The 122,209-nt window shown below is 40.4% G+C and overlaps 7 protein-coding genes and 1 long non-coding RNA gene across 15 annotated transcripts; 5 read left to right on the forward strand and 3 right to left on the reverse strand.

The window, feature by feature from the left end:
- Positions 1-2,201: 2,201 nt before the first annotated feature.
- Positions 2,202-4,081, forward strand: LOC101165892 (epigen). Its single transcript, XM_004072146.4, has 5 exons — positions 2,202-2,974; positions 3,131-3,262; positions 3,363-3,483; positions 3,579-3,728; positions 3,888-4,081. Exons 1-5 carry the CDS (start codon positions 2,941-2,943, stop codon positions 3,937-3,939), a joined length of 489 nt encoding a protein of 162 aa, XP_004072194.1. The 5' UTR covers positions 2,202-2,940; the 3' UTR covers positions 3,940-4,081.
- Positions 4,082-7,701: 3,620 nt separating this feature from the next.
- LOC101166137 (proepiregulin) lies at positions 7,702-17,474 on the forward strand. Its single transcript, XM_004072147.4, has 5 exons — positions 7,702-7,941; positions 10,465-10,551; positions 12,244-12,367; positions 12,457-12,603; positions 16,504-17,474. The coding sequence occupies exons 1-5, from the start codon at positions 7,902-7,904 to the stop codon at positions 16,568-16,570; spliced, it is 465 nt and encodes a 154-aa protein (XP_004072195.1). The 5' UTR covers positions 7,702-7,901; the 3' UTR covers positions 16,571-17,474.
- A 3,737-nt stretch (positions 17,475-21,211) lies between these two features.
- LOC110015567 lies at positions 21,212-24,482 on the reverse strand. The gene is made up of 2 exons (XR_002290779.2): positions 24,228-24,482; positions 21,212-23,194 (listed from the first exon to the last, which is right to left on the reverse strand). It is a non-coding gene; the product is annotated as an uncharacterized LOC110015567 (long non-coding RNA).
- A 113-nt stretch (positions 24,483-24,595) lies between these two features.
- On the forward strand, positions 24,596-29,256 carry LOC101172822 (proheparin-binding EGF-like growth factor). 3 transcript variants are annotated; one of them, XM_004072258.4, is made up of 6 exons: positions 24,596-24,734; positions 25,309-25,476; positions 25,561-25,792; positions 25,868-26,035; positions 27,275-27,385; positions 28,921-29,256. In XM_004072258.4, exons 1-5 carry the CDS (start codon positions 24,698-24,700, stop codon positions 27,363-27,365), a joined length of 696 nt encoding a protein of 231 aa, XP_004072306.1. In that variant the 5' UTR covers positions 24,596-24,697; the 3' UTR covers positions 27,366-27,385; positions 28,921-29,256. The 3 variants fall into 3 exon arrangements, with proteins under 3 accessions (XP_004072306.1, XP_020561385.1, XP_011477162.1); XM_020705726.2 differs by having other exon boundaries at positions 28,929-29,256; XM_011478860.3 differs by having other exon boundaries at positions 25,564-25,792.
- An 8,641-nt stretch (positions 29,257-37,897) lies between these two features.
- LOC101173066 (granzyme A) lies at positions 37,898-42,341 on the reverse strand. Its single transcript, XM_011478861.3, has 5 exons — positions 41,982-42,341; positions 41,740-41,893; positions 40,703-40,841; positions 38,332-38,607; positions 37,898-38,251 (listed from the first exon to the last, which is right to left on the reverse strand). Exons 1-5 carry the CDS (start codon positions 42,043-42,045, stop codon positions 38,093-38,095), a joined length of 792 nt encoding a protein of 263 aa, XP_011477163.1. The 5' UTR covers positions 42,046-42,341; the 3' UTR covers positions 37,898-38,092.
- Positions 42,342-50,916: 8,575 nt separating this feature from the next.
- slc20a2 (solute carrier family 20 member 2) lies at positions 50,917-90,932 on the forward strand. Of its 5 annotated transcripts, XR_002873922.1 has the most exons (12): positions 50,918-51,132; positions 70,763-71,333; positions 73,493-73,633; positions 74,722-74,807; positions 75,422-75,518; positions 75,597-75,716; positions 77,103-77,342; positions 78,008-78,635; positions 78,718-78,903; positions 81,939-82,023; positions 83,717-83,801; positions 86,839-86,946. XR_002873922.1 is itself a non-coding variant. In XM_011478862.3 (11 exons), exons 2-11 carry the CDS (start codon positions 71,045-71,047, stop codon positions 87,001-87,003), a joined length of 2,037 nt encoding a protein of 678 aa, XP_011477164.1. In that variant the 5' UTR covers positions 50,917-51,132; positions 70,763-71,044; the 3' UTR covers positions 87,004-90,932. The 5 variants fall into 5 exon arrangements, 4 of the variants coding, with proteins under 4 accessions (XP_011477164.1, XP_023814697.1, XP_023814699.1 ...); XM_011478862.3 differs by lacking the exon at positions 81,939-82,023 and having other exon boundaries at positions 50,917-51,132; positions 86,839-90,932; XM_023958929.1 differs by lacking the exon at positions 83,717-83,801 and having other exon boundaries at positions 86,839-90,932.
- Positions 90,933-92,756: 1,824 nt separating this feature from the next.
- LOC105354713 (E3 ubiquitin-protein ligase KCMF1) lies at positions 92,757-102,319 on the reverse strand. 2 transcript variants are annotated; one of them, XM_023958937.1, is made up of 7 exons: positions 102,162-102,319; positions 99,610-99,777; positions 99,069-99,208; positions 98,225-98,326; positions 96,094-96,274; positions 94,709-95,024; positions 92,757-94,218 (listed from the first exon to the last, which is right to left on the reverse strand). In XM_023958937.1, exons 1-7 carry the CDS (start codon positions 102,175-102,177, stop codon positions 93,891-93,893), a joined length of 1,251 nt encoding a protein of 416 aa, XP_023814705.1. In that variant the 5' UTR covers positions 102,178-102,319; the 3' UTR covers positions 92,757-93,890. The 2 variants fall into 2 exon arrangements, with proteins under 2 accessions (XP_023814705.1, XP_023814704.1); XM_023958936.1 differs by lacking the exon at positions 102,162-102,319 and adding an exon at positions 101,194-101,829.
- Positions 102,320-104,579: 2,260 nt separating this feature from the next.
- On the forward strand, positions 104,580-108,584 carry lipg (lipase G, endothelial type). The gene is made up of 10 exons (XM_011478863.3): positions 104,580-104,851; positions 105,501-105,685; positions 105,837-106,016; positions 106,201-106,312; positions 106,394-106,612; positions 106,696-106,938; positions 107,067-107,187; positions 107,464-107,688; positions 107,774-107,878; positions 107,957-108,584. Exons 1-10 carry the CDS (start codon positions 104,731-104,733, stop codon positions 107,967-107,969), a joined length of 1,524 nt encoding a protein of 507 aa, XP_011477165.1. The 5' UTR covers positions 104,580-104,730; the 3' UTR covers positions 107,970-108,584.
- The last annotated feature ends 13,625 nt before the right edge of the window (positions 108,585-122,209 follow it).

Genomic DNA, 122,209 nt, shown 5'->3' on the forward strand with positions numbered 1-122,209 from the left:
CAGGACCTGATATGTGAAAAGTGATCATCTAAAAGTTTGTCTTAACTCACATCAGAGTAAAAGGTGGCAGCTGTGATGTCAGGGGAAGGAACTTTAGTTGCAAACTGATGTCTGTCTCCAGGTTGACTGCAGGAAACTGGCAAAACAATTCCCAGGAATACTGGGGTGTCAGATGCCAGACTGCACAGGCCTTGGCTAGCATGATGAGATGTATGATATGCAGAAGAAAAACTGCATGTTTGGAGGGCTTGAATGGGGGGAAAAAAATGACAAATTCATTTTCAAAGAAACTATGCAGAATGTTTTCGTTTTTCTAGGTTGTGTCTAAATGAACCCCAAGAGTGCTGGAATTTTTTCTTTTTTTTTTTAACAAACCTAGAGAGAAATCTTCTGCAAGTGTCAATAAATAAGCAGAACACAAAGGGTTTAGTCGTTAACTGTGGTGGGGGGGAATAATAGTTTGAATTGTTTTTATCCACACCTTGCCTCTTATGTACATGATATTTAAAATTGTGTTTTAAAGCTCCTTCTCCAATTTTTTTGATCTGTCATAAAAGTGTTCCCAGTGGTCTTTAAATATGATTATGCTCTTTATAGCTGATTTTTTTTTTAAAACTGTTGTTTTCTAGGACATGGTTTTTGCAGAGGGGCAGTGGTTTATTAGAAATTCAACTCTGAGTTGTGGTTCATTTTAAGCCTAATTTCCTTAAAACGCCATATTACCAAAAGTATTGGCTCACCTGCCTTGTCTCACATATGACTTGAAGTGTCATCCCATTCCTAACCCATAGAGTTCAATATGATGTTGGTCCACCTTTTGCAGCTCTTGCAGCTTCAACTCTTCTGGTAAGGCTGTCCACAATGTTGAGGAGTGTGTTTAAGGAATTTTTGACCATTCTTCCAAAAGCGCATTGGTGAGGTCACAGACTGAAAGCCTGGCTCTCAGTCTCCACTCTAATTCATCTTAAAGGTGTTCTACCGGGTTCAGGTCTGGACTCTGTGCAGGCCAGTCAAGTTCCTCCATACCAGACTGTTATCCATGTCTTCATGGACCTTGCTTTGTGCACTGGTGCACAGTCATGTTGGAGGAGGAAGAGGCTCCAAACTGTTCCCACAAGGCTGGGAGCATGGAACTGTCCAAAATGCTTTGGTATCCTGAAGCGTTCAGAGTTCCTTTCACTGGAACTAAGAGGCCAAGTTCCAAGTCCTGAAAAACAAGCCCACACCATGATTCTTCCTCCACCAAATTTCACACTCTGCACAATGCAGCCTGAAATGTACCGTTCTCCTGGAAACCTCCAATTCCAGACTCATCCATTAGATTGCCAGATGGAAAAGTGAGATTCATCACTCCAGACAGCGTATCTCCAATGCTCTAGAGCCCATTGTTGGGGTGCTTTACACCACTGCATCCGACACCTTTTGATTGCCTTTGATGTGTGGCTTGGATGCAGCTGCTCAGCCATGGAAACCCATTCCATGAAGCTCTCTGCGTCCTGGACTTGGGCTAATCTGAAGGTCACATGAAGTTTGGAGTTCTGTAGCAACTGACTGCAAAAAGTCGGTGACCTCTTTACACTTCAGCCTCCACTGACCCTTCTCCATTAGTTCATGTGGTCTACCACATGTGGCTCAGTTCCTGTTGTTCCTGAACTCTTCCATTTTGTTCTGATGGAGCTGACAGTTGACTGTGGGATATTTAGGAGCTTGTTACACAGGTGGCATCCTGTGACAGTTCCACACTGGAATTCACTGAGATCCTGAGAGCGGCCGATTCTTTCTCAAATGGTTGTAACAGTCTGCATGCCTGAGTGCTTCATTTTATGCACCTGTGGCCAGGAAACCTGATTCTGATCATTTGGACGGGTGAGCTAGTATTTTAGGAAGAAAACTTTTTTTTTTTAAAAAGCACCAACCCTGACAAAAAATTGTATTTCCATGGCATTGTTTCAGTAAATTTGTGAGCTTATTTGGAATAAGATCAAACTACTGCCGTGCACAAAAATGCAGAAACTTGTCTAATTATGAACATCCATTGACAGAACAACACCCGGAAACATTTAGGTCAAAGTCACAGACAGCCTGAGGAAACACTCAACTGTCCCTGAATCCAGTTTTACAAACTTCCGTTGCTCCTCCTTTAACGCCGCTCATTGATTCCCTCTGTTATGGAAAGAGACGTTTTTCTGTTTTCCACAACAAAGAGGAATGAAAACACTAGACGTGAAATGAAGTGGAATGATAAAGCTTCTACTGGTGCTACAATTGAGGAGGGATTTTTCCTCCGTCTCAAGTGACAAAGACAGCATTTTCTGTGAACTTAGTGAATGTGGTTCTTTATTCTAATCTATCCGATTGGAAGATTTCTCAAAGGTTTCTCAAGTTTTTATGGCATTTGGACCCTGAAAAGAAAAAAAAAGACAGCAAATGTTCACGACAATAGACTGTTTTTTTTAGCTTATCCCTAAATAAGACGTAGTGTTTTTTCATGTAAGGCTGCCAACATATTGTTTATTAACCCATTTCAAGTGGCTTCACTTTATATAAGTTTATGTTTTTATGTGTTTGTTAAACAGCCAAAGAAAGTCTAGGAGAGAGAAAAAAATTGTATCAACTCAGAGGAAGTTATACTTTCACAACACCTATGGGTTAAGCAACCTGTGCATGCCAAGAATGCATACTTGGAACTCAACCTTCAGCCTGCGTGGGCTATTCTGAAGAAGCCGCCTTTCAGATGTGAACACACCTCCACCTCTCTACTGGCTCCAGCCAGTAGAGCTCTTCTGCTTATGAAAAGAGAAGATGATGGGGTTGTTTTTTGTTCAGGAAGACGTTCGGGTCGATGATTGGCTGGAACGGCTGCATTGTTTGGACGACAATATAAAGCTCCTCGGAAGCGTGAGCAGGAAAACGTCCTGAACGGAAGCATCAGAAAACAAAATGTTGACGCAAAGAAGGAAAACCGTGGAATTAGGTGAGTTTCTGCTTTGTCCTGTGGCATCGATGGTTCCTTCTGGTGGAAGTCATGAAGTATCACTGCAATTTAAAGTTTTTGAAAGGATCACCTGTAGATCGTCTAGTTTTTTTGCAACGAAATTAACACATTTTTGTATCTTTTTCTGTTTTCCAGTTCTCATCTCAGCAGGGATGAGTTTGCTTCTCGTCATCACATCGGGACAATGTGCGATGCTGAGCGAAGACCCTCAGATCAATACAACCCCGCCTGTTGTGAACTCAACCCTGAATACACATCTAGATAACAGTAAGTCACTCACTTTGGACAGCTTTGATTTAACCTTCTCTAGATAATTGTAGTTATTTGCATGAAGCCTTTTTGCTGATCGAGTTGTGCGTCTGTGCAGGCAGCACCGTGGCACTTGAGGTCCACAGCTCACACAGACTGTGCGACAGTAAGGATGAGGGGTTCTGTGGAAACGGGGGTCAGTGCATCTACCCCCAGGACAACCACAAGCCGGCATGCATGTAAGACAAGCGTGGATTGAGAAGTTGTCCCTCTGCTGCACGTGTCGGTTCTTGTCTGCCTTTGGAATGCACTCACAGATTTGTCTTGTCTGCAGCTGCAAACCGTCATTCACAGGACCCCGCTGCCTGTACCCCATGGAGAGTCACTCTGGGCACGAGGTTGAAAAAGTGATTGCCATCGTTTGTGGGGTCACCATGATCATCTTCATCCTGATGATTATCATCTACTGCTGTGTCCGTAAGAGGTGAGCAAGAACGGACTTTTGGTGCTGATTGTTAAATGTTCTGCATTGGATTTGTATTATATTGTGTCATTTCAATGCATAACAAGGGTTTTAGTCCAAATGATGAACCAGCTGTAAGCTAATAACTCCATTTAATTGTGTTTTTTTTTATGTTTGCAGTTGTGCAAAATCAGGATTACTTCTAAAATCTGCACCAGAGTCTTTGATTTGACCCCCAACGCTCCACTTCAGCATCGTCATCAGCGCACAATCCTCCCGGAAAACTCAAAAGGACTCCCTTTGAGAAAATAGTATTTATATTGACTTTATGTTTTAAAAAGTCAAAGTAAAAAAATCTGAGAAATGGCAGACTATGTTCTGTTCCACCTGTTGTCTTTTTATTTTCGGAAAAAAAATGCTGGGAATTAAATTAACTTTTTTAGGTAAAAAAAAACCCAACTATTAATAATATATTTATTTATTGTGTTTTTATATGTATTTAAATATTTTGTACGATTTTATTAAACATTTTGTGTGACTTTCTGTGTTCAGTGTGTTCTTAGACAATCTTTAAGAACTTCTGGAAACATGTTTAATTTTTACTTATTAGACAGGGTCTATTAATCCACAGACAAATTCTATTAAGCCCATCATTCTCTGACTAAACAACACCTTCTCACCTGTTGAGACGAGAAACTGTTCAAAGCTGCAGATCTGAAGGGGACCAGTTGATGGTCTCACTGAAACTGAGCATGTGCATCAGGATTTAGGAGTGTTTCTTTGTGAAAGCGCGTAAACACGGTGCAGGGAGTCTTTTGTTGCACAGCTATGTAAGGTATGTAAAAAGCCTTAAACGTGTTGAAACATATAGAGCCACTGTTCAACTCTTGGTAAGCCTTAGGAATAGAGAAGTGGGAAAATATTTGAATTTTAAATATTTTTTGACAAAAAAAAGACTGTTCCATAACATTTAAATGTTTCTATAATTATTACTTAAATCAAATACTCTGTAAACTACAAGGCAAACTAAGAAAAAACAAACTTTGAAAAGTGCTGCATTTATTTTCTCACCATAATCTATAGAATATTACTGCCAGATTACTGAACATATTTGATTTTAATTCATAATTTGACTGGATTAAATATTGATTTTTTTTTGTTTTGTTCATTTGAAACCAATTTTATTTTGAAAGGGATGCAAAAATAAAAAATTTAACCATAAACTTGCATCAAAAATTATTTCTTTGGTTTAAAATGTTGACAAAAGATTCTAAAGTAAAATATTTTGGGGGGATTTATTTGATATTGACTTTGTAAATAAAGATTACACGAAACTCAATATCAATAGATTGTTTTAAACCTATTGTGTGAATACTGTAAAGTTAATCATTTGAACGATGGGAAACGCTGAAAGCTTTTTATTGTTATTTCCTGTGTGATCATTGCTCTGGAATTGTGACTGTGGAAAAGCTAAAGGTGCATATAAGGAGTTAAAGTTAAGATGTTTAACCAATCAAAAAGTTGTTTGGGTTTAGTATCATCCGGTTTATTCCTGTTCATCCTGGTACAACCAAATAGTTTTGATGGAGCTTTAGCGATGTATTAAAGTCCCACTCTTAACAACTTTTGATCTAATTTCAGCATTCCCAGAGGTTTTTTAGCTATGATTACGCTGCTTTTGGCCAAAATCAAAAACCTCTGTCGTTTTTCTAGGACATAGTCTCTGAAGAGCAGCAGGAGTTCATTAAAATGTCACCTCTGTTGGTGTGAAACTACCCGCCCCCCTTCCCCTCCCGTTGCTGAGGGCAGGGAGCTTATGTATTTTCTATGTCATAAGAGCTTTTTCAAACAGCAATTTTCTTTGTCTGCTCCTGATTCTCAATGATTTCAATAAAGAAATACTCAGAAGAGATATTCTGAGCTTCATCTTCATAATATATCCTCTACATGAAAAAAATGCTACAAAATCATCTTAAAAACACCAAATTTGATCAGATTGAGTCTTTAATGTCAAATTACAGAGGAGGATTTTCCGTGTCATCCCCAAACTGGGAGACTTGGTAATTGATTAAGACCAGGTTTGTTCTGGAAGGGAATAAACCAAAATTTTGTGAGACTTTATCAAGACAAATTCGTAAAAGGGAGCAAATAAAGGACAGAAAACAGGTTATTAATTTGAAAATATAAGGTTCTACATTTAAATGGATTATTGCCATATGCACAGTGAGGAAACAGGTTTCCCTATAAAAGGAAATTCTTACTTTGCAGTTGATTCTGAATGTCAAAAAACGTTTAAGGTTTACTTAAAAAAAAAGAGAAAATAGAGAAAAATATTTACAGGATATTTATAAAGAAAGGAGCAACTGGTGTATGCAAACCCTACATGGCATCTGTGCATTGCAATAAGTACACAATGCAAGCAAAAATGAACAAAAATACGGCATTCGAGAGCAACACAAACAAACATGACCGCCTTGGGGAGCACCATCAAAAGATGAGCTCTGTCAATTTGGATGTTCTTTCTCCATTGCAGAGTTGATTTAGATATTGTAAAAGATACTGCTGAAAAAACCTCCTCTAAGAAAAGAATTAACACTTTTTATTTTATGGTGTTGGGAAACTTTACTGATCCAAATCCTATTTTTCCCCTCAGTTTGAGCCTCTGAAAACTGTTGAAACTATCTTAACCTCGGACTTGCTAAATCCTGTTCAGCCTTGGGTTTGTCTCAGCAAAAATGAAAGAAATGTTATCTTTGATCACCATTAAAAGAAAATATGTAACACTGGGCACAAATTCAAACATTAACTGTTGATGTATCACCATAAATTAGCTTTTTTTCTGTGAAAAAATATCCAATTTTACAGCTTAAGAGCAACGTTTAAGGACAAACTCATAAAATCAGGCTCTTATGGTCCCTTGAAGTCCACAAAAACTAATGGGACCACTGTGAGAACACAAAATCAGATTGGAAATGAGAGCCGGAAGGATGAATCCCAGACATGAGAGCACATGCAGGCTTTTGATGGGTATGCACAGATACAAAACATCTGCTGTGTAGTGGGATGCAGTGTCTATTCAGATCAGTTTCCCCCCAGTAACTACATATTTTGCAGGATTATTTGCTTTGTTGGTGATCATCAAAACTGCCAGAAATCAGAAAAGTTTGGGATAAGCAGCTGGTTTCTCTTTGCCACGCAGCCCTGCAAATGACATTTAGATTGAAATAAACTGAACACATTGCTACCTTAAATTCATATTTTGAGGCCACAAAAGAGTATTTTGTTCACACAAATTAGTATTTTAGTATCTTCAATTACTGGTCCTAATTTGTGCAGACAAAATGCTAACTTGTGCACACAAAATACTCATTTGAGCTCACAAAATGCTAGTTTGTGCATGTATATTTTGCATTGTTATGCACATGCATGATCATTTTAGTGTCTTCAATTTCTTCTACTAATTTTCACTCCTTATATGGCACCTTTAATTTTTAGCTTTAGCCACAAATTAGTGTTTTAATAGGCTAGCTTCACTTCCTGCTACTAATCTGTGGCCGCAAAATAGTCATTTGTGCCCACAAAATACTAATTTTGGCCCACAACTTGCTAATAAAATGCCCATTTTCTAATTTTGTGGCCACAAATTAGTATTTTGAAGGAACTTTTTTATGTTGTGTCCAGAGCTCCACAGTTTGTAAATGTGTGAAGCAAAAAATAAACATTCCCCCAAGGCAGATGTTTGCTACTGCATTCAATGTCTTTCTTTTCTGACAATAAATTGATTTTGGATTATGGAACAATTTCCTCTCGATATAATTTCCCTGTGCACTTTCAAAATAAAAGCTTTTTCTGTGCAAATAATGTATTTTCAACAAATTGAGGATGGAAAAGCGCAGAATAATTATGCATCATATAAGAAAGAAAAAGCACTTTGTGATGTTTAGAAGTTATTTAGAGTTTAAATCAAAAGCACATTCAGACTTGAAGTCCTCCAGCCATTGCAGAGTCCACGCAGAAAGAAGTCTGCTGTAAGCCTTCGGAGCGCCACCACACCCAGCGCGCACCGATCCCACTGGTTTCCAGGTGGCGTCTCGCTGCAGACGCGTCGCCTCCTCATTCTGCTCCACGTCGTTTGGACAGGTCGGAGGCGCATTTCATCCCACGAGGACTCAGCGCGCGCGCCCGCGAGCGGACATGGGGAACTACAAACTCTCAGTGCTGCTCTCTCTGATCGGTAAAGTTGACTCTTTTCTAAAGTCGTATTTGATTGATTTGATGAATGTATTTCGTTTTTGGGAACAGTTGCGTTGAGGCTGGGTTTGTCGGCGGTGAGCAGAGAGGTGTGTCCACCAAAGCTCCGGATCAGGCTGATACAATGAGAACAATCCCATTTACAAACGTCTTTTCTCTGCGTTTATACAAGAGCTGCAGAGGATCCTTTCTTTCCCTTCTCTCTGATTCACAGACTGGCTCCATCTCTGAAGGCTGGGGCCTCTTTCATGCCGCCACTGAATAGAAAATCACATTTTCTTTCAGGTTTCTCTCACCTTTGTTGATGTAAAATGGAAAATTTTGGAGGCAACAACTTGATACCAAAGTCAGCAAAAGCTGCTATCTAAACAAAATGTGATGAAATATTTGGAAGCAAAATGGTTTTCTTTGATTTTGTAAACAGTGTTGGGATTATAAAAGTTCTTATTGCCTAACTATTCAAAGAAAAGTCAAACTTGAATGTGTAAATATGACATTCACTTTATAAATATAAAAGGGTTATTCTAGAAGTGAAGCATCTCAAATTTCCAGTTTAAAATGTGTTTTATTCTTCCTTATTTGCTTTTTCTCCCAAGGATTGTGTTTCAATAAATTAAATTCTGCTGCAAGATACTTTTTTTTACCTTTTAGCATGAACTATTTTTGTCTATCCAACATTTTTAAAGAATCAAACAATAGGGAGGTATGAGGTATAACGAAAATTCCATCTTTATAAAAATCAATTCAACAAACAAGTTATAATGTTTTCAGCGATTTCTGATGTTTTAGCTGTTGCTGCTTACAGATTCTGCCACTTGATTTTAACATTGGTTAGAAAATATCTTAACTTTATGTCCTTCTTTTACTGCTAAAACACATTTTAGTGAGTATTTCTTGTCGCTTCCATGCCGTACCTTTACCTGAAAGCTTTTGTAACAGAAGTCATGGAGTTTGGTAACAAGAAAAGGATGCTGAGGTCACAATCAATGGAAAGAGGATGCAAACATAAAAAAATAAAAAAAGAAAGTGTTGACTTTTAAAAGCACAACCGCTAAAAACAATTGGTGACTTTCTTTGTTCTAGTTAACGATTCTTTCGATGATAATTGTGTTTTTGGTGGGTTTTTTTACACGTTCTTGTGGCATTTCTCTGATGATGGAGGACATATAGAAAGAAGATTAAGTTTAAAAACAGCATTTCTGAGTATTTCTTCAAGTTGTTGTGAATCAGGAGCAGATGAAAAAATGCTGTTTCAAAAAGATTGTATTTGTTACGTAGAAAATACGCTGGCTGGCCTCAGGCTACTTGCTCTGCTTCATTCTGTTGCATCCATTTGTAGACAACTAGATCCGTGTATATCTAGGTTTTCCTCGTCCGAGTCTGGCTCAAAACCGTACAGCGAGATAGCTCTCAAATTGGTCGCCATTTTCATGAACTCTTGCTGCTCTGCAGAAACTATGTCACCGAAAATGACACGTTTTTAATTTTTTTATTTTGGCTAAAAACAGCGTAATTGTAATTAAAGACGACTTGGAACACTTTCCAAATAGATCAAAAGATGATGGAAGTGGGACTTTAATGCGTCTGAATGAATGATCAGTAATACGGAAAAGCCTCTTCATCTCAGTGAGCATTAACAGATTCATAACTCATCGTGGTTTAAAGTTTCTGTGATTTGCTGCTCTGTCTCCAGGAATGTGGGCGTCCCCAAACGCTGCAGGCCGCTACAGGCCAGTCAATCCACGTCACATCCTGGCGCTGGCAGAGCTGATCTGTACAGCTCCTACGTCGCTCTGCCCCCCAGTTATTATTCTTTCATGCTGGATTTTTTTACATGATTTTCCTGTGTGGTCTTATCTACCTCATCTAGAAACATAATTCAGACTATTTGGCTTAACAGTCACCGTTATTGCAAAAATTGTTTTAAAACGCGTGAATTTTTAAAATATTCATGGATCAGTTTACTTTCAATAAAGTTGATGATATTTTCTAAATAAAGAGACTTAACTTAAATGAATAGCAGAAAAAAGTACCAAAAAAACCAAACATCTTCTGGACTTGTTTTTAAAGAATTAAGTCCTTTTAAAACATTTTTCTGAGAACTTCTTGACTACCAAAAGAAATAAAAATGTCTAGTCAATTGCTACGAAAGACTACAATTCCCAGGGCCTCCCCCCTTCACTTCCCCCCTTCACTTTTGGTATCATCGAAAAGCCCCACGTGTCCTCTATAGAAACAAAAAGGAGTTTACTAGCATGCAGTGGTTTGCAGATATTCAGGTATAGAAATGACCTCTATGGAGAATATATTTGCATTGCTGGTAGTTAGAAGGCCATGGAACCATCCTGTAAAAATGAGTCTTCACAGATTTGTTTACTTTACATCGCCTTCATATTTTAATTAAAATAAACAACAACATTTGCTGTGGTTTTCTGCCTTATATTGACTCGAAATTCTCAGAAAAATTGACGTTTCCTGTTCTAACTCTAAAACCGTTGTCTTTCAGGAGGCATGATGTTGATTTTACCCCATGGCCACAGCAAAAATGTCTCCATCAGCGTGCAAACTGGGGACAACTCCTCCTTATCTGAAGGTAGGAACCCGAACCATGCATGTTATTTCTGATGGCAGATCTACACTGAGAGGAGCTTTAAAAGAATCCTCTGTGCTCTTTCGTCACTTCCTGCTGGGGTAGAGTTATGTCATCTGAGTGGTCGATAAGACTCTTTTTCTAGGAAACCACATTAATCAGTTTTCAGCAAAACTTGGATGAAGTTTCTCTTCTGTCTTTTACAAATAGATTTGTAAAAAAAAAAAACTAGAGAAGGCACTGGTGTCACACGTTTCACCAACATTTCAAAAGAAAACCAGAAAGGAGTGGCTGTAACTTTCAGACAAACTTCTACACACCAAAAAAAAAAATCTGATTAGAACATATCTTAACTTTATGTCCAATTTTACTGCTAATATATATTGTAGCGAGTAGGTATTGTCGTTTCTCATCTCTCACTTTTACCTGAAATCCCCTTGTAATGGCGGTGATGGAGAAAAGGATGGAAAGAAGAATTTTAGAAAAGGAAAACTTTGACTTTTGAAAACATAACATCTGGTTGTAACAAAGTTAAGGAGTTTTGTGATTTATGTTATTCTTAAGCCCTTCAGAGTAAACTATATCCATATGATCATATATTACATTTGGGACACTAAAAAACGACTTTTTTTTGAAAAATGAGTTGTTTTGAGTTATTTTCCTACCCAGACGTAAGACGACTCGATCTCTGAGGCACCCTTGTTCGCTCCTTGTGGGTGTCGCCCATTTCATCACGTCATCCTAGAGTCGGTCTCGGCAGCGTGCCTGTGTTTCACCCACAAAAACAAACAACATCTGAACTTTTGCAAAGATGGATGCGCATATTGTGCATATACAAAGAAAGCGTTTAGCCGATCACCGCTAGCTCCATGGAGAAAATGGGTGTGTGTGTTAGTCTGGGAGGCGGTGCTGGCAGCGCAGACTCTTCCTGGAAGGGGCGGATCCTCACTTATCTACGTCGTGATTTGGGAGGGGCTGGTGCTCAGAGAGCAGGGTTTTAGAGGAATGCTCAGAAAAGTGTGCCTGGATCAAAATACTGCATTGGGGCGTTTTTTTGTGAGGAATTAATATTTAAATACACTTAAAGGCTCAAAATGATGCTATAGGTCCTTTAAAAACCCACTCTGATGAAAATTGTGTTTTTTCCTATTTAAATCATAAGAAATGTGATGAATATAGAATTTATTCTGTATTAAGGAAGCCTAAAATGAGAACCTTAAATGTTCATTAGCTTCATTAATTAATGGTTTTGCATTTTAATACTTATTTTATACTCATTAATGTCCTAAAATCTATTGGAGGTTCCTGCAAACCCACTGCAACCAAATACTTATATATTCATAAACACGACTAAACTTCTTACTTGGTCATTATAGATATTCTTCCCATTTTTGCTTACAGAATTTAAAAAAAAAATGTAGAAGTTTTGTGTTTTTAGTTTTGTCCAATTCAGCTTTTTTTATTTTTATTTCTCTTATTTAAACAATCACGGTACGTCCATGACACCTGGCACTGGTAACAGATTGAACTTCTCTGTGGTTCTTGGTAACAAACCAGACAAACAGAGACGCTTTCATGTCTGCAAAAACAACACGCTGCAGTGCAAACACAGCTGCTGTGGCAGAGATCTGGGGTTTCACCATCAGACCTACAGGAAGCCTTCAGAACAGTGAGTTTGACTGGCTGCTGTTTCAGGGAAAGTCGGAGGGCGCCCCCGTGTGACGAGGTCGACCGTCAACTGCGACAGCACCTTTGACCAGTTCTGCCTGAACAACGGCAAGTGCATGCTGCTGGTGGACTTGAACGAGCACCACTGCCAGTAAGTGCAAGTCCCGTGCGCGGACGTCTGTGTGTGCGTCGCTCTTTTGTCATGTGTAACCAAACACAGCTCTTCTATTCATGCTGCAGGTGTGACATTGGCTTCAATGGCCCCAGGTGTGACATGCCGGAGATGGTCCAAGGAAAAATGGCAGAGGGGGAAATCATTTTGATTGTTTTCTGCGTGGGTCTGCTGGTCATAGGTCTGGCTGGAGCAGCATACTTCTTCTTTAAGTGGTAAGACGTTCATCTGCAAAGACCCGTGTAAAATAAAATGCATATCATGCTACAAGAATGAGAGATTGACAACTCCAATGATAAATGTTTTCATTTATTTACATCAGCACAAACACATCTGTAATTTCTTTCCAATTTCTTCATTTAAAAAATGCTAATTAAATATTATGGAAGTCAGTTTTAATTGAAAAACAAGTTCTGACAACAGACTGAGAAAAAACACAAAGTAAGACCTAAACCACTTGGAAAAAAAAGATGCATTCATTTTTTCCCAAAGTAATGCAAGATATTGCACACTTTACTGCTGTGTGAATAGCACAGGCTCATTTGGAGGTTCACATTCATGCTAAATTGTTCAAATACTTATCAGAAGTTTATTTATTTCTAAAATGTAAACAGCAAATGTCATTTTGTTTGGAATTATTGGGCTTTGGCTGATCAGATACAACTTCTACGCATGGTTAGGGAGTTGGTCTAATGTTTTTTTCCCAAGTGGAAAGTTCAGATTTAGATATTTTTCTAGATTTAGCTTTCATTCTGTCGCGCCTTGCTCTTTTATTTGCAAGAAGATTGAGCTCTAATAAAGAAATAAGTTAAAACATTAACAGCCTTTAATCAATTTTCCAATTGAACACTAAAGTTTAGGTTATACAGAGAGTAACTTTCCCATTGCCACGCTGGAAAAAAACGATGTCTCTCTTCAAGGTCGTGTCACACAGCCACTACATACATTTCGAGGTTTCCATGTATAAAATTTCCGTCTTTTATGATCCGTGGTATACGTCATTCAGAAGTGTTTCTTGCGTTGGTCATTCGTGCGCAGATATCCTTTTGAGGGTTTCGGCCGACGGGTCTTTACGTGAATTCGGTAACATTTTTTGGCCGGTGTAGAATAGTGCAGTTTACTTGTATTTTACGTAGTTTATATGCAATTATTATGTAAATCTTACCCAATTGTTTGTGAATTTTGCTAGACGCATACGCAAATTTTGGGCTTTCTACAACCATTCCAAGTATGCCTAATAGACTTTTGTACACATGTACCAACGATGTCTAACTTTAAGATCCTGTTTACAGCACACATATCACGTTCAAATGACATTATTGGCACTAATTTTGTGCCACATTTGGCTTTTACTTTGATTTACGTGTTCTTTATGTGGTTTATTCTTAGTTCTTCTGTGGTTTTAACGTGGTTCATTCATGATAGATATGTAAAAATGTCATGTAAAGACCACAACTTTTCTCAATTTTTCCACAAAAATTCACGTATAACCAATTTTCATCCGTTTCAAAAGTATGAAGAGACTGTGTGACACGGCCTTTAGGAACAGACATGGAGTTGCCTCAAATGATACAAATGTCTCTTTTTTTTTCTCTCAAGTTGCTAACTGCGCCCTTCAGGACATCCCCCCCCTGGGGATCAGTTGACAATAGCTCGAACCCTGTTGCAAATGCAACGTCGGATTCTCATTGGTTTATCAGGAGTGTAATGTGAGCTGCAGTGGTGTGTCTGCAGCTGGATGCAGAAAAGCATCAGGGAGTGGTCAAAAGGTCAATATTTGTTCACTAAAAGTTACAAAATTATTACCAAAAAAAACATTCTGTCCGTCTATTCTACAAGAATTCTTTAGATTGTATTAGAACTTAATTAGCTTGAGTTGGATGTGAATGTGTTGGGTTCAGTGAGCATCAACCTCAGGTCCACTGCTCCCCCTGGTGACCAGGATGCTCCTGTGAAAGATCCTGCTAATCCCCCACACAGTGACCAACCCTACTCCTAAAACACGGTCATTGCAGTGGGACCTCCCGGTTCTGGCTGCTTGCTTTGATCGGGGGCTTTCCCACGGTGACGTCCTCTGTGGACATAACTAGGTAGGTCGCTGGCATGGACAGATCCCAAAAATATAATTTTTTTTATTCATTTTAGATTTAATCCCAAATGAATTTGCTGAATGGGTGGATGGGGGTTGTCAGACATTCTGTGTATTTTATCATTTCATTTAAGAATCGATTTAGGTATACAAAGCAGTTTGCGTTACTGTTGCATGAAAAGCGATTTATAAATAAAGTTTGATTTGATGTACAAAAATTCAACACTACTACAACGTATAATAGAAAGTCACTTAATGGCAGAAGTTTTCCTCCTTTTTTCCTGCTATTATGAAACTGTAGGACGTATTTAAAGAAAGGTGCAGGGGGGTGTTATTGACAGATTTAACCCCCTGTGGAGGTCAAAGGCTATTTGGCAAATTAAAATCCGATATCGTCCTCATTTTTGATCCAAATTGGGATGAAAGCAGATTGGTATTCCACCTGTAGATGTGTGTTTGCAGCATCTCCCAGAAACAAAGTGGTAGACAGGAAATGCTGTCAGAAAACAGCTGTGTGAACAACAGATGTGGAGAAGCCTCAAAATGAAGCGCAGAAATGGAGTAGAGATGGTTAACCCTTTAAACTGACACTAGAGTTTAATGCGTTTAGACTCACACTCCCATAAATTTGGGTGATCCTTAATCTTTCAAATGGTAAATCTGAGTAAATCCATCTGACAGTGTGCAGTCTAGATCTGTAAAGATTTTAAAAGGTGCATCTTTAGATTCACGGTACAAAGATCTATTTCAGCACCAACAAGAAAAAAACTGTTCTTTTTTTTTTAATTAAATACCAAAATATGATGTCCCTCAAGTCAAAAACTAAAAAAAAAAAAGAACTTTTACTGAGATTGTTTATGAATCCACGGAAAATGTGGTGTGATTTAAAAAACCCCAAATGTAAATACTTTTTTTTCATCAAATCATTTAAACGCAATGCATTGTAGTCCATATTTGCCAAACTAGTGGGCATCGATGCACACTAGTTTTTCCTAGAGACTTTTGGGAAATATGCAGGGCGCTGGATATTCAAATTGAAGATTCAGACACCCCGACAAAATGTTAAAGGCCCCATAAAGCGCACCAAGTAGTGAGTAGGGAAGGAATTTGGACACAACCAGAGACTTTAGGGCACTAAAGCAGTTAAGGGTCTTTTGTTTTTAGGAACAACTTTTGGATCCTCCCGTCCAGAACTGAGCTTTGGTCTGTTGAGCACATGCAGTTTATCAGATCATTGAGGTCACCAGGTCGAAAAACTTCTTCACATCCCTCAGTCATCAGACTGTGGAGGCTTGTGACAGCTTTATGCTGCCAAGTTCTACATTTTATTCAAGTCTTTTAAATTTAAGTATGCATTATTTTTATCTGGGAAAGATTCTTGACAAATTCTGATTGCGTTTTTAATCAACTGTAGCAACAAACTTGCCAAAGGATATTATTTTATGGTTGCTATCCTTCCAAAATTCTAGTTTTTAGTATGTTACATGCAAACTAATTAAATTTGTGAGTTAAATAACTGCAAAAAAAATAAAGTAAATCCCTTTCAAGAATTTGAAAAACTGCAGTAAACTCAAATGTGTAATTTTATTATTGGGAGTAAAACTTAAGCTTTCTTAAAACATTAATACATCAGAAAAAATGAAAGGTGACATAGATAACTGTAGTTGATTTCTTAGTTTATCTCTACATGAGTTGCAAAAACAAACAAAAAAGAAAATGATGAGGCAAATCTAAAATACTGACTCTAGGAGGCTTTGTTCCGATATCCAGGCTTTAGACCGAGCCAATGAATAAAAACTTGATAACAATCTGGAACACGGCTTTCATCACGCCGTCGATAATTTCCACAAAACTTTTGCAAAACGTGCACGGCAGAAACAGTCTTCACGCTGGAACACGATCGCACTGCGATTGCTTCAGCCTGGAGCTTCCATTTTAATGCAGTTGTGTTTTTCACTACATCGTTTTGTGTGTTTTTTATTCCTTCCGCCCACAAAACAAAAGGTTTTTTGTGTCGTATTTGCAGGTACAAGAAAAACAAATTCCCACGGCAGCAGAAACGGCAGGGATACAGAGGAGTCCAGCTGGTTTAAGGTGTCAAACATCCAATCCCCTGAAAGCACCAAGCAGGACTGTTTTTATGAACAAAATGAAAAAAAGCTCAGCATTCTTTGATGTTTCCCAACACGCTTACACTGAGGGGCTGGTGCTCCTCATCTTTGTGGGGCAGGCAGATCGTTACAAAGAGATTAATAAGATGCTTTCAGAGGCGGAGGTGATCGTTTTCCAGCCGTAATTGTTCTTACGTTTCGCCAACTTTCACCTGGTTTGAAAAGAGGAATAGTGAGACGCACAAAAATCTTTTTGTGTGAGCGAAACCGCCCACGTGATGGTGGAGAATTCACAGAACAGAGCCCCCATCCCTGTAGTGACTCGCACTGATTCCTGCTTTGTGTACAATAAACGGTTTCGTTGTTACAGGTGGGAAGCAGAGGATTGTGTGAAGTAAAGCTAATGGGGAGTTATTTACTTGGAATTTCATTCTCACCTCATGGTTTTTGGTTCACTTTTGTGTCTTTTTAGAGATCATGGATAAGACGAAGTCATTCGAAAACAGAAATTATTCTCCACTTGAAAGCTTTTTTTTTTATTTCACATTTATTCTGCTTCACCTGTTGTATTTATTGTGGTTTTTTGACATTTGGGATTTAAAGCATTAAAAAAAACACACAAGTATTGTTACTATTTAACTTTGTTGTGATGTCGAAAAATGTCATTTCAGTAACTTATTTTCAAGTGTTGATTTACTGTTGCTCTAAAGCTTTATAACTTCACGTCATGTGGATTTATTTTATGTGCAGCTCCCTTCAATTTCACGATGTGTGTGATTCACATTCCTGTGGTGCAGCTCCTGCATTTGAAAGTCCTGTCAGATGATCCTCGTAGCAGAAAAGCTGTTTAACAGAAAATGTGGATTAAACAAAGTCTTACACATTTGTAGTTTGTGTGTTCTTCATTTTTTCTCACGGGCATTCCTCAGTTTTGACACAGTCACAATATGCCCCCAACTTTTTCCATTTGAACGTATCAGGCTGTCAAAAAACCAAAAAAATAGATTATGAACAAAAACAGAAGTCAAAACAAATTATTTTTTATACGTTTCTTTGTTTATTTCATCACACTCAGAACTTGGTCCAGGAGCTTTTCTGTCTATTTTCATAGAAAAATACATTTAAAGCAACACAATCAGGAAAACTTCTCTGGTTGTTCCACGAAGCCTCCAGTGTTTCTCAGTAAGCCCTCAGCTGGCAGCAACATGCCACAACATGAGGTAAAGTACAGAAAGCTGCAGCACAAACATTTTAAACTCCCAAAATGTTGGGCTAAAAGTGATGTTACATAATTACATTATTTTTAAAGTCCTCACAGCTACTGCTGAGGACTGGGGCTTAGAGAATGTGAGGTTTAAAGATCCTCTGATGACAGTTGAGGTTTGTTACACATATATATATATATATAGAGAGAGAGAGAGAGAAAATTAAGCTCAGAGTTGCATTTCTGAGTATTTATTTCTTTGCATTGTTTTGAATCAGGAGGAGATATAAGAATCGCCATTTGAGGAAGAGCTTTGTGACGAATAAAACATGCTGGGCGGGCCACAAGCTTCCTGTTCTGTTTCACTGACACATCTACTTGAAAACGACTCTGTGTGCATCTTCATCTTCCTCATCCCAGCTGGCATCTGGTTCAAAACTTTACTGATGGTTAGCTCCAAAGTTGCTTGCCATTTTTGTTTGCACTGGTAATGTTTGGTTGGGGTTATTGGAGAGTGTGTAAACAGAGAGCTCTCAGTTATGGGTGATGGCAAGGGTGGATGGGGTTGCTCCATGCCAAGGGTTCCGCCCACATCTCAAAGGCAAATTTCTGATGAACTTCTACCGCTCTGCAGAAACTTTGTCCTGGAAAAGTTTTTTTTTATTTTGGCCAAACACGACATAATCATAATTACCACTCTGCTACCTTTTTTGACGTGTTCTTGCCAATCCAATTTTTTTTTCATGCCTTTTTTTTTCTGTGGTGCGAGCTATTGAAGTTATAAACTGGCCAATCAGATGCCTCAATAAGAAGATCTCACGTAGAACATTTAAAACATTTGATTGACAGATTCTCCCAAGCCCGCTTTTTTTGTCGTAGGGGTGTGGCCTTCCAACAAGCTCACCCCTTATTGGTGAGAGTGGTTACCATGGAAATGTTGAGTCAGACCAATCACTGCTTACTGACGTCTGATTTCAACATGGTGGCGTCTGCATTACAATAAAATGGAGACTAAGTAGACTTCATTTGGTTGGAGCCAGAAGTACCGTATTTTCCAGACTATAAGTCGCACCGGAGTATAAGTCGCACCTGCCCAAAAATGCATTATAAAGTAGAAAAAAACACAGATAAGTCGCACTGGACTATAAGTCGCATTTTAACTTTCATAACCTTATATGACACAATCATAGCAGACTGTTTATCTAATAATTTCACAGTAATTTTTTCTCAAACTTATTTATTTATTCTTTTCATGAAGCATCATTGGCCAACTAATACTCTGTTTTCATCCTGTATTTGTAGAAACAGTTGTCATTTTTATTGCATTTCTGAATCTATGAAATCATTGGAAAATAGAATATTATGTTTTTAGCCTTCAAGATCTTACTGTAAAAAAAAGGTTTGCTGATTCTCTGAGTCACTTAACATACTCTTAACACTTAACATACCTCATACATCAAATTGTCCCAGGAACATCATCTCTGTTCCTCACAAATGAACATAACAGGAGGGTTAACAACGTATTTATTTTAATTTATTTCTAATATAAGTCGCTGCGGAGTATAAGTCGCACCCCTTGCCAAACTATGAAAAAAAGGGCGACTTATAGTCCGGAAAATACGGTAAACCATTTTCTATGGCTGTTGTCAGATTCACTCGGTCCTGTTCTCATTTGCAGCCAACGCATAAACTAGAAAATGAGGGCTGTACTGAAGCATGCAAAGCAGGGTTAGGCAAACCTTTTGACTTTTGGGCCACATAGGGTTTTAAAATTTGACACAAAACCTGAACCAGGAACAGATGCATAGAGAGTTTTGGAACTCCACCTCATAAGAGAAAGAAATAACAAAAGCACACTTTGTGATGTGATGAAAAGTTGATATATATACTTTTAAACAGAACAATATGGGGGTTTTATTTCAAACCTGTGGCTTTTATTCTTATTTTAGTACCAATTGCACAAATGGGTTGATGCCCCTTAAGGAAAAATGCAAACTTAGAGAAATGCTCCGCTCGTGTGGTGTTGGAATGATCAGAAAAACGACTTTCCGACTTGAAAAACACAGATGAACGTCAGAAAAACAAATCTTCCATTAACACAGGAATGTAAAATAACTTTCTGCACCTCAGCAAAGCTCAATTTATTTGTGGACACCAGAATTACAGGGAAAAATAAAACATTAATAAGGATTATCAGTATGATTTATTCCAGCTCGGCAGGCCTGATTAAATAGTTTTACGGGGTGCTTGTGGCCCCAGGCCCGTTGTTTTCCCAACCCCGATGTAAAATGTTAAATCTGGAGGAAACAACTCACCATCACTTGTCTACCATCAATAGGGTTTGATTAGTTTATGAAAAGTTACAATTATTAAGTGGTTTAATCACAAGATGAAAACCTTTTAGCTAACCCTTCATAAAACCTGCTTTACTGCAATTTTGTCAGCTCTTACCCTGAAACGTAAAAAAATATGAATAACTTTTCCATTAGTCTATCTTTAAAAAAGATATCATGAGAACAGCAGACGTAAAAATAGTTGATGAGTTTCTCTATAAGTTTCAGCTTCCATTGTTTGACATCCCATCCAAAAGGATGGAGGGTCCGGTGTTCGGTTAATCTGCAACGTTTTACGCTCAGATTAGTGCTTCAGCGATCCGTGATTAACAGCAGCCTCTGCATGTGTTTTCTATGCAAATGACCGACATCTGTGACTCCTACACATTAACTCACCTGCACTGTTAAGACATACTTAAAAACACATTAACATGCACTTACACACCGAAGCCCAAAAATACGCCCACTCAGTGGCTTCCGCTTGGTTCTAAATATAAAACCTGTGGACAAACAAATCCAAAATTCACAAACTGCTGCTCTAATCTCTGCACTGGCCTTCTGCTATCTAACTGTTCTTACCTAATCATTGCATAGGTAATAAATAGTAGGTTGCTCATGCCGTGAGTAATGTTGTTGTGGGAAGGGAAGCCCCATTTGGTTGCATCCTTGCGTTTCCATTGACAAAACAAAATCTTCCACGTGCAGCATGCTTAGAAATGTTTTGCTGCTCAGAGCTGACATATCTGTGACATTTTCACTTTTATTTCCATTATTTTATATCTTTACAGTTAAAATTCAAGAGATATAACTTGTAAAAACAGCCCCTATAGAAATAAGTCAGACGTTCTTAACATTTCATTCATTTGCTTTAAATAAGCAAAAAGAAATCTGTCAGTGGGGTAATAAAAATGTCCGTCTTCTAGTGACTAGAACATATTTTCTTATTATTTTGCAATCTAAAAACCTTCTTGATAAGATAGTTTTTGCAGTGTAGCCAAAGCGAACTCAGCAGTAAAACTGTGTGGAAAAAAAGCTAAGTGCATCCTTATAACTTCTGGAAGAATTAAAGCAAGAGTCGTAGTGAGGTTTGGGGTTTTTCTCTTCATTTATGAACATTAAAGTGACATTATAATTATGATATCAAAGATTATAAGATAGGCTTAAAACCTCCATGTTTGACATAACAATTGAATTTGAGGGATAAAATCATTAAACATTTTCTTCAAGTGCAGCAGGAACTGCATTCAAAAGCACTTGCATTTGGCAAATTCTGCCCAACCTGGTGTTAAACCACAAAAAAGGACAAAGTTTTAACTTCAACTTAAATAAAAGTTTAAAACAAAACTTTTTTAGCGATGAACTGAGAAGCAGGAATCCTTTAGTCAAGAATGCTCAGTAACAACATTTTCAATTGTTGCCTTTGTTTAGAGAAGTCATTTCAACCTAAATTTTGTATTCCCAAAACCAAAAGCCGCCATTTGCTGTTAAAAGCTAATATTCATGAGTGTACAATGCACAAAATGTTGCACGTACATTCAGAAAAGGACACAAAAGCACAGATTTGGTTTTACTGAAGACTCAAGCAGAGCAGATTTAAAGCTTTGCTGCATGAAAACATTACTTTTATTCGGAATACAGCCGATGTTTGTGTTCCAACACATTCTTATACCAGAAGAAATTTGATTTGATTTTGGTTCTATTGTTTCAGGAATCTGCTGCCGAAACGCTTCACTTCACTCAAAATCTACAATGCAAAAACAACAACAAGAAATAAGTCAAAAACTTTCTTTACATTTCAAAAGCGTTTCTATAAATAAGCAAAAAAATTGGCCAATGGGGAAAGAGCCAAGGATTCTTATTTTAAGAAAAAAATCTGGTCACAAAGACATATTTTCTTGAAATAAGATTATTTTACTATTGAAAAAGTTTCTTAGTAATATTATTTTTCTCGCAAGATAGAAAATAAGACTCCTCAAACTACAGTTTTTAATTTTTTCCTGAGTTTCTGTTTTTGCAGTGTACAGAGAAAATGCAAAGCGAAAGACTAGTCATTATTTTTGTTCCATTCCTGACACAATGAACAATAGCTGTACTGGATAAGTTTCCATTCAATTGTTTTTATGTGCACAACGCCCTGCAACTTAAGAGGCCCTCGTGCAGCTGAATACAGACTGGGGGTGCAGTTGTGACCCAAAAGTATCTGATTTAAGACCAAATTTAGTCTAATTCATGACTGTATCCCAATCGAGATTCGGAGTAAAGTCTCTGCCAATTCAACGTGTCAAAGAACACAGAATGCCTGAAAGCACAGTGGTGGAAGGGTGTTCATTTGGGGTTTAGATGCTGCCCCAGCAGCATCTGTGGTGCATCATTGCTTCTGCATTTTAATTTCGTCTAATTATAATGGAACGGCTGTAATATTTATGTGTTTGCTCATAATAATATTATCATACTTGATAACAGCACACTGTAAAAGGTGGTTTCTATCACTTTTATTATCTCCCTTTTTAAATTATTAGTATGGCCTTAATAATTACTGCAATGAATTCACTAATCTTTATAGTTTTTAGAGCTAGCTGACATTGAGCATGTTTTCTTTTTCCGTCCATTTCTCATAAAACAATGTGGTTCTGTTTCGTTAAATATTATAAAACAAAAATGTTAATATTACTGCAAAAGAGTTTTATTGAAACCAACAACTTCGTTTTCCTTAAATCAACAACCTGATGATTTCTTTGGCTTGTAGCTTTTCTGATGGATATTTAAACAGTTAGTAAAAATGTTTTTTATTAAGGACAGGTTTGTCCAAAAAGGTTTCTTTTTTTTTCTGCTGTCAGCTTGACTGCGGTGTGTTGACAGTGAGTGGCTGTCAGGAGGTGCTGCCCTTCAGGCCTAACCACACACTCATGTCACTGCGTTATTACACACAATCCAAACAATCTAAGTCCTTGGTCGTTAAAAGAAAACGTGCGAGGAATTCCTGCGCTGCGTGCGCTGGAGAATGTCCGGGGATTCCGTAAAGGTTTCTGTCGGATTCCATGGGAGTTCTTGTGATGGAACGGCCTCCCTCTGCAGACACAACAACATGAGCAACACACCCTTCGGTGCAGCCTCCCCACCCAAGCCTTAAGGTCTTTTCTTAGTTACAGAGCACAAAAATAGAAACACTAGGCATCATTTTATCCAACACACACACAATAATTCACTCACAAAAACACAGGAGGACACCTGATTGTACAAACACTCAGGAAATACCAGAAACAGCCTGGCTGGATTGTAAAATAATTGAGGTATATTTTCAAAATGTTCAAATGTCTAAGCACTTAATTAAAGTTTGCATACAAATCTTTATGGTTTATCTACGTGAAACAAGATATCAGTGTCATGAAGTGCATTTTCTGATGCAGAGCTTTAAAGAATGATGTGACAAACACCCAAAAATACAGCAGACATTTATTTTCTTTATTCTGATCTAACACTGTAGTTCTGAAGTTTCCTTCCTTACTATTGTATTTTGAAAGTCTAAAATGTAGAAGAATGGTTTCAGGGATAAAAATTAGATTTAGAAACCCACTCAGGGCTCAGGCGAGACTTTTAAAGTTGAGAATATTATTATTTTTTCATTCATTAAATCTTCAAATTATTCTTATTGTTATTTATTTTTATTCTTTTTATTTGTCCATCAGTTCTGTAAATGAGAGACTGAGGGCCTTGTTGTGTCATTGCTCAAACAGCCCACAATAAATCACTGCAGATATGTGGTTTTTTGAATTCCCCTTGTCTGTTTTGTCTAATTTTATTTGGGGTTTTAGGTTCAGGCTGTTTAGAGGCGAAAGGTAGGATTTTGTGGTAGGAGGTGTTCAAGTGAAGTAAAGGCACAGAAAAAAAATCAAAGCTAACAAGACTAATAAAAAGGTTTTTTATCTAAAAAGTTTTTATGTCCAAATTAATTAGTTTCAATGTTTTGTCCCACTAGTAGCCAAATCAAACAGATACACACATGAAAACACATGTTGTTATGATGATGTATTTACGATTAAAGTGGATCTCCGTCTTTGTTGCTTAAATTAATCTCTTATTCTGCTTTGTAATCTGTTCTTACCAGCATGGAAAAAACACAAAACCAAATTTGGCCAAAGTGGTGAGCAGGTGTGACTTTCCGGTTGTCTGTATCCCTTCCGAAGCGATGGTGCAATTAAGGAAACAGGAGCCGCTGTTTCTGCAATTTAATGGTGACGAGAATTGAGCCAGAATACATCAAACTGCTCTGTGGTTTACCTGCAGTCATGCTGATTATGCCCAGGCCTCCTTTAAGGACATCAGGTGCCAAATGCAATGGTTCGAGTTAATCATTGAACACACACAGGCATGTGCACACGCACTCCCACGCACTCTCCCCCGCACAACCCTGCTTTTCCTTGAGTTCAGAGGCAGGCGTTGGTCTATAAAAGCTACACCCAGAGGAGGCAAAGAGAGCAAAGCACAAACTCCATCCACAGGGCGACAAACACACACATTTAGACACAGGTCATCGCTGGACAATCATCCACTAAAATCCTCTCTTCCTGGGATATGAACCCTCTCATCTTCATCTGTCTCCTGTGCATCGGTGAGTCTGGACTTCTTTTTTTTTTTTCCTGTTGAATCTCTGAAATGGCAAAGGGAGGTGTGAAGACAGGGAGATTAAATGAGCCGCTGCAAGAAAGGACTTGTTAGGGAATGAGAGAATTTCAGGGAAAAAATTTGCTTCAGAGCAAATTAAATTCCTGCAAGTCAGCAATTGATGCTGTAAACACTATTAAAAATAATCAATTTTAACTTCTGTAAAACTTTTACATTACTTTTTGATTTATGTAAGTAAAAAAACAACACAAAATTGAAAACATTACTGTCTTTTTAAATACAGTAGCTGTAATGTTGCTTTAATGCTCCTCGTAAATAAGCTGTGACCTTTTCTCAATCATAATTGTTTTTGCCCTTGGAAAAAAAAAATTAAATTAATTGTGTGAAGGACAAGTTGATTTTATGGCCTAGTCTGCCAACACCACTCCCACCTCCACTAAAGAGTTTTCTGCTGATCTGGCAGGACGAAGTTCACTAAAGATGCAGAAGAAGTTTGTGTGAAACATGTTTTTTCGGTCAGAAGTAATTTTTTGTATCTAATTCTCTGGTTGATTTTGCAGTTGTCTGCAGTACGCAAGGTGCTCCAGAATCTGAGGTCACACAGGCAAGTGGGTTAGCCGCCGTGACTGGGGGTCCAGCCTCCGAGGAGGGCCTCCTGGTCGAAGATGACGAGCACGAATTAGATGAAGAACTTTCAGGAGGACACCATGAAAATGTGATCATACTCGGTATGAAAAACAGAGGTTTCCAAATGTTATTTTTCCTAGTATTTGATTTTTCTCCTCTGATGCAAACTTCCTATGTTTCTGTAGCAGGTGTGCACAGTGGTAAAGATGACAAGAGGAAAAGAAAAGGCAAAGGCAAGAGGAAGAACAAGCAGAGGAACAAAAACACAACTCCTCTGAATCCCAGACACTACAACACCACAAGAGTGCACACCTCCGCTCACAGCACCACTGAGGATGCCTGTGCCTCCACCCACCTGGGTTACTGCATTCACGGGTTCTGCCAGCACATCGAGGGGCTGAAGGAGCCGGTGTGTGTGTGAGTACCAACCCGGCTTACTTTCACTGGACTGTCTTTAAACCGCTGTCCTAAACTGAGGTCAAATCCCTGCAGATGCTTGAAGGGTTATGAAGGACTGCGCTGTGAGATCCAATATCTTGGGGTCGGCACTCCGGATTATCAGACCTACAACTCGGAGCTGGTCCAGACCGTCTTGGTGGTCATTGCTGTGGTCCTGTCCGTCATCAGCTGCTGCGCCATCCTGCTCATGACCTGTGCTCAGTGAGTCACATTTTCACGCTGAAGCCACCGTGGCTGGGTTAATGTTTTGTTTGAAACGTCACAAGGTGTATGGGTGAGACGTTGGAGAGGAATCTTAAAGTGGGCTCATTAAAGGTGTGCAAATAATGTCTGCGTGATTACAGGAAACAGAAAAATGCGGCTTTGTGGTGCCAAATATTTATTTATAGGAAAAAATAACCTGTCTCAACTGCTGACTCTATATGAGAACTGGACATAGTGAGAACTCAGTCCAGTTCTCATATACAGTGAATGACTAAGACCAATTCGGATTGCTTGATTAGGTCCTCTGGCTCCAACATGGCAGCGCCTATATTACAACTTAATTGACATTACTTTGTTGGAGCAGGAAATGAACCATTTTCCACGGGTGACGTCAGACTCACTTGGTCCAGTTCGCGAATACAGTCAATGGTCTCAACTGAAAGTGAACAAATTTGTGAAGATTTTTGTTTTTTTGTCCTTAAAATTACTGCAAGTGTTACTTAATGAGTTGGTCATGTGACCTTTGTTCAGGACAAGCAGGATGTCTCTCTGACCTGCTTTTCTCTTTTCGTTGGTGTCACTTTTCATAAAAACAGGAGACATCGTTCAAAAGTGACCTGATGCCAAAAAATAAAGTCTTTACTCTTTGAAATTATAATAGGGAAGATGAAACCCCCCCATAATTCCCAGAGCTACACAGATCGGCACATCCTGCCTACGAACACACCTCAAACTCTCTGATAGAAGAGGCTGAGCAAGCCCGAACACACCTAAACTAAGCAGATATTGCTCAGCAACCTTTTGGGAATGGTAGTGAATCCACAATTTCATCATTGATTTTATGGCATCAGACTATTGCTCATCTCTCAACCCCCTCACTGATTGTATCTTCATGCCAGGTCAAAGCTTAAGTTCCCTGGCAGAATTTCCAAATCTTTGTGCTTCTTTTTTTTCTTTTCTTATTATGGTGGACAGAGAGTCAATAGTTCAAGGCAGCAATGAATTCCAGTTTTACAGCTTCAGATAACCGTTGAAGTATAGAAGTGAAGGGAAAGTAGGGCTCATAACAGAGACTAAGGTATTTTCCCTTATGATAGCACTTCAATAACCTGGTTTCAATTGCAGTCCAATCTGATGAATCATACACTTTATGAGCTGCAGTGTGGACTCCTGCTCCCTGACTGTCACGAGGTCGTCATTCCTGGATTTTCTTCTCACATTCGGTCTCTTTTGCAGTTACAGGTCACATAAAAACTTCTTGGCATCTTACCTTGGGACAGTATCAGAGACCGATAAGCTGCAGAAACCCACGAGTGACGTGGTGTGAAGACGTCAAGATGAGAAGAGGTAGGAGGCAACGTTCAAATTGTGTGTGAGCAGAAAAAAAAGTTATAAGTGTTAAAATTAGACAATTGCATCCAAATAACTGGAGTTTTGGAACTTAATCTTAAAAAAAAAATCCAACCAAACTGATGTCGACCAGTGGCTTAAGCATCTCTGCCCAAACGCCATCATCGTGGCCTCTTGTTTTTCTGCTGGTGTATATTCAGGTTTAGGAGCTCTTCCAATTATCTTGCTAAAATCCGTTCTGCCTCAGCTCACGAGACTATGGAGCCAAACAAAAGGAGTGGACTGCAGTGAGAAACCCGCACACTTGTTGTTGTTGTTCGCTGCAGCAAGTTGCATCATGCAGAAAGGAATCCCTGCTCCTGGTTTTAGCCTGGATTAGCTGGGAGATGTCTCAGCACTTCGTTCTAATGTAAAGGAAAACCACACACTAAAGTGTGCTCATTCACCTGTAACTCCCAGCAGCTACAAGGCTGACACACTGACTGTGCACGTGATGACCTCATTCAGTTCAGTTGTGTGAAATCGCACACGTGCAAATATAAGACCAGGATTAGCAGTGTGGCCTTGTGGTGTTCCTCTCGTGGCCAACATGTTTCCTGCAATCCAACATGCAGAGACTGAAGGAAGAACTGAAGAAAAAGCTCCGTGTCATATTTATTCTATCGGGCACATAATGCATGTTCAAGAAACCGCATTCTTGAACACGCTTTTAGCATACGGAGTTCACACTGGACTGTCACTCGCCATACTAGCGCATCCACTCACAGTTGGAAGAGACTTGGAGCAAAATGTCAAAGCGTTGCAAATCTAGTGAATCTCGCTCCATGTTTTTTCCTTAACAGCTCTATTACGATAAATAAAAGCCTTGGTGTCATAGGATTCTGGCCAGGCACATACTGCAATTATTATTTTTCTCCTCCATGATGAATTTTCTAACGGTTTACACTTGTGTGAATTGAAAAAAGGTGCTACCCATCCATCACTACAGAATCCAAGTCCCGATTGGTCAAAGTTCAAATAGTTTTTCAACGGCCTCAGTGGCCGTATACGTTTTGTACGCAAAGCCCCAAAATGGTCTTAAAAACGTGCATAGCAACATGAGAATGCCAGATTTTTGAACGCTGAAGCCCGAAACGCACATTTATGCATGCTTTCATGGAGTTTTGATTGGAAGTGGCCGCTCTAACTACATTACCAAGCTTGCTGTGAGGAATTTCACAACTTCTGCATTCATATTACTAAAACGCATAATGTTACAGTTGTGAATAAAACACACAAAGGTAGTTTGAAGCGAAACACTTAACCGTAGCGATTACAATAAAGTTCTGGTTTAAATGTGACTGATGCATTTTTTTTTAGCAAATACTTGCCTTTAAAGGTTTAAAATCAGCTGAAAAAATGTACAAAAAATCAGCCAAATGTTGTGAAGAAAACATTGTTTTTAGACAGACTTTCATATTTAAGTAAACCTGACCTGTTCTTTTGCAGTAAATAATTGACTAACATCTGTTTATTGATCTGTCTTTCCTCAGCTTGCTGGATAATTAACGGATGAAACAAAGGAGACCAACAACCTGCAGAAGCAGAAGACCGAATAGAGGCTGCATGAAAACGTTTTTTCCCCAACTAAGTTAGAGTGTAATTTATTTAGTGTAATTATTTATTGCTAACCACTTTAAGTGTGTTTTTGTTAAACTATTGTTATTGTATCCTGTTTGTGTGAATGCTGAGCATTCAGTCGTTTATTGTTTTGTTTGTTTGTTTTTTATTTATTGCGCTGTATTTGTTATAGGTCAGAGAAAATCCTCATTTATTCTAGAAAAGTGATGCCATTTGATCACCAATAAAGTGCCTCAGTGTTACATGAACCTTGCTAACTGTGTTTTTATTTTAGGCTGCTGATGCACAGCAGGACCTTTCATAAAGAAAATGAATGAATTAAAAAAACTTCAAACCCACTGAACATTTAAAATGATGAAGATAAAAAAATAACAGAATGAGGCAGATGGAATTGACATTTGCACATACTTACTGAACTAAAAAAGTAGTTTGGATATTGATTTTATTTCTCTTTTTCTGCTGCTTTTTTGTATCAATAATCAAACTCTAAACTTTAAACTCAGGTTCTGCCATCCAGCACGCTAAAAGAACGGGTAAAAACTCACCTATAAGGCTTTAATAAGCAATCCCACCAACACAGAAGAGTATTGAAACACCAACCAATAATTATAACATGTTAACACACCAAAAAATCACAAACGTATGTCTTCAAACTAAAGAAATATAAATGGCAAAAATACAAAATCCGACAAAAAAAATAACAAAAAATTCAAAAGATTAAAATAAAAGACAAAAAACGTAAGGATGGACAGACAAATAGACGGATCGACATAAAAAGATAGAAATAAGATAAATGCAGCCTCAACAGGGCACAAACCAGTGTCCTGCTAGTGCCTGTCCCAAGCCCGGTCAATGCGGATGATAGAGGATGCTTAGGTTGATATTTCAGACAACGCGTGCATTTTGTAGTACAAGCATCAAATTTGACATGGATGTATCTTATGCTGCCCTCTTTCAGAAAAGCATGTTGGCCACGAGAAAAATCCAAAATGGTGGCCATTTGTGGTTTTCAGGCATCTCAGTAAGTCAAGTTCTTTTTTTTTTTTCTTTTTTTTAAGTGACTTTCTGTCACACACCTAGGTGTGCGAAATTTGTTCTTCGCATTCTACCCATTCCCTGGGGGAGCAGTGAGCTGCAGACGAGCTGCGCTCGGGAGGCGGTAGCGTTAAGGGTCTTTACTAAGGACCCTCACTAAGTGATGTTAGTTGCTTGCCATGCCATTGATATTGCAATTGCCCCCAGTACCATTTCTCATTCCCCTCCGTTAATCGAACCCTGGATTCCTGCATGGTAGCCTCTCACTCTAACAACCGATCTACCCAGCAGCTTGATTTCTGATGAACTCCTAAAAAAAAAGAAAAAGGTTTTGCCTATTAAAGTGTGAAAATCAGTTAAAATAATGTATGTTTTAAATTTCCTAAGGATTCTGAATAAAATTTCAGTTTGCGTTACTAAATCACTTGCATCCTTGGATTCTAACATACGCTGGAAAATGTCAATACATTTTCCTTGTATCAACATCATGGGAAAAAATTAGCTAAAATGTAGTTTTTAATCATCATTTCCCAGTGTAAAGGGACAAATAAACAGCTGCAGGTTCACGTACGTTAGCCCCGCTGTTGGTTTACTTTTCGTATAAGAAATAATATCTATAATTGCATTAGAATTTTATCGGTTTTCTCAGATTATCTCGAACTAATTTCTCTCATGGGGGAAATTTGTGCAAAATATTTTGATTCGTGGGTTTTAAAATACAGTCCCTGACAAAAGTCTTGTTGCTTATCCATTTTGTATAAACAAAAGCATATAACCTCACTGTTAATGAATCCATTGGTTTTAGAAATGTCTCAAATGAAAGCTAAAACCCTCCCAAATTATGTTCAATATACTAAAATAAGATTGCTTCACTGAAGAAAGATTGATCATTTAATGAACACAGAAAGGTCACATTTTGGCAAGACAAAAGTTTTGTCTCCTTGTCATATGATGCACCCAATCCTGGATTACAGACTCACCTGTGATCAATTACTGATCAATCAATTAGTGGGTGTGTATAAAAAGAACCCCAGCACACCAGGCCTTCACATCAACTGCAACTTGACCTCTGACAACATGCCTAAGATTCACCCTGAGACCAAAGCATTGATTATCAAGGGGCTGAAGACCAGATCCACTGCTGAGGTGGCTGACACCTTCAATGTGTCTCAGCGTCAAGTACAAAGAATAAGAAAAAGATTTGAAGAGACTGGAGATGTTTTTGACAAGCCCAGGTCCGGCAGACCCCGCAAGACAACTGCTCGGGAGGACCGTTTGTTGGTTCGAAAATCCAAGGCCAGCCCCTTTTCCACTGCAGCAGAGCTCCACCAGGCCTGGTCACCTCAAGTCCCTGTGTCAACCAAAACAGTTTGTAGAATTCTGTCTCAAAATCGAATCAGTGCCCAGAAACCAGCACTAAACAAAAGGCAATTGAAAAAAACGTGTGGCATTTGCCAAGGCCCACAGCCTGCTTAAAGGATGGACGCTGGAAAAGTGGCAGAAGGTGGATTTCTCAGATGAGTCTTCAGTTGAATTACATCACAGCCTCCGCAAATATTGCAGGAGACCAACTGGAGCCCGCATGGACCCAAGATTCACCCAGAAAACAGTTAAGTTTGGTGGCGGAAAAATCATGGTCTGGGGTTACATCCAGTATGGGGGTGTGCGAAACATTTGCAGGGTGGAAGGCAATATCAATAGCCTAAAATATCAAGAAGTATTAGCTACCTCTTACATTCCCAACCATAAAAGGGGTCAAATTCTGCAGCAGGATGGTGCTCCATCGCATACTTCCATCTCCTCATCAAAGTTCCTCAAGGCGAAGTAGATCAAAGTGCTCCAGGACTGGCCAGCCCAGTCACACGACATGAACATCATTGAGCATGTCTGGGGTAGAATGAAAGAGGAAGCATGGAAGACGAAACCAAAGAATCTTAATGAACTCTGGGAGCCATGGAAGACTGCTTTCTTTGCTATTCCTGATGACTTCATCGATAAATTGTATGAATCATTGTCAAACCGCATGGATGCTGTCCTTCAAGCTCATGGAGGTCATACAAGATATTAAATATGGATCTCACAGTAGCACTACTTAATTCACTGATGTTATGCAACATATTTTTGTTTTTGAAGTAAATTATTTGTTAAATTTTCACATTACTCTCTGTAGGCGACAAAACTTTTGTCTTGCCAAAATGTGACCTTTCTGTGTTCATTAAATGATCAATCTTTCTTCAGTGAAGCAATTTTATTTTAGTATATTGAACATAATTTGAGAAACATTTCTAAAACCAATGGATTCATTAAAAGTGAGGTTAGACGCTTTTGTTTCTACAAAATGGATAAACGACAAGACCTTTTTCAGGGACTGTATTGCGGCATCAATTGAGGCCCCACCCTGTGTGTCAAACCCTGACAAACTGACAGTTGTTTAATCATTTCATGCTTTGTGATATGAAATGGGAATTCACAATCAGAGTGACTCACTTCCTGCAAATAAACCATCTCCCACCTCTCTTTGTAACACCACACCGCTCTGTTCAGAGGCTGTTGCGTCACTATGGTTACTGAAAGGCGAGGTGGGAAGCCCATCTAACACACAGGTGATGCAAAGACACATATTTACTCTTTCTGTGTGTGTGTGACCTGCAGGGATTCCTCAGAAATTCTTGAACCCTCATATACTCATTCATCTGAAAAGTGCATATGGCTTGGGTGTGGTGATCCATGGAAGTTTCGGTGGCCCTAAGGTGGGCCTTTGAGCTTTTGTGGGTGACCATGGAAACGGAGTAAACACTCCCGCATAGGCTGGCCACTGATAATTCACTCAAATAAAGAACATGCCGGAGTTCCATGGGTGTGGTGATGTTTTTCATTAGTTTCTTTTTTTTCCTCCTCTTCACGGTCGTAAGACAACAGGCCAATTGCCAAGAAAAATGTTCTGTTGTTGTTCATCCTAAATTTCCTACACAGACATACTTGTTTAACAAAATGACCCCGGTTGCTAGGTTAGCTTGAAGAACGATGATTCATCACTCTGGCTCTGAAAACTAAATTATTGGTACTGGTGTTAATCACTGTTTGTCTATAAACAAATACCGTGAGATGAGTTTTACTCATGTATTAAGAAATCATTTAGCAGTGAAAAAATGAAGCAAAACATTTTATCAGAATTGCTAAGTTTTACACATTTTTACAAAAATTTGAATGAGATGCAAATATTAAAAGAAAAAGGCTAAATCTGTAAAGGTGTCAAACAGAAGGAGAACTGTGTTTCTAGACTGTATTTAATTCATCTCAAGATCAAACTGTTGAAATATTCAGAAAAAGAAAACACACAAACAGTGCAAAACATTTCATTTCCACAATCAGTCCTTCCAGACTCACTTAGCTGGGGATTGGTACACTTGCAGAATTACACACCAACACACACACGTGTGTGAAGGTGGCATTTTTCCAGAGATGATAGGAAAACTCATTTCTCACATCTTAATTGGTACAGAAAATTCCGAGCTTTATCTTCTCCTGAAACCCATTACATCGTTTCACTTTCCACATAATCAATGTTTTTTCCCACATTGTTTCTGTTTTAATTAGACCTGTGTACTTCTTAAATGTTGAAGTTACAATTTTCTTGACCACAGAAGCTTGGAGGAAACAACAAATTTTATTGATGCATCCTTTCAAAAAGCTTGATTTTCTGGCTTTTTGACCATATAATAGATAAAAATTCAATTAGCAAAAATGGAAAATCGAGATCTAGAAGTTATTTTATTTTATTTTCAGCCAAATGCCCTTGGTTCAGTGGTATATCCAGTTTACAGTGGGGAGCTTTGGAGTATTTTAAAGTGCCAAGCACAGTGGAAGGCGGAGGAATGTTTTTAAGACATTAAGTTTCTCAGATGAATCAAGGTCATTGGGAGTGAAGAAAACTGTCTTGTTTTTTTCTGCCAGTTGCAGATTCTTTTGCAGAGTTTGCTGAACAGACATTTTCTCTGCAACCTTATTGTGTTTATTGTGTAATCTTGAAGAATGGCCTTAAATGGCAAAGAAAAGAAGCTCCATTACGTAACTTACAGAATCACCAAACCTAGGTGTCTTTCTTTGTTTGTTTAAATTAAAAGTATAAAAGAGTTACCTGAAAAGAAGGCAGTATCACAGTGGTGTTTGTTTTCTGAATAGGTTCAAAAATTGTGTGTGTGTGTGGGGGGGGGGGGGGGGGGGGGTCTGACACGGGGGCCCCATGAAAGACCCAGGACACCCTGGAGAGACTATGTCTCTCAGCTGGCCTGGGAACGCCTCGGGATCCCCCCAGAGGAGGGAGCTGGAGGAAGTGGTCAGGACGAGGGAAGTCTGGGCATCTTTGCTTAGACTGCTGCAGTCCTGGATGAGAGCAAGAAGATGGATGGATGGATGGATGGATGGATGGATGGATGGATGGATGGATGGATGGATGGATGGATGGATGGACGGATGGACGGATGGACAGACGGACGGACGGACGGACGGATGGATGGATGGATGGATGGATGGATGGATGGATGGATGGATGGATGGATGGATGGATGGATGACATAAAAAACAACAATTCAGGACTGTTTTCAGAACAGGCTGTGCATGTCCTGAAAAAGAGGAATGTTACACCAAGTACACTCAAAACTAGATTCTACCTCACTTCTCCTGTTTGGAGAAATTGAGTTAAATTAAAAATAATGTGTTTGGTTGTTGGAAATATCTGAGGGAAATTAAACACTTTCATACAGTTTAATTATAAATAACAAAGTGTTTTGGTGCCGTTGTTTTTCTTCAGCTTTGGGGAAGGGAACAGCTTGTGGTTTGTCTCTTTTTTATTACTACAAAATGCCAAATGCATTCTTCTGGTTGTGCTCTGAAAGGGGTAGAGAGCACCACCTAGTGATGCTGTATGACAACTGTCACTATGGGGGCTCAGTTCACTGAAGTGAATATTTAGTTTTTCTTTCAGAAAAAAACTAAAACTAAAAATAAAATCAAAAGAAAAATTTTGAGGAAATGAATTTGTATTGCTGACACATGCTGTCTTTTGAAAATCGCTGATACTGATCTGCATGATCTGCACATTTCCTGTGGGTTTGGAAAAAAAACACAAACTTTGTGGTTTGGTGATCGTTGAACACTTGGTGTGCGTTATGTTACATAATTTTATTTCATAATCTAAGATCGGCCATGTACAGGTTGTTTGATGTTTCAGACTGGATGATGGTTTCAACATATACATAGTCTTTTGTCTTGAGATTATAACCTGTGATGGATTTTTTTTTAATTAAAAAAACATTTAACCCAAAGATTTTCTGGAAAGAAAACTCCCAATAAAACCTTTTATTTCTAATCTTCTATGAAAAAAAAACCAAAAACAAAATGTTCAATTGCTGATATTGTCTGGTTTGACAATAACAATCATACTTTGTCTTAGAAATTAGATGTAAATATATAATCAAATTTTACATCAAGCTTTTTCTCACTGTTTTGCCAAAAAACAATCAACATCTTATTCAATTGGCACCACCGTCAACAGCTCTCACTGATAACAGAATAAATACTTAGTTTGTCAAGCAAAGCTGAAGTCAAACCACAACTTCATCTAAAGGAAATGTCACAAGCTGTTGTGACTCTGTGGGGATTGAGCCTGTGGTTTGTCTGATATATTCTCATAGTTCTTGCCCTTTTCAGGGTTTGTGGCTTCCCTCTGTCAGTAGTACCAGGTTCAGGTTGACAATCATCCACATCTGTCTTTATTTAGTTAATCATCCCGTCTGGTTTTTCAGTTCTTCATTGTCAAATCACCCGCCTTGGCCACAATTTGTTGGCCCCCTAGTTCACAGCTTTTTCACTTTTAGGTTTCTTTAATAAATATTTTAGTTTCTTACTTGTGTTCATTATGATGCTTCAAGGCACACAGATGTTGAGCTTCATTGTTAAAGTCTCTTAAATCTATTCAAGAAGTGATTATCCGCACGTAATTAGGGCGGGGTTAGGGTTATGGTTAAAATACGTGAAGATATGGTGCAAATACGTGTGGTCAACATGAATTTCCATCACATTTTGTATGCGAATAACACCAGCTATTTATCTAATGAAAGATTTATTCTTATTTTATAAGACTATTCTATTTTGTATATTTATTCTAAAGGAGGAAACTTGAGATGTCTCTCATTTTTTAATTTAATTTCTTCACATAAGAGCATTTGTCTTTTGTTTAACCTGAAATATTGTGTGAAATATTCAGCCTCTTGCAATCATTGGATCCTTCACCATCTTTTTCCCGACAGAATCGCATTTATTGAGATTTACAGAGCAGGCTGGCCCTCTAAGAGTAAAAATATAACAAACTGAACAAAAAGAGAAACACATTTGAGGGCTTTAGGAATTCAGACAGCCTATGTTGACATCAGTTTTGGGGGTAGAGAATAACAAAGTCATAATTCACTGTACTTTAATTACTCCTTTCAGTAACAGAATAACTTTATGAATTACAGTTCAAATTTTAGTAATTAAATTGCAATTACTAGACTACAGAAACCCTCATTACTTTATTACTCACATGTTGGTGCAATTGGCTCTGACTTTGTCTTTTGGTTAAATGAAACGAAACAAATACTAATTAAAAAAAACTAAAAAGAGAGTTACTTCGTGCACGCGTGCTAATGCGGAGGTGGAGACTAGTGAAGATAAAGAGAGCAAAAATATGAAAGTGGAACGAATTCTTAGGGGCATTCAGCAACTGGATATATTCAAATGATTTCCAATTTGTTGAAAGCAAAGGCATCAAAATATTTCACGTAACCCTTGTGCTATCCTAGGCACTTTAAGATTGGGAGTTGGGTCATCTAGACCCACTAGACAGTGCGCTGAACCTTTTTTCTTCAATGATTTGTGATCTTCACTGGTGTCCATGGATTACATGAAATCTTTCCACGTTTATCCACCTTTGTCATGGTAGGAATAACATGTCAAAGTAAGGGTGGGGTCATCTAAGATAGCACAAGGGCAAGTTTTGTCCTGGAGATGAACTGCTTTCCACTGCCCTTGTGTCAATGAGCAATTTGTTTGTACGCTATGTCCTGACCTATACAATGTACATTTTCTCATGTTCATGTGGTGAAATCAATGAGGGGGTGCTAAAAAAACCTGAATGCCCTTGAGTAGCCTGTGTGCTTTTGTTTTGTGGATTTTACAAGTGTATCTTGTTTGTGGTAGCTTCAGTCCTTTGACAATTTTTACGAGAGTAGAAAAAAGTAAAGTAAAGTAACTAGCAGTGAATTACTTCTTAAATTGGGGAATGAACGAGGTAATGATAACAATTTCATCCAGTAACTAAATTGAAGTAATCAATTACTCTTTAAAAGTCAACAGTGGTTGACTTTCTTCTTTAACAGATGAAGCTCCTGAAATAAACATATCCCAAATATTGTTGTTTCAGACTTTAGAACAGCATCAGATAAGACCTGATTGGTTTCGTTTATGTCCTAACAGGAACTGACACGTTTCTGATCCATAAATGATAGAAAACAAGTCATGAAACCACAATAATTCACGTTTGATCTCTTGAACAAACAGAAACACTCCTCTTTTATCTTTATGTGCTAAACTGAAAAAAAAACAACCTCTGCATGAACCACAGTGTGAAAACGGATCAGTTTCCACTTCTGACACATCAGATGTTCAGGGAAGGTTTCTCTTTCTTCTTCTGAATGATGCAGACACTGAGGAGGCCAGCAGGTGCTGGTCACAAACATGCCTTCATGTATTTTTTTAATACCTTTAAGAGAAGTCAAAATGTTTTAATGCAATAATAAGTTTTTACAAAGTTTTTGCAAGGGAAGAGTTTAATGGAAAGGTCCAGTAGAAAAGCCAGTAGAATGTAACTAAGTGAGCCACAGTAGAGTAAATGTTCAGCCTTTTCTTTTACATTATTTGCTTCATTGCAAATGCAAAAAACGTTTGTGATCAAGTGAAACATGAAATTAAAGCTAAAGAAACAGATAAAGCAATTTGAAAGAGATGATTCATTTATATTTGGGGGGTCTTCATTGTCTTCTTGATCCACAGGAGTTGTTTTGCAGACAGAAAACTGTACACCCCAGGGTGTTTTTTCACTCCGCACAACCTTCCAAAAGATGTGATTCCAACCAGAACATTGTTGCACACCAGTGGTCCACCAGAATCCCCCTGAGATGTTCAGAGAACAATTGTGAGACAGCGACTTTTACTTTGATTTAAATGAAGATGAAAAATGTTGATGCTCTCACCCCACATGTGTCTGCAACTTTTGAACCTTCAGAGCCGGCACAAATCATGCTGCTGGTGATGACAGGCTTCAGGTTGTAGAAGGCTGGCGAGTTGCACTTCTGTCTGTCGATGACAGTCACGTTGGTGTTCATCAACACGTCAGACATTTGATTGGCCATGTTGTTCGTTTTCCCCCATCCCGCCACCATGCAACGAGAACCACCAGCAGGATCCTGAACAGCCTGGGCCAGCTTCAGGGGTTTCACTGTTTTGGTCTCTTTTACTGGCTTTTCAAGCTGGAAAAGAGAGAAAAAAAACTATTTATTTGCAAAACATAGATCTAAATACCGCAATCTGAACAGTTGGAATACTTATAGAAGGATAATATGATCAGCATATTAGGAAAGGCATCCGAAATGTATATATGTAAAAAAAAAAAAATCAGTCCCTGAGATTATTAAAAATTGTAACAAGAATGACATTTGGCAGAAATAAGATGAGGAGGAATCCTCAAATGGAACCAGAAGCTTCATGTAACCCTTGTGCTATCTTAGGTATTTTAATGTTGAGAGTTGGGTCATCTAGACCCACTAGACAGTGCGCTGAACTTTTTTTCTTCAATGACTTGTGATCTTCACTGGTGTCCATGGATTACATGAAATCTTTCCACCTTTATCCACCTTTGTCATGGTAGGGAGAACACGTCAATGTAAGGCTGGGGTCATCTAAGATAGCACAAGGGTTAAGGCGGTTTGGTCCACACCAGAGTGTATTGGATAGTTAGCTTTTTTGACAGCTGTGAAAGTTGATCTGAAGTCTGGTTAGCCTACCAAAAAAATGGATCTCACATTACTTGCGAGTGAATCCTGTGGGGTTCAGCCACAGTGGGATTGCTAGCAGGCTAGTCGCACCACAAAAACACAAAATGTCACAACATTTCTTTGCCTAATTTCTAGTTTAGGCACTTTATTTCAGTTGATATGAGACTAAACCAACTTTAACGTAATTTTTCAGCAAGATAAGACAATAAATCTTGAAAACATCTCATCAAAAAGACCCACACAGATGAAAATCTTGCTTTTGGTATTTTTAACATGATCTTCTGCATTTTCTGATAATAAGGGACGTATATATAGAAAAAATATTAAATTGCATTTAAAATTATTTCTTTTTCAAATCGTGAATCAGGAGCAGACGAAAAACTGCAGTTTGAAAAAGCTTGTAGTTGTGATGTGGAAGCTACAACTTGCAGGCCAAAAGCTCCCTGCTCCGCTGCATTCTGCTGTACGTCCTTGTTTCCCTCGTCTGAGCTGGCATCTGGCTTGAAACTTTACTGCTGGATAGCTCCAATGTTGCCCCCCATTTTTGTAATGTATTGCAATTAGTAATGTAAGGTTTAGGGTGTGAGGGGCTGTAAGCTAGTGGAACAACGTGTGCACAGAGAGCTCTCAGCAACAGGTAGGGGCTGGGGGGCTGGGTTGCTCCGCGCTAATGGTCCTGCCCACAATTAAGAGAAAGTGAATTTCTAATTAACTAATGCTGCTCTGCAAAAAACAACATGACCTTGAAAAACGACGCAGGTTTTTTTATATTTGCTAAAACCGGCATAATCATACTTAAAATAGATACAAGATGATCTGAGTGGGACACATATCTTTTATTCTCTTTATATAGGTACACATTTGAGCTGAGATTTTCTTTGTGAGTGGTGTAGGGTATTGTTGATCGGTCTGAACTCAGTACAAAAACTTTCTAACAACAGCAGGAGAAACGTTTGTAATAAATATATTTTAACATCTAATTTCAAAGACAAATTTGTCCTAAAATGTGTCATTCTGGTCTTACTTTAGGATGATTATGGTCTTGAAAATGGAAGTTTTTATAATAGGGAATATTTGGGTGGGGAAGTGTGAAAATACATTTGCTTTAATAGATATAAAACTCTTTTTTTAAGCAATGCATCCAAAATTTAAGACATAACATTTCCAATTTTCCAATTAATACCCAAATGTGAGTGCTTACAGCTAATTTCAAGAGTACATTTTGTCTTACATGCCATCACAATATACTTTAAGAAAACTTGTAAAGACAAATTCTTCTAGTTTCGTTGGCAGAACATTTTATTTTCACTTATAGCAAGAGAAAAACAGTTTTTTTCTATACTTTAAAACTTGTTTTGAAACGAAAAATGTTGTCAGTGCAACAGGTTTGTTCTTCGTGGGTGTTTCTTTCAAGTCCCCAGATGGCAACATTTTAAGGTGGTTTTACTCTCTCAAGAGTTGGTTAAGGGTCCAAGACAGTGGATTTATCCTTGAGTAAGACATATCACCTTGGTAACAATAGGATAGTGTTTGAAAACACACTGGCATTGATTGGGGTGGGTTGTCTTACCTTGAGTAACATGAGGTCATTGACCGTATCGTTCTTATCATAGCACGGATGAGGATAATGCGTCTTCACTTTCTGGATCTGCTTGGAGTTTGCCTCTTTTTCTTTGAGGGAGTGCACCCCCAAAATTACATTTTTGATGCTGCAGGGGCAAAAAAAACACACAACTTTTGGATTGTTCTGAAAGAGTTCTGTGTCTACATATCTATCTTATGATAAGTAGTATTTTTAGTTGGCTTTAGAAAAAAGCTTTGCCTTTACAGTGATATTTATAGTAGCTAATATGTATTCTTGAAGCAGGATTTTCTGTCGTTTTTTTATCACATTTGCAGATGAATTGTACAACGATAAAAGTCAAGTTAAAGCTTGCTCTTTATTCAATGCCCATGCACGTTTCTGAAGTGGCTGATTGAAAACGAAAACCTGAAGTCATATTTATGCATCAAAGCTCGAGCTCTGAGGGTTTTGTTTGTTCTGAGGCGTTTGTGGTTTCCTGAAAGGATTTGCTGTTTGTTCTTGAGAAGTTCTTCATTCTTTAGTTAACTTTCACACAAATATGTTAGAACAACGAAAGTGTTCATTAACTCTATAAAGGTCATCTAAGCTAAATGTATATAAGAACTTGTTATAATTATGCAAATGCATTATTTTTAATAATGCATGAAATGTTTTTCTATTCAAAGAAACGCTAAAAATATCAAATTATCAAGCATATCTGCTAATGAGATGATAAAGCACATTAAAACAATCTCTTATTCGACTTTTATTAAAGTTTGACACCATCATATTTCTATTTGTGTCATGCCTTGTTCATCTTCAAAACAAATAAGCTCTTAAATTAAGGGAGCTGTTTCCCAATAAACAAAAAGATTTTAAAAAAAGCATCAAAGTATTTAAAGACTGAAAAATATTTATTTACTGGATGATTTCAGCTAAGGAGCTTGTTCCTATCTTACTTAAACCTTTTGTGGACAGACCAACAAAGGAAAACAGCAAACCAGAACCAGCATCAGACAGATGAAAAAGCTCCAGGTTCCTACCCAATGCAGTGGGCAGCTGTCAGGACCCATTTTGGATCAATTAAAACCCCTCCGCAGGAGGCATTTTTGGCTGTCGGCAGCACAGCCAGCACAGCCATGTAAGGCAGAGAGTGGGGCACCACTTCTTTCCCATTAATGATCTCAGAGCCATGACCTAAAACACCACACAAACACAAAACAATCAATAATTTAGACATTGAATAGTAACTAATTTTGCAAAAATAAGTAAATGTATCAGTCACCTGAGTTGACAAAAAAGAGAAGCCCCCCCAAGATGAAAGCAGCAAAGCCTTTCTTGGAACACATTTACTCGTCTTTCTGTCTTTGATCTGAGGGTGAATGCTCCCACCTTAGTGCACAACCTGGGTTTTAAGCTCAACTCTGAGGATGTGGTCTGACCATGGAAACACATGAGTCAGCAGCGTTTGACCCAGATGTGAAAGAGACACACTCTTTCGTTTCAAAGTGCGAACATTTACCATGACTGTTCACAACCAGGCAAATGAGCTGCAGTGACACAGCACGTCTAACCGCGGAGGTAGTGGCAGCACTTACGGGAAAAAACGTGCAGTTCTAGAGTTTTCAGATGAACTGGGTAGTATTTCTGGTAAAGTGAAGTTTCAGAAGGAATAGTTTGATGAAATGTGTGTAAATGTCCGATAAATGTCCACCTGTCTGTTACCTTTACCCTCGGCAAAATGTTCAATATGCTGCATAGAGAAAATAGGACAAATGTTTTTATTTACAGCAATAATTCTTTATTTTAATGTACACTTTTAGTCTCATTATTCTTTGGTATTTGTGCATAAAGTGCTTTTGACACGGCCTCTGAGCAGCTGCTACCCTTGTGGCCCTGCCAGCCTGGTCAGAGCGGCCTCTAATAAATTCACAGAGAAACTTTTTTTCTGTAGGTTTTATCTCCATGGCAACCAGTGCATTATTTGGTCGCCTGGGGGTGACGAACAGGTGTGTGTGATTTTTAGAAGAATCTGCAAAAGTAAACTTCTGGGTTGCCATGGCAACAGAGATTTTTTTTGTTAAGTCAATATATTCCTATCATGTTCATATCGTAGATCATATTGTGTGAACAACACATTTGCGAGCTCGCCACTCTAACGCCGTTAAAAATCTACAAACTTTAAAACTTGAGGTTTTCCCCCCAATTATGCTCAAGGAGCTATGAGGCAAAAATGAGTATGTGGTGGTGAAATTATTTTGCTCAAGAGGCATTGCAGAAATAATCTAGTTCTTGCAGGACTGCTGCAGGACAAAATAACTACAGTTGTGTTAGAGCATGAACCCTCAGGTGGAGAGGTTCATTTCCTGCTGCAGGTTTTATTCCTCAGAAACCTGCAGGAAAAATCGCTCAACCCGCAACGTTACTGCATTCACCAGGACTGCTTGTGGTTCCTAGAGTTTGTAAAAGTACGGTTGGAGGTAGAGTGTTTAGCCACCAAGCCCCTGTTTTATGGAATAAGCTCCCAGCTCATGTAAGAGAGGCTGACACAGTTTCTACATTCAAAGTTAGACTTAAAACATTCCTCTATTGACAGGCTTATTGTCAGACTAGCTAGTATTCAGAGAATATTTACCTTGCTGTTAATTTGTTTAAATTAAACTTAACAATAACAATAAAGTTGTTACTAGACTGCTAGAAGTTTGAAGCTGGGGAAACTATGGTGCACTGGGGTTCTGTCCTCTTTTCTCATCTACTTCTAGTCTCCTTTCCTCTATTCTTGATTATTATTTATCATTTAGTTGTCCATGCCTCTGTTTGATGCAGTGCGATTCATGTACTGTCCCTCTCTCCCTCTCCATTCCTGGGGAGTGGGAGTGCTTCCAGATTCCAGTTGGCTCATTCGTGCTCCTGTACCTGACCATGTGCCTCGTCTCTGGCTCGCCTCTACTACTGCTTCAACACCTGGCTGTGGATCCTCCTTTTGGCTCGTCTCGCGTCCCCAGCGGTCCCCCAACTTCAACTGGATGAAGATCATTTGATGGATATGTGTTTAAATATGTAGTTGTAGAGTTAGATAAGTGAATTCTTCTCTATAAGTTCTGGTACATGGCCTGTCCGTCCTGGGGGAGGATCCCTCCTTCATGTGGGCATCCCTGGGGTTTCTTTGTTTTTTCCGGATTCCGTTTTTTTTAGGAGTTTTTCCTTACCGCAACGGAGGGTCTAAGGGCAGGGATGTCCAGTTTAGTTTAGTTAAAGTGTAGTATTATCCTATTGAATTATATGGATTTATGATCTTTTTGATTGTATGTTCATCTTACAATTACCGATACGAAGCCCATTGAGACGACTGCTGTTGTGAATTTGGGCTATATAAATAAAATTCAATTGAATTGCATTTTTCTTTCTTTATCAAACAGTAAATTCCAAATTCTTTGAAATGCGTCAGCTCAGACATAACTGTTTCTTCTCTTTCCACTGCATGCCCACTGTGTGGTAGACTGATTCTTATGCGTCTGTCACTTGTTTATTTAAGTGGAAAAAGTGTCTGTGCTTCTGGTTCGTTCCACACGAGGGTCATATCAAACTCTGAAATGAAACCCACTGCTGTCCAGGATTCATCAGGGACAACAATCTCTGAAGGATGGCACAGACCTCCTTCAGCTCTCAGGGACATGGAAGCATTCCCAGGCCAGCCAAGAAAAATGATCTCTCCAGAGTTCGGCTCCTGGTTGCCCATAATGCCTCACTGGGACATTCTTGCCAGATTGCCAAACCTCTTCAAATGGCTTCTCTTTCGTGGAAGTGTGGCAGCTGTACTCTGACCTCTCCCAGATTGATGAGCTTCGACTGCTTTAGACTCAGCTGCAAACTGCAGAAGAAGCTGAAAGGACCATGTCATCTGCAAAAAGCAGAAACGTGAGCTGATTTGGTGTTAAAACTCCCAGGATCCTCTCATGGATTTTGTGAAGGATAAAGAAACTGATCTGACCTGAAGGTTCAAGTCAAATTCTCTGGCTTCCCTGTGGTTTCAGGTGTAGCAAAAACCTGGACTGCAGTCTGCTTGGCCTGTCGTACCTAATATAAAAGTCCTTGAGGGCAACCAGGTCCTGCAGACCTCCTACTTCAACCTGATGGCTTTTCACTGTCTGGCTGCATTCAAGGAGTCATGGATCGAGGTCCACGTCTGCCTCCTTGTTTTAAGACATTTAAGATAGTTTACCAGGCCAAGATTTTTATATTTGTCTCACTAAGAGCTATATCTTGAAATAAAAGTAAAATATTATTATTAAAATGAGTCAAAGTTATTTAGCTCCATGATCTTGACAATAGACAGATTTGATTTAAGACTTAAAGAAATCAAAGGTTCATAAAATCCATAGGCACTTTATTAAACAGATTTACCTCATAACAAAGAGAAAACCACATTAAATCCTTCAGGTTTTAACATTGAATGCTTGATCAGAATTCGATCAAATATCAAATCTAACCAAAAGCCATCTTAGAGGTCAAATTCAAGTGATTTGGTTAAAAGAACACTCATCGCAATTGATGAAGTAGCACTATGGAACTTCTTGGTATTACTGAAGCTGAAGTGCTAGTTGTGGATTCTATGAGAATTTATTGAGATGAGCTAACTTATATTAACTTATTGAGATGAGCTAACTAAGATGGTATTCTCTTTTCCACTTTCCAGTTTTTTGTCGTTTTAATCAAAATGAAGAACAATTCGGTACATGAATACTCAAAAAAAAAGCCTTTGCTTAGAACTAGCAAACAAAAAACTTATTTTTGGGCTGTATGACATTCAATTTGAAGTAATTCTATCTAACAATTTTTTTAGCTATTTTTCCCTCTTTGAATCCTTCTGCGGAACTTCTTGTTTCTAGATTTTGATATCTTTTAAGTAAAAATTGACTTCCTGCATAAATAGATAATTTTACTATTTTGTAGTATTTTTGGTGTTCTTTCCCTGTTTTTAGGTTACCTCTTTTTGCAGGGTACTGCTCTCATCACTCAGGTGTCCAGACGATGAAGCTGCAAGTCAGATGACACGACTAAAGGCATCAGGAAACCTTTAAAAGAGCAAAGTGCAGCATAATCTTCCAGGTCCAGCAATATTCATATCTTAAAGTCTTTAAATTAAAGAGAACAGTGACTACATTGGACTGTATTCCACGAAGTTAAGCCACTGTGCTTTTATTCTACATACTATTAACATAAAAACCGAACATGGTCTTTTTGTGCCTTGTGTTTCGAACAATTTTATGTTTTAATCTTTATTTTGCAAGAAAAGCCTTAATAAAGACCTCAAGAGGAAGAACGCAAAGTTGTTGCAATGCCCTACTTTGCCACAAGGTTGCAGCAAATACATTTCTCAATGCCACTGACGCAGTTGCAGCTAAAACCATTGACATCACGGGCAGTTATGTCAGATCTCAAAGTAAAACAGAATTAGCAGTTAGCTCTTTATCTGAATCAGGTTTTACAGACAAGAAGATAATATGTTGATGGAATGAAGACCAAAAACTACTAGGCTATTGGAGGTAAGTTGGGTTGACAAAGGATGCCATCCTGCAGGGGCAGATTTGAGGCAGGTGAAGGAATGTGGCCTCAAACTTCCTGTCTTTGTTAAAACCTTTATGCATTTGCCTAATATTCTTGTCTTCCCTTAAAAATGATGTCCTGCTGTTTAAAATTCACTTAGTTAATTCATAAATTAAAATATTATAAAACTATTTAAATATAGTAATTCTGATAAAATAAGTTTATTTCGTGACTAAATAATACTAAATGAATGAATTTTAAAGTTCTTATTATACTGATAAATTCAAATAAAATTTAATTACCAAAAATTAAAATACATTAAAATGTGCACTTGGTCTTAGACAGGTTTATTTAGAAACTCCTTTTTTTTCTTTTTTTTCAATTTCTCTAACTGAAAAATGTGTTTAAACAAAAGATGTAACACAAATCTATGTTTTTAAAAAGATGGTTGACAGTAAACCAAAAGTATAATTTTACTGCAAATATATCTGGTGTATAGCTGGAATAAAATAAACTCATTGGGTGTCTAAATAGGTGAAAGCTCTGCTATGGCCTTCATTCTTCATGAGTGCATTGCTAACATTTCTTTATGTTAGTTGCTGACCATGACGACAAAGGGTGATGATTGATGTTTTACAACTGTTTTCCTCATGTTTACGTTATTTTTCAATTCTGCTCATCATCTCATCTCCATGGTCATTTTGGTTTTTCTCTCAGTTTTCATTTTATTTGATAAATTAAGTTTTCATTACATGTTTCTCGTCCTACTCTACAACGAAAATACATGACAAATACAACTAAAAAAAGATTTTGGATGCATTTGGAAAGTTGTGATGAAAACAATAGTTGAGGGTTTAATGGCTGTGTTTGCCTTGGGCTGCAACGCCACGTTTCAATTGCACAAGTTTCTTGAAACGCAAAAAGAGAAAACTGTTGTGTTACCCCTCCCCTGTCATGGTCCCTTCTTCTCATTTTATTATTTATGATCTTTGCTGCCACAGTTTTTCTCTGATCATTTGCAGACTGAAACAAAGCTCCAGAGTTGTAACATGACTGGTGTCTGTCTAATGGACAAAAGAGGGTTAAATTTCAGCACAAATTTACAATTTTTACACCCAAAAAATTGTTTGATATGTCAATTTTGTTTTTGCTGTAAACACTAGATTCCTTTTTTCTTTAGATGAGGAAACATGTGAAACTTACACAAATGTGTACAACATATAAAGTCAATAAAGCAATATATATGTGCACAATAAAAGGGAAAACTAATTCATATTTTGAGAGTTAAAAACAGATTACACATAACATATTTACTAAATACTAGTTTACTCTCACCTAAACACTAGATATTGTAATAATGTACATGAAAAATATTTGCTAAAACCAAAAAAAATGTGCCAAACAAGTAAAAATACTAACATTTAGTCCTTCTTTGCAAAAGACAGCACTGTGAAAGGTACTTTAAAGATTTTTATTTTACACTATTTAAAGAAGGTGGAGAGAAAAATGGAATTAGAAACAATATAAACATTTATGTCTTATATGAAAAACCAAGCTGTTATTAATGGAAAAAGGGCACTCACATGACAGATCAAGATGACAAACTGATGTCATCTGACCATCTTCTACACGGCAATATAATCTAAGCTGTCCTGACCACATCCATCACGGTCTGGTTTGGATCAGCAACACGCCAAGAACAGACTACAGAGAATCGTCAGATCTGCTGAGAGGATTATTGGTTCCACTCTTCCCTCCATTCAGGACCTGTACCGGTCCAGGGTCAGGAAGCGGGCTGGCAGAATAGCAAAGGACACCTCTCATCTCGGACATTGCCTTTTCAGCCTTTTCCCGTCAGGGCGGTGCTGTAGGACTATGCCCACCAAAACCACTCGCCACAAGGAGACAGCTTCTTCCCATGAGCTGTCACTCTAATGAACTCCTCACTCCGGACCACTCAAGAACACTGAACTGAAACTGTCACACCAGAACTACAGCTGCATTTTTACTGCTGCATTTTTTATTTAGTTATGTTGAAATATTCCTATATCTACCTCTTACTACTTTCTTTTTATTTTTATCCTCTCCTGTCTTACTCCTTTAAACTCTTTTCATATCTTTCTAGTTTGCACGAGAGCACAAGACACTGAAGCCAAATTCTCTGTACATGCACTGTACTTGGCCACTAAAGCTGATTCTGATTCTGATATGCCACACAATACGAGCAACGGTTGTTTAAGAAATGGGAGTGTACTTGGAAGAACTTAAAGTTACTCGGCCAGGCAGGCCTGGGCCTGACTGTGTATGATCTAGTCACAGATAATAAGTTGTTTTTTTATTAGACATGAAAAGACATTTATCATATTTAAATGGCAAATATTTTGGTTCATACCCCCAAAACATTCTCCAGGAAGAGGAATTTTTGCATCAACGGACAGGAAATTGCCCCAAAAGTCAACAGCGAGGAGTTGACTTTGAGAAAACAAGGACCAATATGATTGATTTCCTGTAAGTGTTATGTGGATGTGATATTTGTTGTGTGAATGTCAGGGGGCACAGACCACGTTTAAACCAAAAGACAAAAACCCAGCCCTCTGTGTTTTCTTTAACAGTTTTGCTTTTACACATTTGTCTCTTCATAGAACGTCATTGAACACACCTGCTATTTGTTTTGGATACACATGTTTCTGCAAGCATTACATGCATCCTTTAAATTCAGAGTTTGTCATCTTGATCAAATTAGATAAACAAAGTTCCCAATAAAAGATTTATTAAACCTCTGCCTTTGACAAACATTTACATCTACCGTTAAGATAAAAAATGGAATTGTGCAAGTTCTCCCACTGAAAAACATGAGAGAGGCCAGTAATTTTCATCATAGGTATACATCAACTATAAGAGAAAAAGTGAGAGAAAAAAATTCCATAAACTCACACTGTCTGATTTTTAAATAATTTTTTGTAAATTATGGCAGAAAATAGGAATTTTGGTCACCTACAAACAAACAAGAAAGGTTCCTGGTTCTCACAGACCTGTAACTTTTTCTGTAAGTGGGTCCTCTGTCCTCCACTCATTACCTGTATTGATGGCACCTGTTTGAACTGGTTATCCATAGAAAAGATACCTGTCCAAAACCTCAAACAGTCACACTCTGAACTCCACTACGGCCAAGACCAAAGAGATGTCTAAGGACACCAGAAACAAGATTGTTGAATCAAAATGATCACAAGAACGGTGAGCAAAAATCCCAGAACCACATGAGGGAACCTACTGAGAGAAAATCCTGCAGATTTGAGTGCCTAAGGCCAGTTCAGGTGCGGGCCCATCTAAAGTTTGCTAGAGAGCATTTGATGATCCAGAAGAGGATTAGGAGAATGTCTTATGGTCAGATGAAATCAAAATAGAACTTTTTGGTAAGAACGCTACTTGTTGTGGTTAGAGGAGAAAGAATGGCGAGTTGCACTCAAAGAACAAGCATGGGGGTGGAAACATCATGCTTTGGGGCTGTTATTCAGCAAAGGGACCAGGACGACTGATTCGTGTAAAGGAAAGAATAACTGGGTTTATTTTTTTTTATTTTTTTTTTAAGGTTTTGTTTTACTGTTTTTATTCTTAAATTCTTTTATTTTACTGAATACAATTGGTATAAAGTGTTGTATTTTATTAACAGTAGGAGGTCATCATGTGTTTTTACTGTGTTTTACTGTTGTTTTATCGTGTTGTACTGTGAAGCACTTTGTGATTTTTATCTGGAAAGGTGCTATACAAATAAAGTTTATTATTATTATCAGAAATTTGCCACTGAGTTGTGATAGGACTGTTTGCATGGAGTGAGCCTGTCCTCAATTCCCATCATCCCTTTATCAGAATGGAGCAGAGCAGGGAGCTTGTGGGACACAGATTGTAGTTTCTACATAACAACAAGCTCTTACACTTTTTTTGTGTTCTCCTGATTCCCAACAATTTGAATAAAGAAATACTCAGAAACACAGTTCTAATTTCAATTTTCCTTATATATGTCCTTCATCATGAACAAATGCCACAAGAACATGTTAAAATACCAATATTACGATTCTCATTAGTGGGTTTCAAGGATATACTATCACTATGGTTGATGAAGCAGATTTTATTCCTTCAATGTGTCCATCTATACACAGATTCTTGAATGTTCACAAGTTAATGCAATACATTTTTTTGATTAGATTTCATGGCATATTTTGGTCTAAACTATTTATCTTTTTATTTTAAAACAATATTTTTCTAACAGTTATGTCTGCCTGCGGGTTGGGCCAGATTCTACACAGTTGACTGGCTCTGAGGTTACATAACAGTCAATGCGAGGGTCACATGACCTCAATTTTAATAGATGGCAATAAGGAAAACTGAATGAACATAACCAACTGTATGTCAATTTACAATCATAAATCGGTTATCCGATAAATAAAATAGACTTATTGTTATGTAAAATTTATAAGTGGTTAGATCTGAACGTTTTCCAAAAGACTGAGTCCGTTGGATTATTATCTTGATGTGCTGGAACCCATTTTTCATGTTGCATATTACAGTGACCATATACTCTTCTGCTCCCAGTTTGGTGTCACCTTGCACGCGGCTGAATGACCGCCCCCCCCCCCCCCTCCTCCCCCCCTTCCTTCCTCGCAGCCACTATTTAAATGCCCGGATGAGACTAGCAGCCGACTCCACATTCTGGGCTACTAGTGCGGGCGCCGGATCGAGCCGGGAGGAGGGCACCCATTCCGGAGCTTCAACGGCCTCTGTTGGAATCTGAAATCGTTCCACGCTGCCCACGCGCCGCGAGTGGCGTTTTCTGGGAAAGCGCACGAGAGCCGAGCGGAGCAGCTTCGTTACTTCCCCGGCGGGTTTCGGAGGTAAGACTGTTCAGAGCACAGAACGTGCTGCCCATACGCGCGTGCCCTGGCTGGTGGAAGTCTCCTTCTCCAGGCAATTCCACGCGTATTTCTTTGTATTGAGCTTTAATTCTTGCTTCTTTAAGGAACAAAACAGGCCTGGTGAGTGAATTTCGTGTTTAACAGAGTAAGTCCGACTGTGTACTAATAGCTGCAGTTCACGAAAACACCATAATCTTAGATGGTGTATTTTTTGTTGTTGGACTTTCCGTAAATGTGGCCATATTTGTGTGTTTAGCCATAATTGTTGAGTGAACACGTGTGTGTGTGTTTCACATTTCGACAATAGAGACAAATGGCGTCGGCTGCATATCAACCCATCTGCTGGTTTAGGCGAGTAACTGGGATTTATCGCACAGTTGTCTCAACTCTGCTTTGATTATCACTTGTGTTGTGGCACTGGTTTTCTCACTTGCGCGTTTACCAGGCGACATTTCTCCCCGTTCGGTTTCACAAATTACCGTTGGCTCTTAACGCGCATGCGCACTGTACACTTTCATTACATTGGGAATATATACACAAAATGCAACTTTTTTTCATCTCTAACTTTATTTGAAAAGTGGCAGGTTACAAATGGGGAAAAATCAACATTAAAAACAAATTTAAACTGTTCAGTCGGAAGGATACGAAAACACAAAAAATACATAACTGATGATTAAAAACCCATCTAAAGACCTGCTCTGATTTATTTATTTTTTAATTTGTTTTTGATGTTTTTAACACGTCACTGTGTATTTTTCTAAAGGAGGACATGCGTAAAGAAAATGAAGCTTAAAATTGCACTTCTTAGTATTTCTTTATTCAAATCTTTGTGAATCAGGAGAAAAAATGCAGTTAAAAAAAGCTAGCAGGTGCGACGTAGAGACTACTACTGCAAGCCACAAGCTCCCTTCTCCATTCTGATGGATGATGTGGAAGGGGTGGGCTCACTCCTTGCAACAGGACTGGTTGCACTTGGAGGTGAATTTCTAATGAACCACTACTGCTTTGCAGAAACTATTTTCTAAAATACAGTTTTTTAAATTTTGGCTAGAAATTGCATAATCGTAATTAAAAGACCACTGCTTTTAAAATGGACCAAAAGAGGATTGGAGTGGGTCTTTGAAATAGTGATGACAAAAAATTAACTGAAGAATTTGATGGTACACGTTGATGTAATTTGTTTCTGTGCGATAAACCATTTATTGTGAAACAGTTTGTCCCTGCCTGTAGGGACAAGCCTCATTGACGTGGTCCAAACAAACCATTGTGTTTATAGATGTAACCAAACCCATGTCAATCATTCATAGTGTTCCTAACACAAGTTGTGTAATAAAAATATTTTACCAAATAATTATTTTGTTTTAATTTAAAATGAGTTAATTTTTTTGTTTATTTGACACATGTGCAAAGCTTACATCGATCAATAGAAAAAATACATGTATTAAAGTTAATAAACCTGTCGTAAATTGCATGTCATTATGTATTTCATGTAACCACACTAAATCAAATTTATTACATTACATGGGTTGTGGAAATGGATAACTGAAGCAGCCTCAATGGGCTTCACTAGTTAATGATTAATGTTCTATGATAAGGAGTGGTGAGAAGGAACATTATTGCGAGGGTCTGCTTCTATCCTTCATGTTTGACTTTGTTTTGTTTTTTTTTTCTCATCATTGCCCTGCTTTGAAAAGGTCGCATCGATGCTCACAACACAAGTCGCCAATTATCGTTTGTCTTGTCTTGTCATCAAGGCCATAAGACAGATGCATAATTTGACTGATACGATATGTGCTTTGACTTCCTACTCCCATAAACTTTGCAATAACCTGGAAGTTTGCAATCTGAAGTTGTTGTTGACCAGATTTGTGGAATAAGAAACAATCTGTCAGCCTCTCCCTGTCCCATCCCTGTAGAGTTTAAAAACACACCTACCAAATTTTCAAAGGCTCTAGCATAATACTCTACATTTTTTTTTCTTTTTCTAAAAACATAATTGTCTCTTAGGATTATGGCAAGTACTTAAAGTTCTTGTGGTTTCTATCCCATTATGGGTTCCGCCATTTTTAAAGTAATAAAATAATTGTCCTAGGAAATAAAACAGGATGTAATTATCCGGGAATTGTGGCGTTCTGACTCGGAGGACTCGTTGGTGGTTGTAGAAGATTTTCCCACGCTAAGGTGTGTATTTAAAAAAGGGGGATTCTTGTGTCCCTACAGGTAAATAATCCACTGCTTTGCATTCAAAGCTGTCTAAGTTAAGGACCACCTGCTTACTCAAAACTTGTCAATTCCACTTCTGTGCTTAGTTGCGTCAGGCTTTGTCAGACAGATTTGCTGGAGATCATCCAGTCTGTTTGACTCAGCCTTAGTTCAGAATTTCTATGCCTGTATTGTGGAAACCAGGTGGGTTAGTAGATTCTGTTCACATTTGACTGTACTATGACCTGCCTTTTGTGAGTGTAATCCCTTTTGCTAAACAGTTGGGGGACAAAAAACAATACTGCAGTGATTCACAGTAAATTGCGTGTACTGTAGAGACGGGGTGCAGCCACAGCTTAGACCACACTTTCAATGCAGTCAACTGTAAATCCACATGGTAAGTGCTCCATATTTGTTGTGGAGTTAAGTTGAGCAGCTCAAGAATGTGTTTTTATTGAAGATTTGGCCTGAACCCTGACGTGAGAAGACAGTTTATTTGTAAGAAAGTTGTATGAGTGTTTTCACGTTCAACAAGTTGCCTGGAGAGTATACTGGCTTCATGGGGGTGTTCTCTGTTGGTACACATGCTGTTTACAACTTGCATTTCATTCTAAGAACCCCATTCAGTTGGTGTGTAATTTACCTTAAGCCTTTGTTGCTTTGTACCGCGAATATCCCTTGTGTGTGTGTGGGCCGCCAATGCTGCATTACCTCATAATATTCTTTAATCTGGTTGTATAGAAAGCTGTTTTACTAACGGCATGCACACTGACCTGTGTGTCAGAAGTCTAATTCTATATAGACGATGCCAGGAAGTAGTATTGGTCCAAATCGGTCTGAGTCATTGTTTCTATGGCAACCACTCCCACAAATTAGGGGTGATCTTATTGGAAGTACACACCCCTGCCAGTTGAAGGTGGGCTACACAAAATTTGTCAAACGTTCGAGATGAGAACAAGTACTTTTATTAATAATAATAATAATAATTCAAGACACTCAAAGCGCTTGCATTGTGTCCATTATTCATTCACTCCTCATTCATACTTGGTGATGGTAGCTACGGTTGTAGCCACAGCTGCCCTGGGGCAGACTGACAGAGGCGTGGCTGCCAGTTTGCGCCTACGGCCCCTCTGACCATCACCGGGATCATACATGCACATGCACACACCAGTGGAGCCACACTGGAGGCAAGGAGGGTGAGGTGTCTTGCCCAAGGACACGACATATTTGGCTTGAGGGAGCGGGGATCGAACCGCCAACCCTTCGATCATTGGACGACCCGCTCAACCACCTGGGCCACTGTCGCCCATATTATATATATTATTGAGACCAACTTAGTCCTCCGAGTTGGCAGACTAAGTTGGTCAATGATCTGTACAGGTCGTTAAGTGTATGTGAGAACTAGACTAAGGTGGCGGTATCTGTATCGCAGAAAAACTGGGACTGAATTGACTGAATTTTTTTCGTTAAATCCGGAAGTCAGTCATTTTCTATGGATTGCGTTACACCCGCTCAGTCCAGTTCTCATATAGAGTCAATGGTTTAGACTGATGCAGTTGAGCTGCTACTGGATGCAGAAAGGAGAATTCTTCTTTAGTCTTTAGTGCTTCAGCCTTTTCATGGTGGGACATAGACTGACAGCAGTTTTTGCAATTTGGCATGTTCCTCTTTTGTGTTTAGCATCTCATGTTACACAAATGGGGAGGACATCTGTTTAATATAACTTAACCTTAGTCTGGCATTTCTTTTGAGTCATTATGGGCAGGTCTTAATTTGCAAAGCGGTGTAAAGTAAATATGTATTACTCATGTTTACACTTCTCCTTTTTTAAAAAGATTTTTATTATCTCTGGCTTGATTTACAGTGCAAAAATTTTCAATGACCTCATGTTTTTAAAGCCTCCTCTAAAGCGGGGAGTGTGAAAATGGCGAGCTGTCAGGGTTTCTCAGGATCCCCTGCGTTCTGACCCTTCTGCCAGAAGTGGAGTCAACTCTGCGCTCGGTTGGTGGCGAAGTCGGAGAGCAGTCTGATAAACCCACCTTGCCCCGAGAGCACAATCCCCCCTCTTATGTCTGAGTGCTGCTTCTCCATAGCAACATCACATGATAGCCTAGCGTGCGTGCATGCCCGTGCATGTACCAGAGATGCATGTCATTACAGAAAGTCTGGATGGTCATTCCACTGGTTATGTGGAGTGGATGGCATTAGTTTTTTTTTTTTTTTTGGGGGGGGGAGAATACTGAAGAGGCAACCACTAGAGTGGGATAAGAAGAGGAAGGATAGAATGAATATTGGAGGTAAAAACATCATGCACAGATCAAATTTTAGGGCAAATTAGCTGCCAAATATCTGCTCTTGTATTTGCATTAGGCATGCATCATACATATGTTTTTGTTCTAAGCTTTCTGTAATCCATGTTTTCTTACTGACAGTCATCACGCCTGCCTGACTGGATGACACTTACTGTAATTCTTTAAGTCACGTGCCTTCACAGAACGGCTGATTTTTGGTGTAGTGTTCATCTTTTCTGGTGTTGCAACAACTAAATAATTTATTCATGATGTTGACTCTAGACTTTCCTCTAAGCTTTTCTTGCTCTGATTGCTTAGGATAAGAGAACTCATTTAAATAGTTGAGAGGTTCCCACACATCACTGTTGTTAAGGAAATGAAATGACTTCAATTTTTGTAAAAAGGAAAAAAAAGGGTTGCCACAACATAAGAAGTATTACTTTTTTGAAAAGGATTTCTTTCCCTGACCCTTTGTCCAGTTGTTGGCCTGGTTCTGCACCCTGCCTGGACCATGAGAGCTGTTTTGTAGTGTCTCTGGTGGCCTTCTGTGAGCAGCAGGGTCTGTTTCAAAGCGCTGTCACACAGAGCGTCTCTTGTTTGTGTTCTGGCCTGGTGTTAAGTATGCTAATGGTGGGTTTACTGCTAAACTGTGAGGCGTTGTGGTTTCTATTTGATGGGAAGAATAGATCGGCTCTCTGTTCTAACCTCTACTGTAATGTCATTCTTTTTTTTATTTTTGTTTTTTTGTTAGGACTGTACGCTTGTCTTAGGTGTGTCAGAAAGGTGATATCATAGCTGTGTCATGCATGTGTCCCATAGTCCTGGTGGGGGGTTGAAAGATACTTGAAGACAAAGCTGAAAAGAAAAGCATGAATGGGAAAATGTTGACGTTGGGAATGTCGTTTCAGATCTTTTTGTAAATAAGTGTTGAAGATTTTTGGACATTTTAAAACATTGTCAAAGTGTTTAAAACACGTTTGTGCATCACTGTCCTCAGAAGCATGTATGAACTTAAGGATCTGACGGACTCGCCCGTCCATGCGCCTTTCTTTTGTGATGTGTTGATGATAATGTTGCCGTCCTGTTGCACTCAACTGTTCAAACGGGGCAGTTCTCCATCTAAGGACGAGCAGCTGGTTGACTGGTCACTGCACACTCATGTGACAAAGCTATTTCTAGCCAAATCATTCCGCCGCTCCCACAGCCTTTAGCAACAAGAGTTAGTGGTGGATATGTGACACCAAAGAGCCGTGATGTTGGGAGGAGGGGGCGGCGTCCCAAAACCAGGGCTTTCCATCTAAATGCCAGCTTGTTGGTTGGCAGTAAATCAAATCAGACAATAGTGGTGGATTGAAGTGAAAGACAGTTGTCCATAAGTTTGTCATTTTGTAAAATAGAGTATTTCACATTCACATTGTTCAGAAGTACCTGTGCTCCCTTTGTGATGTGCATGCATTACGCCACAGCTTCAAAAAAAATGCCTTGAGTGCTTCATTGCATGTTTTTGATTGCTTAGCATACTCTTAAATGTCCTTTCTTTTTTCCCCATTACTTGTCCCTTTTATTATAAAGCAGGAGAAACACAAAATTCTGTTTGGACAGACTTCACCTGCAGGCTTTTCTAAATGTCCCTTTTTCTTTTTTTCTTCCATTACTTGTCCGTGTTTCAACAGCGCACACTGTGGCGTGTACTGAATCTGCTCCTATTTAAACTTTCCATTTCATATTTTAAATTGAATCTTCCTCCTTTGATGCTTTTCTTATTTTTTAAGGGTTTATTAAGCAGTGCAAACTTCTGCATACCATCCCAAAAAAATAAATATCAAATAACATTAAATGTTTCTGTTCTAAATTATATGTTGAGGGCAAGGAATTTGGGGTATTACTTTCAATGTGAAAGGCAGAGACACTTTTTTTTTTTTTTTTTTTTTTTAATTCCTTGATAACTGAATTCATTTTTTACAGCCATTAAAAAAAAAAAAAGTAGCTGGTCAAGTCAAGCTGACATGTGGGATATCTGGGTTCGATTCCCAGGGTGTGCAATGAGCTTCTTCCATTGTGGGTCCTTGGGCCCTTCGCACTGCAGCCTAACTATGTAGCCATAAGGGGGCCCAAGTCTGGATCTCCCTGTGCCAGTCCCCAGCCCGGATAAAATACAGCGATGGCTAAACCTCTCAGCTGTCGGTGGGAAAGCTCTCTGTTTACACACTCTCCTGCTAGTTTACAGATGAACTACTTGCATCAGTAGTTGAAAAGGGGGTTCGGTTAAACTTTTTAAAATTATGCAGCACAAAGGGCACAAAATGTACTTATCTTCAGACAATAGAACTGTCACCAGTACAGCGACTACGTCGAAAACCTTTTTGATGTAATTTTGTTAGCCCTTTATGACTATTAGTGTTCAATGAAGATAATCTGACTTTATTGGAATTAGAATATAATATTCATAATTAATAAAGCGGCACCTGGCGCTTTTGTATAGAGCTCTGAGGCTGTTTGGCTGTAAGCTGGTGATTCGTAAATAAACTGAATTGGAGAACATCTCACCACCTGAGTCCTGCCTGGTGGTCTGTCCTGCCTTGAGCATCAGAGGAGTCCAATTTGATTTATTAGATGGATTCAACGGGGCTTATTTCCCCAAAAACATGTTTTGAAACACAGAACATTCCCTCAATTCTGCTGAAGTGTGACTGAATAACATGCAAGGAAGGTTTTTATAAACCTGCATTTGAACAAGTTCTCTTGATTTTGAATGTACCCTTTATTATAAAGCAGGAGCAACACAAAATTCTGTTTGGACAGACTTCACCTGCAGGCTCTTCATCCTAATGCAGCTTGTTCTTTAAAAATAAATAAATAAATGAAATCACATATGTTCTAAGAGGCTTTGTTTTAAAAGTCTGGGATACCCAATGAAAATAATGGGTCTGAGCTTTGTGTTCCCTGTGGGCCAGACACAAGGCACTAATTTGATGTGGACGGTGGGGCAGTCTCAAAAATAATTCAGCCCAACCGGATTAAAGTTAGTTCAGACAGGCAAACCTCCGTTCCCCAGAAGAAGAGCAGAATATTTGTCAGAGTGTGTTGTCCTCACCCCTGATCCTGCTGTGGCTGCTCTCAGGACACAAAGGAAGTAGGACACGTCAAAAGCACTGCCTCAAAGGATGCCGTCACTGGAAATGTTTGTACCTGGAGTCAGAGTGACACCTGGATCACATCAATGAGTAAGATTTTCAATACAGAAATACTCAAAACGCAATTTTTGAGCTTAAATTCCTTAATGCATGTCCTCCCTCAGAAAAATGCCACAAGAACACGAAATAAAACTGTAAAACACACAAGTTCATCAGCAGATGGTGGATTCATGTATATTTTTTTACTTCCATAGTTAATGTATTACCAAGCAAATGGAAAATGAACAGGACTGATTAAAACTTCCTTAACACACAACATGTGTATTTTTCTGTATATTTTTCTGCTCCATTGTATGATTGAATTTCATCTGGTCCTTCATATGTTCTCTGTCATGTGAAATTTATTGTCTTTTAGAGGAGAAAATGATCCGGTTTGTTGTGAGAAGAAGCTGAGCAGTATTTGTGTTTAACGAGACGATGGGGACATCTTATCTAAATGCTGACAGATCTCCGATCAGCTCCAGTAAACTGCTGTGGGACTAAGCCAACCACATTATTAGATGGTATTCCTAGACCCCATTTGTAAAAGCGTTCATTCAATCATAAGTAATGCAGCAAACTACAAAATGAAGTAGAATTATAGCTAAATAAACTGCCTTTCGGTTATTAATGAGGGCGGCATATTTAGGCTTTATTCCTAGTTTTTGTGCAGAAAATCGGTGCCAGGCTAATCCACTGACTCACTGACTTCCACACCTTTATCCTTTTTTATTATTTTTATTTTTTATTGAGCTCAGATCGTGAACACCAACCTTAGTTAAGAGTGTGTGCATGCACATGTGTTCTTGGAACTCGTGTGTCGTCTTTCACTACGTGTGCCCAGAAGCAGGTCTAGTCAAAGCACTTCATAATACTGTTAGCTGGGTCATGTGCTGGAAGCCAGGATTAAGAGCAGGAGGGCACAGGCCACCAGATCCAGCTTAGGTGGGACCATTCACTCTCATTTTCTTTTCCTCTGTACTTTTCTGTTATTCTTTTTTTTCCCCTTCAGTCTCTGTAATTCATTTAGACAGACTTATGTAAGAATTTTACAAGCTAGAAAATGTGTATTTAAAACTGCTATGATGTGATGTTACTACATGTGTAAAACACCCAGAAAATGCTTATTAATAGTAAAAATGTTCATTGCCTGCATCCAAAAATAGAGGTTGTAATGACTTGTTGCCTTTGTTCCTCTGTGGTATGGTCCAGTGTAACAGCATCCTCGTCCTTGTTTAACCTGCTGCTCGCTGGTTCTTTGGCAGGGTGCTGGTGTCCTGCAGAACTTTCCCAGAAAGCAAAACCTAAAGAAACATACATGTGAGAGGTGAAACAATAGATCACCCTTCTCACTTTTTTAGATCCAAGTGTCTGCCTGCTAAAACCCAAGAAACCAATTGCAATTCATTTTGGTCTCACAAAAAACCATAAAAAGAAATTGTTTATATATATATATTTTTTTTAATTAAAAAACCCACTCCAATGAAAATTGTTTTTCATGTCCTTGCAGCATTTTTCTAATATATTAATAGAAAAATTAATAAATTTTAGGCTTAAAAATGTTTTTCTGAGTATTTCTTTATTCAAGTTATTGTGAATCAGGATCAGACAAAAGAAATGCTGTTTAAAATTAATTGTATTTGTGACATAGAAATTACGCTGGGTGGGCCACAAGCTCCCTGCTCCTCTCCATTCGGATGCATTTGCTTGTATGTAGACTACTAGATGGAAATGAATACAATGGAAATGAATAATTAGAACGCAGTAAGTTTGTCGTATTTCCACGCAAGACGGAAACTTCTGTTGTAGGATGACGGTGTGTGTGTGCTTCTAAAACCGTGCGCGTGTGTGAGTAGAGGGAGTGAAGGAGAACAGTAATAAAAGGTTTCCCCCAGAAGCCCTTGAAGTCTGAACACAGGCCTAGCAGAAAAAGTAAATTATCAGCAAAGATGAATGTGTTTAATCATAGTTCCAATCACGCACCATATGAAGAACTTTCAAAAAACGTGCGGTGATGCGGTTATCGTCACTCCCCTAGCCAGGGGGCTTTTTCTTCATCTTCAAATAATTGTTCAATCGCAGTACATTGTGGTCAATGTTCCCCAATATAGTCTGCATCAAAACACACTAGTTTCTCGCAGAGACTTCTGGGAAATTTCCATGGTACTGGATATTGGAATTGTTGACACCCCGAAAAATGGTGTACGCCTTATATTGCACCAGGTAGTAAGACACAACCTTTGTTTCTTCAAAATGTTTTTTAATGAATAGTGTGACACTCCCATGTGTTTGGTCCATGACACCTTCCTTTTTTTTAAAGATCGTTAGATGTTACCAAGTCATTAAAACAAAAAAACTGATGTGTTGAGATTGAAGTTGTGGACGTCATCCCTTTCAGGCTTTTGGTCTTAACAGTCCCACATACAAAGACCCACTTTGCCCCAGTAACACAGTTTAAAGTCTGCCAGCATGCCAGCGGTGGATTACCAATCCTAACCGCTGAGACAAAAGGGTTAGCTCTGAAGTCCTGCTGGTCTTTAGCGAGTACAGAACAGATCGTTTTTGTTTATATGAAAGGTAGAGGGATGGATCGATGGAAGAGCAGAAGTCAATGGACAGGGATGAAGATGGCTTGATATAATACTGCACACCAGTCCAGATTTATGGAAAAACTGTCTTTTGGGAAGAGCGGTCGAGGTTAAGGTGACCACAACCTTCAGGATCATGGATGACCGAGAGGAAAGAAGTCAACAGCATCAAAAAGCCTCAGCTGTTGGTCGGTAATGAGGCCAATTGTGTTGGTCACATGAAAGCCCAACATGCTGGACTTTACTTCAGGTTATGAGGCTGTTGGGTCTGATGCATGTTGATTGTTCTATTAGGATTGTTATGAGGCTTTTGGGTTATTCTAAGCGGTGAGTAATAAGTTCTGCAGCTCACAGATTTATTTTCAGCCTGCTGTCTTTGTTTGGTGCTGCTTAGGCATTAGGGATTTTTTTATGCTTTAGATTTGTCCTCAGATTCTTCTAAAAATACATGAAGATGCATTTCTGCCCCCCCAAAATTAAACATTTTTGTGGTCTTTATTGTATTAAAATGATACCAAATGATTGGTGAACCATCTTTGCAGACATAATGTTGGAGTAAAAACAGTGCAAAGACAGTTAAGCGGGTCGGCCCCCGTTACTTGAAACTGTCGGGGAGGAGCTTCCTTAGTCACTTCGCCATTTCAAAGTGGGGGGGGGGGCAAACCTCTGTCCACTGAAACCAGAGAGAGATGACCTTAGGAGAATTCAAACATAAGGCTAACACAAGTAGCTGTATGTGGGGGGTGTAGTGGGGGTGGGGGTTGTCTGCTGTTATACCAACATTTGATTTATTGTTGATAAATGTAATACTAGCCGATTGTTTGGTAATTTTTGTTTCAGGTAATTTTAATCTCATTAAAAATTTACATCTTTTTATGGTCTTCAATTTCCTAAAAACAAAATGTACCTTAAAGTCACCAACTACCAAATACTTTAGCCTTAAAAATACACCAACTTTGGGTATAAGAGACCAGCTAAAGATGGATTTTGTTACCCTAAACAATGTTGTGTTTTGGAGCTTTTTGTTGAAGACTTGTCTTGTTGAAGCTCTGAACTTGTTGCTGCTAATGAACCTTTGGAAATCTACCTAAACATTCTCTGGTGTTGATGGTTAACTTGCTGTAGTTTATGACTGTCTGTTCATAAACAGTAGCGGTGACCCTGAAAACATCTTATCATTAGCATTCTACTACACTCCTCATTAGAGCCGTTCCTGTTCTACGTGTCACCTTGCAGTATAGATGTAAACCTTTGACAGGATTGTGTTTTGGAAACAGTTCTTCATTGTGATTTGCTGTAATCTGCATCCAGAATATGAGCTTTAAATTCAGATTAAACTGGATTCAAGAGCTTTTTTTTCCCCCTGCAGATCTCTTTGAATCTATTGTTCTGTGGCATCTGTTTTTTGACAGTTGGCCTCTTTTGTTGCAGAATAAGTGTTTATGGAAATTTGATGCACGAGGAACCTTTGAAGATGGTTTGTAGAGAAACATGCCTCGTTGTTGTCATTCTTAAGAGACCCCCCCTACTTCCATGGCAGGCTGACTGAGCCTGACTTTGCAGTGTGTGTACGTGGGGTTTGTGTGTGTTTGCGTTGTGCGACACAGCGCCTCCCTGCTGTGAAGCAGAGTCGCAGGCAGCAGGTGCAGCTGACGCACATTGGCTTTTTGCAGGCAGACTTTGCTGGAGGACAGAAGGGTAGATGATAGAGGGGAAACCGGCAGGAACTCTGACGAACACAACATTAGTCTTCTGGGTTTATGAAATTATGGGAACACTTTAACTCGGAGAAGAAAATGCCGGCTGTGCTAGCTTGACGTGTTTGCAGCAGAATATTGGAATAATTTAAATTTCTATTTGTTTAGTACTCCGTGTAACACTCTTAAGATGGCAATGCGACTTCCACAAATTATCTTGGCATGTAATGGAGGATTGCTGAAAATGACCCCGAGATCAGTCCAGTTTTAGGGGTTTCGTCTTTTTATTTTTATTCTTTCGTTGGTGTGAAGAAAATGCAGCATAGGGAGCTTAGACGGGTGGTTTCTTTATCCTGTCTGTGTGTATTCTTTTTGCTGCATTCTGAAGCTGAGCAGCGTAGAGCTATATTGTTGAGCTCGTCTTAAAAGGAACAATTGCTGCAGTGAGAAATGATGGGTGGATTCCAGCATGTAATTGTGTCCATGGTTTGAGTTTCTGTGTTGGGCGGCCAAAGCCAGTCCCCTTGATTTAAACAGATTTTTTTTTTCTTCTTCTTACAACTAGTCGATTAAAGCTGACGGCCTTTGCCTGCTTTATGCTGCTGTTTGACGCACGTTTGTCCTTTAAGGCATCAAATCTTTGTGGGTTGGGTCACAAGTGAAGAAGGAAAAGTTTGTGACCTCTGGATTGATCTGCATGGTTTTCCCCACACACCCCCACCCCCCAAACTTGTCAGTTATTCCCTCTACACGCATTGGCCGCTCTCAGCCCGTCCCTCCTTTCTGCACACTGACAGCCAGTCAGCTGTGCAGCACAGCTCCTGCGACATTTATTTCTCATTGGCTCGTTTGTGCATTGAATGCAGATATGTTTCTTTCAAAGACCGTCTAGACTCAACCGGCTGAGTGGCTCGCCGTCTCCCTCTAGCTTGTTAGCCTGCACTCCTCCCTTTCTGTCCTGCAACACCTCCAACCTGCTGATTCCCCTCCAAGCTTCCTCTTCCCCCTCCACTCATCTCTTTTCAGCTCTCCCCCTAATTTTATTTTAAGGCTAGTGCATGCTGACTCCATCGTCTTGTTGTCGTTTCCCTTGACATTCATCGCTGTCATTTCTGGCTCCTCAGAGGTGAGGAGAGATGAAGGTGAGTAGCTTTTCATGCTCTGCTGCTCCTGTACTGTACCTGATTGTGTGTCACAAATATCGTCCTTGATCCCAAGTCGTTCATTTGAACTTGGCATCTGTTGAACGGCGCGTCCTTGGTGGCACAGACGGCAGAATTTTTGAAGCTTCAGGTACAGCAACCAGCTGGCATGGGGGGGTTAAAGCTGTGCTTGGAGAGCGTAACTGCCTCTCAATGCAGGCTGTAGCTCGTGACAGCGTTTGCACCAGCTGTGGTGCAGTGGCAACACAGGCAGATTAATGAGAGCTTTTCAGCAGCGGCGGCAAACGGTTAGGAAAGAAACTGCAGTAAGCAGTTTGCTCACATTTTTACAGTTCAACATGCCACCAGAGGCTGGTGCTGTCACAGTATAAACACTGGGGGGGAGTAGGGGATGTTGCTGGACTATCTGTGGAATTCTGTGTCCAAAACAAAATGCCTAATTTTAACTTGCACAAGAATGATCAGGGCTGTTGAAAATCCCTCTAACCTGTCTGTCAGGTGCAGTTTTCTTTCTGGTTTTAAAACCTGGAGAACTCAACATTTTTCCTAATGGCTTTTAACAATTTGGTTTTTGTTTGTTCATTTTGGAAAACAACAATTAACAGAGAGCCTGAAAAATTGGGGATGAGGTGAGCAAAGAGACTTTTCCTGCTGTATGAAGGATTTTGTTGCAACATGGGTGTTAAAAATAATTTTATAAATGTAGTTTAAACTGCAAACTCTTAAATATACAAACAGTATTCAAATCGTAGCTGTTTTTTTTCAAAAATTGAAAAAAGGAGAAACTCTATAGTCTGTATTGATCTACAGTCCCTCCACAATCTCGCGTGCATTTTTTTGATACCGTAATTGTGGCAGAAAAAGCTGAAGTTGCAGCTGTTTTTTTTCTCAAAAAGATGTCATAAAAGTGGTTAGTTATCCGTAATAATTTTCAACTAAATTATTTGAAATTTTACCCTAGTAGTTGTTTTTTCCTCCAGTTTATTTATAACATGCAATTTTATGTAACCTCACAAAAAGCCAAATGTATTCTTTCTAAATTGTGATTTATTTATTTTTTATATTTATTTCAATGTTGGTGCAAAGGCAGTAGTAATTCTAGAACAATTATATGATCACAATATGTTTGATAAAACTTTGATAAGACTTTTCAGAAAACGGAGCTGAAGCTGCGGCTAAATTGCGGTACCGTCATTCTTATCAAAGTGTCTTTATTAGAATAAAAAACACAAAGAAAAAAGTATTTTATGATCTTTCATATTCCTAAGAGTTTTATCAGGGCCTGTATGGATGAACACAGAGCTGATATCCTGGAGATGGTAAATGTTTTTAGATCAGTGAATGGGTAATTTCTCACGGCACACCTGACCATCTCACAACACTAGTGTGCCGCTGCACACTGGTTGAAAAACACTGGTCTAAATCAATCATAGAGAGTGATTGGTACGAGCTAACCTCTGATTGGCCGGGGTGTAGTTATTCCTGCATGTTTTCATCTCTATTTCCAATTACTGGTCATAGTGGCGAGTCATAGAGGATGATGGCAGATTAAACGACAGATTAGCAACTTTTTTTTTTGTTTTTTTTTTTGTCAGGATTGTTCAGGCCTGTTCCGCATCTGTCAGCAGACTAGTCAGAAAAATTAGAGGTTATTGCAGCTGTGGGTCAAATGGCACAGAACAGCGACCCCATAAGGCTGTCGGTGGTACTGCACATGGCAGGAAAAATGTAATGCATTTATTAAATAGAGGGATTATTTATTCTGCATTGCAGAACTCCGGTGGATTAAAATATTTTTGGAAAATATTTTTTTTAACCTAAAGATCATTTTTTGTTAGCTTTTTACAGGAACCCGTGAATGGTGCTCTCATTATATTTTGGAACATTCTTCTTATTGTCAATCCAGAAAGTGAAGCTTAAGGCTGTTTTCTCCATCTCAAAATCCGTTTTAGGCGCCAACAGTGGTGGAAAGAAGCTTTAGCTCCAGTGTTTAAAGGGTTAAGCCAAAGTGTTAACTGATTATTTAGTAAACTGTATGGAAACAATGTGGTGCGGGGGGTTGCCGTCCTAAAATAGTCTGGTGTATTCATGTCCAAGAGGGTGGTTTGACCACTCGGGTGCAGTAAAGCCCATAATATAATGCACTGCATATATGTTAAAGGTGTGGGAAGACCGCAGCTGGCAAAAGTTCCTTTCTTTATAACTAAAAGTTCTAATACATCCAGGAAACCCATTTATTGGTGTAATAAAAGTGCTGCCCGAGCGTCCCCTCTCCCTGTCAGCAGCAGCAAATGGACAGCAATTGAAGAACAAAAAGTGACCCTGTAAAACTGCTGGTAAATGCTATGCGGCTGAAAATGTAGGGGCACCTACCTTTTTGTGCTGGTGTAAAAAAAAAAAAAACCTTCAACACACTGATGCAACCACAGTACAAAGTGAGTCTAGAACCTTGTATATGACGAAGCAGCTTTGAATTAATAGGACATTGAACCTGATTGCTGAAATGGTGTGGTAGTAGCTTTCTGTAACTGCTGTCCAAAGCCCAACACTTCTTGTGTAAACAAATACTTTTGGACATAAATACATGGATTAGACTAATTGTGGATGCCAATTGGCAAAATAAAACCCAGGACTTTCTGAACTGACTACTAGAAATGAGGAAATTAGACAATCGGAGCATAGTTTCTGTGGGCATCCTATGGGCACGTACTGATCACATGCAAACATCATTCGCGTGGGGTCAGTCAGAGCCAGAACTCGCACCATACTAACGACCAAAGTGCAGCATAAGGGCACCATAGAACGGCATCACCTGTACGTCATTGGTGTGTGTGACTTACCTTATCTTACAAAAACTTCACGACACACTTGCCACACACAAGACAATGGTACGTTCCATTTTCAATGGCATCCCTTGAGGTGACCGTATGAGCCCCAAGTGAACAAGACACACCCGTACTTCTTCTTTTAAGATTTGGACAACCCAAAAACCTGTGCGGGTGTAAGTGACCAAAGCCTAAGATACTGGTCTCTTTTAATTTTTTCTTTAGTCAGGTTACTGATCAGTGAACCACTTGTATTTGTTAGTCTTTTCTTCCCTTACACCAAAATACACCATTAAAAATAACCTACATATGCCCCAATTCAATCTACATACTCTGAAATAATACTTGCGAGGTAAGCAAACTAGTATTTGTGACCTTTTTTTTTTTTCTAAGCACCATGTTTATTAACACTGTGCCTGAAGTGTGGTACATGAAGTGTGTTACTCGGTTTTCATTAAACGTGTCAATTTATATGGTGGATTTTCAAAAATCTCAGGTTTCTGCTGATTTATTAATCATTTCACGAATGATTAATCGTAGAGATGCAGTTAATCGGTTAATCTCTCTAATTCATTTTGTTTACTAATGAGATTCTCACATGGAAATTGGAAAAGACTTTGATTAATTTAGTCACCGTGCGAGTTGAGCGCATGCAGAGGTTACATGGAGACAAATGGTCGGCTTTTTGCCGTTTAGCAAAGGACAATGGATAGCGGCGAATGACCTCAACTGTTCCATGCGGACCTCTGGCTTTGGAGGCGTGCGTCACCACAGGCTGAGGGTTATTTTGAAAAGATGTGCATGCCCCCGCACTGTGCAGAGCACGCAGTCTGTTCACGCTGAGAGAATGTTCTAGTCCAGCCTTTCAAGCTGTTTTCCACCAAACGCTCACCTTTAACAACAACTGGATTAAGCGTGGAAATAAACGTGCTAGCAGCGCCCCCTTTGAAATGACTGGCATTACTCATCCATGCACAGAGTAAAGGGGAAGGAAGTGATAAAACCTACAATGAGTCGTTTTGTGGCGTTGCACGTTTCATACCACTTGCAACCTCCTTCACTGTTGGTGTCCTTGTGCTTTTTTATTTTTTTTGTAAAATGAAAATGGCCTTTTCTTTCTTCCACTGCAACATCCAATTATCTTAAGAAAGCTGTGTTGTTGTTGTTTTTTTTGTGTCCCTCATTTCTGGGCCAGAAGCAGCTCCTCCTCTGCTGATATTCTTACTGCATTGCAAACTTCAACCAATGCGGCATGATTTCTTTTCCCACCCAATTCAATTTTCTTTTGAACGTGTTCTCCGAAGCTTGTTACAGACGTGTTGTGTAACATCCAGAGTTGGAGCTCTGCTGCAGCCACGGTGGGGCTGAAAGAGCAAAGATTCGGTTTGACACACAAACGCACAGAAAGACTGTCGGTGAGTGGCTCCAGTTCAAGTGGAATCATCTGTTTCAGGCTACATTTTGACGTCACAAGATGTCCTGCCGAAGGGATTTTATCTGTTTTGCTGCTTTTGGGCGTCTTAAATTTCTGAGACCCTCCCCTTTACAGTAAATCCAAAGAGGGTGCTTTGTACTAGAGGGTTGTTGCAATGTTGGAAGCGGTTCTGCATCCGTCTCCAAACGGTTGCAGTCAAAACCCTGTCAGCAAGCCTCCGGAATGACCCGGTTTTAATTTATTACACACCGTCCAGGCTGTGATCAACTAATTTGGCCGTTTCCCCTGGAGTGTGTGACGCTCTAAAAGGACAAACTTTAGGCGATTGGGCAATCAGCAGAGGCTGAACGGACGTAGCTGGAGGCTACGTCCCCTGTTAAAGTCCATCATTGATCTGGCCAGTGTTCTGCTGGTGACTGTAACTGAGCAGCCTGGTGGCAAAATGAGAAGACGATCTGTCATACTTGGCGTGTCTAACAGAAATCTGTTTCATGGAAATGCGGGCCTTGTACAAAAAGGTCATTCCAGCTGCATTGGATTGTTTGTAAACTGTTACTAAAAGCAGTTTGCAATCATGAAATGGAATATTTTACCAGATATTTTAGGGCTGGGTTGTTTGTAAAAACAAACCGATTTTTATGCAAAAATCAAAATTCATTCAATAAATTCACTGATATTTTAACAAGTAATCTAGTTCTTGTACTTTTAGCTTTTTTATGTAAGAATTTGCATTTTGACTACATATGTTTGGTTTTGTTGTTCGATAGTTGGATAAAAAAATATTTTTTTCAATAACAAAATAAAATTAGTTATAAATGGAAATTCTACACAATCCATTCTAAATTAATCTGAGCTTTGTGAATCCAAATAAAGTTTGTTTTTCTTTTTGAAACACTCAAACTCAGAAATCGTGTAGCTTTGGTTGTATTATTTGCAATTGTCACTGCCCAAAAGTCTTTATGTGCATTTTTTTCCCCCCTTCTTCTAGGGTTTGAACAGAAATGCATTGTTCAGTTTGACCTATTAGGGTTGCATTCTAGGAATTGGCAGGAAGTAATGAAATTATCTCTCGTTCAGTTTAACCAGATTGTTGGAAATGTGGGCATTTTTTTATTTTTTTTTTGGATTGAAATATCTGTTGAAAGTGTCTGGTGCCTTAAAGACCCACTCCAATGAAAATTGTATTTATGGTGTTTTTAACATGTTCTTGTGGCATTTTTTTATGTCTGATATATTTAAGGAAAATTAAGCTCAGCATTGCATTTCTGAGTATTTCTTTATTCGTTGTGAAGCAGGATATGATGAAAAAAGGCAGTTAGAAAAACTAGTATTGGTGACAGAAAAAATTCACTGGGTGCGCCATAAGCTCCCTGCTCCGCTCCATTCTGATACGTCCTGATCCAAGCTGGCATCTGGCTCAAAACTGTACAGCTGGATAGCGCCATTATTGCTTTCGTCTTTTTTCTTGCACTGGCAATGTTGGGTTGGGGACGTGTGAGCTTGTAAGTGGCAGGATGGTTTGTAAATGGAGAGTTCTCAGCAATGGTGAGGGGGTGAGGGGGTGAGGGGAAGAGGGTGCGGGGTTGCTCTCCATTCCACCCGCCCTGCCAATTACTCAGAGATGAACTGTTGCTGACTGTAGTGGGTATTTAAAGCTGTAAAACAGTTAGAAAATGAGCAGTGCAGCAGTTTTTAACTGCTTAAACCTGTTAGAATCAAAGAAAAAAAATGTTCACGTAGAGTTAGATGTGCTAGTTAACTGATCAAAAGACAAAGATCGTATTTGGTTTGATAAACCGGTAACCAAAACAGGACTTTCGTGTCTTAAAAATTGAGACTGTAGTGTCTGTCTAGACATCCATCCATCATCTAATCAGTTTTATCCCTTTTGGGGTCACGGGGCTGCCGGAGCCTATGACGACCACTTGTGATCAAAGGCAGGGCCACATATCACACACCCATACACACTCGCATTTACACCTAGGGACAATTTAGAGTCACCAATGAACCTATCAAGCGTGTTTTTGGACGGTGGGAAGAAGCCGGAGTCCCTGGAGAAAACCCACACATGCACGGGGAGAACATGTTCTTTTTTAGTTTAACTTTTCTCTCTTGTTCACATAATGCTTTGCTTTCTTGGGTTTTCTCAGATGCGTCCCATCAGATGGAGGTGTTGTCAGATAGTGGTAATCATGGCTTACCCTCTAATATGTTTCTGTCTTTTGTCTCCTGTAGGTGGAAGATTCTGCAGACCGGCTGCCTCACTGTAAACTATGGAATGTTCTGTGCTGAAACCATCACTACTCTCCAGTCTTTGGACTAGGCTCCAGACTCTTAGTTAGCAGCTGTGCTTCTCCCCTCGAACTCTTTCTAAACAGGGGACGAAGAAGAAGAGTGGACTTGGAGCCCTCCTAATAAAAAGGCACAGAGCACTTTTCCCTTTTTACTATATTAAAATCATTTTTTTTCTCCAGCTTGGATTTTTAATTTTTTGGTGTAAAAAGAATCATTTCAAACATGGACTTGGAGTCGTATCTGTGGCTGGTTATTCTGGGCTTTGTCATTGCCTTTATCCTGGCGTTTTCGGTTGGCGCCAACGATGTGGCCAACTCTTTCGGCACGGCAGTGGGGTCCGGTGTGGTCACGCTGAAGCAGGCCTGCATCCTGGCCTCCATCTTTGAAACGCTGGGCTCAATACTACTTGGAGCTAAAGTGGGAGAGACGATCAGGAAGGGCATCATCGATGTCAGCTTCTACAACGACACGGTGCCCATTCTCATGGCAGGCGAGGTCAGCGCCATGGTCGGTAAGTTGAGCGTCCCTGTCCTTTTTGCCTCGTATGACCTGTTTTCTGAGGGTTTGGGCTTCATTCATCTCTTCTGGTAAAGGTGTAGACCTAATCATGCTTTTATTGTTTGAAAAGATCAGATGTATTTTTGGAGCTTTAAGATGCACGATTCAATTATTTCTTTTATCAAACCTGATAATTTGAGCAGCAAAATCAGTCATTAAAGTAAATTGATTCTTAAGTGAAACTGACTAGAAATCATGACCTAAATGGGCTGAAAAGTTGCGTCTTTTTGTCTGGACTGTCAGCATGAAGTCATGTGGCCTGAATCTGGGCTCATTGTGTAGCATCTGGTCCTGGTTCGGTTTGTCTTCCCTTCTCCTTTTGCACATACAGGTGTTTCTAAACTCCTGTTTGGATGTGGGTTTAACATTTTTGAGGGTTTCTGGAGCATCTGAATAATGATCCAGCCTGTTCACACTACCGCCAACCTACTGAAATACTCCAGTAAAGTTAATTATTGTTACCAAACCATGTGACCTAAAAGCTCCACGAGGACTTCCCTTAAGATTTGCCTTAAATTATTATAGGGTAAAAAAAGGAAGGGGCATTACTTGGAGGAAGCCCTTAGATCAACTCCTGAGTTGATTCTGATTCTCAAGTATATTTATTTTTTTGGAAATTACTGGATTCTCATTTGTTTGACACATGTTAAGTCGCTCTCTCTCTTACATCTGCTTAAAGCGGCTGCGCCGGCCACTAAATTGAAACCCCCAAAATAGCAAAGTTAAAAACAAAAAACGTATTTGATAAAGTTTCCCATAGAAAAAAAAAGTCAACGGGGAAACTGAAGAGCCTTCGACTTCAAAGATAAAAAAAAAAATGAAGCTGCATTTAACAAACAAAACCCAGGAGTCTTTACTCCAAAAATGGATTTATAGCCACAGTTGTTCCCACACAACACAGAATTAATGCATAATATTCAGCAACCGACTGTCTGTCACATATAAAGTTGTTAAAATGTTGGATTCAGGTTTATTACTATAATTGAAAACCCCCACTTTCATTAACTTTTTTTGTATTAATTCATCGGATGAGGCTAAAGTCTGTCTCATGCTTTAAAAAAAAAAAAAAGTATTTTATTTAAATTTTTCTTTTTTTTTTTTTTTTTTTTGTCACGTCGACAGTTATGGATTAAGGAAAAATCTATATAACATTTTAATAGTTCCTACACAAACTCTAGTGTACAAATAATGTTTAAAGCTGCTGCTGTATTTTACAGAGGATGAAGACAAACTTCACCAGCAAAAGTTAAGGGAGGCTAAAAAAGAAAATCGCTGTTTCAACCTCTTACAGGCTGGTCCGGACAAATATTGTCTATTAAACCAGACCGTGGTCTGAAAAAGGTTTGGTATAGCGAACATAATCAGTTTTAACAGAGCATGTTTTTAAAACCTTGAACATTTTTTAATTCTTTTGGACTTCCCCCAGCCTTTTTCTTGGTTTGACATATTGGTCAGACAGAACTTGAACAAGCTTGGGTCTCTTTGAAACACAGGAAAGAGACTTTTTATTTTATTTATGTTTTACTGTTGTGCAGAAGCTGCAGGGCACAAAAAACCTCTTCAGAGAAAATCATTAAACCTGTTTTTTTTAAAGACTCTACTCTTTTTAAAAATACGAGTTAACCTGCTTTTACAGGACTTTCATTAACCAGCATTTGCTCTTATCTTGGTCTAAACCTGTCTGCCCACCTTCAGGAGGCGAACTTTAGAAACCAAGTTGTTTGAGTCACTCTGGTCTGACATGCAGAGACATGAGGACAGGGAAAAAAACATTTGAAGGACTTTCCATTCAAAATCTGGCACTCTGTTGCTGTTTCTGTTTGTCTTGAGATGAATCTATGGCATTGAAGTGGCAATGTGTGTTTCTGTTCCCACACAAACAAATTGTTAGAGCTATGCAGACCCATTTCACTTGCTATGACTTGGGGACTTGAGCAAGTTTTGATGTGGTCTAAATTTGGCCTTTACTCAGTCATTGTCATTGAGAAGCTCCAATATGAGAAGAGTGGAAAAAGTGATTCTTATAGCCAAACATGAACAATTTTAGCGGATTTTGTATGTTTTAAGTTTTACTATCTTACCTTCTGACATTTTTTTTTGCTTTGACCACAGGATCGGCTGTCTGGCAGTTAATTGCCTCCTTCCTCAAACTCCCCATCTCCGGGACTCACTGCATTGTTGGAGCGACCATCGGTTTCTCCATGGTGGCCATCGGCACAAAGGGCGTGCAGTGGATGCAGCTCGTTAAAATTGGTAATGATTTAAGATTATTTGTAAAGGCGTTTGTGTATGATCATACACACCAATCCAATTCAGGTGGTTTCCACTTTAGGGCCTAAGTCACAACTGCCCTAAGGGGTTGAATATGGGGTGTTATTATTATTTTTTTTTTAATATTTTGCCATAATTTCTTGTTTTTGCCCTTCCAAAATCAAACTTTCGTCACCCGTGGTGGACAACTGTGTTATCCGCAGTGTAGATGTACGTTATTGCGTCGGCACGTCACCTTAAATTTAAAATATATCAATTTAATAAATTGTATGAATGCACAACAGAAACCTGGACCTGTTTACCTGTTCTCCAGCTTTTTGCTGTAAAATCAATGCATCTACTGGCTGAAAGTAGAACTCCTGCGTAAAGCTTGCATTCTGTTGCAGAGGGACGGACGTAAGACACAGGCATGATGGAGGCGGTATAAACGGTCTGAATGATTAGTGAATGTTCTATTTTGGAAATTGGATCGTAGTTTGTGTGCATCCTACAGGCACTTGTGTGCTACATTTGTGCAGTCAGCTAGGAAACAGTACGTGCTCCTAACGAACGACTAGAGAGTGGTGTTAGGGAATGGAATGACAGCATCACCCATACGCCATCTTACACTAGCCCTACATATACTTTGATACTTGTCACATGCACCTAATCGTACTTTCCTTTTTTTTGGCGTCCCTTGAGGTGGCCTTAAAGAAACGGCAAGACACACCTGTGCTCCCTTTAGGATTCAGCTGCTCCTCTCTATGTGGCCCCCCACGGGCCCAGACAACCCAAAAACCGGCATCAGCTGTGCGGGTCAACCCCGCGGACTGGTGCATGTGACTAAGGCTTTATTCAACTTGAGTGCTCTCTTGCTCCATTAAATCCAAATCACAATATTTGAAGTTCAATGTCAGATTAGACTTTTGTGCTCATTCAAACACAAAGCTCAGACCTAATCCCTACGTTACTGTAGCAATGAATGTGAGGCGAACAAGAAAACCAGGGACAGACTTCAGTGACCGATGCTGCAGTTTTAAGTCATTTTTTTATTCTATTGTTAACTAAAATGTGTTTCCTTGATGTTCCAGTGGCTTCATGGTTCATTTCCCCGTTGCTCTCTGGACTCATGTCTGGCCTTCTCTTCCTGCTCATCAGATATTTCATCCTTAGCAAGGTGGGCAAAGCTTTTCTTGCCTCTGCACACGTTTCTCTAAATCTTATATTTTCTAATGTAACTTTATACTTTCTGGTTTGATCAAATGTTGCCAACTAAAGAACTCTCATCCAATAAATCTAAACAATAAAAAATCGTGTGACGTTTGTGCATAATGTAGCAAATAAACTTTAGAACTCTCGTCATGTACAGTGAGATGTCCACGTGAGCTTAAACGCTAAAAAGCAAACATGGGCTTTCAAGTGCATTTTACCTGGCATCTGATAAAGACCTTTTTGATTTGGCAACAGCAGCGAATCTGTTATGTAAGAGGCAGACTGGTGCGGAGCAGCAGAGAGGTGTTGCAGTCCATTCAGAGGTCACTGCTGCAGTGGAGTTGCTGCATCAAATGCAGGAAGAACTTGTTGCTTCTCCTGTTTGCTGTAGTTTGGTGTGAACATTTTTTTTAAGTATAAAATCCACCACAACAAATAGGGTTGCAGTGTTTTAAAGCTGGGTGTTTTGTATTAAATTTTGTAAACTGGCCACTGCCTTATCCCTAAATGTTTTAGGTAATTTGATCTAAATGAACATCATGAGCTCATTTTGATCATTTCTTTGTATGTGTTGCTCAGGAGGATTCTGTCCCTAATGGCCTGCGCGCGCTGCCTGTCTTCTACGCCTCCACCATTGGGATCAACACATTTTCCATCATGTACACCGGAGCCCCATGTAAGGACTGGCTGCTGCAATCCTGATATTAGTCAAACATAATGTACTTACGAGTTTATGTGTGTTCATGAACCGTAGTGCTTGGCTTGGAGATGCTACCGGTGTGGGCCATCTTCCTCATCACGTTAGCGGGGTCGCTGGTCTGCGCCGGCCTGGTTTGGAAATTCGTCTGCCCCTGGATGCGGAAGAAAATAGCAAGTGGGTCTGCGTTTGTCTGTGCCTGGACCTGTCAGACTGTCTCTCCTCCAGCAGCGAACAGCTGAAACAATCTGTCTTCTTTTTTTAGCTTCTGCCTGGGTTTTAAAAGCAACAAAAGGATTTAGTTTGAACTTTTTGCTGAGAAAGCAGTTACAGCGCTGACAGACTAATGATGTGGTCTACCCAGGTCTCACGCTGTTCTCTAAAAATTTTCGAGAGAGGGAAAAGTTTTAGCTTCATGTTTTATTGATGATGGATTCTGAACATCTACATATTGAAGTAACACTAAATCCTCCAACTGCTGACAGACGGGTTGTTGTGTAATAAAGGGTCTGCTGACTGCAACTCAATCAAATTTCCTCACAAACTACTGTTTCTACTGACTCAGTGATGTATGCCCATCATTACAGGTTGTTTCTGAAAATGCCTTAATGGTAAAAAACGTAAACGAAAAGCAGAGGACTTGATATTAACAGATTTTTTTCATTCTTATTTAATAAAGAAATTCATATTAATGAATCAAAAAAGTGTTCTGCAGGCTTGAGGATCTCGGGGTTCATCCAGGTGGGCAGCAGCGGTTTAAGGTACGGGCGGCTGCCCAGGGGGCAATTCAAATGGGGCGCCTGCTCAGCGCTATAGTTTTATATTATTTGTTATTTCACGGTGTTTGGATCCGCCTGGAACCGGCGAATTGCTGCCCCTGTCTGTGTAGAACTGCCACTGCAGGTGGGATTAAAAATAAGCTTTTTTTTCTCCCTTTTGATAGCATAATTTCTGCTCTGAGTGGAATTTCTTTCACTCTGCAGCTACGTTCACACCGGACATGATTCACGCATCAGAGACGCCGTCCAGTTTCAAAGTTGAGTCATATACAGATGCGATCAGAGGTCCTGCAGTGTGTTTTCAGTGTCAGACACAGCTGTCTAACAGCAGTGCATTTTGGGCATTGCAGCACAATTTTTTTCCAGTTTCAATATCTGAACTTTGACCCCAAAATTGACGTGCAAATCGCCTTCAGTGTGAACGCAGCATAACTCAGTTTTACAATGTTTTAAACCCAGGTCTGCCATCCATGATCCTGCTCGTTTTCCAAAACATCCATGTCCTACCTGTTGCTAATTACCTGGATCACATGTGTTCAGTAATTTAAAGCTTTGCCCCCCTTGATCCAGATCAACAGTGATTGGGGCAGGGGTATCTAGAAAACGAGCAGGGTGGTAAATCTTGAGGACCAGGCCTTGGAGGGACAGTAACACCAGGTTGCTTTTTGTTTAGCTATCCTTAATGGGGGTGGATGTAAAATTTCTATCATCTTTAAAAAATTGACTGGTAAATTTTTTTTTAGAATCTTTTTGAACCGTTGAGCTACTGTTGGATCTCCTTCAGGTCGGTTAAAGAAGGAGCAGGCTCTGTCCAGGATTTCTGTCGAGAGCCTGGATAAGATTCCCGAGGAGGAAGAGGAGGAGGAGAGCCCGGTCTTCAAAGAGCTACCTGGAGCGAAGGGCACAGACGAGGCGGTTTTGCCCCTCACAGGAAGCACCAGCGACCGAGGCCCCCGCGACTCCGGCGGGGAGCTCACCAACTTGGGGAACGGAGGCCACGTCTTGCCAAACGGCAGAGTTTATGGTAACTTTGGACTACAATAAATTTTTTTGACAATATTGTTGAGCATCGGTGAATAGGGATGGGTTCAGATTGTATTTTATCTGGTGCCAGTGTCTAAACGGTAATCAAACCTGTGCTTTAAAAATGGGGAAAGAAGCAACGTTTAAAGTGTCAAAGGGGGAAGGAGAGCACTTAAATATGTCTAAGATGCTTTATTTTATGCCTTTACACTCAATCTGTTTTCACACACGCTGAAGTAATTGCACATTTCACTGCTTATTGCCATGACTTTTTTTTTTTTTTTTTTGCGGCATTGTTCTCATCACTCCTTTCAATCAGATCGTTGAATTGGAATCTTTTTGCTGTGAAGTACAGCCGGACTTTCACTTGCTTTGCCTTCACCATTTAGCTTAGCTCCGCCCACCCTAATGGCCTCACCTATTCTTATGATCCCGCCTACAGTCGCTGGAAAGGTAAAATGACTGAACGTCAAAACTGAATAGAATACAAGGGATCGACGTGTTCTTATTGAAGTACCTAAAACCCATGTTTTTTGTACCGTATATGGCGTAGCCAGAATTAACTTGGTTCCAGGTTCCACCCATCTTTTGGGCAAATGCCTAAATCTTGCTTTCATTGTTGGTATTGGATGGTCAGAACGGAATTGATCATCGTCTTCTTTCCAGGTCGGACTCACTCGATGACCAACGGCTCTCTTAAATCCCCCATCGCCAACGGCAGCTTCAGCTTTGACGGTCACATGCGTAGCGACGGGCAGGTCTACCACACCGTGCACAAGGACTCGGGTCTGTACAAAGACCTGCTTCACAAAATCCACCTGGGCCGCACTGAGGACAACGAGCGCACCGTCTCTGGTGCGCCCGACAACAACTACCGGCTGCTGCGCCGCAACAACAGCTACACCTGCTACACCGCGGCCATATGCGGCATGCCCGTCCAGCCCATCAAGCGCTCAGAGTCCCGGGACGACAGCGAAAAGCTGGTGGGGGAGGCAGGCGGCAGAAGCAACAGCGTGTCTTACTCAAAGAAGAGGATACGCTACGATAGCTACTCGTCGTACTGCAACGCTGTTGCCGAGGCTGAGATTGAAGCAGAAGAGGGTGGGGTGGAGATGAAGCTGGCCACAGAGCTGGAGGGGGTCACAGAAGACGGAGCTCCAGCTCCAGAGCCTCTGGATGACTTGGAGGACCACGAGGAGGACAAGGACAAGTCAGAGGTGTTTCTGCTGTTTCACTTCCTGCAGATCCTCACGGCCTGCTTTGGCTCTTTTGCACACGGAGGCAATGACGTCAGGTGATAAGATGGCGCCTTTTTTTTTCTTCTAATTTTAGCAGAACGTCAAGTGTGGAATATCTAAATGTCCTCGTCTTTGCAGTAACGCCATTGGCCCGCTGGTTGCTCTATGGATGATTTATGAACAAGGAGGTGTGATGCAGGATGCAGCCACTCCCATCTGGCTCCTGTTCTATGGCGGTGTGGGCATCTGTGCTGGTCTGTGGGTTTGGGGGCGGCGCGTCATCCAGACCATGGGAAAAGATTTGACACCCATCACTCCCTCAAGGTGAGAAAGCCCCCACAGAGGAGTGACGGAGGAGAACCTCTACATCTCCTCAAGGAAATGTTTTACTAGAAAAAAATCACCATGGGCTAGGGATGTGTACCAAAACTCTGTGCCAATCGGACTGAGATTCCTCAGTCTGAATACGATCCGTTCTTGAACGGAACAACTGGACCTAAATGGCCACCGTAGCTGACATAAACATCGTAGGAATGTAGAATATACTTGACGTCTCCTCATCGCTGCAGTTTCTCTCGTCCTCTGAGTTAAAGCTCACACAGCACGTCTCCTGACCAGTAACTGCCTTGCAGCAGGCCTCCACTGTACCAACGGAACTAGTAAATTGTTGTTCCCGAAGCTGGTAATCGACATATAAAGTTTTAATAAGTTAACTGTCACGATAAGAATTGTAATGTGTAGCACGTTCGTCCTTCTTGTTGTGTTGACCCGGCCTCGTAGTTCTTGGCCAATGACTAAAGAGATCTCTAGTCACATGATTTTGCTTACAAGCTTTGGCCTGGAACAGAATGGTCCGCTTGAAGCCAGAATTTTTAATACAGACCAAACTGGAGGTTCTGGACTCGATCTGGAACAAAGAATTTTTCCAGTCTAAATACACACTTAAAAAGCAGAGAAGAAATTCCTAAACAGTCACATACTAGGCCTGCATAATAAATCGCAAATTTATCGTTATTGCGATTTGTAGACAAATATGAGCAAAATGGCAACAAATGTCTGGAACTTTGTTGTGTTTATGTCCAGAAACTAAAGTTGTGACATTAAGTGTTCAAGTTTTCGGTACAATTCGATGAAAATGCAGCAAATTTAATCGAAAAACATTTTCTCCCTCTGTATTTAAAGCAGTTAAAATATGGAGTGTTGATAACATTTTGTCTAGCTTTGGTTTATGTCGCACCAGATCTGAGTGATTCTGTGGATCACAGCGGAAAACTGGAGTCGTGCATCTCGTGTTGCACACATCCCTCACCTCTCACTGCTGCTCCGTCATCCTTTCCTTCCAGTCTCCTCCTCTCCCTCAGTCTCATCTTCCCACGATTTGCTCAGGAATGTTTGTCTGCAAACCTCAGCAGCCGTGTGCATGTGAGGGAAGCGGAGCTCTGCGCCCGCAGGTCACTCTGCTGATTTCTCTTCTTGCAAACATGGAGTCATATTATGGACTAATTGTGGCAGCCAGCTTCTTTTTTTTTTTTTCTCTCAAGGCCGTGTGTGTTTTTGTGTGTGGTTGCCTGGCAGGAACATCACACAGGGTTACAGGAAGTTGTTTGGCATTCTGGATGAACAGACCTGGAGCAGCAGTGGTGAAGGAGGGGCAGCCGCAGTGGGAACTCTGACTTGTCTTTTCTAACCACAGGGAGGGACGCCAGCCTGTCTACTTCTTTTTTTTTTTTTTTTTTTTTTTTACTTTTACTTTTACTTTTCCCCCTTTTTTGGCTTTTAAATCTTTATTTTCTTAGTTTAAAATCTTCGTTCTCACTTTCACTCTTCACCCCCCCCCTTTTTTTTTAAATCCAATGCTTTTCCTTCCTCAGAGTCTTTCTGTTCTCACGCTTTCTCCAACTCATTATTTTCCCCTTCTTTATTTATTTTTTTGAATCCTCACCCTCTTTGTGTGCCCCCTTTCTTCTTAATCTCCTTCCTTCCACCCTGAACTCTTTTCCGTTGCCAGAGTCTAAGACAAATTTGCTCTGCCTCTCTGTTCCAAAGGCTCTCCATCCTCCACTGTCTCTTTCTCCTGCATCAATCTGACAGACAGCTATGTTTGTGGCCCGAACAGAACACAGTGTACATGTGTGCCCTATGGGTCCAGGCATGCATTCAAACTGCCCCTGAGACCATATGGGCTTAAAAAAAAAGGGTTTTCACCTTTAAGCTGGGCAAATACAAGAACAAGATTGATGCTATTGGTTGTAGCTCAAGGCAGAAGGATGCAAGTTTGTTTTCTCCAGAACTTAACTAAGTTTTTGTGACTCTTAATTTGAAAGGGAGAAGATTGTATTAACCTTTAAAGTCCCACTCTGATCATTTAAAAAAATCTATTTTCAAAGCTTTCCCAGTGTTCTTTTAATGATGTCAAAATCAAGAAACCTTTAGTTTTCTAGGACATAGTTTCTGCAGAGCGGCGGGAGTTCATCAGCAATTCACCTGAGTTGTGATAAGGACTATTGGTGCCAAGCAACCCCACCTCCCCTTCCCCTCCCTGTTACTGAGAGCTCTCTGCTTACAGCCCCTCACAACCCAACCCAACATCATCGATGCAACAAAAATAGCAAATCAAAACATTGGTGCTAACCAGACGCACAGTTTTGAGCCAGATGCCAGCTCAGACAGACTCGCATGGATCTAGTCGTCTACAAGTGAATGCAGAACTGGGAGCTCATGGTCCATTCGGCATGTTTTCTATCTTTTTTTTTCCATCTGACTCAACAATTTGAATAGAGAAATACTACTTAATTTTCCTTTCATATGTCCTCCATAATCAGTAAAATGCTACAAGAACGGGCTGAGAAAAGCACCGTTTTCATCAGAGTGGGTCTTTAAGCTGTATTTTTACAGAATGATTTACATAACACTTGCCTCTAACCCTTTGCGATGCACTTTTTGTTTGTTTGTTTTTTTCAGACTAATTTTCAGACGGTTTTGCCAAAAGCTTCTGTTTCGGAAAGCGGTTCCAACTGGGTCATTCTGTTTTACATCACTAACAAATGTCAAATGGCTCTCCTGTGTGCTGCTCTGAGTGTTCATGAATTTTCTCTTGCAGTGTTGGGAAGTCTGTTGTGGAAACAGAACGCGGTTTCTAGTAAACGAGTGGCACCGCAGAGTCACCTGTGAGGATTTCAGGTGGAAACGCTTAGAGAACTGTTTGGCATTTTCCTGTGGCCAGGCCATGATGTAATCGGTTGCTGATGCTGGTGGGGCCGTGCCGTCAGAGTTGGTGACGTGAAAATGAAGATTTGTCTCTTTGCCCCCACCCCACCCCCCACCCCCCCTCCTGTCCCCCCCCCCCCTCCTTTCCACAGTGGATTCACTATTGAGCTGGCTTCTGCCCTCACAGTGGTGCTTGCTTCCAATATCGGAATCCCTGTCAGCACCACACACTGCAAGGTATGATTGAGTGCTCCTCCAGCTGCCGTTTCAACTCACCTGCAGGGCCCCCCCCCCCGTCAGGGGGGAGGGAGCTCGCACTGCTCCCCCGGGGTTCCAGCGCTCCGTTTGTGAACAGACCGGCCTTCATTCGGCCTAAATTAGGCTGCAAACCGCCCCTGATTTAGCTTCTGACAATGTTTTATCCTGCTGATGCAACCTTAGATTAATTCTAGTTTCACCAACCAAAATGTACAAATGAATTAAAAAACAATGTTTTCAGTTATTTTAGTTCTATAGGATGCCAACAAACTAAAGTCAATAAAAATTCCAGCAAAATTCTCAACAGACTTATTGATTTGGGGGCTTTATTTAACCAGAAGAAATCTCATTGAGATGACCAATCTCCTTTTCAATAGAGTCTTGGTCCAGACAGCAGAACCGATCAGTTCTAAGTATTCAAAAAGACAAAACTACAATTCAAAAACGACTTCAGATCTCATTTCCATGGCTGAGCAAACGTTTTAAAAATTGCTTTTGTGTCATTATCAACAGCGTTTCTGTTACTCCTGAGAATGTTGCTTAACTTTAAAAATGATAATGGTGCCTACACACCTTTTACAGTCTTGCAGTTTTGATAGATTTTTCTTTATTTTGGCGCTAGTTTGCATCCTTTTTGTTCCTTCCAATTTTTTCCTGCATCCTGATTGGCTGTAGACTATTGTCAATTGATTTCCTCTGTGCTGTCTCTTGTACAGAATAGATTTATGCATTCAGTCTTGCTAAATCTACAGAAATCTTTACTCATTAGCAGATCTTTGATTTTTGTAAAACTCGATTTATTTTCTACACCACAACAGGAACAAAAAAGAGTAATGCATAGGTAATTCAGCTTTAATTTCAACTGAAACAGAAGAATCCAGAGTGGGATTTTTCTGCACCACATCTCTGTGCGTTCATCATTTGTTTGAAGGCAGTCTGTCATAACCAGCCAGTTTTTTCACTAACGTGTCTCACCTCTGGAACTGGAGGCTATGATGACGCCATCCAGGTAGACTATCTGAACAGACCGAGCATCTCTCAGGTTTTTACTGTAATGACCTCAGTTTTTTATTCTGGGTTTGGGAGGAGGTAATTAAATTGTTGTCCAGGTCAAGTCTGTGATGCAGGCCTTCAGTTTCTCTGTATGGTTGTTCTGGTCAGGTTTAAATACAACTGTGTATCATAACAGTGAAAATTAATGCTGTGTTTAAAAAAAAAATGAAAGTTTGCACGTCATCAATTGTCAAAACAATTTTTAAAAAGCTGTTGAGACTCCAGTGATTCTGTGTGAACAGAAAGGCCAGTTTCAAACATGAACAGCCCCCCTCCCCGGGCAGCAGTGTGCAGCCCCTCTCCCCTGTTCTTTTCAGGAGGTTCACATCTGGAAGACGAAGCGGATCCGTCCGGTCCAAGCCTCCCCCTCCCCGCCTGTCCCCCCCCCCTAACCACCTGGATGTCTCCTTCTGTGTTTCATTTCCACAAACTCTCTTCCTTTTTGCCCTCACAGCACTGGCATGGTTTGGTGTGTGGGCCCTCCACCCATATTTAGCTGTAAGCTGATCCCCCCCACCCCACCACCAGCAGCCTCCTCCCCCAGTTCAACCTGTCGCACTTGTTTTTCCCCTTTTTTTACCCTCTCCATCTTTCTGTCTCCACTCATCTGTCCTCACAGTGGATTTTGCATTGAAGTTATGAGTGCGCTAACAGTCCTTGTTGCATCAAATGTGGGCATCCCAGTAAGCTCCACCCACTGCAAGGTATTCCAGTCATTGGTAGTGAAGATGTGCCAGAGAGCTTTCTCTGATGCTCTTCTTCATCGCTTCACCTCTAGCTGTCAATCATAGAAATCGATCACAACTCCTGAAGTTGAAGTTTTGACTTCTTCTGCAGTTTTCCTCCAGCAGAACTTAAAGGTGCACTCCAAGAATGGAAAAAAATATTGTTTTTTTAAGTGTGGTAGATTATTTATTATTATTTAAGCTTATCTCTTTTTATTGACTATTTTGTTCATTTTTACATGTTAAATAAAAATATCTTTGTAAACAAAGAGCATTTTAGTATCTCAGGTGTTTCTGCCAAAGTAAAAGCCAACTAGTTTTGATTTGTCACAAGCAGGAAAGTTTGAGTAAAATATTTGAAGCCTTCCAATTTCATTTTATATTTTAAGTATTTAAGTCCAAACTGTACTGTACCTACTGTACTGTACTTACTGAAATTAATCTATGCAACTTTTATTTTGAAAAGTAACTTGTGTTTTGATAACGATCCTATTTTTAGGGGGAAAAATGCATCTGCTGGAAAAACTTAAACATTGTGGAGGAAATAGCAAACTACTATTTTATTTTTAATTAACTGTTTTCCAATAAAATGAATATAAATAATAAAATTGATCATCTGTTGAAATCTATTGATGTTTTGGATGTTAAATATTAAAAAAAAAAATTCTAAGTACTGTGGATTTTTAGAAGGAAAACTGCACAAGAATCAAAACTGGTGATAATTCTTGATCAGGTTTATCTAAACATCAGCATCATCCTCATCCATCATTAACATCCAACTCCAAAAACACTCTACTCCTCCCTAAATCCTCAGATAATCATCCGCTTTGTCCAAATGCTAAATCCTACTGATGGTTAGAGGTATAAAGTGTGGTGGTGATAAAAAAAAAAAAAAAAAAAAAAAGAAAAAAAAAAAAAAGTGCAATGAGATGTTCAGATGTTTTTGGGCAGACATGTTTAGAGCCTAAATATTAAAAGTTCTGGTCAGATTGAAAACAAGTCAGTTTTTTTTTTTTTTTTTAAGTGACCAAAAACATCTGTCGACATTTCTGAGTGTTTGAAAAATGTGGATGGGCGTCAATTTGGTTCTCAGAATTCTGTCCAATCAGCACCTGATGGTTCAAGTTGAGGCCCGGCCTTTGTGTGCGAGTGACTGTGATTTGACGGTGAACAGCGTTGAGGTTTGGTCCGCCCTGCAGGCAGCACACAAACTGAGGTCACGGCATGATTCGGATTCTACAAATTCCTGTAAACAACTTTCCAGCAACCGAACCCAAACAACCTGGTTCATAATGCTCATTATGGAGGAATGTCTGGAGGCTTTTCTTTAAAGCGTTCAGCTAAGCTCCACAACAGTCGCCCCTTTGGTGGCTTTTATGTCGCCAGCTTCTACTGTTAATCAGGCTTTCCCACCACAACCACGGCTGCCGAAATGTGAAAGAACATGCCCGGCTCCTCGAGTTTCTGCACCTGCAGCGCACCTAAAGTCAGCTTCCCTGCAAGTGATCGTCAGCTCTGCTGGTTGAATCCTAGTCGGTTATGGGGGCAGAAGTGACAGTCTGACAGTAGCAGGGTCAGAAATAGAAAAATTACCCATTTGTTCTGTTTTGGAGGGAAGTTTGTCTTTTTTTTTCCTCTGGTCAGACTGAATGCCTTAGTCACAACTGCCCTTAGGGGTGGATACAGGTGGTCCGCGGGCAAATAAAAATCAGCAAACCTTAGAATTACCGTTCGGTCCACGAACCGAAAATTGTGTGTGGGCTGTCCTGCGTCTGTCGAGCCAAAATGTTTGTGTACGTTTTTCTTTTTCCCAAGGGCTTGCAGAAAGTGACTGGTTGAAGCCGGCGCTTATACAACACATGGGGGTAAAGTAGGTGGGACGCTGGCGCCTTGTACAGATTTTTCATTTTTCAACCCTCCCAGTACCGCCGCACTGAACCAGGAGCCTGTTAGCGCTAATCACATGATCATGGCGCTCTCCCTGCGCACAGCCAGTTTGAGAGATGAGGAAATGAGACAATCGGGATGTGGTTTGTGTAGTCAGGATACGTGCACACCCTGTGGGTGTTGGTCAGTACGGGGCCAGTACTCGCTCTATCTGAAGGCCAGCATCACCCGTACGTCATTAATGTGCGCCATTAGCCTTCACGATACACTTGCCACATGCAGGATGACGGCACGTTCCGCTTTCATGGCGTCTCTTAGGTGGCCAAACGAGCCTCAAGACACACCTGGCCTATGTCAGAATTCCCCCCCTAATTCTTAACTGCTAAAAAACGATAATCGTGCGGGACTATCTAGTGCCCTGGATTGCAAAAGCAATTCGGACACCATGCTTTTTTTCTTAACAGCGAATGTGGCTTCATCAATTTGACGGAGTTAAAATCTCACTGATATGAGCGACGATTATTTATGAATCCATTGATGGTTTTTTAAAACTACAGTTAAAATCTTTTCTTTTTTTTTTTTTTTGGGCAAAAGCTGTTCAGATGCAATGCATTGTGGTCCATATTCGCCAATCTAGTGGGCATCGACGCACACTATTTTTTCGCAGAGACTTCTGGGAAATTTCTAGGGCTCTGGATTCTGGAATTGTCGATTCAGACAGCACTCCAAAATGGCAAACGCACTACATACTGCACCAAGTAGTGAGTAGTGAAGGAATTCGGACACAATTCTCCTTTTATAGGATTCGGTCGCTCCTCTCTATAACCCTCCATGGGCCCAAACACCCCCCCCATAAGGGTACATGTGACTAGGGCAATAAATCTTTATGAAATTAGCATTAATTTCCAGAGCTCCCCCACTGTAAGCAACGTGTGAGTGTGATGGTTGGAGAGTTGACGGCTGCTCAAACTTTTCCATCTGAACTTTCTCCCATCAAGATGAATCTCTGCTTGCATCAAAATCTGGGAGGAAGATGTTGGATGAAAAGCGTGGGCAGCCTGCAGCTCTCCTCTGCTTTTACGTTCTGTGCTGCTGCTGATTGTCCCTTCTCTCCGGCCCCCGCCTGCAGGTGGGCTCGGTGGTGGCCGTGGGCTGGATCCGCTCCAAGAAGGCGGTGGACTGGCACCTCTTCAGGAACATCTTCCTGGCGTGGTTCGTCACGGTCCCCGTGGCCGGCCTGTTCAGCGCCGCCGTCATGGCCCTGTTCGTCTACGGCATCCTGCCTTACGTCTGAAGGGCTGGGGGGGCGGGGGGAGTCGGAGACGGGGAAAGGAAGATTTGGGAAAGAGTGAAGAGATGGAGAAGAGGAGCGAGATGTTTACAAGTGGTTCTGCTCTGAATGTGCGTGGGTTTACATCCCGACATCATCTAGAGGTTCTCCTGACTCGAGTTCAGATTTTTCTCCTTTTTTTTTAAATTTGGGTTTGATTAATTTATTCTCGTTTTGAGAAGAGTTTCATAAAAAGGCACTGTTCAATCTGCTGTGAAAAACAAAACAAACGGCAACTTTCTACAGCTGCCTCAACTCAAAAGAAAAGAAAAATCTGAAAGCTCGCAGCACAAAAGAATTCTGCCTGAAGGAAGCGTTCGTCTAAAACTCTTCTGCGGTGTTTAGTAGCGTTGTCGGGATTCCAAACAGACGTAAACTTGTACATACGGTTGTCATAGTCGGGGTGGGATTCGTTGCTTTAGCGCTAAAGAAAAAAGGATGCGCATGACGTGTAGCGACCCCATCCATGTCACGTTGGCGTGCTGAGCGTACAGCAGCAGGCGAGCGTCAAGGACGGCGCTTTGTTTGTTTCGTTTTTTCACACCATAGAAACCTAACATACTAAAGAGTTGATTTTCTGTCAGGCGCTCCTCTGTTTCAAGAGACGAATCTTATATTTTTAATGATGTATTATATTGTAATTTGTATTGTACATAGTCTGTAAGGGGGGAGGGGGGAGGTTGCTTTATGTGTTGTTTTGTGGGCAGAGGGGGGAGTTTCACGCCGTGGTTTTCTGCTGTTGCTAGGATCATTGTAACCTTTTTTCTTTTCTTTTGTGGAACCGTCCACTTCTCAACGGTTGATTACGTGTCGCAGTTTTGACCGAAGGCTCCAAGTTGGAGAGAGAGGAAGCAGAACAGACCCATGCCAAAGTAAATGTGCTGTTTCTATGAGTCCGTTTACAGGAGATGCCAAACCGTGCAGACGCACACGTAGACCAGGTCCCGTACGTTCTTTTGTCTTCGCCTTTCGTTCTCCGTACGTCCGCAGCGTATCGGCTTTGTCTGATCTCTTCCAAACACGTTGGCCGATACACAGATAATCCACATTTGATCCGTTATTTTCCTTAAACGAAGACGTAACTGAAAGCCTATCGTAGAGGTTTGTCGTGACGTGTTTGAGTCCGGACACACTTTACAGTCGTATATCTCCAAACTCCCATTTGTTGGTGAAGCGTTAAAAACCCACTCCGATGGAAAAAAAACGCTGGTTTTTGGTGTTTTTAACTCCTTATGGCATTTTTGTGACGATGGAGGGGATACATTAAAAAAATTAAGCTTAAATTTGCATGTTTTTGTTCATATTGTTGTGAATTGGGAGCAGACGATAAAATGCCGTTTGAAAAAGGTCATGTTTGTCACTAAAAAAACAATGAGCGGGATGCAAGACCCACCGCTCCACATCCAATCCATGAACGCCTTTTTCCTCGTCCGAGCTGATCTCTGGCTCAAAACTGTACGGCTGGAAAGCTCCAACATTTTTGGGGGTGTGAAATTGGATCCAAAGATGATCGGAGTGGGTCTTTAAGGCGGAATTATATCAGCAAGACTCTGCAACAGGAAAGTTCATATCGACCGAAACCGTACTGGTGTTTATATGCAACGATCTGCACTAGTCCCCTTATGAAACATGCGGTCATATCAAAGTCCCCCCGCCGATAATCACAGACCTCTGCGCTCACCTGGTTTGGGTTAGCAACTCCTTACCGACGTGCGGCGTCTGCCTCAGCCTGCCGAGCAAAACAAACCGCGGCGAACGAGTGTCAAAAAAAAATTCTGCCAACAGCGCATCCAGACGAGTGCTGACGGGGCGTTCAGGGGTCAAAACCTTAACATCATGACATCTAAGAGGGTTTGGATGGATGGAACTGATCATCACCAGCTTTCTGACCGGGTCACCTGACCTGCAGATGAACAAAAAGCTTTTTTTCTCCATTTGAACAAACTTCGTGGCAGGTGTTCTTGTGCTGTGTTTTCTTTTTAATGAACAAATCTATGCTTAAGTAGCCACATGCCTTGTAACATTGTGTTTTACTCTGTGCAGATACACTAAAGTAATTAAGTACTGTGGAGTTTACATTGTAACCATATTGTAGAGTATCTGTAATAACAAAACAAAAAAAACGGTTGCCTAATGATGCCAATGAAAGACAATTGAAAACTATTTTTTTTTAAGTGCAAATGAGAAAAAAAAATGAACCAGAAGTGTCTAGAGAGTGAGCGGAAATGTGTGATTTTCTCTTTCATGGTGGTAGTGCTGATCATGATCATTGTCACTTTACACTGCTACTACGACGTGTTAACACTACCTGTGTGGGTGCAATTCAGTAACGGAAGTACTAACGAGAAAACTTCATCGAAACTATATTTTTCTATCATATCTGAGTTTTAACCTGGGTGAGATTCCAGACCTTTTTTTTTGGGAGACGCTGGGCCTGATGGGAAGCCAGCTGCCTGTTGGTCGGTTTTCGGTGCGACGCCTCGCCGGTGCCATGTGCCACGCTTCCTCCCAGCCCAGCGTGTCTCTCGAAAGCGTAGATTGACGTGTCGGTTGCCAGTAGAGCAGATTAGAAGCTATCATTTTTTTTATTTTTGAACTTCAGATGAAACACTTTGTAATTTTGTTTCCCTACTGCTTTGCTCATGAGCTGCCAGAGCTGCAGAGAAAGTCCTCAAATTAGATTTGTATTAGACTGCGAGGAAAAACTAAAACGGACTTTACTGATTTGTGACCTCTGGGAGCTCATGACCTTTTTACTCGGCCCACAGGCTGAGAGGGGGGGGCTGCAGACAGCTGGTATGCTCACCTATTTTTATTCAGAGTGCCTGGAAAACTTTCCAATTTGCAGAGAGAGACGGTTTTCCAGCGCTACAGTTGGTAATCCTCTGAGGCTCAACTTGTACAAGATGATAAATGTGCAGAAGCAGAAGGTCATAAAGATGCAGAAAGAGGATTTAGTTTTCAGTTTCCGCTCTGAAAATGTAGATTTGCATCAAGGTGTAATCGGTCTCTGAAGTGCATGTCGGAGCAACAAACTGCTGCTGACTCAATGGAAAGAGTCATCCAGCCGTAAGAGACGCACAGCTCTGCGTTTTCTCTTGACCTCTGTGTCAGATGTGTTAGGAACCAGGAATCAAACCAGCAACACTTTCTGCGTCTCTGATCTGCTTTGGGCGTCCCCGCACACTCTGCAGGCCCCCCTCACGACTCGCACCGCCATCTTTTTGTGTGTGCGCGCGCATGAATTCTTAGTCCTGATAGGCCAAAAGAGGTGCACAGTTTAAAGGGAGGAGGGGAAAGTGAAAACGGGGGGCATTTTAAAGTCTCGAAAAACAGGAGAAAAGGAACAAAAAAAAAGCACAAACTGCTGCAGAAATGTCAGTTATGTGTGCGTGCCGCCACTAGATGGCACAGTTTGACACTTTCCCATCCAAATAGGGCAGAATTTCATCTTTTCATTGTAAATCTGTTGCCATTTGAGGAAGTTGCTGTACTTCCCACACCTATTATGGAGAAAGTCTAAACAGAATGTGCAATTTCTCCCCCTGGTTCTGCTGCCCCACGCGTAACAGCGCCCGAGGTGGCGGCGGGGTTGGGGCTTCAGTTCACGTGGATGTGGTGTCTAGTGTGTTCTGTAATAGAGCGTGCTCCTTGGCTGGCCTGCAGGCCTTGTCTCTTTAATCTTTGCAGCTCCTTCATCGTCTGGTCCTTTTTTGAGAACGGTCGTAACAAATGGATTTAAAAACAAACTGTAGCCTGCTTCTATGAAATCTTAAAGCTCTTTCTAATTTGCATAAATTGTACTGTAATGTTTTTATTTAAGATTTTAGTGGAAAAATGTCTGCATTTAACTAAATTATGGGAATTAAAATTACAAAGGATATCAAACATCATGTGAGTTGTCCAATTTTTTATGTTTTTTGTGCCTTTTTGAAATAAAAAGAGTGATCTGCATTATCTTATGGGGATAACATGTGTAAAACTCAAATTTTAGTATCATTTTGGTCAGGATTTTCCCCCCAAAAACTATTCATTAAGAAGTTGGTTATAATTCTTTGTTCTTACAATCTGAATTGTATCAATTTTGACATTTCTTTGCAATATTTGGGGGGAAAAATAACTGGTTTATAGGGTGTGATCATTTCTAATTTTCTTTCACATCTCCAATTTCAGTTTAAATCATGAAACTGCTGGGGTTCTTTGCCTGTGAGAAATGCTCCTAAACCCTGGAAATTCTCAGAAATATCCGAGTGAGTTCACAGAAGGGTCTGAAAATGCAAAATAATCTGCAAATCTTAGTTTTCACGTGAAATCCAAAGTGGATCAAAAGTTCAGATGCATGTTCTTATCGGACTTGTTGGGATTTATTTCATGTTTCTGACTTCCTGCCATCGTTTCTCCAGCTGACCTTCAGGAGACGGGCAGCATCTGTCCAGCTTTTCTCCGGATCAGAACTCGGCGAGCTGGCAGAGGCGGTTCAGTTCTCAGCGCTCTGACTTTAGCTGGTTTCTGCAGCAACTCAGAACAATGACGACAGCTGACACTTTAAAAAAGGAATAACGGAGGTTTTAATCAGTGATCAGAAGAATTAGATCTTCCAGGAAGTTTCATAATTTTCCAAGTTTTCTTTTTTGCTTAAGTTAAACCTGGCAGTTAAAGAAATGTCTCTTTGTAAATTTGTCATGCAGCTGGTTTAAAAAAACAAACATAAATAATGAAAACAGGAGTGTGAGCTCATTTAATCCCACATTTTTTAAACTGGGAAATATTGAAATGTCGACTAAACTTAGTAAAGTTTAGTTTCAGCTCATTAATATAAAAGCTGTATTCACAGGTTCAGCTCATTCTTGATCTATAACTTTATACATGCACGTATTTTCCTTAAAATCTGAAGTTTCAAATTATTCCTGACTAAGTCAGGCATGTCCACCACCCTTGTTCAAATGTCCAGGCTCCTTTTTATAAAATCAATAATATGCGGACTCCAGCACTTTCAAAAAACTCTTGATTGATCGGCTAAAGTATGTTTTCATATTCCCCATGAAGAGCCTCTACCAGACGAGACGTGAGATCTACCACAAGCTAAGTACATGAAAAATATGCCCTTGCATTAAAATGTTCATTAGTTCGTGTAACCCTTGTGCTATCCTAGGCACTTTAACATTGGGAGTTGGGTCATCTAGACCCACTAGACAGTGCTCTGAACCTTTTTTCTTCAATGATTTGTGATCTTCACTGGTATCCATGGATTACATGAAATCGTTCCACCTTTATCCACCTTTGTCATGGTAGGGAGAACACGTCAATGGAAGGGTGGGGTCATCTAAGATAGGGATAAATTGGATGCATTTAAAATATGGTTAGCCCTCACATTTCCACCCCACCAGATCCGGCAAAAGGTTTGGACACCCCTGGTTTACGGCGACACAACCAGCCTGTGTGCATGAACCTTAAAGCACCAACAAAGAATCATTTTAAATCCTGTGCCCCCTGAATCTGGGATTTCCTCAAACCTCAGCCTTTGTCCTCATTCAGTGTCTGCGTTTGTGCCGTCATGTGAGCGGAAAGTTCTCCTCACGGCGTGCAGCTGTGAGGAAAAACACAGCTGCACTCATGTCCACCACTGAGAACTTCAGACCAAACCTGAACGCTTTTGTGAAGCGCTTTGTCTTTCTGCACGCGCTCAGACACCAAGGAAACCAAAACACGGAGCAGAATGAGGTTAGTTTGTTTCCATCCAAAAACATTTTTATTGTCCTCCAAAGGTTTACCCTGTCGTTTGGCTCGTTTCAGAAGCCAAAAAACATACAATGCATGTCTTCAGGTAGCAGTGGAGGCATACAAAGACCTTTTCTGACCGAGGAATTTATGGAAAGAGCAATACACAATTCTCTCCTTCAAGTCACATGAGTAATCTTTGCATTCATGAGTAATGGAGAGATTAATTCTGGATCAGGTGGAGCTTGAGAAAGAAGCGGACGGCCTTGAGTAGAAAGACCGGATGAAAGAAAGACCGTGATGGGGGGGGGTCAACCGTTTGACTGCCAGGGAGGGGGGGGGGGGCGTGGCTCTTCCATCGCGGCGTCCCCTGTTTGCAGAGGTGTGTGGAGCATCTGTAGTGTGTGCACGCGTGGACACCGGATATGCAAAGTGCCCACAGTCGATATAAAGCCAGGTCACATGACCCAAAAACAGGTGATGTCACACGAAAGGTGGGAGGGGACCGGACATGAGGGGGAGCCAAACACATCAGCGTATGTGTGTGCACTCAGCACCAAAAAGTGACACGCTCAGGTGTCGGAACAAGAGACCCCCCCCCCCCCCCCCTCTCTCTCTCTCTGGTGACTGTGCAGTTAAAAATGGGCACATGGTGATTTAAGCTCATGCTCGCGTTGTGGTCAACCGTCCAAGCACTTCTTTACTTAAAATCTATAAATACACAGCAGCGCTTTTTTCCCCCCTGGTTCCAGCGGCTAACTACGCTTAGCTGGTCTGCTAAAGGGAACACGGCCTACGTGTCGCTGATTATCGCCTCTCATATAGATTCTTCTATAATTTCTTTATATAATCCTTTTCTCTCTGGCAGCTGCCACACTGTCTCGCTTTCACATTCTCTCGTCTCACTACTTTTATTCAATATACACAACAGAAAACGTGTGGTGGAGACGGGGAGCGACAGCTGAAATGACAATCACTGGGGGGAACAAACAAAAAAAAACAAAAATAAGTAAAAGAGGGCGGGGACAAAAAGCCAGACGGAGCTGCAGTCTTTTCTCATCCATTGGCAGTTGGACTGACGCGGCGGTCAGCCGGTTACAATGGTGGTTTCAGGGGAGGGAGGTGCCGAGTCATCAAAGGGGCGGGGCGGGGGGCTCTTTCTTGGTAGGTGCCGTTTTACTCGTGCTTTTTGTCGTCTTGGTTGGAGGCGCGCTCTCCTTGAGGTTAAGGTTTTCCAGCGCCACGTCTAACGTCATGACCTCGACGCAGCCCATGGCCTGGAAGTCGGCGAAATTCCGCAACGGGCCGTGACAATCATCCTCGTCCTCGGAGGAGGAGGCCGAGGCGTCGTGGTCGGGCAGCAGCGTGGACAGCAGCAGCTCCGTGACGAAGAGGCTCCTGTCGGCCCACTGCGCCTCGCACGCCTGCCGCTCCGCTTCCGACAGCCGGGGTTCGCTCAGCCTGCGGGACAGACAGGGAGGTGAAAGCCCCGCCCACTATCCCATCCCACTGTCGAGATACGTACACACCGGGCACGTGACGGGCGGGTGACGCGCCCCGATACGAGCGCATGACCCTCGCAGTCAAAGAAGTTTTGGTGTAAAATGTCAAAGCGGTGCAAATCTGGTGAATCTTGCTCCAAGCGTTTTCTTTCACAGCTCTAGTCTGATATAAAAAAGATTTAATTTCAGCCACAATTATTAATTTCTGCTCCATGATCACTGTTGGAGCGGTTTGAAAAGGACGCCATCCATACGCCACTCCCACATCAAAGTTCCCCATTGGTCAAAGTTCAACTGGTTTATTTCTCAAAGCCCGTTCATGGTCGAATGTTTTGTACATCGGGCCCTAAATGATGTGTGAACGTGAGAGTTTGGAACACAGAAGCCTGAAATGCGCAGACGTCTGTGTGAACGCAGCTTTGGAGACAAACACCAGACCGGAGCCTCACCTGCTGAGTAAAAACTGGGAGTTGTGTGCAGAATGCTGTGTGTTGGCCTCGGGCAGTCCCGGGTTCGGGCTGGGGTTGTTGGTGTGGTTGGTGCTGGGGGCGGGGTTTGCAGGGGCCGAATTGGCGGTGAGGATGGCGTTGGCTCTACCTCCCCGGGTGGCGTTTCGGGCGCTCTCCAGCTGCTGGCGCGCCGCCTGCGCCTGCTGGCGCTCCAACTGGAGCTGCATCTGAAGCTGCTGCAGCTGGGAGGCCGAGGGACCCGAGCTCAGCTGGCCCCCCGCCGAACGCCGCACCCCCGACAACTGGGACAGCAGCTCTGGAGGAAAACAAAGACGCCTTCTGTCAGGAACCTGGGATTCTGTTTTGGAGCAAAGAGTGGGCCGGGTCAGCCGTGTGCTGCCGACTCCACTTCAACGACCAGCCCTGAACAAGTCAGGTTATTTTGATGTGTCGGCATTCGGCTCTGCCGCCGCAGCGGGTCATTAGAGCGGAGGCAGACCGAACGCCGACCCTCATTAGGGCACAGCTGGAGCCGAGGCGGTGAAGGCCAGGCACTGAACCAGATGAAAAACCCAGAACGCGGTGTCGCCATGGCAATAATCACTGCCACTCACAGTTCTCCAGACATTTCCATGCACATCTTTCACACATTTCATCTTCTAGTTCTTTTTTTTTTGCTTTAAAATAGAAATATTTTCAAAACTCAAAGTTAAAAATAAATTTTAATCCATGAATTGTTGAGCAACATTTTGTACACTAGATTTCAGGTAGGAACCATTTAAACATGACGTAGATTTTTCTTTAACCATAACTGTCGCGGAAGCTTAAAAAAAAATAAATCTGATGCCAACTTGTGTTAATGGGAACAGTTGTCACAATAAATGCATATTTGAAGTAAAGACTTTTGGTTTTTGTCTGTTAAAAGCCGCTTTCTTTTATTTTGAAGTCCCAAATGCTCTCCTGTTTCTTCACTGGATCTTTTCTTTTAAAAGAAACGTTCAGATGCGTTTGTTTATCGTTAACTTTGCTGGCTTTGGGGTTTAGCAGTCAGCGCGGCGGCTCAAAGAAAGCGGTGGATGCATTTTTGGATGTGGTGCAGAGAATCCAGTAGCTTTTAAAAATACAACTTCCTTCATAATCACATAATTAAGTAAAACGGAAAAAAATGTGGGTCCGGTTTTTTTTTTCTTTTTTTCCTGTGACTCGATACCAAGTGCCCCACGGACTGGACATGACCTGGGGGTTGGGGACCACTGCTGTACAGGAGACACGGTAGACTGATGGACAATAGACTACAGCCAATCAGGATGCAGAACACAGTCCGCAAACCAGCGGGAGCACGACAGGTGAGCCATGATGTAGGGAGGAAGCACCGTGTCACTGACCTGCTATGGGGTCCATGGCCTCTCTGCTGTAGTTGGAGCTCTGTGAGGAACTCTGACTGGTAGAAAGCCCCCCCGTAGTGCTGCTGGTAAAATGCATGTTGGACCTGCGTGCACGCGGGCCCCCCAGCCCACGCCCGGGGTGAAACATCCTCCTGACGTGCCTCACTCCGCTGGACTCGTCGTGACGCTCGCCGTCAAGGAACGTAGACACACATTCAAACCCGCAGACGTACGACGGGTCACAAGCATCACAGAGGCAAACGCCACAGCTGCAAGACCCTTCCCAGGTCTCCCCCAACAGCCCACTGGGTGAGTGTGCAAACCAAGGCTGTTTGGAAGCTTTTTTTCCCCTGATTTAGGGTTTTCAGTAGTGTTTGTCGAAGCGTTCTATAAATAGACGTCCAGCCTGCTGTCTGTTCTGTCTTTGTGCTGCAGAACAGATCACTATTCGGTTGGAACCAGTGTAGGATTTTGATGAGAGGTAAAGGGATGGTAAAGGAATGAAGAAGAAGATGAGAGAGCTGGAGTCCTCTTCATCATTAAAGCAGGTGAAAGCGTAAAACTCGTTTTGTCTCTAAAGCGTTTTAAAAACGTCTCATTTCACAACGATGTGACTCTGCGCTCCATAGAATCGTCCCGTAGAGGGAGTCCAGTCACGATCACACCGCCCTCACGCGTTCAAGCCCCCACTTCCAATGAAACGCTCCATGTGAACGCGCCTTCCAGGCTGTACGTTCACATGGAGCTACGACTGCACGGCCACTGAACGCCCTTTGAAAGTCAAATCCTGTTGAACTTTGACCCATCAGGGACTCGGATGTGGTGGTGACGTTTGGACGGTGGTCCTTTTAATTCTCTGAAGTGCCAAAATGAAAATTCATAATAGAGGATTCATAAATAAACAAACCACTGCAGCTTATGCCTGTCCAGAACTATGATATGTCCAACTGTAGGTGGCAAACATGCTCTAGTAAACAGTGGAAAAAGAAGCCCCTCCCTGCCTGTCCAGTGTGAATACCGTGCTAAATGTGGCCCTGTTTTAGCTCTTTCTTAAAACCTGCGTTAAATGCTCCATGTCTGCAGAGCTTCAGAAGCAAAATGGTGGAACATCCGAGTGAAGCTGATGCTGCGACCACATGCTAGACGTTTCCTTTTGAAGCAGTTGAATTTAGCTCTATTGTTGACATTCTTTGGACCACCTCGACTCTTCAACCGTTTACGCAATTAAATGCAACTCTTAAGGCCCGTACACACCGGGACGAATTTCCCGCGCGATTTTCGCCGACGTTTAACGCCTCGTGACTAAACAAAGGGCACCAATGAGAGTGTGCACACCGACGCGAAAAAACGCCACGCGTCAAAGCGTCAAAAAAAAAAAACGCCTCGGGTTCGTTTTTTTTTTTTGACGCGTTGCGTCGAAATTTATTCGACCAATGAGAATGGCGCTTTTGCACACGTGTCTGGAGCTTCTGACGTTACAGTAAAACACAACTTGGGGGCGCTCAAACACAAAACTGCCTTGCTGAGCACACATAACAGCGAAGAAGATAGACGCCAAGTAGCGTCTACACTGCCGCAAAGAAATAATGACGGACATTCTAAAATATCCCCGAACCAAGCACCAGTTGGAGCTACTGGTGCTTGAAATATTCATGTTTTCTTTGTATGATTCTGACAAGCGCGTAAATACTTGCTCTCTTCTTCTGAGTGAAAAGCGACTTTAAGAAGCGTAAAGTTTTACATCACATGTCAGGGAATGAATATGCACGTTCGCTCGGCTCATCGTCAGCGAAAATCGCCTGGGTGTGAACACAAAAAACGTGGCGAAAAACGCTGGCGAATATTCGTCCCGGTGTGTACGGGCCTTTAGGCAGAGAAAAGCCTCTGTGCAACACTTTACAGTGTGTTACAATTCACATGGACTGAATGAATGTCAAACAGCATGTGGTATTTAGATGTGGCTGGCAGCATTTACAGTGTGAAAGGGTTACATGAACCTGATCTGTTTTGGCTTCATGAAAGCGGCTCCAGATTCTTGTAGAATGGGACTTCCTACCGGAAGCATGGACTAGCGTTTCACACAGCTGCTTACGCTCCGCCGTGTGGAGGTGGAGAGGCTTGAAAAGGATATCAGGTCTCTTGGAGCTCTGTGTTCAAGTGTGAGATGGGCGGCAAAGTCGTCCGTCACGTGATTGGGGTCGCCGCCTGGCAGCGCTGCACATATGGGGCAGATCTGGGGGGACAGGAAGCCAACATTAATCAAAGTTCGCCGCACGCCCATCAGAGCGCAGACTCGTCAAAACACCCAAAGACCTGAAGAACGTCTACACGACCACGACGTTGAACACCAAGAAATCTGAACTCACACACGGAAATAAAAGGCGTGACAGATTCTGACCGCTTTCCATGAACTTTAGCAATAAAGGTTTGAGAACAGAAAGAAATCCACTCTGCTTATGCTAAACAAGCTTTCATGGTAACTTCCAGAAGAATACTGCAAAGTAAAAACCTGCTAAAAGACAAAGAACTGTGGAAATTCTGCTTCATTAATTCAAATTCACTACTTGGAAAAGAAGAGATGTCAGAACAACTGATTTTGCAAAAATGCTTATATAAGGCTGTTATGGCTTTATTAATTAAGTAATTAAGTTTTCTTCTTTCTTTTCCCCTTTTAGTGGCACAAAAAAGTTTTTTTGTAATTATTCTGTGATAAATAAGTTTGTTTTTATGTTTTTATCAATCATCTCAAGATCAGCTTCCAGAGCTGCACTGCTGGTTTATCAGGAGAAAAACAAAAACCTCGTCCTTAACTTGTGACCCTCCATCCCTAATGTGCATTTCCTGATTTTATTAGTTTAATGAGAGTCAACTTCTCAGGCATGCATGAAAAATATCAGCACCAATGGAAAAGTTTTCCAGCTGCACAAACATCCAGACAACACCTCTGAGGGCTTTTAAGGTTTCGGCCAGCGTACCACTTCTGTGGAGGTCTCCGTGTGCTCCGCCGCCACATGCTCCTGCAGGGAGATCTCCGTGTAGCCCATCCTGCCGCAGTAAGGACACGTGAAAGCTTGAGGCTGTTCCACGGAGAAGGCTTCACCTCCATAGTACAGGTCTGAAAGGAGAGCAGCGCGCTGCACTTCAGTTGGAATCCAGAAGCACTTTCCACACTCCAGAGCACAAGAAATAGGACTTTAAACGAGATGCACTCAAGCTGATCGGAGCAAAATTATAAACAAACAGCTATTTATTAAAATATATATATATATTTCTCAGAGCTGGAATGTTCAGAGGAAAGTGGCAATGAAACAAAGTGAAAGTTTCACAATTACGAACATCTGAAGCTACTGTTCATCTGGCTCTTTAACTTGTCTCGCTGAGATTCCATTAAAATATGAAAACTCACAATGAACTACTTCATTGTGTTGAATGATAGCATAGCTTAACGTGAAATGTCACCACTCCCCATTTCTGTAAAGCATAATTCATAATTATTCTGATGCAAATGTCACTCACCGAAGTCGACTCGTGTTAATATACACTGCATGGGATGCTCTGTGGTGTGTCGGGTTGTGGTGGCACCGCTTTCGTAGCACGATGCGCACAAGTCATAATCGTAGCAAATTAAACATTTGTACCGTCGACCTCTGAAGTTTCCTTTCAAACACGCGTCACAACTCACACCTGAGAGAAGGCAGACACAAGACAACAAGAACCAGTTTAGTAGTTTTCATAGCTCAAATACAAAACTATTTCTAAAACTATTAAAACATTCCTACTGGAGACAAAGAAACGTCTGATTATCCAAACGATTTTCTACTGTGTAAGCGAGCAGCAGAGCAGTTTTCAGGTAATCTGGGTTGTTTTCCTGACCTCTGCGGCCTGCAGCCGTTGCCCCCCTGTAATATTTTATTATGGCGGCAATTTTCAGCTAAGATTTCTCACCACGGTGTCTCACACGGCGCTCTAAACAAAGCAAAACTTTTACATGCTGACTTTGTGGCTCACTGTTTGTTCAAGCCTTTGTGGTTGGCATGGCAACCACCGTGTTATGATGGCTTTTCTGTGTCGTTTTAGCCACATTATAATTTCTAAGGATATGGCATTTCCTATGAAAGACAGTGACACCTGCTGAAGCACAGAGTTTAACTGAAGAAGCAGATTTTATCTGCACATCTGGATGACGTTTTATTCAGCAGTACAGGTGTGTCGATCAGCAGGTCATTCCACGTTTGCATTCCTTTAGGTTGGGTTTGGGGGTTTAGCTGGAGCAGCAGTCACACTGCAGGTTGATCCGCCTGCTTCATTCCCGTCAAAGCATACATGTCCTTTAACACCTTATAACAGACCTAATGAAACGCTGCAGAGGTCAATCAACAAGTGTTGATGTAAAACAGGGAACTGTTTTGTGATAACCTGCAAACATTGGGAGAAATTATAACAATAAAATACTTCCTGAAACTAGACCGTTAACCATTACCTGGTGAATCACCTGGGTTCATCAAGTATCCACATAGGAGCTCAATAAGAAGCAACACGTATAAATAAAATAGATTTTCTTTAAATAAAATAAAGTCTCACTGCCAAAATCCTGAATTCATTCAGATTTCTAAGTCTACGTAAGATTCCAAAACAGATCATCGGTAATGAAAAACTGGGACAGATCTAGTGATTTGTGTAGTCTTATATTGAAAAGTAACAAAGATGCACAAAATGACTTTAAAGGCGACTAATTCATGTTTTCTATGTGAAGATGGAGTTTCCTAGACTAACGTCTCCTTGTGCTGCTACACAAATATTGTAAACTGAAGCAGAGTTTTGCATTTTCACACTTGGTTCTGTTTTTGGCTAAGAAACTGGATCTGTAAATTCAAAAACACTCCTGCATATCTTTTTTGGCAAAAGAATGGTTTACAAAACTGTTATCTTTGCTTAATATCTTCAAAACCAGTTAAAAAAACAAATAAAGTTTCCTGTCCTTCAGACAGTTTGGCACTTTTAGTTCATCAGTAACTAGTTTGCTATACTGAAGGCTACTGTTGTTGTTAGGCCCAACTCTTTAGCGCCATTAAAATCCAGCTACACGTTAAATAAACTCACATTTACACAAACAGAATCGGTTGTCGGTGGAACCGAGCGTGTGTTTCATCGGCCGGGACAGTGGTGTGGTTGGTCCCGGTGCCTCCAGTCTCATCCCCGCATCCCCATAAACCCTGACCCGCCTACTCCAACGTGGACCCACTAAATCCGCCACAACCCACTACCCCACCAGGCGCCTTGACCACAACACTGACAGTCAGGACAGTTGACAACAACAATAACAACAGAAGAAGCGTGCAATGAGAAGGCCGTCGGGGCCCGACTAACCCCTGCAGCTAGCTAACCGGTTAACACTGAAACCTGCTGGCGTTAGCTGAAATTTTAGCTGACAAGCTAGTCGGTCGTAAACTTTCGTGTTTTCATTCAGTTTCGTTGCGTATAAACTGGAATTAAACTATGCTGCATGACACCGAGAACGAACGGACACAGCAAGGTTGGCGACAAGGACGACGTGGATGTTGGTTTGCCGTACAATAAAGCTCAAGGGGCTTAAAATGTGCTCAAACCCCCCAAAAAACAGCAAAGACAAGCTGAAGCTGAAACTGAAGCTGCGGTGCTGATCGGGATTTGTCCCCTTTCTGCCGCCTATCTTCGGCACTCTCCTTCCTCGTCAATGATAACCTACATTACCAGACAGCTAGTGAACGAGCGAACTAGCTAGCTAGCTAACACTTAGCTAACCTGAACTGCCGTCTTCCGCTTATGTGACAGCGCTGCCTAAACATGGAGCTTTGGGTTATTTATTGAAACAGTAACAGCGAGTGAAGCTCCACTTCATGATGGACACATTCCGCGGACACGTCGCAGCGCCACTGCCGTCAACGGCAGCTAAAGTCATCTACGATGAGCAGCAAAATAAGAAATTAGCTGCTAGCCACTGTTAGCTTACGATGCACTGTCAACGTTTTATTTTTATTATTGGGATATTGTGTTTGTATGGAAACTATATATTTAAGTTTATTTTTTACCTTCATGACGGGACATCCTACGAATCCCAACACAGCCCCCTGCTCGGGCTTCCGGGCTTGAAATGGGGAATAATAAGAGAGAAGAGAAGCCGGGGCTGGCTGGCTGTCCCTGGCCTCTTCCCTCATGAAAGATCCGGTTTGCCCCCCCTCCACCTCCTGCTGTGTCACTGTCCGGAACGTCCGTGTTTGTCCACACGAGGGCGCTGTTGCTTTACCTTTGGTTTGGCAGTGGTCAGTCACCTTTTATCCAAGTGTCCAGTTTCTTAATTTGTGTAGTTTAAAACATCTTTTATTACTTATTTCCACTTAAAATGAACTAAACAATGCAAATCATACATACAAGTAAGCTAAGGCACATTTATGACTCAAAAAAACGAATGAAAAGTGATACACAAAATAGATTTTTTCAAAATTCAGTGAGATCTGTGGAAAACATTGTCATTGCCACCCTGCATCTACGCATGAAGCATCTATCGACCACATTTATTTTGAATTTATCATGTACTTATAGTTAAACACTGAAATAATATTCAAAAGTTTCTTTAAAATTATCTTAAAATTTAAAAAACTGAAGTCCATTTTGGATTTAACGTGTGTATAGCTATGGTCCTTAAGTTACCCGAAGAACCAGTCTTGCCTGGGTTTGTGCAACGATGTGGTTTGGAGAAAACGCCACTATTTCGAGTTTTTGACAAAAATTTATGGAATAAGTAAATCCAACACCTGATAAATCTGTTTAAGCTCCATTCTCCTTTCTCTACCCACTGATAGACAGATCGAGCTGAATGTTTAAGCACTGCATGCACCTCAATGACCCTGTGGAGCAGGTCAGCATAGTGCAGGCAATCCAGACTGACTCTCAGACTTGGAGGATTTGGGTTTTTACAGACCATTACAAGCTCTGTGGGAAAAAGAAGACTTGACATACTTATTTGCTGAACTAAACAAGAAGTGCAACAAATTCAATGGATTTGCCTTCATTTCTTTTTTAGTAAAACAGTTTATTGTGACTTTTTGGAGCCATTTCAGTTTAATATGGTAAAGTTGTCATTTTTGCAAAAACTTGAATGCATTTATGCTCTTGTTTTGATTATTTGTTTTTCTTTAATTGTTCACAAATTAAGAATACACTAAACAAGGTCCTTTTGTTTTCTGAACCTGTATGAAATAAACTGAATTGTGCTTTTTTGAGAGATTCAGTTCATAAAAAAGTTAAAACAACGTGATGGGGAAACATCATTGCCTCATGGGAGCCAAAATATAAGTGTCTGATATTTATCCTCACTCTGCATCAAACATAATTCAAATGTTCTGTGATGCATGCACAAAAAATAGTTTAAATAAAAAAAGAGGACTGGACACATCTCCCATGTGCTTTTGAGATTGGCAGCTAGAACAGACGTCAGGACTTCTGGTCCTAGGTGTTCTCCCTGTTTTTTCTCAGTGTTCCATTTCACAAAACAAATGAATGAAAAATGTGGATGAAGCTTCACTTTGCAGTTTGCGTGGCCCACTACAGCGGATCAGTTGGCCCATTTTTCCCTGAATGTGACACATCTCATGAAATGCACAGGAGCTCCATCAAATATCATACATTGTTTTTCTCTCTTTCCCAAGTAATTAACCAAAACGTGGCCCAATTTAACTGATGTCACTATAGACCAAACTGAACTTTTTGAAAGAAGTTTGCAACTTTTCCACCTCTTCAAACACTAACAAGAGAATGTGTGACCTCATTTGGGATCATCTGTTGTGTTTTGATCTCATAGATCCATTAAACCCAGTGACCCAGTTGTAGGTGCGTGGCTCTGTTTGCAGTTAAATGCCATGCACCCGTGGGGGGGCTGCAGGGCTGGCAGGCTTCACCTCCTTGTGCTGGGCGCTGATGTATGTACGCGCAACAGTGGGGTTTTGTTGGAGAGACCCCTCGCGCGAGTGCGCCTATTCTTCTGTTCATCAAACCGACCCCAGAGCTAAAGCTGATGGTTTGGCTGCTCGCCAGGAAGGGTGGATGATGCCTCCAGAGACGGGGGGGGGGGGGGGGGGGGGGGGGGGGGGGGGGGGGGTGTCAAATATGTAGGGAATATTCATTGAAAATAATCACCTTTAAAGATAACCATTTGCTTGGAACCCACCACTTTACGCATGCGTTTGGAGCAACCTCCGCTCAGTTTCTGCGTACTCTGAATATGTTTGGTGACAAAAGGCATGTTGATGGATCATCTTCACGCAATACTGGCAGTGCCTTTGCGTCATTCGATGCGCACACACCCACAACGTGAGAGAATACTACGGCGTCGTTTAGTTTTGCCACGCCTTCAACGTAAACAAATGGGGGCTCGACCAATGAGGTCCACAGAAGATCAGCCGATGATCAGATGACTAAAGGGGGGGAACTATTTAAAAACGCAAAAAGGCTCTCAGAGGCAGGTTTACACATTTCTGTTGCTGCCTCAGGCGTGCGCACACCGGCTCCGCCATCGCCGGATTCACCTCAACGCTTTACTTTTGTTAGGAAACGCCCCAAAAAGCTTTTTAAAAACCGGTTCCGTTATTCTTTTTATATCAAATGTCTTGTTCTTTTGTTTGTGGTTGGACAATGGATCGTAAAGCCATTTTATCCTGGACTTTCCTTCTTTGTCTATGCGTGATGATCTCCTCCGCTGCTGGCGCAAACACTGTTCTGAAAGGTAAGTGTGTGTGTTTCTCATTCATTTTCTTTGTCTGCTTGCAACGATTTGGAATCCTCACAGCGCGCGGACAAAAGACCACAAGGAATATTTCTAATGCTTCCCTCTCGTGTGTATTTTGAAATCTGGATCTTGCCAAATCTGACTGAGTGGAACAAAAAAGGAGGAAAAGCAAAAAGCCGGGTTTCAATTTACGAGCCAAGACTGCGACGTGTCCTTCAGCTGCAGTCTTAAAGCGACCTGCGGAGGACGCATGCCGCCACGTCCGTCGGCATTCTCCGGGGAGAAGCTTCGGAGCGCACAGGAGCTCAGCTGAAGCCAATTTAACCAATTCGGCCACCTTCCTTTAAGTTCTGAACAGATTCTCCTAAAAATCCTAATCTAATGACGCACTTTCCCAGCATCTTAAAGGTTATTTAATCAGTTTAAGGGCTTAAAACGCACACCTTTAATAAACTCCTTAAAATCATTTCAGACTTTAAAGCTACATTTCCTAATCTTTGAATGATGTAATATGACTTCTAGTCGGACAAGAAATGTACTAATCTGACTAATTACAAGCTGCAGCAGAGTGGATGAGTTGCCATGCTGCTAGTAAAGAGCTTCACTAAGCTGTGGCTGAAACTTCATGTCTTTCCTTGATCCTCAGATGAAGAGGAGTTGGAAGACTGGTCCAACCGCAAGGCCCCAACTGGTCGGATCAAGTACAACATGAGGAAGAGCTTGAATCTGGACCAGGATGGCTGCTACCTGCAGAGAGGAAAAAATGCTTCTTTAGAAGAGTGTGGCTTTAATGCTACAGCTAAAACGATCTTCATCATCCATGGCTGGACGGTACGCATCTGCATCATCTCAACTATTACCAAGTTTTGCTTATCTTGATGAAACCCCAGGATTGACCAGAGTTTCATTGGTGGTTAGTGAGTCAGAAAGTTGATGTTTAGCATGAAAGACTGACTCTTCTGCTTTTTCTTCTTTTCCCCAGATGAGTGGCATGTTTGAAACCTGGATGCGGAAGCTGGTTTCTGCAGTGATGCAGAGGGAAAATGAGGCCAATGTTGTGGTGGTGGATTGGTTGTCTTTGGCTCAGCAACTCTACCCTGATGCAGTTAACCACACACACACTGTCGGCTCAGACATCGCTGCCATGCTCAACTGGCTTCAGGTGCGTTGGCGCGCACAATCACTTCCCCTCATGAGTATCACTTGTGGTATCTGAAATTAAACCCCTTGATGCTAATGCACCACAGGGTGTCTGTAACCATACACAGGGACTTTTCATCAGACTCAGAAACAAAACGTTAGTTATTTTTTGCATCAACCTAAACTGTACTTTTATTGTCAAACAGGATGAAAGGGCACTTCCTTTGGAGAATGTTCACCTCATCGGTTACAGTTTAGGCGCTCATGTAGCTGGCTATGCAGGAACATATGTAAAAGGAAGTATTGGAAGGATTACTGGTAAGTTGAGGTTTTACTTCTGTAAGAAGCATCATATGGAAGCATTTTCATGAGACTCAACCCTCTATTATTTTTTTGCAGGCCTAGATCCTGCAGGACCCATGTTTGAGGGTGTTGAGGAGCAAAAGCGCCTTTCCCCAGATGACGCAGACTTCGTGGATGTTCTGCACACGTACACGCGAGAGGCTTTAGGTGTGAGCATCGGAATCCAACAAGCAATCGGAGATATTGACATCTACCCCAACGGTGGCGAGGTGCAGCCCGGTTGTGGACTTGCAGATGTGCTGTCTTTGGCAGGAAGTAGGTGCTTTTTTTTTTATTTTGGTAAAGCTGTCTGAACCAGTTTGTAAAAGGCTCATTTAACAGCCTGTCAACTTCTCCAGATTTCATGGAGGTGATGAAGTGCGAACACGAGCGAGCTGTGCACCTCTTCGTCGACTCCCTAATGAACAAGGAGCACGTGAGCTACGCCTTCCAATGCACAGACCCCCAGCGCTTCAGGAAGGGAATCTGCCTCAGCTGCCGCAAGAACCGCTGCAACGGCATCGGCTACAACGCAAGAAAGATGCGCAAGAGGAGAAACAGCAAGATGTACCTGAAGACTCGTGCTGTGACTCCTTTTGGAGGTTAGACGCAATGTTCAGACATTTACTACTACTGTTTTTTTGGAGTAAATCATTTACAGCAATGCTTACTCCAGTTTCTACTCCATGCACACTTGGATTAGGTATTAACAGGCCGGTATCTTTTGTAGGGTATCACTACCAGATGAAGATGCACGTGTTTGACAGAAAACACTCAGAGAATGCCGATCCCACCTTCTTTGTCAAGTTGTACGGCTCCCACAACGACACGGGAAACATGCCGGTGGAAATGTAAGTTCCTCATCTCATGCCGGTAAATGGATGACTTGGCAGCTGCAGTGATGTTGAAGTGCAGCTCTTTGTGAGAAGATTTTTGGAATCTGAACATGCGTCATTGTGTACTGGCCTCTTGCTAAGTCAGTTATGTGAATCTGTGGCTTGGTAACTGGTTCAGTTGGCTAAATAAAAGAATGGCGAGACATAACAGGTTACTTAATCACTGCTAAAAAGGGTGCTTGAACAACAGGAAATACAACTGTCTCTTAAAGAAAATCCATCTTTTCACAGCGCTGACTCCATTGGTCTGAACCATACAAACACATTCTTGGTGTTTACTGAAGAAGACATTGGTGACCTCCTCAAGATCAAGCTGACTTGGGAGGGGGCGTCTGAATCTTGGACCTCCTTGTGGAGTAACGTCAGGAAGTCCTTGATGACCTGGAATACCAAACCCGCCAAAGCTGTTTTGGAAGTTCGGCGGATTCGTGTGAAAGCTGGAGAAACGCAGAAGAAGTGAGTTGACGAGAAGCTGTTTGATGGCTGATTTCTGGTCATTTGAAACAAACATAACATTTCAATCTTTTTTTTATTTTTGCAGGTATACGTTCTGTGCACAAGACTCCTCACAAACGGAGATCTCTCCAGGCGATTCGATAACTTATGTGAAATGTCGCGACGGCTGGGAAGTGAAACCGAAAAAACGGTATGAAGGTGTCTTTTGAAAGTGTTTTTGAGTCGAACTTTTATCAACATTGTACTAATTCTTTGTCTTCACATGCAGGTTGCCGATGTAACACCGTGGATCATCAAAATGGGGGACCCAACATGGATTTTTGGGAGAGGCACTGCCTTCTCTTCATTCGAGCACTTTTTGTGGGAGGATTGATCAGCTCACAGGGGAAATGGGCTTCATGTCTTGGACTGTGGAATGTTGAAACTAAGACTTGTGGTGTCTGGAGGAAGAAAGAAAAAAAGGACTGCTGCAAATGGAGCTCAGGCTGCTTGTGACTGCTCTCCTGCATAAGTTAAGGTTGTCCAAAAAGCTGCAAAACATTTTCTTTTGTGTGCACTTTTGAGGTTGAACAGAGTTGTGCCACTGAGGACAAGCCAGAAGTTGGTTTCTGTACTGTATGTTTATTTTTTAATGTATTTTATTTATATAAAAAATAAAGCACTGCAAGACCAATGTTATTTATAGAAGTACATCCCAGTATGAAGCAAATGGTTTTTCATTCAAATGCAGTATTAGTGTTCAAGTGATGTCTTTCTACTGAGATTATGGCCGTTCTAACTGAAGGCGGATCTTCTGTGCATGAGATTTTGAGTGTCATATGGCTAATTTTGGGATGTCTGTACATACTGTAAATAACTTTTTTTTTTGGAGAAAATAAAATGACTTTGTAAGTTTTTGTCCCCGGTTTTTCTTTCCAACTGTTTTGGTAATGTGGGGTTGCTGGTAACGTTTTCTGTAGACATTCAAATTGCATGGAAAATATCTTGTGGTCTTTGGCTTGAGTACACAGCAACAAAATGCAGTTTACATCCACCCATGGTGTTTTAGCAATAGATATACATGTACAAATAGTTTAATCAAACTGAACCCAACTTCCATTCCACTTTTGTCCCTAAAGATGAAGCATTTCTTTACTGTTCAATCCAATTACAAAGTGGAGCAGACGTGACTCATGGATCTCTTCTGCTTTATGGGTCATTGTCCATCAGTAACCCCATTGTTGTCACTGGATCTTTGACCTGAATGGCTGTTTATATCTGCTTTTGCATCTCTTAGCACTTGCAGCTTCAAAGAAAATGTGATTGCATGTAGTTTAAATGGGTATCTTGGTGATCACTACTTGTGATCTCAAAAATGCCCATTTCAATACTGTAGTTTATGCTAATAACTGTTCTTCTGAAGCCAACTGCACTACTTTCAGCAGGTATTTTAGCCGAAGTGGATTTTTCACAAATTTCTTTCTGCTTCATTTTTGTTCTCTGCACCAACCAATTTCCTGAGAAGATCTAACTTCTGCAAAGTTGAGCTGCTCTTCACAGAATGTGGCTGGCGCGTGCCACATCGTTCAACCCCCCTCTCCCCTTTTGCAGGTGAGTGTCTTCATCTCATGATAGTGTTTGATTCCTTTACGAAACTTGTTTCTGTTTACATAGTAAAGCTGTTTTTTTTCCATTAAACCCAAACACCAGGTTTGGTTCTTCAAAGAAATGTTAAAACTTTTCCACATTCAGTTTTTCCTGAGACTACAACTTCCACTACTTCACTTCTAGTGCAATCCTAAATTATAGAACATTCTCTAATAGTTGGTTTTGATCATTTAGTTTATCTAACTTGTTATTCCATCTAATTTCTAGTTTTGTGAAGTATGTTATTGGGTTATCAGGAGGACTCAATGTAAAAGTGCTGAACTTTCTGGAAAGTAAAGTTTCTGGAAAATAAAGTTTCTTTAAAGCAATGGTAAGAGTGTGTGTGTGTGTGTGTGTTTGTATGTGTGAATGGGGTGGCAGGATTGGGTGTCTGGTGGTAGTTTTCCTTATATTCCAGAAAAGTTGCTTCTAAGGTCTGGGACTTGTTGCTGAAAGACCCTTTTAAGAGCAAAATCCAAGATCAGAGCACAGTAAAGCCTAACTCCTGCTTTGGGTAGCAGGTACTTTAGACTGATCACATGATCTCTAAATCCGCCCACTCTGGGTAAATGTTGCAGACAGATTTCTTAACACGAGCCTGCATTCAGTAAAGCCAAATGAAATCATCCTGCCTCCACTAACAGATAAATAAACCAATGTAACTGCAAATGGATTCTTTTGCAGATCTTACATCATACCTCTGACATTCTGCTCACCTGGCAGTGTGGGCCAGTTACCTTGATTTGCACCTGCCGGGTGTATAAGATAGAGGTGGCTTGAACCAGGGTGGAGAGGGGTAGTTCTATGATGCTGGTGTGGGGGTGTGTAACTGGGCTCTGACAGTTAGAATTGCACACAAAAACAGCACATTTATAAGGGTGCTTTAAATATCCATCCATCCATCCATCCATCCATCCATCCATCCATCCATCCATCCATCCATCCATCCATCCATCCATCCATCCATCCATCTTCAGAACCCACTTACTCCTTTTTGGAGCTGCTGGAGCCAACCCACTGTTGGGTGAGTGTGGGGTACACCCTGAGCACCTCACATGCACACCTAGGGGCAATTTAGAGACACCAATTGTGCCTGGAGAAAACCCACACGTGCACGAAGGAAACATTTGAACCACAGGCTTGTTGCTGTGAGGCGAGGGCACTAACCACTGTGTCACTGAGAAGTCCCCTTATTTACATATTCATGCTGAAATGATTAAAATTACTCAAACCTTTTATGCATTTTACGGTTATAAGAGAAACCCTGTTTGTCACTGTTTCTTTTCAGAGAGTGTTTCATGTTCCTCTCAAAAAATAACCTAAAGATTCAGAGGAACTTCTGTTCTACCACAGAGAGTCAGTAAAACCAGCGACTTCCTGTACACAAATGAACAGTAAAGCTTTTAGACTTTGTCTTTTGAAACAAACAGTAAAACATCACATTTTGTTTTGGTGTTCCACAGGGTTTCAATTAGGACCACTTTAGTTTACAAAGTTGCCCTTTTAAAAGTTAAATTGGACTGGATGGTTATTTGTTTTTCAGACAAAAGTGTAGCAATACAAATGACTACCATTTACTTTGTTCGACTTACAGTAATCATATTTACAATACATTCCAAATAAATTACTGAAATAAAGCAACACGTGTGAGGATACCAAAGTCAGTTTGTGTATACATTTAATTTAACAGTTTTGTAGAAGATACTTTTCCGGGGAAGTTAACACACTAAAGATGTTAAGTTAAACGTATGCAGAGTCATTACACAGAGAGTATCAGATAAGATGTATATCTGACAAAGGAATGTATGCCTCATAGTCTTTGTTTACAGTTTGTTTTGCACGTTCAAACCAAGTATGTTCAGTGGAGGCCGTAATTACATCACCTGGTATGTGAAGCAAAATTATATGTTTTAACAAAGTTTAAGACTCGCTTTTTTTTTCCATCTTCTACTCTGAATAACTGATGAATGTCCAAATAGTTTATGTGTCTTTGAATCATATATGTACCGTCTTTGAACTGCTTTCAGGTTGGCTGCAGCTTCTGAACCACCAAGCAGCAGTCGTGCATTACAGGTTAACCCAGAACTAGTTCCAGTGCAGATTACAGGGTTGGGGTTAGCATTGCCACATGTCTATGCAAGACCTGCAGATCAGCTGCCCGACTCTAATGGGGACATAGGAGCGGGTTATCGCCCCTCAACATCTGAGCAGTCATTGCAGAAACTGCAGAGAGACAACATCGATCAAAAAAGATTAACAAGCACTTCAGAGGGACTTTAGCTGAGAGGTTTTGGCAGACGAGTTTGTCTTGTTTCAATGTGGTGTTTTCAGAAGAGCAGACACTTGACCCAAGCAAAAAGATAACTTTAATGTTAAAACAGTACAGTAGTTGCAACTTAGTTCCACTTTAAATGTCTGTAGTGGAGAATTACAAGCATTCGTACCTACAAGAAACTCTGAACAAGCAGTTCTGAGGCATGAGGGCAAAACAGAATGACGAGACAAAAAAAATAAAGCGAGATTGAAGAAAACAACTAATCTGATCTCAAACTCTGGTCTCACTTCTCTAAAACCTCATGGGTGACGTTTTGGTGACAGTGTTTGCGTCAAAGAGAGGTTCAAAGAACACCCAGTCTGTCTCTGGAAGAGATGCCACCGGCTGTTGGGCACTTTCAGTTCTTGTTAACCAGTTAATGAACAGCCGGTGTAACCTCCACCTGGCAAAGACAAAACCCCATTTTTCATTTGACCTTTGAGGATCAGTGAGAAAAATTGTTCTTGGAAGGAGATGAGATAAGTTTAAAATTTCTATATATAATTATTACCATCTATCTATTGAAAAAAGATTCCACAGGAGCAAAAACCAAAGTTCAACTCACCACAAATAGACAAATGAAATAAAACGAAAACTGTGGCAGTTGAATTCTGTTAAATTTTTTTTGTTTTTAACAAATTCTTTTCTTGTTTCTCAATTTATGATTGCCATTTTTTCCTTAACCCTTGTGCTATCTTAGATGACCCCACCCTTGCATTGACGTGTTCTCCCTACCATGACAAAGGTGGATAAAGGTGGAAAGATTTCATGTAATCCATGGACACCAGTGAAGATCACAAATCATTGAAGAAAAAGGTTCAGAGCACTGTCTAGTGGGTCTAGATGACCCAACTCCCAATGGTAAAGTGCCTAGGATAGCACAAGGGTTAAATGATTTTTTTTTTTTATACTTTCATATTAACCCAAGGCTGGATGTGGGCATGGGCAAAGGGGGACTAGGCTCCCCCGAAGGCTGTAACCACCCCCTGATATGTGCAGGCTCGCAAAAACCCACAGTTAAATGAAGAATTAAAAAATTACAAAACTAAAAAAATGAAAAAAAAGAGACAAAAAAGGAAAGATGAACTAACAGACGGATGTAAAAAAATATACAGACAGACAGACAGAAGAAATAAAAAAGATAAATTCCGCCTAAACAAACCAGTGTCCTGCTTGTGACTGTCCAAAGGCCGGTAAATGGAGAGGGTAGTTTCAGGAAGAGCTTTCAACGTAAATATTGACATATAGATTTAAAAACTTATTAAATCTTTATAGACAAAACTCTCAGCATAACCAGACTTGACCTCCTTTATATTCTCCCTGCACCTCATAGTGGGGCTGGCTGAATCCACGTTTTTTTATGTCTAAAACTTTTCCAGTTCATTTTGGGGATTTGGACTTCTCACTCTCTGTGGATTCATCTATAACAAACAGCAGTTTGTTGGAAGACCTTCCACATAACACAAGAAATCAGTTTGTCTTCTGATAAACAACGTTATTTACCAACAACGTTTATTTACCGCTCAGCAATGAAACAGGTAACACGTTTAAGAAAAAATTATGCATATACCCTAAAAATCACCTGAAAAATAGGGAGATGATGATGTGAATCCACAGCAGGATAACATCGTGTAGGTTGCTTTAGAGAAAAAAAATACATAATGGTGTAAAATTTTGTCTTTGAGTCAGAAGTTTTCCTTGATCAAAGTAGTGTTGTAGTCAGGAAGCAAACCTGCAATGGTTATTCTAACCTTAAGGATGCACCTCCATGCAGAAGCTGACCTCTATTTTAAAACGTGATGTTCATACATGTAAATAGTTTGGTTGGTGACGGTTGTCTTACACCGTCACGTGGCCTCTGTAGGTACAGTACATGAAGTTCACGAGTGTGTGGTAGCGAGCGATTTTCCACATGACGCAACAAATCCCTTTGGCAACACCTGACACCACTGTTGTGGTGCGATGTTTTCCCCTTTGTGTTGACCTTAGCTGCTGCTGCGTGTGCGGCCAGCGCTGTGCTGACCCCAAATGTAACTGCTTAAATGGTGCGTGAGACTAACAGCTGTTGTTTGAGTCAAGATCATGCGGTCATAACAAGAGGAATGAAATAAAATGTGGTCGGTTAAAAATAAAGAAAAACAGACCAAAAAAGAAAAAGCATTTGAATAAGTTTAAATAACTCTGCTTTGCGCTGGCACTTTTTAAATTAAGTATGACTAAATTTATGGAAAACATAAGTAGGATTGGAAAAACTAAATATATTATAGAAAACTGCACTTCATTGGAGTGTTTTAGTGTCTCACCAGACGGTAGGTTTTACTTCAGTTTTGTGTAACTGACGATATTTTGTGTCTAAAAATAAAAAAAAAGAACAAAATGGTGATCTTTTTTAGCAAATAGGACCATCTGTGACTAAAAGAAAATTGTTCCAAGAGTGACGACATTAGTTGTTTCCACACAGATATGACTCATTTTTACTTATAGATTCATAAAATCAGGTTTATTTGAAGCAGCTGGGCACATTCTGTATGGAAAAACACATGAAAAAATGCCACAAAGAGCAAAAAGTACTTTCTACCCTATGACATTGTTAATAGAGGGGGAGTTAAAATATTAGGCTATTAATGTGCCTTATTTGACATTAAGCCAACAAAACTTTAACTCCTAAAAGGTGCAGCAAAAAAAATAGATGCATATTAAAAAATAAACTAAAAATGCTGTGTAACAAGGTGAAATATTTTGCATGTAGTTTGCCGCTTAGTTGAGTGTCACTGCAAAAACAAGTTCCTACAGAATAAGCCAAAAATTAAATGTAAAAAAAAAAAAAATCATATGAAAAAAAACTTGTCACTAAGACATGTTTTTCTTAAACTAATATTATTTTGCTATGGATAAACTTTCTTTATAATATTTCTTTTTAGAAAGAAAGACAACTTTTCTTGAACTAAGGTTTTTTTTAAACTTTCTTAGGATTCAGGTTTTGCAGCACACAGCTCAGGCTGAAGGAACTTTCTCCCACACTTGTTCATAACAGACTTCAGAGGTTAAATCTTCGGGTTCAAGGAGGCTGGTGCTTCTCAGAGTTTTGGATAAAGTTGGCGGCCCTCCTGCTCCTTTATCAGAGGGAACTTTGTTTGTTGCTGAGTTGAAGGTGGCCCAGTCTGTCTAACTTGGTCTGGCTGTTTCCTCTTACACCTGTGAACTCGGTGACCTCTGAACCTCCAGGCTGGCTGTAATAATAGTTGAGCCTGTTGTGACTGACTCCAGACCAGCCTCTTTATTCTTATTTTTGGAGCATTTAATCAGAAAAGAAATGAACACGCCGCTTTTTGCACTGAAGCTCCAAATCTGTGACCGATAACAAAAAAGTGTGATTAGAGACATGGAAACGTTTGATCTCTACTGGAAACTGACTGTTTATTTTGAGTTGCTGGATATCAATTCAGGACAGAAAATAAACTAGAGGAAATTAGATCATGTTTTAATCAAGATATTAAGGTCTGTATTTCACGTCAACACACTTCAACAAAAATCTGGTTTATTGGCCTTGGAACTCCTGTAATTGAGTAAAGATGAGACAAAACGTTGTTTTTTCTGAAACACAGATGGACCTCTAAACTCAACTCTTTCCACAGATGAGGAGCTGCAGTGTCAGACCAATAATATCCTTGAGAACAGACCAGAAAGTCAAAAAGAACTTGACTGGAACAAATGATTAGCCTCAACCAGGAGGGACCATGATTCCCTAAAAGAAGAGAAAAAAGAAGGTGTTTGTATAACATGTTAGCATTTTTCTATGATGGAGGACATATATTAAGAGAATTAACCGAAAAACTGCTAAGGAAACTGAGTATTTCCTTAGTCAAATTGTTTTCAATCAGGTGCAGATAAAACAATGCCGTTGGAAAAAAGCTCGTAGTTGTGACACAGAAGCTACAATGTAGAAATGGTAGATCCACGTACATCTTCATTTTCCTCGTCTGAGCTGGCAAAACTGTACGGCTGGATAGCTCCAACATTGCTCGCCATTTTTGTTACACCGGTAATATTGCACTGGGGTTTGGGGGGCTGTAAGCTTGCGGGAGAGCGTGTAAACAGGTGGGTGACGGGAAATGGGGGTTGGGTTGCTCCAAAAACGGTCCACCTACAACTCAGAGGGAAATTTCTATTGAACTCCTGTTGCTCTGCAGAAACTATGTCCTAGAAAATAATGTAGGTCTTTTGATTGTGGCTAAACAATAATCATAAATTTATCGGCTGAGCTTCTCCAAATTATAATTTAAAAGACTCCAAACATCAGTTTTCAATGAATCATAGAATCACAAGCTCTGCACTGGCTTAAAAAAACTCCACGATTGTCATGGTTTCGAGTTGCTTGAGCTTTTTTCTGCTTTTTCCTCAAGTCTCCTCCAGGATCTGCTTGTATTTTCCGCACTGAAGGAACAGATTCTTCTGCTTGGAACAAAGGTCCTCGATCCTAAAGGCCAACAACTAACTTGGTTAAAACAAATTAAGATTTCTGAATGGCTTCAAGACAACTTGAAGAAAGTTAGTTTGGAAATAAAATTGTACAAAAGAAGCACAGGCGAACAAGCATGAGACACAGAGCCGGGATTGTGGAGGTGATGGAGGAGAAAAGTTGATCTGCCAGAACAACACTAATGCTACATTCACACTGAAAGTGATTTGTGTTTTCTCACCCTTGGCTGGGATGTTCTCACAGAGTTTTGGCCCTGCTTGTCCTCTGGCATCTCTTGTTCCGGGTCCCTGCCCGGCCTGGTGTGCCCATGTTGGGCGCATTGGACCCAGGGGTTGGGGGGCTGTAGGGCGGGAGGGGATGTGTTGTGCTTGTGCTGCTTAGATGCTGACACCCCGGCCAACAGGAGGACAGGGCGGACGGCGCCTTCTGGGTTCTCTCTTCTTTAGCTTTTTATAATAATTTCTCTTTTATTTGTGTATTTTATTATGAGGGACTTATTTCATAATTGTACTGCATGTGTGGGAATTGGTGTTTTTGCATTCTTGTTTGTTTTTATGTACACCACCTTGAGCTGTTCTTTCTTTCATGAAAGGGGCTTTAGAAATAAAATTTATTTGAATTTGAATTGTCTTAATTATTTACAATATTGCGGAAAATAATTTTTTATAACAAGATGCATAAAAGTCATGCTTTTTTCATTTGTGACACTTCGTGCCTCAGCATACTTCTTAACATGTTTGGACCGGCTCTTTTTCATAAATGTCAGAACGAAAGGAGCTGTAAAAGTTGAAGGCTTATTTACAATCTTTCAGGTTGAAAGACCTTTGAGAACACATCAGCCTCACCTAATAAACCCGCCCTTAAATGGGCTTCAGCCCTCGGGTGTAACAGTTATCTGCTTCTCAGGTTCTTTAGCTCAGGAAGCCAAGTCTGACAACAAAACTTCATGGTGTCAAATTGAGACGTATCACTTCCTGCTTTGTGTATTCTGATGCTGTTGGTTCAATATCACCCTGCATTCTGTGCTTATAAATGTCTCTGAGTTTTTTTCAAACCACTGGAAGCTTTCTGCATGATCACAGTTTATAAAAAAAAAAAAGATTCAATTTAAAGTTTTAAAAGGGCACTTCCATTGGCAGTTGTAGTATGACACTATTTGCTTGTTCTTTCTTAGAATTCCACCCAGTTCAGGTTTTCTTTTCTGTATCTAAAGACTTAGACACACCTACCCTTACAGGTGGATGCGGGCCGTCTGCAGGTGAAAAATAGGCAAACTTGTACAGGAGGCCTGCACAAAATATCAAGGTTGTTGAACGCTTGGGGACCCGGACAGCCAAAACTTTGGCCTATGACCTGTCACCCGCAGGTGATAGAGAACACCTGAAAAACACAGAAGGGTAAGTAAGGGGTAGGTAGGTGAGATGCAGCACATGACACAGTCTGTCAATTTCTTTTTGTTTTTTGTTCTTTGTTTTTTTGTGCAGGTTGGCTGTGGCTCCTGGAGGGCTCCGCCCTTTCACCGGTCTATACCTGAAGTGGTGCAGCTGCCTGCTTCTTCTTTCTCTTTCGGCTTTTCCCATCAGGGGTCGCCACAGCGAATCATCGTTTTCCACCCCACTCTGTCATGGCTGCACTTTCCTTAATTTGTTGTGTTTTTATTTAAGCTCCCCTGTTTCTGTGCTATGTGTTGCAGTGTGGAACAACCAAACAGTTTTCTGCTAAATGCCTGAATTGCTATGTTAGGAGTGGTGCCTTTTGATGAATTAAATGATTCTCCTCGTCTCTTCGTTGCTGCATTTGGGTCGTCCTGGTTCCCCGTAACAGCATGTCGCGTAGATTTTTCTTCTTTTCGTTCCCCTAAATCCTGTGTGCTGCACAAATGACTCGTAAGAGCTTTTCCTTGTGTACAGTCTGACTTTTAGAAATGTGGAAATTAGTTTGCATCCTACGGGCGTTCTGCAGACACTTACCTATCACTTAAACACCCTGTGCTTGCAGCATTCGTGCACGGTCATTAAAGGGCCAATACTTACACCTTACTAACAAGGACAGTGTGGCGTGACGACACCGCAGAACGGTATCATTCCTAGGACATAAGTAGATACAAATTACATTCTCCTTATAAATACTTAACCCTACAGCTACCACAAGTACGTCATTGGTAGATTCCATTTTCATTACACCCCTTGATGGTCCTTTCTACGACCCTCCACGGGCCAACCAACCCAAAAACCAGCAACACCTGTTCGGTTCAATTCACCATATAGGTCCATGTCACTAATGCTTTAAGGACTTAATTAAACACTTCCGTGAAAAAAAAGTTAAGGATGTAACTGACTGTATGCATCTTTTTCCTGACAATTCTTTTTGATCCTGCTTAACTTTCATTTTTTTACTGATTTAATGTTGGAGCAAAGCAGGTTCATGCTGATTTCTCTGCTGCTGAACACAGAGCCTCTTTAGAGTTTTTCTGCTCAGGCGTTCGTGACAATGTTCTGCATGGACGACATTTATGAGTTTTTTCACACAGTTAGCTTTAGTTAAACAGCAGCATTCAGTTTTAGTGGTGCATTTAATGATGGACTTCAGAAATTTGTGTTGTTAAATCTATTTGATTATTTGTGGTTTGTCTAAAAAGGTAATAAACAACATACTTGTTGTATTCCCGACCTGAAATCTTTCATGCTGTTGTAAACTGTTAAATGTGAGAACACAGGACTGAGCTCACATACACAGAATGCCTGAGTAAGTCAGTTCTGATGAACCCCTTTGTAGTGTCTGAGGCAAAAACTGAGACTTTCTCATGAGAATGACTGAGTGAGGCCAGCAGAAGGCATTCAAAGAAAAAAAAGATGAAGAAAGCCCTCCCAACTGAAAAACAAAAAAAAAGAGGGGAAAAAAACCTATAATCTGAAAATGGGATTTATATAATTCTTCCAGATTACATTCTTTAGTGGCCCCTCCATGTTGGAACTGGCACAATAATTTAGTTTTATTCCTAAGGCATCCCTGCATGAAATGAGCTTATGGTCATGTGCACCATTTGCACTTCAGAAAAGATTAACGGCTATGGTATTTGGTGTTTTAACATATGCTTGAAAAAGGCAAAGATTTTAGATTAAAAATTTGTTTTCAAATTGCAAATTTCCCCCAACAAATCTTCATTTGGTAAGAAACATAATGCAATACTTAAGTTTAGAAAATATTACATTTTCAATGAGAGCAAGAAAACCTTTTTTATGAAACATGGCAACCCTTTATTTATTATTTCAACGGTATATAGACAAATCAACCTTAAACATTTATTAGTAAAATCAGCTGTTTTTTTTTTATATTGTATTGTTTGCTGGAAAAAAAAAGACTAACAATAAAAAAAGAATTACGCATCTTGTGAGGTCCCAAATCAAATCGGATTCCCACGAAACAAAACCAAACAAACATGTTGCTTTTTATCATACAAAAAGAAAAAATGTACATCTGAAAAATATTTGTGAATAATTATGTAGTATTACTGGATATCAAGAGGCAATGCGGAAAATGTAATTTGTAAATTTTTTTAATCACTTTCAGTTAAAAGTTTTGTTTCAAAATTGAATAAAATTCCACGTCAAAGTACAACACACTAAAAAAATAAAAATTTTCCTGTTGTGACAACCATCAATAGAACCAATTCTTTTTGTTTCAAGGCTCTTTTCACTGGGATTTCACCAAAAGGTGACACAAATTTGTATTGTGCCAGCCAATTACAGAGCAATAAAACTGAAATAATAATTGAAGTAAAATATGATTAAAAAATAGAACATGCTAAGAAAAAAAATCACATTATGCTTAATGTAATATGGAAATGTCTGTCAGATTTAAGGCAATTTTTAAAAAATTCTTTTTGCAATTTAATGAAACCAGCTGGTTTTGTCATCTCTTTGTTCTCCCTAATTGTCACGAACAAACAAGGTTTACCGTAATTTTATTCATGATGCCGTATGACAGGGAACTGATTGCACAACTTTTCAAGTATCCTGTATATTTGCTTCTGCTTTTTTTTTCTTACATTTGTAAGTTCTTGTAAACCTTATATCCTCGTACTTTTCTCATTTTTATTTCTGCAAAGCTGCTGGTGACACTGAATATCGGATGTTTTTATCTTTATCTTTTCATCCGTATCTTTCAGCACCAACCAGCCGTTTCCTGTTAATCACTCAGTTGCATATTTCATTCATGGATCGTAATAGTCAACGCCAGAATGTCTTCACCTCTTTTATCTCGGCATGCTGGTTCTTTAACTGTCACAATTAAGCTCATGTTTTTATTATGTTTGAGTTATTGTAAATTACGTTACTGCAGCCAAGCCAATCGTCTGCCTTCTGGGTTGCCAAGAAACACACTGTCTTTGAGGTAGAAATGTTATTTTCCTTTTCTGAAAGTAATATTTAGGATTTTTAGATTTAATTTATTAAATATTTTAGGACTTTGGGGTAAAAAGTAACATTTAATCAGTTTTTTTTAACTTGTCTTGTCCAACAGTAAACAGATGGGAGCTGATGGCCTCTTGTGTTTGACAGATGTTACTGTTACAATAGGGAGTTATATACTGTAGTTTTGGACACACACTGAGTTTATTTATACAAACCCCTTTTATTTTTGAGGCAGAACTTCAGAAGTTAACTTGCTGGGAAATTTTAACATGAAGTGTTTTTATATTTGAACTTTTTGCCTACTGCACATAATTCAGATGATAGTATTTAGTTGTTTTAAACTTTTCATTTATTTCAGGAAAAACAGCAGAAAAAAGTAGGTTTTTGCTGATTACCCCATATCTTCATCATGCTCAAGGGCTTTGTTTCAAGGATCATGCATTGGCTGGTCAATAATAATTTTTGCATCTATTTTTATCCCCATCTTTATCTACAGCAGAATGATCAGGTGTGATTGTTTTAAGGCAGTTAATCCAGAGGACAACACCCAGAACGGCTCTCTTTGAATGCCAACCCAGAGTGACTCAAATTCGTGAGAACAGGGCGACATCAGCCTACGAGGTGAAGCTATTTGTATAAGGAAGTGTGACTCAGAAATATTACAGAGTTATGATTGTTGCAAAAAAAAGTTATGTTTTTCTACCGTAAATGGAAGAAGTTGTTGTGATTGGTCCTTACTTCAGGCAGGAATGATCTGCTGCACCATTATCTGTTGAATCAGACCTGTAGAAGCCTCTGACTGGAGAAACTTTGCTGTTTCAACAGTAGTATTTTCTACAAAGGGGTGTGTTCATCATGTTCTGCACCTTGTGCAATAATTGTCTTTTAAAATGAGCTGCAGAGCTTTTTGATCTCTCCAAAGCAGAGATTCAGCCTTCTTTGTTAATTTATATGATTCAATGTATCCTAAACCACAAAACTGTGGAAGGTTTTCATCATACTAGGAAATCCTGAAAGGAGCTCACCTTCAAAAGAAGTGCAATCTGCTTTGTAATTTTTAAACAACCACAGTAATGCTCTTCGAGTCTTCTTAGTTGCTCAGGTTTGTCTCCACCTGTTTTCTCTCGATATTCTTGCAGCACCTATATTTGTTTTGTTTACACACTAAATATGAGGTAATTGATCCCAAACCTGCTCAGTCTGCAAGACTTGGTTTCCTTACGTTGTTTTCTGTTTGATATGTAGGAACCCATTAAATCTGGAACTAAAAAGTAAACTTTGGTCTGCCTGTTAACAAGGACATTTTCCTGGCCAGATTTGATGAAAGCATGAACTTCTATTCGAACTAAGAGGAGAAACTAGTCAAAGTCATACGCTGAGGTTTTCACAACATCCCTACTGTGAGTCGGGTACTTTTTATTTCTAATAACCAACTGACTCCCATGCAAACATCTTTATTTCAAGTTTGTAATTTTTTGGCTTTGATTAGACTCTGGTTTTTGCTTTTAACACAATCAGGTAAACACACCAACATCACAAATGGTTCATTATAAAAAAAAAAAAAAACAACAATTACAGTCCCCATTTCCTTTACAACCAAATAATCAGCTTGGGGATGAAGTTTTTAGATTTTAATCTGCACATTAAAGCTGAAATAAAACCCAAACATGTAAGGCTATTGTTGCTCAG

This window comes from Oryzias latipes, chromosome 9 (assembly GCF_002234675.1).
Source record: "Oryzias latipes chromosome 9, ASM223467v1".
NCBI classification, from domain to species: domain Eukaryota; kingdom Metazoa; phylum Chordata; class Actinopteri; order Beloniformes; family Adrianichthyidae; genus Oryzias; species Oryzias latipes.

Bases quoted from the DNA above. Each gene is read 5' to 3' on its own strand.
- LOC101165892 (XM_004072146.4), top strand. From the start codon at position 2,941: ATGTTGACGCAAAGAAGGAAAACCGTGGAATTAG. The intron at 2,975-3,130 runs GTGAGTTTCTGC...TCTGTTTTCCAG, and splicing joins AAGGAAAACCGTGGAATTAG to TTCTCATCTCAGCAGGGATG. The intron at 3,484-3,578 runs GTAAGACAAGCG...TCTTGTCTGCAG, and splicing joins AACCACAAGCCGGCATGCAT to CTGCAAACCGTCATTCACAG.
- LOC101166137 (XM_004072147.4), top strand. From the start codon at position 7,902: ATGGGGAACTACAAACTCTCAGTGCTGCTCTCTCTGATCG. The intron at 12,368-12,456 runs GTAAGTGCAAGT...TTCATGCTGCAG, and splicing joins TTGAACGAGCACCACTGCCA to GTGTGACATTGGCTTCAATG. The intron at 12,604-16,503 runs GTAAGACGTTCA...TCGTATTTGCAG, and splicing joins GCATACTTCTTCTTTAAGTG to GTACAAGAAAAACAAATTCC.
- LOC101172822 (XM_004072258.4), top strand. From the start codon at position 24,698: ATGAACCCTCTCATCTTCATCTGTCTCCTGTGCATCG. The intron at 24,735-25,308 runs GTGAGTCTGGAC...TTGATTTTGCAG, and splicing joins CATCTGTCTCCTGTGCATCG to TTGTCTGCAGTACGCAAGGT. The intron at 26,036-27,274 runs GTGAGTCACATT...TCTCTTTTGCAG, and splicing joins CTGCTCATGACCTGTGCTCA to TTACAGGTCACATAAAAACT.
- LOC101173066 (XM_011478861.3), bottom strand. From the start codon at position 42,045: ATGTGTTCCAAGAAAGGCTTTGCTGCTTTCATCTTGGGGGGGCTTCTC. The intron at 40,842-41,739 runs GTAGGAACCTGG...TTGCCCCTGCAG, and splicing joins ACAGCTGCCCACTGCATTGG to CATCAAAAATGTAATTTTGG. The intron at 38,608-40,702 runs GTAAGACAACCC...TCTCTTTTCCAG, and splicing joins ATGACCTCATGTTACTCAAG to CTTGAAAAGCCAGTAAAAGA.
- slc20a2 (XM_011478862.3), top strand. From the start codon at position 71,045: ATGGACTTGGAGTCGTATCTGTGGCTGGTTATTCTGGGCTTTGTCATT. The intron at 74,808-75,421 runs GTGGGCAAAGCT...TGTGTTGCTCAG, and splicing joins GATATTTCATCCTTAGCAAG to GAGGATTCTGTCCCTAATGG. The intron at 75,717-77,102 runs GTGGGTCTGCGT...GATCTCCTTCAG, and splicing joins GATGCGGAAGAAAATAGCAA to GTCGGTTAAAGAAGGAGCAG.
- LOC105354713 (XM_023958936.1), bottom strand. From the start codon at position 101,287: ATGAGACTGGAGGCACCGGGACCAACCACACCACTGTCCCGGCCGATG. The intron at 99,209-99,609 runs GTGAGTGACATT...CTCTCCTTTCAG, and splicing joins ATTAACACGAGTCGACTTCG to ACCTGTACTATGGAGGTGAA. The intron at 98,327-99,068 runs GTACGCTGGCCG...CTGTCCCCCCAG, and splicing joins CGGAGACCTCCACAGAAGTG to ATCTGCCCCATATGTGCAGC.
- lipg (XM_011478863.3), top strand. From the start codon at position 104,731: ATGTCTTGTTCTTTTGTTTGTGGTTGGACAATGGATCGTAAAGCCATT. The intron at 106,313-106,393 runs GTAAGTTGAGGT...ATTTTTTTGCAG, and splicing joins AAGTATTGGAAGGATTACTG to GCCTAGATCCTGCAGGACCC. The intron at 106,939-107,066 runs GTTAGACGCAAT...TATCTTTTGTAG, and splicing joins TGCTGTGACTCCTTTTGGAG to GGTATCACTACCAGATGAAG.